Source organism: Mercenaria mercenaria, chromosome 1 (assembly GCF_021730395.1).
Source record: "Mercenaria mercenaria strain notata chromosome 1, MADL_Memer_1, whole genome shotgun sequence".
In the NCBI taxonomy this organism is placed as follows: Eukaryota; Metazoa; Mollusca; class Bivalvia; order Venerida; family Veneridae; genus Mercenaria; species Mercenaria mercenaria.
Window position 1 is genome coordinate 66283089 of NC_069361.1, and position 144179 is coordinate 66427267.

General features: G+C 35.2%; 5 protein-coding genes and 1 long non-coding RNA gene across 9 annotated transcripts; 1 reads left to right on the forward strand and 5 right to left on the reverse strand.

The window, feature by feature from the left end:
• Positions 1-14319: 14319 nt before the first annotated feature.
• LOC123535407 (protein phosphatase 1 regulatory subunit 27-like) lies at positions 14320-18450 on the forward strand. The gene is made up of 3 exons (XM_045318063.2): positions 14320-15216; positions 16077-16227; positions 16825-18450. The coding sequence occupies exons 1-3, from the start codon at positions 15036-15038 to the stop codon at positions 17012-17014; spliced, it is 522 nt and encodes a 173-aa protein (XP_045173998.2). The 5' UTR covers positions 14320-15035; the 3' UTR covers positions 17015-18450.
• Positions 18451-28387: 9937 nt separating this feature from the next.
• Positions 28388-34428, reverse strand: LOC123545522 (uncharacterized). 3 transcript variants are annotated; one of them, XR_008372039.1, is made up of 4 exons: positions 34345-34428; positions 31584-33594; positions 30638-30793; positions 28388-28519 (listed from the first exon to the last, which is right to left on the reverse strand). It is a non-coding gene; the product is annotated as an uncharacterized LOC123545522 (long non-coding RNA). The 3 variants fall into 3 exon arrangements; XR_008372038.1 differs by having other exon boundaries at positions 31584-33616; XR_008372037.1 differs by having other exon boundaries at positions 31584-33766.
• Positions 34429-45901: 11473 nt separating this feature from the next.
• LOC123535389 (uncharacterized) lies at positions 45902-57504 on the reverse strand. Of its 2 annotated transcripts, XM_053549810.1 has the most exons (4): positions 55359-57504; positions 51884-52015; positions 46962-47097; positions 45902-46105 (listed from the first exon to the last, which is right to left on the reverse strand). In XM_053549810.1, the coding sequence occupies exons 1-4, from the start codon at positions 57454-57456 to the stop codon at positions 45922-45924; spliced, it is 2550 nt and encodes an 849-aa protein (XP_053405785.1). In that variant the 5' UTR covers positions 57457-57504; the 3' UTR covers positions 45902-45921. The 2 variants fall into 2 exon arrangements, 1 of the variants encoding a protein (XP_053405785.1); XR_008372040.1 differs by lacking the exons at positions 45902-46105; positions 46962-47097 and adding an exon at positions 52956-53078 and having other exon boundaries at positions 51893-52015.
• Positions 57505-57661: 157 nt separating this feature from the next.
• LOC128545931 (uncharacterized) lies at positions 57662-62343 on the reverse strand. The gene is made up of 5 exons (XM_053551180.1): positions 61471-62343; positions 60657-60805; positions 60240-60381; positions 57948-58045; positions 57662-57760 (listed from the first exon to the last, which is right to left on the reverse strand). The coding sequence occupies exons 1-5, from the start codon at positions 61529-61531 to the stop codon at positions 57662-57664; spliced, it is 549 nt and encodes a 182-aa protein (XP_053407155.1). The 5' UTR covers positions 61532-62343.
• A 4354-nt stretch (positions 62344-66697) lies between these two features.
• LOC123535379 (protein phosphatase 1 regulatory subunit 27-like) lies at positions 66698-71180 on the reverse strand. The gene is made up of 3 exons (XM_045318037.2): positions 70357-71180; positions 69223-69373; positions 66698-68119 (listed from the first exon to the last, which is right to left on the reverse strand). Exons 1-3 carry the CDS (start codon positions 70535-70537, stop codon positions 67930-67932), a joined length of 522 nt encoding a protein of 173 aa, XP_045173972.1. The 5' UTR covers positions 70538-71180; the 3' UTR covers positions 66698-67929.
• Positions 71181-80401: 9221 nt separating this feature from the next.
• Positions 80402-104474, reverse strand: LOC123535373 (uncharacterized). The gene is made up of 3 exons (XM_045318016.2): positions 104054-104474; positions 85517-85711; positions 80402-83034 (listed from the first exon to the last, which is right to left on the reverse strand). Exons 1-3 carry the CDS (start codon positions 104454-104456, stop codon positions 82439-82441), a joined length of 1194 nt encoding a protein of 397 aa, XP_045173951.2. The 5' UTR covers positions 104457-104474; the 3' UTR covers positions 80402-82438.
• Positions 104475-144179: the final 39705 nt, after the last annotated feature.

The following is a 144179-nucleotide window of genomic DNA, read 5'->3' on the forward strand; positions in this document are numbered from 1 at the left end:
TTATTCTATAGTTTGTTTTCTAGAAAATGACAACATTGTTATTTACAGAGTGAGCTTTCGTAGTCTATATGTTTGACTACCATCTTATAATTTCGTCTGTTGAGATGGTGTCATCTAAATTACATGCATCAATTCATATATATTTATGTTGGTAATATCTGACAGGCAAACATTCAGGACAACCGATTCTAGAAGCCGCACAATTCGCAGCTAAACCATTTTAATCTGATTAATGTTAATACTCAATATCAACACTGCATGCGCTTGTCAATGGCAGAAATTTAATTAATGAAATTAAAGATAGTTTATAATCAAAAATGCCAAAAATGTCATGAAATGCACAGAAGCGATGCAAAAAAATGAGTAGTTCATCAGATACAGCATTGTGCGGGTCTATATGTAAATAATCCAGTAAAATACTCAGTACTTTGATACGGTTTTTTAGCGAACGAGTAATGGTTTCTTATGTATCTTTCAGAAGATGTCTAGTGTAATATTGACGCAAAAGCTCTTAGTGTTTCCAGCGTCAAAACCGCTCTCTGTATATTTGGGATGCAATTTACCTTCAAACTTTCATCTTCTTTTTCAATAATAGAGATTTATTTTACACAGACCGATGGCAAAAAAGCTCTTACGAAATCCATTAACTAGCTGTACGAACCATGATTTGGTAAACAATAGCGAGTTGTATTGAGAATTTAGCAAAAAAGTCTTGGGTTTCTATCTAGGATAAATCTTCGAACGTGCTTGTAATTTTCCCCAAATTATTTACAAAAGCTGTTTAAATCTTTAATGAATACCGGATGTATTTCCTAACATAATTATGGAAATGTTTATAGTTGAAATAACGATATTGTGAATTCCAAATTGACCAGAGTACTGTAAAATATCAAACGAGAAATGGTGAAATGTTTGGTTCTTTAACAATATTTACACTATTCCATTTTAAAAGAAAGAAATATCATGCAAGAAGAGCTACAGACACATACATTCATAATATTCAATAATTCTAGAAATATGTCATACATGATAGTACAATAGAAATGCTATACACATATTTCTGGGCAAAATCACTATATCATCCGAAAAAATGTCATTTATATAAATAAACAACATTCCGGAGTAGAGTAGCGGAAATTCCCTAGCAGATGTTAGACATGCATCTGCAGTTTTTAATGATATATGGTAATACAAACAACATCTGTTTAATTGTAAGTGCATTCGTTTAGCTCGTTGTAGCAGCAGTTGATTATGATCTTTATCATAAAGTTATAATGTAAAAATGCACTAGTATTAGTAGATCTACATAGTGCCGTTATATCATGCAATCAAACCTGAGCTTACGGTCACATGTAAACAGAGTTAACCTGGTTATAACGACCACCAGTGAACAGATACAACCTTGCTATAACGACATACATGTGAACATAGACCACATGGCTATAACGAACACCTTTGAACAGAGACAACCTGGCAACAACGACCACCAGTGAACAGACACAACCTGGCTATAATGACCACATGTGAGCATAGACCACATGGCTATAACGAACGCCTTTGAACAGAGATAACCTGGCTACAAGACCACCTGTGAACAAGGACCACATGGCTCTAACGACCACCTTAAACAGAGACAACCTGGCTCTAATGACAACCTGTGAACAGGGACAACCTGACTCTAATGACCAAGTGTGAACAGAGACACTTGACTATAACGGCAACCTGTGAACAGAGACTACAAGGTTATAACAACCACCAGTGAACAGGGACCACATGGCTCTAATGACCACCTGTCAACATAAACCACCTAACTCTAACGATCACCTGTGAACAGGGATCATACGGCTCAAACGACCCCCTGTGAAGAGAACCCTCCTGGTTCAAAGGACAACTGAGGACACTTGGTTCTAATGGCCTCCTATGAACCGAGACAACCTGACTATAACAACCATCTGTCAACAGAGACCGCATAACTCTAACGACCTACTGTGAACAAAGGCCACATGATTTCTTAAAATCATTATATCTATTTTTAACTTAAACATTTTAGTTCATTTTAAGCTGTAAAGAAAGAATTGATGTACATAAAGACTTGTACCGTTCTTGTCACAACCATGGTCTTTACATACAGGTTCCATTGTACATGGAGCAGTACCAGCATAATTTTATAGAATATCCTTAAATAATAAAAATTGCAATACATGTTTTTTTTTTATCTTTTTATTGTGTAAAACACATATGTTCTTCTTTATTTTTCGACTCGCCATTTGTAATACAAGACGTGTGAATTGTAATATGTTCTTAAAGGAGCAACATTACAACACAGTTCTCAAGCCTTGCAATATCGATGAAGAATAATCAAGCGTTTGGAAAATCCGTACAAATGGAGTGTCGCTTTATAACAAAAAGTAAACTGGATGAATTCTTAGCATAGAAAGGTCCCATGTGTTCATATATTATAAAAATAAATGATTGAAAATCGCTTTCTTATGTTTTCATCCTTCAGTCACCATTTTTTCTTCATAGTATTTAAAACATGTTGCGAAGAAGTAGAAGTTTTTCAACAAGGGCCATTATATTTCGAAACTTACGATATGCAAGACAAACATTGGTGCTGAACCATTCTACAGACTTGAAATAGCACTACGAAGGACTTATTGATGTGGATATTTAGGCAATTCAATACGATAGTACGTCACCGTAGTAACATTTTATAATGTTGATATTGACAATAAGTGAACGGAAGAATTGGAATGAATGTCCCTTGACACGCTTCCTTATCTGAAATGTTTTTTGGATCAATTTTGTTTTGTCCTGTAATATTACTCTAAGAGCCACTCGGAAAGTACACCATGAGGCGGTAATTGAATAAGATAAATAACTTTATGTCAAGATTAAAGCATATGCCAATATTTCTCCGTTGCTTTTAATGACGATGTGATTTTATTGGCAATGGTTTAGGTCATTTTGAAATTAATAATCCAAAAATATATTTAGAAAGAAAACATACTTTCTGGAATAAATTAATCTAACATCGTTCATGTAGGCATTTTTTACTATAAAGTTTAGCTTTTAAAGGAAAGATGTCAACTTAAAACAAGTTTACGCAATGATTTTGTGAAATGAAACTGTTGTATTGATAAGGAATGGCAAATAATTTCTAACTTGAAATATCGTCAAACAAAGAAAGCCGGTGCTGCCTAGTAGGGAGATATTAACAGAACCATTCTATAAAGACGACAGGTTATACATCCACGGCGGATTTTATTTTCTAGCTCGTCCGAATCTACTGATCTATGCTGAAATTTATTTATCAAAGAAGTTTTGAATCAAATGTTATGCGACTATTTGACGTCATAATGCTTTCTCAACGATCCACGCGTTGACCGTTGTTTATCTAGATAAACGTCACACGTAACTCTGGTAGACTCAAAATGCTATACGCGTACATCTCTGTGTAAAACATTGTATCGTAACGAAAATACACTCTATATAAATATACGACATTCCAGATAAAAGTAGGCGAAAATCCCTAGCAGATTTTAGACATGTCACTGCAGTTTTTAATGATATATGATAATATAACTAGCATCTGTTTAGTTGCAACTGCGTTCTATTATGATCATTATCATGATAGTTATAATGTAAAACATACACTTGCATAATCAGTAGATTTACGTATGACCATTATATCATACAATCAAGCCGGCTGTGCTTAAGACCACCTGTGAACGGAGTTCCGCTGACTGTAACGGCAACATGCGAACAGAGATCACATGGTTCTGTCGACCACTTGTAAACAGAGATCACATTGTTCTAACGTCTGCCTGAGATCAGAGACCACCCGACTCTAACGGCTACCTTTGAACAGAGACCATCTGTGAACAGGGACCGCCTGTGAACAGAGACCACCTGGGTCTAGAGACCACTATATTTATTTTTTACTGAATCATTTTTGTTTATCCTAAGCTGTGAGAAAAGAATATAAGTACATAAAAATCTGTGTAGCTTTAACGAACATGATGTTTATATAGAGGTTTTACTGTACATGTAGTAGCTCCGGTTGAACAAATGCGCGTAATTTGATAGAATATCATTAAGTTATAATAAATGCTTAGAGCGAACAATCAAAAAGTGCGTTATGTAATAGAATTTGTTCAATCTGTATGGATCAACATTAAGTGCGATATTTAATAGAATATCATTAAAAGGGGAGTACTACTCGTATATTAAAAACGTGAGGCGAAAAAGAAATTTTACATAAAGGAACGGTAAAACAAACTTCTGATAATAATCTTGAAAGTCACACGCTTCCTCCTGCAATCAGGAAAAACTGCACTTGCATGGATTGCATTTTTGACGAAATATATCTTTTTTCTTTCTTTTTCGGCGACGCCGTCTAAATTCGTTTTCGTTACCTATGCCACGTGACTTCAGTTTGCAAACCAAACTAATTGATAACGCATTATAGATAATTTATCAAAATGGAAGATTTATGCAACACGCTGCCTGATTGGACGAGAGTGTCAATTTCTTTCACTCTGTTGATTGTGCTACGCTGAGTGAAATGTAGACAAAGCGTTTATCCTAAACGACGCTGTTCACAGTTATAAAGCTAACTTTGGCTCAGTATATTTAGCAAGAAATTGATATAATTATCTCAAAATGATAAGTAAGTTTAATAAATATGATAAAAACCTGTTCAAATACCAACATATATCAAATTAAAGAAAGAGCTGAATACGGTCTGCGTATCACATGAATAAGGGTGTGATAAGAGTCTTTTATGTAGAGAAGTGTTTTTAAAAGATTTTCCTTGTTACAATTGTCGTCTGTATATGAAAATGTTTTTTGCTTTTGTGACTTATTCAGATTGCATATTAAAATGAGTACTTGTTTGCTTTGATATACTTGTTATAAATTATTTAACTGATTTATTATATATGAATATTTTCTTTAGTATTGTATGCAAATATTGAACTCAGTTGAAATCTGCTTTATTATATATATATATATGCTATATAATGACTGAATCTCATTACACTGAAATGAAGGTACGCTGCATACAGTTTATCTATGTGATATGACTACGGGCAAACTTTGCTTATGAAACAGAAATATTGAAATAATTACAATTGTATGTTTTGCTTGACCTTCACTTTTTTATAGGTGTGACGTCATTGTCCAAAGATTCATGAATAGCGAACATGCATTTGTTAAAGCGGGATCAGTTGGCCTATTTTAGAAATAAATAAAAGTAATAAATAAAAAAATCCTTAAATTGATTTTTTCTCATGTATTCTAATCAAACTTGATTTGTAGCATCTTTATTAGGCCCGCAGCCAGCTTTGTTCAGCTGGGACATTTAACCCCTTTTAGGGGCTGCTAGAGCTAAAACTAGAAATGCCTTTATACAGCGTCTCATGAACAGCTTGGTGGATCTTTGTCATACTTGGTGTGGAGCATCATTATAAGGTCCTCTTCCAAATTTATTTATATAGGAACTTAGGCCCTATTAGGGACCACTATAGCTAAAAGTAGATATGCCTTTCTTCGCATTAACCACTTAAATGTAATGGATTTTTATCAAACTCGATGTGTAACAATATCGTAAGGTCTCCTGCTATTTTGTTACAAATGGGGATAGGGACCAATTTAGCTAAAAATATAAACACGTTTAATGATCTCTTCTCATGAACCGCTTCATGAATCTTCATCAAACTACTGCTGTAATTATTCGTCTAATGATAAACGAAACAAAATTGCAACCCTACGAAACCTTTGCGAAAAATTAAAAGAGAACCATTTAAATTGTTAAAGTGCGGTGTTTAGTTTTGCAATTTGAAAAATGATAGATGAAAGATGAATGTTAGATGAAAAATTCATAAACTTCTTTCCTTATTTCAATTCGCCGACCATCATTTTTAAAGATATTTCTTGTTTGACTTAACTTTTGTAATATAAAAAATAGTATGGTTTTAAAAGCAGACGTTTGTACTTATAACAACAGTCTCAAGCCATGTGAAGCGTTTGGAAAATCCGTATAAATGGAGTGTCATTTTATCACAAAAAGAAAAATGGATGAATTCTAAGAAAGGTCTCTGGTGTTCATATAATTTAATTATAAGTGAGTTGAAATTGCTATCAGTGTCTTATGTTTCAATCATGACGTTTCGTTTTGCAAATGTGATTATTCACAGAATCATGTTTTTCTCTCACGACAAGCATAGCAAAACGATATAGGGATTAATGTAGAGGAAGCTCGCATCGTATGGTAAATTTCCCTGTTCACTAATGCGTATTATACAAAATTACAAAAGTGTCTCATGGTAACTTATGAAATATTGATATGCTTATGTTAATATTTTTCCAAATGTTTTTATAAACAGATTTTCTGTAAAATTGTTCCAAATGACGACGCGACAAATATCCGCTGGGACTCGTATACATTAACACTCTCCATGAGCAGTGTGTTATTGTAGGTGCATTGCTTTGATTTGCATTTGCGATTTTACTGACTAATGTGTGTACTATTGCTTATATGGACTGAAAATTCACCTCATGTAACGCGTGAAATACTTTTGGCGGGGACTCCTTCCATATTTAAGATAAAAGAAGTTAAAGTTTTTTCTTTCGTAAAACGATGAAAGTCGCCTTCTTAACGCAGACAATAGCACTTTATTTTAAAATGTCGCTCAGTATTTGATCAGTCTGTGAAGGAGACAAGCAATCACTTTTTAATCTAATACGAACATTGTCTAGAAAGGAACATGGCATACTTCCATACATATCAATGATCCATTGTGAAATGGGCTGCATAAATCATTCTTAAAGGAACTTGAAAAAGTTAAAACAGTCTAAGTTTCGTGTCTTATATTATAGGTGGCTTCCGTGACCGAACGGTTAAGATGGCGTTTAAGGAACCATAACTCCACTAACATGCATTCTACAGGAATATACCTATCAAGTGCTAAATAAACATTGGTGATGAACCGTTCTAAAACTTTAGTTAAAATCGCACCATAAAGGACTAATCGATGTCGTTATTAGGGCAATTCAATATAAAAGTACGTCACCGTGGTAGCTTTTTATACTGTTCGCATATTGACAATAAGCGGAAGAAAGAAATTGAAACGAATATCCCTTACTTCCTTGTATGAAATATGTTTTGTCCCTGAATATTAAATGCAAAAGCCGATTTCTCTAATACATAAGATCACTTCTGCTTTATTCCTATTTCAGAGAAATAATGGATGGACACTGACATGACATTAAGGTGTTATAAGGTGCTTTGTCTAGCGATATTACTCTAAAAGCCACTCGAAATGTACGAAATGAGGCGGAAATTGAATAAGACAAGCAAATGTATGTCATGATTAAAGTGTATGCTAACATTTCTTCGTCGCTTTTAATGCAGAAGTGCGTAGGAGAAAAAGTTAGACATTATTCGAGTAAGGATGTTAAGCACGAAGCAGAAAATAATTAAGCAAATGCAGGCGCTACACTTTCATACATATCTTTAAGGAACCGAGAACAGGTAGTCCGCCTAAGTAATAGCAAAATAATGTTCCAAGAATCTTCGGTCTTTTTTACATTGGCTACTATATGCTATTACAAACGTTTTGGTCATTTAATTTATATTGGACCACGGTCATATTGCTTGTAGTATTTTTGATTATGTTAATAAAATAAACCAGTCAACAACACTAATTACTGTGTTTGTAAATGACCCTCCATGCAAATATGTTGGGTCAGTATGAAGGGGTATGGAGGAGGGGGCAATGATAACTAACAAACAAATTACTGATTTGCTTTATCGACCATTTATTTCAGCCAAACAAAACATCTACAAATCTATCAACCCTCAACAGAAATAAAAGGCGTCACCATGTGACCACCTTTCAGGCAATGGAAATGTTAGAATTCTATGGGAGGTTAACGTGTAGTGTAGGTACAGGCGACATTCACTTGTATCCTATCTGCATAACGAAATAAATCAACTAGCACTTTGATCAATATAATTTAGTTACATATTCAAGCTTGCAACGCCCTGAGATTTCACCTTTTATGAAATGAAATTGAACATAAACAAATAATATACAGCTATTCTCTCAAACCGAATTACACGAATTAGATTAAAAGTTAAAATGTCTTACCTGCAACTGAGCATTAACATGCCCATGTAAGTGTTGTTTTTTTTTAATGGGATAAAACCCTCATGCAGTGTTTTCAAACAGGTCAAAGTCCTATTCGCTGTGACATTTATCAAGAATTTATGAAATTAAACAGATTGAATAAGAGCATGAAGCCTTACCAGAATGATATTAGGTGTCTTCTTCTCTTTGACATAGATATGAAAATTTGAACTGCTTCTGTATTTGGTAAGAAAGCAATTATTTCTACCAAGCCGACATTATAAGTGTGGCACTGAAGGCAAAATATAATAACAACCAGTTCTCTCAGGAACAAATGTAATTTCAAAGAACAGTGACAGAAAGTCTTTGAGTATGTCTCTCTGTGGCATGTGTTTGTGTGATTTTAAGGACAAAATTGGAAAATTATGGAAATATCGTAAGTTTGTAACAAATGAGTAGACAGGTTTTGCAATAATCTTTACGATATAAAACAAAGATGCCAATTTAAAAAGCAATGCTTTTGTTTTATGAGTCTATTTTTCTGTTGATAAGGGAATGCTTGGAACATTGTTAAATAAATAAAGTCGGCGCTGCCCAGTAGGAAGACATTTTCATTTGGCAGGGTATTCACCTACAACCAGTCACGTGTAACGGCTCAGACATTTTCCTTCACAGCAAAGACGTATTACAAGAAAGCGGCAAGTTTCAGGCAAATTGCAGAGCATTATTTGGAATTATATCATTTAACAACATTTTTATCATGTTTATGTTATAAAAACGTAATGTAGCCGTTTTTATAAACATATTTAGGAGGAGGTATTTTTTCATTTCCGTTTTCCTGGTCCGGGTTTTATTCTGCGTTATCCGGATAAACGACTGAACGCCATGACTCACGGTTTGATAAACGTGCAGAATAACATTAAAGAAAAATTCATAGAATTCCATCACCTCATTAAATTTTGAATTAATGTATATAGTATTTTCATTAAATTCAATGATATATTTCATGTTTATTTATATTTCTGTTTGAAATCAAAGCAACACGTTTCTTAAGGTAACGGTATTTCAAACTTAAATCTGGAAAACGACTTAATGTAAATAAAGTCGGCAATTTTCGTGCATTTTCGTATTCTCGTCAGTTATTTCGACATTCTTCTGTCGTACTTACTGCAAACTGCATTTCGTTTTCATTTGTGAATTATATCCATTTAAAACGCACATGCACGAGACATACAATGCATACTGTAAAATCATTTTATTTCGTGGGCATAAAATTTCGTGGTTTTTGGTCAAAACAGAAATTTCGCGGAGATATGAATTCGTGGATTTCAACTTTTTTACATAAAATGAATGGGAATTTTACTTGTTCGTTGGGATTAAATTTCGTGGATGACTCAACCACGAAATCCACGAAAATTAGTCCCCCACGAATATTGATAGTTTCACAGTATATGTTGCAAGTGTATCAGTCAGTTAATATGTATACTTGTGGTATATCAAAACTCTAATATTAATGAGTGTTATATACTATATAGTTAAAAGTAAGTTCGAAAAATATTTTAAATTTTATAATTCATGAACAAAAAAAAAAATTAAGCGTCGCTGTTTAAAGCTGAATTTAGTTGAAGACAATAAAACAATCCAACTATTTCCTTAAGATCTGCAAATGGTTTCCAATGGCTCCTCATGCTGTTATTATGCTTTTTTTTTCTTGTCATTATTCGTAAAATCATCGATATTGGAAACAAAATCATCCTGTTTCTTTCTTTTTAATGTTTTGCTTATTTTGTGTTTTCTACAGGCAAACTGATTCAATAAACAATGTTGTTTTACAAGGAAAGTCAGAATCATAATGAAGGATTGGGGATATCCGTATCTCCCCACAAAATTACATTTCATATAGATCACCGTGAAGTCATTATCAAACTTGGCGGTTGTTCCTGGTCAATAACACTGTGCCCTGTATGATCACAGAACATTAATTTGGAGAGGAGAGAAACCTGTGTTAAGCTAATTGCCTATGTGCAAATTTTGTGAATAAAATGGCATCAATGAATTAAGCAAGACGTATTTCGTTGAACGTTGCTTACTACATTTGCTATTATTGGTAGACACCGCCGACAAGAGATCTGCTTTCTGTAAACCTTTTATGAGTTTGTCAGTAATTAACAATGTCTGAGAGTTATAAAGAAAAGAAATAATTGACTGATTAATTTTATAGCTGACCGACCGCTGTCTGACATATCGCAGTCTGTTGATGCTTAATCTATTACAGACTATTTAAAATTGCAGAATATTACCATAGAATGCTAATTATCAGTGATTATTCCGGGGTATCTACAAACCACATCTGCGTTACATCATTTGTCTTATCTACGAATATGCAAATATTACTGCAGAGCTTCTTCATACATTGACCTTATTGTTTCTTTTCACAAATCACTCAGATATTGCAGCACTTGTGTTTATAGTTTCCCTTGAAATTACCCCTTCGCTCACAAACGTTTAGCATAATGAAATGTCTTAAATATTATTCTTATGACGTAGTAGTCATCGATTAAATAAGTAATTTTGTTAGTTTCATGCTAATATTTGAACACAATCGGTTGTTCTTAATTTGATTTTGATATGTAATTGTTTTACATGTGTGTTGTTTTTTGATTTCATAAAATTATGGCGAATAATGTACATAAACAAGAATGTAACTGGAAATAACATTTAGGGAAACTCAAATATATTGATTTAAAGATTTATCATGATAGTTTATCATGATGTCTGCAACAAATTCAATTAAAAGTGCAAATCTTGTAAAAATCCATAGCCACAGTAACAGTTGTATAGAGAACTATAATGTTATTCAAACAAACTGAATAGTCATTTCTAAGATTATGAGTTATAGTTATTTCAGATTACAAAATCTTTGATAAAATGTGTAGTAGAACAAGTTATCAAATCACCATTTCATACTAAAGAGAAAATGTACCAACCTATAAATATATAAGCTATAAATATAGTTACTTTTGTTATTTGGAGGTATGATTACTTTCGCATTGTAAGGAATGGCTTACAAAAAATGGATAAGAAAAAAAAAGCGACATTAGCATAAATCCTCTGATTATCAATGCATATTGTGAGATAGCTCCAAGCAGCTATTTCTTCCCTGTAGAATTTGTGATTGTGCAACCAAGACATGCTTCCATTGCAAGTGCATTTTAAAGCGAAATACCATTGATAGCTCAGAAAAATAAGACTGTCGTATGTATCGTACCCTGCAGTGATATCACGCTTCATGAATTAGTTTCTTTATAAGCCGGTTTTTTGGGGCATGGGTGTGTTGCGCTTTTTATTGTCTTAACATATTCAATAAAACCGAATTTGCTATTTTGCGTTTGACCGGTTTTCATGTTTCCAAATTATCTTTTGATAAATTTATCATTGTTTTATAGTAGTAAATTCGTGACGTAGGTTCGTAATAATTTTCCTTTCTTGTGTTATTTAGAGAGAAGGTCAATCACGAGAAAACATTGCGTTTATGGGAGCTAATTAGCTACGTTTATGGCGAACGTGTAAATGACATCATAATCTGCAGTTTGCGTGAATGGGTATTGCGAATTATAGGTGTGCCATTATTACTGTTTGGTTAGTTCTGACTCATACTACCCTCTGTCTTGCTGAATACAATGGCATATTCTAAAAAAATTCTGATTGTAGGAATTTGAGGAAACTAAGCTGAATTTACACAAAACCCTTACAGCATTGTATGGGTGTTTGTTGTTGTTGTTTCTTTATTTGGAGTGTTATTGCAAATACTTTTCACATAATGTGTTCGTTAGATAAAGTCCGGCGTGCTTTGGGATTTTTAAGGTGTGGAGGCCTGACTTCGTTCATCTTGTTCAAATATTCGCGGCGTTGTACATATTTCTTTACAGTATTGACATTTTGTTCGAAGACTCTTTTGATTTTTTGCTGTATAATTTCTGCAACCTGAAGTATCAGTCCCGTTTACAGCTTTCTGGTCGTATCAAACATGAAACTGTAAAACGACATATAAGTAAGACCATCGGAAATTAAAGACTTTTACATGTTCACAATAGAAATCATACAAATTTAGTAATGTCTTGGAAGATGAATGCTTTTAAGGGGAATGGTTTTGTGTCTGTATGACAAGTGTGACTATAGTATGATGATTTCCATCAAATGGGTCCTTAAAAAATTAACGTTTCTATTAAAAGAGCTGAAATTGGTGTGGAAAAGTATGACGCCTTGTGTCCAAGAATAGATTTTCAAAACTGTCCAATATATCTATAAAATACACACAAGATCGAACATTAATCTGCTTTTCACATCATATCTATCACACATTATCAATTTAAACTTGTCAGCTTTGAATTATTTTGCAATGCGTCATATTAAGATGTGCTTAGTTTAGAGAATGTATTACCTAAACAAGGCATGTAATTGCCCTTCTTCCTATCTGAACTAAAAACATTTATTTTATTCAACGGCAAACAACTATTTGGGATATATCATTCTTAAATCACAGTTGTGTGTTACATTTTCCATATATTTTTCTTCTTATGGAGTTCTTGAACAATAAAACATAATCGGCGTAAATCTTTTGATGTTTCTTTTTTTTTGCGCCACTCAACAACACAAAACAAGGTTACACATATTCTTAGAATAAAACATACTCTTTAATTTCATCATACTAGGTGTATGATGCCATTAGCTCCTTGTTTTGCAATTCCTGCAGGTTATATAATCTATTCACAACCACATATCGTTTATCGCGCAATTTCGCGTGAATGGAGTAACCTGTATCATCAAGATTTAATTTAGACGCTATTGTGCATAAGGTCTGCATTTGTCTGTATCAACAAATCATGTCTCAGTATTACATTTTCTTATGATAATTCTTAAAAACAAAGAGACGTGACATGTCAAGACGTTACTGTTTAGTTCTCTAGTTGAGACTTTTTTCATTTGCATTAGAGTATGTGTGCACGTCTATTCAGTGTCTCGCCAAAATAAGCGCGTTTGACTTGATTTCATATCCATTAAAATCTCCGACAATGATTGTGTTGGGCTTTTCCTTTTTCAAAAACTATACACGACGGAGCAAAATTAATTAAACTGAATCTAGGGTTTTCAAGTCTTAAGTCTTCTTGACATTTATTGTGTCTGGTGTATCCTAGAATTATGTTCGAACAATACTCGGTCAATTAAAATAGTTAATGAAGTCAGGTCGTTGTAAGAAAATTATTTCACCTATTCGCAAAGTTTTTCTTGAACAAAAAGGCATCATAGACACTAGCAGGACAGAGTGTCTAAAATCATTGAAGCTGTAAAATATATTAGGACGCCAGAATTGACTTTTTTAGCGCTGATCAGCTGCATTTTTTAAGTTGAAAGAGACAAGCAGTATAATAGACGAAATGTTGCTTCATTATTTCTTCAACCACTAATAAAGCATGCATCTTGTGGCTGCTTAGTTGATGCCAATTAAGTAATTATCCGTAAATTAAGTCTTAATATCATGTTAGTGCACGGTACAGAATTATTTTATGCATTAACTGCCTGTACATGTTAATTCTGAAATGTTTATGTGTGTATAGCAGCGGAATGGCAGACGCTTGAATAATCATCAAAATCGAATTACTGAAAATTAATGCATTTGTTTTGCAGAGTTATAAACGATTACATATATGAGCAAGGATCAATGGATTTTGCAGTCAAGAACTATATTAAAATTTGATTCGATTTTAAAGTTGCGACACGCCATATATTTCATTGCTTCTGAAGATTGCGAGTGTTCAAAATCATAAATTCAGTTGAATAAGTCTAAGTCTGAATGGCCTGAACACTTAATTACAAGAGTAAGGGGGCTAGAAACCAGGAGAGCTATGCAGTCACGAGAAATTATCGTGTTTAATATTTTCAACTTAGAGATTATATTTGTCATGCGTACAAAACAGTTTTTATTGGACATTTTTATATTTCCATCAGAATTATTTATGATCACTAGTCTGCTATTTTAGAGGAATTTACAGAGAGCGTGAACAATCTCTGTTATATATGTATATATCATATGTTCCATGGCATGTTCTCATAAATTTCTTTGCGCAAACATACACAATATCATTACAGAGTTTTAATCACCAGTATATAGATGAAAGGTCCCAGAGTTCAATAGCGCTTTGATTTAACCCTCCAGAAAATCATTAACGGTATTAACGCACACTGCGAGAGGAGAGCCATCACGAGCGAATTATTTTGTGGGAAATTCGGATAGTTACTGGAGCTTTACTCCCTGTAGATGTAAAAAGATGGAATACGGCTGGCTTCGAATGTATGAGCTATCTTCAATAAGTATTTCTGTGAATGTAATTGTGAGGGAGTAATAGGAAATACATTTGGAATATTAAACTTGTGAAGGGTTACAATACAGTCAAAACACTACCGGCATAGATAGCTAATTGATTTGCCACGTGAAAATGGTGCTTAGATAGAACACCATTTTAGACTCTGGACACTTGCACATAAAAATACCTAGCAATTTTTGTCAACATATATTAAGATAGTTATGAATAAATTGTGTTTAACAGATGTATACGCAAAGGTGCAATGCGAAGAACAATAAGGAACCGAAATATCAGTACAAATAATTAATCATTTATCTGTAAATGACAGGTATACCTATCGAATTCAATTCATAAATTGATGATGAATTCTATAAACCGCTAGCATAGTTTAATTGTTTCTTAAATATTCGTATAACGCGTTTGGTATTAAAAACTGATAAAATGTGATAATAAACGAATAATTATTTAGTTTGCTTTATAAATAAATATATTGTAACAAATTTCAATCCTTAGAATTATCTTATCATTGCAACGAATCATGAGCAGGAGAGCAAGTTTATTCGCTAAACAGAATCCGGAAGTAAAAAAGCAGAAGGGTGTACGGTTTCCAGATGAGTTGGTGTTTTTGGACAATATAAAGGAAAACGATATACATGCACTAGATCACATGTTGAGAAGAGCCAGTTTACAAGTAGACATTAGTGGGATTAATGATGCTGGTAAGTAATTGGAAGGTCAGGGCTAATCCAACTTAATGACATTCAGTCTGCATAGAAGTATTAAATACTTTCCAAAAAAAGAGAATTGTTTACGAAGGAAAACTCGTCCATGCGTAATGAAATGAAATTTGACATAACTTCAGAATACATCGAACCGTGTTGTTTCAGTCATCAAGAAAGGGTTCTCTTAAATTCATGCTTTACTTATTCAATTATCAACATGTATTAACGGAATAATTCTTTTAATCAGGTATAGTGCATTTGACCGGGAATGCCAACGTAGAAATAAATTCAAATTTATTTTGATTTTAGTGTTTAATTTTGAAACTTCTTTACATGTACATATTTTCAATCTTGCTTTAGAATAATAAGTTGACATTATGTTGATGCAAATAATCACACCAAATTTAATCCTACATATCTGTATGATACCTGTTCAAAGCATTAATGGGCTACCTGTGTTAGCAAATACTGGGAGATAATTAATTCATAGTTCAGTAGTCTGTAGCTTTGTAAACATTTTGTCTTGTATCTTGTTGAACAAATTATCAAATAAGAAACAATTTTACCCAAATTATAGCTTTTGACTTTGATCACTGTCTTATGAAATAAGCAAAATGGTAAAAATATGTTAATAATGAAAATATAAACTATATGGTTGAAAACTCGAATATTAATGATGTAACAGGTGTAACTAGCCACAGATGTATGCACAGGCATTCAGGAGCTTCAGGGGTATGCTTCCTAAAATGTATTGAAGAACAGAATCATAATATAGTTATTATCTTTGTGATAATTATTTGCTTCCCCGCACTGGTCTTTATAAGTAGCTACGCTACTTCCATTATTCTATTTTTTAGGTTTAACGCCTTTACATCAAGCGGTACTAGATGGCAATGACAGTGCTGTAAGACTTCTAGTTGCACATGGTGCAGATATCAACAAACAAGACGACGATTCTTGGACGCCACTTCATGCCGCTTGTGCGGAGGGGTATGCGGATATTGTTGCGTAAGTTTGTATTTTATTAACCTTATTGTTGCTTAAGTGTGTCTTCGGGTTTAACGTATTTTCCAACAATTTTTCAGTCATATAAACGACGGTGTCTACTTGTTGAAGAGAGCACAATGACAAACTTTATATTGCTGCCTCAATGGAATATCACGCCGTAGACTCGTGGCATGATACCCCACCGAGTCACATTATACTGATACCGGGCTGACCAGTCCTAGCACTATCCTTTTAATGCTGAGCGCCAAACGAGGAAACTACTATTACCAATTTTTTCTTTGGTATCACGCGGCCAGGGATCGAACCCATGACCTCCCGCACTCGAAGCGGACGCTCTACCACTAGGCTACCGAGGCTGTCTTGTTGCGTAAGTGACTCCGCAATATATTCCTTTCAGACACAGAATATACCACTTATTGACTTTAAAGCAAGCTGCATGAATTGCCACCTGTTTGGGGAATTTGCTATTTTTGCTCCGTATATGATCATTTATTTCGTTTAACCTTTTTCTAAATAATGGTTTGTTAAACGACATACAATTATTTCTATTGTGATGATATTTTAGACACTACAATAATAATATCATATTCTTTCTAGGTTTCTCTTAGAAAAAGGTGCAGATAAGACAATATTGACGGAAGAAGGTGAAAGACCACTTGATCTCGTAGAACCGTCTGATCTAGAGACCATCCGGGTAATGCTGGGAAATGTTCAGCCGTGTGATAATGACCAATCAGATGACGACACGCTAGAACAAGATGGTGTTACTACTTCCGTTTCCGGATGACCTAGTTTCAGGCTTCCGTCTTTAACCAAATATCTTTTTTTAATATTTTGGTTATTGTGGTAAGATTAATGCCAAAAGCAATGTGAAATGGATAACCTTCACAAAGTGACATTACATCTACAGTGCCATTATATTTGAAGACTTACACATACGAAAAGTAATAGTACCTTGTCTTACATTCTGCATTGTGTCATCTGCATTTATTATATACGGATATATTGTTTTACACAAATTTTCCAAATATTGCTTGATTTGTGCATAGAAACATTTTGATATTCTACAAAGCACCAGTTGAATTAGTGCACATTTCGCTTTTATACGAGAAAGGCGATTGGGCTGAACCTATACACATAACAATGGCAGTTGTGTACAACATGAATATAAAATGAACTTTCTACACGTGAACGTTTGATTATTCGACCTTTGCAAGTGTGTATTTACGCATTTAACCATTTTAACCTAGAAAACATATGTAATCACACTTGGAATTCAATACGAGATAATGAGAATAACATTCTACTGTCTATAGATATCGATGTTATGGTAGGTGTGAGGTTTACCGTCCTTCCACCCGAGCCTTATATCATTGATATCAAAAAACTGTTATGTACTTGTTGAGACTATAGAATATGTTTAGGATAAAGTCACACGACACTGAAACTGGACTCTTTAATAAAATTGAATTTCGGATGGAACTGATGTAAAAACTAGTTCGTCAGTATGAACGTGCACAATTTTGTTATCAGGTCATTGATGTGAAAAACAAATTATCAGGCAAGTGTTATCAGGCCGTTTTCATAGTACTGTACTGTAGTTGCATGATAAATTGCAGATACAAGAATCCCCCAAGCCGTTAAACAATTTGTGCGCACTTTAAATCAGAATCATTTTAACTGCAAAAACAGAAGGAAAAGACTTCAAATTTGGAATAACAAGAACCGCCGTCGTTAATGCTATTGATTGTTTTACCAGTTTAATGTCGTTTCTTCCTTAATTCACTAATTGTGATGTCGCACTGGATTTTGTTATGGTAGCTGGCACCCTAGCAGCCTGGTAGAATACGAGGTTGTAATCGACAGGTTTTACCATTACGCTCCATGTCAATCAATTTGACAGAAGAAAATTTATGAGGAGTAAATCCTACTCGATCCACTTCTTATTTATGTGAGAAAGCTGCTGTTATTGTGGAAATACTGACGCGGTGTTTGGACATGAATTGTGAATTTCACAAGAAAATATAATAATGACAGCTCTGTATTTCTAATGTTTAATTACGTTAATCAAGACTAGAAAAGAACTGTCGTGAAAAATGAACTATTTGCAATATTTCAATGTCCATATGTTATGTTTAAGTTCTCAGAGAAACCCAAAATACAAAGGAACACCGATATTTTATATATTTCTAAAGAAATAAGAAATAAAAAAATGGCAACTTTTTGTAAATTGTTCATGTATTTCCATGTTAATGAACATCTCCTCGCTATACAGCTTTGTAAAGCTATAGCGTGTGCTGTACCATTAAAATGGTAATGCTTCGTCAATATGCGAATAGCTTCCAAGTGAGACACGTAATTGTTTATTGACGATGATGTTGTGTTAAAAATGAGAACATTTAAGACAATAAATATTGCCGAAAGGGTGTATACATCAAAGAGGTAATAAACAGCATTGTAACCACAAATGCTACATTAGATGGAAGTCTCATAATACAACCAAAGAACATTGAATTTGCAAGTGACAATTTGGGAAATCGATTATTGCGACTTTATAGGAATAATTACATGCTTGTAGATATACAGATGATATAAAGCAGGTGTTTGTTATAATACAATCTGTAAAAAGATTCTTGGGAAGCATAGAAGTTGCTGGAAACATTGATAATTATTAATTATATCTCGGCAAGTTCAAAAGTCACAATATGAAGTATACAGAACTATAAAGATTGCGTTATTTCAGTCAAAGGTTGGTCAACAATAAAACTAATCAGCTGATTATATTTATGTGGCTAACAAAGAATGCCGAAAACGCCGGATACCATCAAGCAGAATTCCCGTCTGATGTATCTAAAGGGGCAAACTTGATGTAAAATAAAGCGTATACAAATGTATATCAATAATTTTAGCAGCTGTAGCAATCTTTTTGATCTTTGCTTTTTGAAGATATAGCAAAAGGTCCCAATACCTATTTTTATTTGGCGACGTGTCAGATTCAATTTTAGTAGATAGTCTTCAAAGTCTAGTAATGTTCTTTTTTTTTCAAAATCGGACTCTCCATCAATGTTGGATACGTCTATTTACGGACGTAAAACAGATACTTCTTCAGTATTGTAATCGTACCCTCCCGAGTGTTGATACAATAATTATTCATTTCGAAATTCGGGACAATTTAGCCGTGGATATTAAATTCGAACCTACATTTAAAGTTTTAGATTTATGTGGAATCAGAAATTGTATTTGTTTTGAGCATTCTTAGAAAACGTGTAGATTCTATTACTATTTGTTCAACGCGAAAGACAGAACGTTATTCACCAACTTGGTGAAATTCAACCACAACACTGAGCTGTTCTCATATATTTGCTGATGCAGCTTTTCTCAGAAGAAGTTGATGCGCGAAATAAAATAGATTAATATTCCCTCCTTCATGTCTATGACAGAAAGGCATTTAAAACCGCTGGTTCGTTTTATTTAAATTAATTCTCAATGAGGACCAATATCAAATGTGATTTGGTGGGAAAATATTTGTTTTATAACTAAAGGTGGACTGCAAGTTATGAACAAGTATGGAAAATCTGATAGATAAAACATAAAAAGGTATCCATTACATATTTGTCTCAGATTTAAAGCAATCAGACTTTCATACAGCGTAAGTTTATCTGTGACAATTACCGAAATTGACTCCATTACAAATGCTAGATTGTTCATCGATACCGTCTCTTACCACATAGGTTAATCAGTACTTTTTGTAATTTCTATCAACAATACTTATAGCATCTTTCGATTCTAAACTTAACATTTTAAATAACGGAGCCGTTGGAAACGTTTAACTGATATCAGACAGCTCAATAAATGAAACAGATTTTGTGCAATATAATATACTGATGCATACTATGGGATCTTACATCTTTATTAATGGCATTATGTAATTTTGCAGCTTTGCCTGTCTTCGACTGCATTGTTCGATCATATTTCCAGGATGGACCAGACATAATAAATGCCAATCAAACTTAAGTAATGAAAAATGCTGCATTCGATATGGCGGGCAAATATCGACGAGAGCTGTACACATATGAAATGTCTTTATATAAATCATGTAAGAATTCAGTTCTACCTTTAAATGTATTCAAATCATATAAAAGAAAAAAATTAGGCCTTAGCATTTGATGTGCTAAAAGTACAGCATGAAGTCGACTTAATTCGTAAACAGTCATTATCCAAGGAATAAAGTCACATCACCTCTTTCCGATTAAAGATTTGTGCTTGTTTGTGTTGGGTTTAGAGTTTCACCGACACAAGAAAGGGCACACAGAGACTGACTTTTTCGACTTTTTTTCTGGTGGAGGAACTTGTGGTATTGTTTTATGCATCTGAAAGCACCTGGGTAGTAACCGACCTTTGATACGCTAGTTGGATGACTTCCTTCTATTAAAAATTATACACAAGGGAGGTTTTTGAACCCACGATGGTGACGGGGAAATAAGATCGAGGTCTGCGACCATAACCGCTCGTTCACGGAGACCCCTGTTTCTTTTAGAATAGATGTATTTGATCTCGAAGGTCAGCCAAACATTTCCTGAATGATACAGGTAACAGTATCTGGTAACCAGCTTTTGATAATGTTTTAATGAAGAATGTAACTGGTTTCGTTCAGATATAACATTGGTGAATGCATTCGATTAAAGGCATTACCTTGCACATTGTTGCATGGAGTAAATGAAATAACCTGTAGAAATTGTACAGATGACATCAAACTCTGCGCACATGACAATGACAATGATAATGACACATTTTATTTGCTCTAAGGCCACCGGCCCATGCAAAATATACACAACATATATTTTCCAATTGCATAGCATGTGCATAGTAACATAAGTTTTAATCTTTCGTGATTTTATATTAATATTATTAAAAAATTCAAGAACATGTGCTTCCTTGTTAAACTATATAACAGAACCCGCTTGACAGTACTAAGCTAGTTATTCAAGAAAGGAATGTCATTTTTGTCCGCAAAATTAAGATATTCACTTATCCAAACCTAAATCTTACAAACAAAAGTAAGTTGGAATTTCCGCGGCAAATGCTGTTAATGCTGTTAAGGTTGGGATTGGCAATGAGGGGTGTTTCATATTTATTTCTTCTCGTGAATAGACTAAATCAAACCGAGTATGCCATAATTTTGCTTTGTTGCGTTCTGTTTCCAAAACTTCCTCTTAGATTTCATTATAGAAATAAAAATGCTATGATGCCGATAAATATGCCGGAGTAATCAATAATTATCTTGAAGGGATATTAGCTCAAACATTAAAAGTCACACCATGAGTCACGAAAAAATAGGAAAAAAAATTGGCAAATTGCGATATGTCAGAGCTATGAAATTAATCAGCTTACTGCAAATATGAAACTGTCATACATAGCACAATCAAATGCTGATAGTTAGCAGAATTTTAATTGGAGATAGTAATATCAACATCAATTTGACTTCCACTGGTTTCCGTTTTTTAAATTCTTGCTGTTCATATGTGTATTATGTTTGCGGTTCTGTCATTCCACATGTTCCTCTGATATATCATTATAGAAATGAAAGTGCTATGATACTGATAGATATTCCGGAGTAATCAATAATTATCTTGAAAGATTAATAGCTCGCACATTAATAATCACAGCATGAATCCCACAGAAATAGAAAAAAATGCAAACTGCGAAATGTCAAAGCGATGAAATTAATTAGCTTATTGCATGTATAAAAATGTCGTACATAACACCATCAAATGTTGATAATTACCAGAATTCTAATCGGAGATAGTAATATCAACATCAATCTGACATCCACAGGTTTCTGATTTTGATACTCTGGCTGTTCTTTTTCGGCGACGCCGTCTAAATTCGTTTTCGTTACCTATGCCACGTGACTTCAGTTTGCAAATCAAACTACTTGATAACGCATTATAGATAATTTATCAAAATGGAAGATTTATGCAACACTCTGCCTGATTGGACGAGAGTGTCAATTTCTTTCACTCTGTTGATTGTGCTACGCTGAGTGAAATGTAGACAAAGCGTTTATCCTAAACGACGCTGTTCACAGTTTTAAAGCTAACTTTGGCTCAGTATATTTAGCAAGAATATTGATATATCTCAAAATGATAAGTAAGTTTAATAAATATGATAAAAACCTGCTCAAATACCAACATATATCAAATTAAAGAAAGAGCTGAATACGGTCTGCGTATCACATGAATAAGGGTGTGATAAGAGTCTTTTATGTAGAGAAGTGCTTTTTAAAAGATTTTCCTTGTTACAATTGTCGTCTGTATATGAAAATGTTTCTTGCTTTTGTGACTTATTCAGATTGCATATTAAAATGAGTACGTGTTTGCTTTGATATATTTGTTATAAATTATTTAACTGATTTATTATATATGAATATTTTTCTTTAGTATGGTATGCAAATATTGAACTCAGTTGAAATCTGTTTTATTATATATATGCTATATAATGACTGAATCTCATTACACTGAAATGAAGGTGCATCTATGTGATATGACTACGGTCAAACTTTGCTTATGAAACAGAAATATTGAAATAGTTACAATTATATGTTTTGCTTGACCTTCACTTTTTTTTGTAGGTGTGACGTCATTGTCCAAAGATTCATGAATAGCGAATATGCATTTGTTAAAGCGGGATCAGTTGGCCTATTTTAGAAATAAATAAAAATAATAAATAAAAAATCATTTAATTGATTTTTTCTCATGTATTCTAATCAAACTTGATTTGTAGCATCTTTATTAGGCCCGCAGCCAACTTTGTTCAGCTGGGACATTTGACCCCTTTTAGGGGCTGCTAGAGCTAAAACTAGAAATGCCTTTATACAGCGTCTCATGAACAGCTTGGTGGATCTTTGTCACACTTGGTCTGGAGCATCATTATAAGGTCCTCTTCCAAATTTATTTATATAGGAACTTGGGCCCTATTAGGGACCACTATAGCTAAAAGTAGATATGCCTTTCTTCGCATTAACCACTAAAATGTAATGGATTTTTATCAAACTCGATAACAATATCGTAAGGTCTCCTGCTATTTTGTTACAAATGGGGATAGGGACCAATTTAGCTAAAAATATAAACACGTTTAATGACCTCTTCTCATGAACCGCTTCATGAATCTTCATCCAACTACTGCTGTAATTATTCGTCTAAGGATAAACGAAACAAAATTGCAACCCTACGAAACCTTTGCGAAAAATTAAAAGAGAACCATTTAAATTGTTAAAGTGCGGTGTTTAGTTTTGCAAAATGTTAGATGAAAGATGAATGTTAGATGAAAAATTCATAAACTTCTTTCCTTATTACAATTCGCCGACTATCATTTTTAAAGATATTTCTTGTTAGTATTATGTTTCAAAAAATCTACTTACATAGTACTACAACAGTAGTCTTTGTGTGGCGTATGGTGTCTGTTTAAGCTCTTCCCTACTTTGTCTGTTATATTTCCCAGTATGATTTATGAAGTCATGTTTTGAATAATGAAGCGGCAGTACCGATATTCGTTTGATTGTTCAATCAAATTGACAGAAGCGTTGATTTGGGCAAACCGATACATTCAAAATAGAAATGTATAAAGGAGGAAAAATAAATAAAGTGAATTATTTACGGCACTCACACACATTGAAGATAACTATTTAATACTGAGCCAGTCATTTTACAGACAAATTGCAGCTGTCACCTAATGCACCATACAGGTTGTAGCAGATCGGACCAGAACAAACATCCTGGATCACACAGGTAAGAAAGTAAGGCGCCGATTTTAAATGAATGATACTGTTCTAATTATGGTCTAATCAAGGGAATAACTTTTTTTTCAGAATCGTGGAGTATATATTCAGCCAAGCATGAGTATTGCGAATAGATGGTAATAACCTGTGTAATTTGCAAAAAAAAGATCATATGACGTCAAACAGCAAATAACACACAGCAGGCAAGAAATAAATGAAACATTGCAAGATATATGGAGACAAAAAAGCAGATGTTGTCTGTACACCTATGTTGCAAATACTGACAATTGCAAGTACGCAATGAGCTAATACTTATGAAGTGGTAAGTTGATAATACGAAGGCATGTCTATGACATTTTAACACGAACCCATTCCTTCTAAAACAACTAGTTTCCAGGATCTTGTTTTTACTAGACTAAGTGACATTTTAAAGCCTTCATTTCTATGCAGCTAACGGACATGTTTCTCTGTTTTTTTTTGTTTTTTTTTTGTTATAAACTTTATGTCGCATGAAAATTGTTGTAATGAATTCCAACAAAAACTTGCCACAGGTATCTTGAAACTATACAAAAATGCCCTAATATCGTCCATTAAAATAACAATCGGAGTTATTTTGAAAAACAAAACTAGACTGACCTTCATTATTTTGCCTATACAAAATATGCCCCTTTCTGTAGACCGCAACACACATTTCTTTGAACCATAAAGAAAACGTGAAAAGGTGGCACTCTTTAAAAAAGACCAATTAAATCCTTAATTCAATTTGATAAATTGCGAGTACAGTCATTTTCCTTTTTAAAAAGGCATTTTAAGAATGCTGTTAAAAGCTTTTGAAAAGTGCAATGTTCAATTTAGTTTTTAAGACAATATTTGTGTGTATATCATATGTAGATATTTAATTGATAAATAGTTAAAGTTGATTGTATTGTTTCATCCTCTATAAATCGATCATCTGTCAATCGACTTTTCCTCTTCTGCTATTTCTGTTTAATTCCAAACGGCAGTTTCGCTAGGAGAAATCACTTTTATGCTATCTTCCAAAACAATCATTATACCATGACGCACAAATATTTACCTGTAACAATTGTTATGAACTAAGAATACATGTGTGTGATTATGTTATGCAGGTCTAACATTGCAAAACTATAAAGTTTCTTATCTGCTGACATTATACGTATAACAACGCATTTACAACGGAAACAGATGTCTGTTGCCATGTTATATAGTATCAAAAATTGTACAGGTATGACATGACTTCTTGCTATCTTCTAATAACAGGCATATTTGTACTAATTTCCATTTCAGTTCTATCTCCTGTCAAGTCTGACAACGTAAAATGATTGTAATTCCAAATTATCAAAAATAAATTCAAATTGCATCTAGATTATTGCTGTAACCTCTACCGCACAGATGCGAGTATCCTCCCTTCTCACGCGCAGGATGTTGATTCGAATCCTAACAGAACATAATATATTAAAAACAGGGCCATTTTCGTTTTAAATTGATAAAATTATTGTATGGAATTCAAATGTACTCGTTATATCACGAGAGGGCAGTCCAATCTAAATGACAAAGAAATGCGTTGGTATATTAAAACTGTTACGCTGCATTCAAATTAAAATTGGTTGCACCATTGGAGAGATCGCGTAAAAACTTTAAAGTTGCCATAGCTTTTTCATATGGTTAGCCGGCTAATTTAGTTCAAGTGAGTCAGTAATTTGCCAGTACAATTTATTTCATCTATATTCGGACACATTAAGAAAATGTATATGTGCGTGTTTTGATAGCCGTAATGGTATACGATAAACTTCTGAAACTGTTTTCACTGATTCAAATTTCTTTAAAATATGTAGCCCATTTCCGCACCACACATGATGGGACTAAAGCAAAAGACATTGTCTTTCTAATGATACCACGAAGATGAGCACATAAATTAGCTACATACGACCACAGCCTGAAAATCAGTGTACTCGCGAAACGAAAGCACTTACACCCCTGCCTTTTGTGGCCAATGATCAGAAAAAAAAATTCTGGTAGTTTTTGTTACATATGAAAATCTCCAAATTCAGATATAGGTAATACATATAGACTTGTCGTCATGGATGTCTTTTTTCTCTGTACCAAATCTGACAAAGGAAAATGTTTCTTTCAACAATATATGAAGTTGTAACGCTGTTGTATATTTCACTGTTCAAAATCAACCTTACATTTGATATAGTCAGAGTAGGCCCTATATTGTATTTATGGGTAATCATTCTGCTCAAATAACACAATATTTCAGCATCACACAAACTGTTTTTACGAATGGGTATGCATCGAATCCACAGTATAATCAGAAGAAAAAAGAAAAGTCTTGCAAAATGTGTGAACCTTTGAATGGATCAAATAAAACGTCAAAAGGTGTTTCAACTCTTTTTTTTCATATGTTAAGCCGGCTATCTTATTCAAGTGAGTCAGTAATTGGCCAGTAGCATTTTCAATTCATATTCGGACATGGATCATTGTATGTATTTTAAGAGTCGTAATGGTATTAGATTGTTTCGTTGTTGTCTGGTTATCTTACAAATAATGCTTGCTCATATTTATGGTTACTTTTACTTGTTTAGAACAGTAAATTTTCGAGGGCTTAGAGCGAAACTAGTCTAAGTGCATGTAGAAACAGTAGCAGATAGACTAGTTTCGCTCTGAGCCCTGGAACTCTACTTCATAGATTAATCAAATGCGAAATATGACTTTCCGAATGTGTGTATGATTACTATTGTTTGAGTATAGAAGCACAGTTTCGTAAATATTGCTACGCCCTTCCCCAAAAATGTGGACAGAGACCAGAGCCAATATCAAACCATGCTTTCAACATACAACACACTCCATTTTTTGTGCATAGAAAGCGCAGTCCGACCGTTCGCAGTGAATATGAATTTAGTAGTGATAATAGTATATGTAAAGTAGCTACCCTCTGACATTCCACAAAAAAAAGCTTCAAAAACCAACAACAGTACAGATTTTCTGTCGTGCTTACGTAGAACATACTATGAACTGACTTTAATCCACTTTAATCATAGCAACAACTAAATACGTTGTAAAAAGTTTGGATCAAGCTACATTTGTAGGGAGAGTGGCATAATAACAGTAACTTAAGCATCATGGCCCATCGTGAGTGCGGAAATTCCGCTTTCAGCTTTTTTCTTCGTTCTAACTAAATACATTCTCCATTTTAAAACCAGTTCAAAGTACTTACAATGACAGTAAAGGTTTTCTGTCGTGCTTGCATAGAACATACTATTAACTGACCTTAAATTTGTCATTCGTAGCACATTTTATACTAAATAATTACAATCCTGCTGATGCGTATAAACAGTACTTTACATACCTGCTCGAGGTCATAGTCAGAATATTAATTTTAAAATGGCCACGTGCCTTAGAATTCCTTTCCCGGTGGACCTACGGTTGTTTATCAACGGTCGTGGGTGCACAGCGCAGCGTATACCAAATAATAATGTATAAACAGAACGCAAGCAATCTTTTATGCATGAGTAAACAAACCATATAGTTCTTTTTTGCTATTATTGCAAATAGTTAATAATGTGCCTGTTTAATCTATTTAATCTACATTTGTAGAGAAATGAAATTAAATTCATACCTCGGCCTAGGTTATCCCCGTTCCGCCCTTGGAAAAAAAGCGTAAAATGCTTATGGTGCATTTGGACAAAAGTGCAAACTATATCGACGTCAAGAGTTGAACATTGGCTTGTCAATGACAGCCTGGTCACGGAGACAGTTGCAGTATGTGAGTTACACTGAAACAAGTTCACATAGCCTTTCAAGACCACGCACTAGAAAAATGTTCTATGAAAGCTAACTGGATTATCTTCCGAACATAAATCCGACTAAGCTTGACCTAAATACTACTGTAAAAGTAACAAATTCAAGTGATGTGTAGCGTTTGTCCGCTTATATTGACAGCAAGCCATTAGCGAATATGCTGTTTTTGTGGCTGAGTGTTGCAGATTAGATAAACAATTTCGATATAGTTTGCAAATACTTGCAAAAACAGCAGAAACAAAGAGGCCTATAGTAATTCGTTTTCTATTTTAACGTTTTGTTCAGTGTTACCTTTTGTCATGAACATTTCTGAAAATGGGCACATTTGACTGGCAGACCATTAGCAAGATAAAACTTTTACTATTTTATTTCTTATCAGATATAATCATTAACTTTTATATATCATTAAGACGTAGTATCATTGACTTAGAATTTAAACTATACTGTTTCTTATATAACTTTTACTCTGCCATCTAAAATGCTTCACTCGGTTATCGGTTTGATGCACCAACAACCCCCTACCCCCCCCCCCCCCCCCCCCCCCCCCACCCCAAGTTCCTGGAAAACTCTCGTTGTTTCCTTGCGTGAAGATGAATCCCATGTCATCCTCTCATAGTGCCTTCTCATCATCTGGTGTGCGGTCTGGGCCCATAATCTGTAGGTCCTCGGCTGTCCAGTTATAACATTCAAATGCTGTAAGGTAAGAAATCAGGTATCAATAAGCTGCTAATCTATTTATTTAAGAACGGCTTAGGTAGTTGACTTTGATATACGGTATTTTCATCCACAATAAATGTCTTTAATTTATATCAAAATGAACAGAGAACATCAACTTAGGGCTTAGCCTAAGGTTTATATCACTCTTTCTACGTCGATAAGTCATCATGATTTATCATGAACCGACCTAAAAAGTAACAACTGTTTTATTCATAAAACCAACAAGTGGCAGGTTAAAGATGATTTTTAGTGTGTAGGGGAGTAGGAGGAGTGGGCAATGCAATTTGACCATAGTCATATTTTTCAGTAAGTTTGCTAAAAACTAGAGAATACATGTTAGCAAAGCAAACTGTAATTATATTACTTTGATACATCATCTCGTGTTACACGAATGTGCATAGATCTAATACAAAACATTCTTTTCAAGTTCCCACCATTGCCATTGCCAAAAATATTCGGGTACTATTGAAGGTAACTTTGCTGCAATGTTTTATGGGTTTCATGCTAAAGCATGTTCGTTGTTCTTAATTTGTTTGGAAATTCCTTGACATATAGTCAAATCCCAGTATATTCTACAAAAATCATATTACGCGAAGAACTCTTGTTCGATTTCTAGAACAAAATTTGTATCACTTTCAACCGAGCTGACTGACCAGTCAAATGAACGAAATCTGATATTGGCCAAGGAAATCTTGTATTATTCGGGAAGAAGCAAAATTTATCTGCTTTATCATTAGTGCAGTATTATGGAAAAAATTATAAAAAAATGATTAGTAATAGATTGAAACAATTACCAAAATTGCTTGAAATTCAGTAATTTTTCAAATTTGTATGGACACACACGCCTAATTTTAGAAATGTTATTGTAAAGGTCAGTTTAGTTTATACATATTTTATTGCATATACTACATGTAATCATATAATTACAGTACAGATAGACATTAACATTCAATGAAATAATAGCAATAGGGTCAGGCCACAAGTTTTGGCAACATTATAGTAAACGGCACTTCCCTTGAACGCTAACTATTATTTAAAATTAATTACTTTTACGAAATAAACAAATATATATTAATTTTTAAAATGTATTACACACAAGATTGAAGAAAAGCCCAAAGCGCGACCGAAACTTGAGAAAAAAGAATGACAAATACAGCTAGTTTAATGTTGGATATGATGTTAATATTGCTGTTGTTTCCTAATGGATCCTTTTCCCCAGGGGCTAGGCAAGGGCAGGAGTAACAGAGTAACTATATTCGTTTTAGATAAATTGAGGTTTTAATGATAATTAAAATCAAATTTTAGGTACTGTTAAAAATAACAAGTTGTTGCTACTCTAACTCACTGAAAACGATTAGAATTCATATTAAATTTATGTACCGCTAAAGTGATTAGTGAATTGCTTTCGTCCGAGTATATGTCAGATCCGAATAAGAGTAGCGTGTCATTTAAAGGTTGAAAAGTTCTGGTATCATGGAATAGTTCGATTCTTTGTGCTGTAAATTTAATACACAACCACAACTGGGATTATCTCTTAAACGGCTTCTGTATAAATCGTTATCTGTTTCGTAACCTTGCGAGTATAACATTGAGGGCAGTCTTTCACCTATCATAAACACAGGTGGCAGTAACGTACCTAGGATACAGTATGGGTCCATGAGCTATATGCACTTAAATTTACTACAATTATAATGTTTTCTTAGGGAAAAAATGACAAAAAGCCGTTTTGAAAAAAAATGCACCTGTGACAATGAGCCATGGTAAAGGTGATCAAGAACAGTTTGACATGTGCATTGCTTCCAGGTCCGTATATTTTTTTCAAAACAATATTTCCTTATCAATGTTTGGCCGTCTTTTGGGCAAACGAATAATCTTTCAGAAAAACCTTACTTCAAAGCCCAGCTCCAAACCGTTTACACATCACGAGCTAGCAACGGCGTACGAAACAAAAATACAAAAACACGTAACGTAAGTCAAGGGAAACTTTCTACAGCCGCCGCACGGCACTTAAAAACTGTTTTGATATTTAAAATGGTTTTAGTCAATAGAAAATGTCCTTTTCCAGACTAATACTGTATATCATTTAAACAGTACCTGGTTGGCAGCACCAGCAACCTCCACAGTTCTGATATATGGTATTATTTCCTTGGAACACGAAATTCTCGTGGCTCTCACATTGTGATTTTTCATCCTGAACAGTTGAACTCAAAACTTCTAGATCATCTGTTTGCCATTCGTAGCATGTATACACTATTAGATATTAAAAATATATAGCAAATGATTTTGAATAAACAAAACAACATAATATCAAATTACAACGTCTTGAAGATGTTACCTCAAAAGATGATAAATAGTTGATACTCGCTGTATATATCGTAGCATTTAGGTTATTCTGAAACTTAATAAACCTTCATTGACAAGGTAATATCTGGTATTTTCTTTTAAGGTTGAATATTCATGGAAACAACTGAGTTACAATATTGCAGACGAAAGAACTTTCTTCCGTAGAGCTAAAATAAGAGAAAGAAAAGGCAGCTTTCTTCAAGGTATATTACACACAAACCTATATTTAAGAACATGACCAGTTACGTCATAATAGTGTATATAAACATAAAATTTACAAGTCTATGTGACTGTATCTATGCATTAGAATTAAAATAGAGCATGCTGTGTACATGTATAGATAAACACGGTACAAATATGTACTACCGCTTAAAAAACTGGCTGTTTTGTTGCTGCATGACATTCTGTTATGAATATACGTTCTATATGAAACTTAATTTATATATTTAGAAAAGTTAAAGTTCTTTAATGAGGATTTTATACATCTGAAATAAATACCAAATCCAAGATCAAATATTTTAGTGGAAGATGGCCATTGGAAATCTTAAATATTGTACCGTGCAAGCTATCGGTGCAACAGTATCCTAATTATACAATTCAATTAACTTTGTATCATAATATATCTTATATCCGAAATGATTTGTCTGCAAACATGTTTCCTGTATATTTATAAAAATGTTCGTCTAAAGCAAAGTACCTGCTCGTTTACAACATCATTAACCCACACAATTGGGATATTCCGCGTTGTTTCCGTGTGTAAAAATGTTGCCTGGGTAACTCTCACACTGTTGTGTTTCTGCCTCCACTGAAGGAAAAGGTCCCATAGCAGCATGATCTGCTTCTGTCCAACTGTAGCTGTAATAGTTGTAATCTGAAATATAGGACAAGTCGAAAGATTTCCTGCGACAAGAAGTTATACAGACCAGAAATTGTTATGGATGTAAAAAAAGGGTAAAGGTCTTGTTTATTATATATAGTGTTCCATTATTGAAAGGGTCAGCCAATTTGGCTTAGGAGACACCTTTATTGTGCGTACCAATTACCTCTTAACTCCTACCACAATGTCAGGCGCCAGGCGGATAGAAGTCAGTAACCATTCATTTAACTAGCTCGCGGCTCACGAACTGGCCTTTTTGGAAGGAGTCTCATGACAAACATCCCCCTGACGAACGCTCCCCATGGGGCTCGAACCTTCAACCTCCCGATCCCGAGGCGAACGCCTTAACCACTGGGCCACGGTGACCGGTATGAGTGACCTATCACCCTAAAAAATAAATAGCTTATGGGCGAATGACGTGCTTGCTTTATTATACCATTACGTTTTTATTATAGGAAATATTACACCACTCTACATGATTTACAAGTAGATCTATAAAATATGTATAATTTATTTTCTAAATTCTGAAAGTTTTTATTTTTAGCAAAAATAACTATATTTCCATTTCATGTATAACATAACTTTTAGCTCATCTGGTCACATACCTTGACTATTGAAATAATTTACTAGAGCTATCACAAATGTGATGCATGCCTTCACCTGGACTTCGTTGACATACAGAGCAAGACAACACAGGACGATAATCCAGGAAATTAAACAGCAATTTAAAAAATCCCTTAAGCACAATTAGGTATCAATATTGATCACTGCTGAAAGTTTGAATGAATTATATGAAATAATGAATGAGGAATTCAGGTCACAAACATTTCTTTATATATCATATAGAATGCCAGCTATATTGCCAAAGTGCAATCACACTATTTATTGTTTTCCAATTTACATGCGGCCTCCATGCCGCAGTTAATAACACCACTGTCTGTTATGTCATTGTGACAGGGTTACATCAGGGAACGTGTTACATTTTCAAGGATGGTGGACTTGTTAGCCAGACGGGAAGAAGCATTTTTTGTTACCTCTACCGTTACCCCTTTGAATAGTGTATGAGTACACTTGTTTGTAAGAAACTGTTTGTATGTCCCACGTGCATGAGCTTATTCCCGTTCGGCTTAGAATGAAAATTTTTTAGTCCAGATCGGAATATAAATCTTCCGCTTTCGCAACCGATGAATGTTCCGTGTGAAGAAAATGATATCACATTAATTGGCCATGCGTATGTCCTTCAGAGCATTTGAAAACATAAACAGTGCTAAATTAGAGACACCGAATATAGTAGCATAGTCGCTACCGCGTTTTCCTCAATTAAGGGTCTATTTTCCTTCAGATGATGTGTCAAATCTTTGAGGAGTTTTCGTGATATTTCTTTTTGATATTGATATGTAAACTTACTGAATGAAACAAATGAGTAAAATTATTGCAGACCAAATACCTTTCTGTCGAGCTTAAATAAAACAGAGAGAGAAAAAAGCGTTATTAATTATATGTTTTCTTTTCAAACTTGGTATTGCAATATGCCACCTATCGGTACAGGCAAGTTCCAATTATACGATGTTTTAAAGGTATATCTCCTACATGTATTACGCTATACAAATCTTCTATATGTAAAGGAATTTGTCTGCAAAACGTGTTTAGTATCAAGAACCCTCACAATTGGGATATTCCTGCTCGTTTACAACATCATTAACCCTCACAATTGGGATATTCCGCGTTGTTTCCAAGTGTAAAAATGTTGCCTGGGTAACTCTCAAACTGTTGTGTTTCTGCCTCCACTGAAGGAAAAGGTCCCATAGCAGCATGATCTGCTTCTGTCCAGCTGTAGTAGTAATAGTTTTTATCTTGAAATATAGGATAACAGCACTGTCCGTTCATATGTCATTGTGATATAGGATTACATCAGGGAACGCATCATATGATCTTGTTCTCCGGACATTCTGATTTTCATAGATTTGTCAGACACAGCGGGAGGCGCTTTTTTTAGGTTACTCCTACAATATCATCTCACCTTAGTTTATAATATGCAACCGCTACATTTATTAGGAAATGCCCTATGTTCCGTTGTCTAGGAATACATTCCGTCAGCTCCAAATAATGGGTTTTAGCTCAGATCGGATTATAAATATTTCGGTTTCAGTCGAAAAAAATTATGTTAGGAAAAGAAGGCACATGAAATGGCCATACATATGATAGTATTGCTCGTGATGTGTACTGTAAGCATTATCAAAGTTAAATTAGAAAAAAAATCTTAGATTTTAACGTAGGCGATAGCGGGGTGCCATCAATTATGTGACAATTTAAAAAAATAGAAAGCACTTACCTTGCTTGTCGGTAGTGTCAATCGTCTTGAAAAATCTAATAGTGTCCGAAGACGTAAATATGCCACAAATACCTTACGATGATATTCTCAAACGAATTCATTTTAACTAAGTCTACATAATGTGTCGTAAAATACATGCATGGGATTGGTTAACACGAAGGATCGATTCGTTTCGGTGGCAGATAGAATTTTGTGTCCACTCATTAAAACAAATTTCAATTTTCTATTGAAACGTATTTTATAACTTACCAACAGCATAGGCTCCACTTCCCTGATTCATAAAGACTGCGACAGCGAACAAAATAAGGATGACTCCCGTTTTCCGTTTGTGCGTATAGAACAACGAAGTCCGCTGGATGTAAGTATTACATTGTATATATACCTTTCCCAGTACAGGTTTTCGTGTTTAAACATGTTAAAAGAACGTACTATTGAAACAGCTGTACATTTCAATAAAGCAGATAAAATGAGTTATTTATGTCAAGTTACAACTGTCTAGATTCGTGTCAACATGACCCTTGTGAGCAGTCCCATATATTATCAATGGTGTAGGGGTAATACTCTTGACTGTCAATCCAGAGATCAGATTCGTGGTTCGAATCCCAATCCAGGCACTGGAAATTTCTGCCCACCTAACTAAGAGGCCAGTACTTGTTCTTCCCAGCTTCGCGTATATCTGTACTATATATTTCGGGTACGTTAAAGAACCAGACTCTATGCGAAAAGAGGTAGGCTAAGTTAGCCGGACAGTCTGTCTCTCTCTGTCTCTCTCTCTCCCCCTCCCCCTCTCTCTCTCTCTCTCCCCACACACACTTTTCGTTCGTTTTGCCCTCCTTATTTGGTTGTTTTGCTTTGTTTATGCATTTGTTATTGCGTGCGTCCGTGGGTGCGTCCGTTGCATGGGTATGTGTGTGTTTATAATTATGTTTATGTGTGAGAGTTTGTTAGTCTTTTACGTGTCCATACTCGCACCAATGTGGTTTGAGTTTTTGGAGCGTGGCTTTCCCTTTCAGGTAGTTATCCTTTGAATTTCCCATCCCCGACAATACCACCCCTTTCAACCCATCCCGTTTTTTGTATTTTCCATACAACTGAAATGTTCTTGTTGGATGTTTAGAAGCAACCCGTCTGCTATATTTTCCACTACAGATTTTATTGGTGGCAGACCTATTCTGCATACCACAACCAATATAAATGTTATGCTTCTCCTATCTGTTGTTTTGTAAAAACAATTCTGTTTCAATGTCGGTTTGCCTCGACATTGCTGGAAGAAGTTGTTTACAAACAATCCTAATGATACTAACCGATTATTTTCTATACAACTCCTATTTAATTTTCATTTTATTGACGGTGTGTCGACATGAAAGTAATCACTTTATCTGCTATCCAGACGGATCCAGTTTTAATAAACATTCATTGTGAATATATATCGATATGATGATCCCCGTAAACAGTTTGAATAGGTTAAATATGTAGACCAGTCTGTTATACAGTCACTACATTGATAAAATCTTTGCTCGAAATAGACCAGCGAGTATGGAAACTGATCTCCAAACTCTACTGAAAATATATATCTTATACTGAAATATTTAAACTACTGTAATTTAAATATATACAGAAAATAGTGTACATAGATGTACACTTTTTATTTTGGTTTATGAAAATCTTCAAAGCAAAAACTCGAACAACACATGAAGAACGTTTTTGCCCCCCTTTTTTTTAGTTTTGACAACTTCGTGCACTCTCAATTATCTGTTTAGAATATTTTGTTTAGAAATCTTATCTTGTTTCTTTTATCTGTTCAAGAGAAATACAAAAAAGTAAAATTAACAAAAGTTCTACAGAAAGAAAAATTATTTCATGTCAAAAGTAATAGATCAGATATGAACAACAGACAGTGCTGTGCTCTGAAAATAATTTTTTGTCTTGAAACAAATAATAAAGTGTGTAAGATAGCATTTAAATGATCTCATCTGTTTATATTTCGAAAAATCTATAGCACTGGCAATTGGGTGTTTTCCCAGGAATGATCACTCTAACACTATTTTAACTATAACTTAAATGTTAGGTGAAGAAGCATTTATTTCAGACTTTTAGACCATCGTTGTAGGAAAAATGTATGTTTTAATAGCCATTAAAGCATCAGATCGGCTACTGGGATTGTTTCAGTTAACGCCAATCTTTCTTCAAATGTAGTAGCTCATTTTCGGAATCATAGCGATCATGTTCGGGGAAAATTTACATGTTTGAGACTTATCCTTGTAAATATTTGATATTTTATGTTGTTCAGAATTGATCAAATACAATTTTTCTAAGAATAAAGTTTATGTTTCGTTTGACGAAGGAAATACTACAATATCCTTCCTGTTAGGTATGGAGGGGGATTATCGTCACAATAATTAATCACAAGTGATCTCCCTGCCTACTGTAAAACAAATTTTCCGAAGGGTCAGGTCTCCGAACCACACTTGGAATAACGCCCGGACCAAAGTCCTAGATAAAGGAAGAGTAGTAGACAGTAATGACTATCGTAACTTTCCGTTGGTTTCCGTTTTCACCGCGTGTGTTTTGGGCATTTCCGTGTTGTCATCGATTACATATACGTTTAAGAATGCCAACATATCAGTCGAGTATGAATTATACTCTGATGAAGTCCAATGGACGAAACATATTAGTTTTGAAGTAAAAAGTATATTTCTGGAGTTAGTTCTTCGCTTTATCTATTTCTAACATATCAGTCGAGAATACGAAATCGCATTGTAATTCCAGAATGCCATTACGGGTACTTAAACCAGTATAACCTCTGCGTGAGAAAATGTCCGGCTGCACTTATATATTTTGAATATTGTACCAAGTTCCATTTATATCAATAATCTGTTACCTAGAGAACTATCAACAACGGACTGATATGTTTGACAATTCACCTATATTACTTTCCGTGACTGTCAAAGAAAATGCAAACAAAATAGAATTGAAATTTTAAGAGCCAGATATAATTTGATTCTTATACCATATAAGGATCTGAAGCAGCGGTATGTAATAATTCAGTATTTCATGCTAGCTGTACACGACATAAAATTTCATTATTAAAACTTCCGAATGGTTTAAATATGAATTTTACGTATATCGATCATATTTATTTTAGGACATCCTTTGGAACGAATTGTTGTCTCATGCGCTCACATACGCGTCATAAAATCCCAATCTCCCTGGTATGTATTATTCACTAGCTTGTATCTGTTAAGCCGAGAGTAAAGTGTGCATTCATTGAGATACCTTTAAATCAAATGGATTGATTTAGTTTTTGTCTTAACAAATTAATATTCCATTATCAAACAAGCTCGATATCAATAAAGTATTGCCGAAAACGACCACTATGCTTAGAGAGCGAATTTATTCAAGTTATTCTCCGTGGCGACCAGTATGAAACGTGATCTTGTAGGGAGATAATTATGGATTTCATCAATGCTTCTTGTGGACTGTTAATAAAGATCTAGTATGGAATACATTATATAGCATATAGCCACTTATTGCAAAATAGACACATTTCTCTCAGACATGAAAAAAAATATAAATTTCTTATGATATAAATGCATATGTTTTATGGAATGTAGTGATCGGTGAAAACCTTATCAGCAGATTCAATACTGTCCCGGTTTTTGTTTGTTTGTTTTTTGTTTTTTTTTTAACTTTAATAAAGCGTAATATCGACATATTTTAAGCAGAACCGCTGATCATTAACATAGATGTCTGAACTCTCAATGAATAATGCAGTTTTTGCATAATGTATATTAATATATATCACAGGGCTTAACATGTCTGTCTTTGACTGTATTGCTTATAACATAACTCAAAGATGCGCCAGCTTGAAATGCTTGAATCCATGTATAGCATAGTGATTTTAATTTGAGAACAGTTAAATTAGTTGGTACTCGTAACGAACTAATAAACTAGCAATTACTATGGAATCATGAAAGAAACGTTAAATTATCTTGAAGTACATTTTAGTGCTGAACACGTAACGCTAGAGTGAGATAAGTAAAAGTACTTAACGATAATATTAAAGCGTCTCAGATACATATATTATACTTGACTAGTAAAGCGGATTATTTTGTTGTTTTGTTGAGTTCAGTGATATTTTTTCTGGTCCTTTAGGATCATGGAGTCCGTTCAATATCTATGTAATTAAATTCCGCTTAAGTCGGTGCTAAGGGGCGTGAGATATGTTGCACATTCCATTCCCGCTCATGAATAGACTCAATCAAACGGAGTCAGTTATTATTTTGTCTTGCTTACCTACTATGCTTCCAAAGGATTTTAACGAGTTTATCAACTATCATAACAGCAATCTTTAACTGCCGTGTGGTGGCCGTAAAATGTCTCCCCGTACTTCGATTCAGTGTTGTTATTTTTTCTGGTCCACTAAGATCATGGAGTTCCTTCAATATTAGATATGGCCGAAAAGAAATACAAGCCTAAAACAGGCAACAGATTTTAACAGGCAACCCAGTATCATTATCTGAGATGATATTCATTAAGATCTATCAACATCTTAATCAATGCTAACACTTTTATTCGAAAAGCGTACCCGTGCTAAAATACGCAAAGTGCAATTTAATGTAAAAGGTCTCATTGGAAAGGGCAAAAGTACGGGAGTTTCATGAGTATAACTCTTTTATAATCATGGCCGTAAATTGAAAACTTTAATCTTGTTGTAAATGATGGAACACAGTAACGTACCCGTTAAATACGATGAGAAAGGGTGGCAGTAAAGAGGATAGAAGCTGGTCCTCGGTGATAGATTTAAAAAAGTGCCAAACATTTCAAAATATCATCACTTCCGTTTCACATCAAGCGAACCCGGTGTAGTGTACATGAAGGTAGATGCAGACGACACCGAGGAGAAAATCCGATTTGTCGTTTGCAAGACGAACTATCTACGAAAGGACACCTATGATCATCCGTCAGTTATTAGGCCAGCAGGACTCGGCAGAGAACGGCAGACGTACCTATACCGCTACGTCACGCCGCTAGTGAGACGTCCGTTTCAGGACGTTCTTTGTTCGCCCCCTGCGTCCGGCGATAGACAATCACATGTGTAGTTTAACGTGTAGACACTACAGATTAATCCTGAAATGCCACTTCAAGAAAACAGGCAATATATTATTACTTATTGATTCACATGAATTTAAGTGACTAATCAATGAAATAATTTCGTTACATAATATTTAGTTTACTTCTGCGCAAGCCCAACATTGAATTTACTAGTAGAGTATATTCCATATCAGGTAAAGTGCACACTGCAGTATGCGTAACTAATATTATCATACATGTGTACATCGATGCTGCTAAGATTAGTAAATTGAAGCGTCTTTAGCGTCATCTTTGTTTTTGTACGTTGACGTTATTAACGCCGACGTTTTTAACGTTACTCCACGTTTCTATAGTTGAGTGGGTTACGATTTCTATTTTTACTATCATCCTTCCATAAGCCAGCCAAATGGCTTCTCCACATGAAAATGCTACACTCCTACCTTTCCAATGCAAAGTTTTGAACCCTCATTGGTGGACGCCTCTTTACTCCCTTAGTAGAAAACTAGAAAAACGTGAGGTAAATGTAAGTACTTAAGGCTAGTAGTAAAGCAGATTTCTTTGGGGACAATTCTTCATTTCTCTATACATGTTCCAATTTTATGTTCACTATCCTAACTTAGAAAGTACGCTTTCCATATATCATACCGTGTCAATAATATGTCAAAGTAGCTTGTCTTTCTTTGGACACTTTTACATAAAAGAACTGCGACGGTCAATAAAACCTTTTCTTTTATAGAACCCAATTTCTTTTAGTGACGAATATAGCCAGTTTCCTTCTAGAAATGGACATTAGGTTTACAAATGTTGTTAATGGCTTTGGAAGTAAGCCAAGTTCCATTTATTTTTGTTAAGACGGTATTCAAGTGTACCATTATGATCAACAGTTTTTTATGAACGTTCCGCTATAGACCCATTAACGTTTAATTCAATAGACTTCTAAAAATGCTTTTATTCTAAATACGAATTCAGGAAGTGACCTTTCTCTCAGTAACTCTACTCCAGTTGTTGTTGTTGTTGTTACTGCCGTTGATTCTGAAGGAATCGGTTTTAGAATACTGTTATTGAAAACATCGTTCAAACACCGGAGGTCTTTATTCTTTTAACAAAAACAGTTCTTGGAAATGTAATACAAGTCATATATTGCTTCCTTTAGTGTCAAATGTCAAGTTTTAGTTAAAACTATAAAACTGATGTTTCCTTATTATTTTATAAAACAGTGTGAAACATAAGTTACTATTTAGCTGCTTTCAAACTGGCAAGAACTATCTATTTGCTTGGAAATGCAATACAAGTCTACTCTGGCTTTCTTTAAAGCCTAATGTCAGGATTACTTAAAACTACAGTACTGATGTTAGCTTAAAGTTTTATAAAACAGTGCGTAAAACTAACATAATTTACTAATTAACTGCTTTTATACTGGCAAAATCTACCTTGTTGGCCTATTCAAAATCGCATAACTTATAACTATTTTACTACTTAATGTTAATCATGCTTATATATACTGTTCAATATAACAGAAAGGCATCACTTTGCTTTATAAACGTCGTCTTTATGGCTCTGTGGCTGTGTTTGTGGTGCTCTGTGCTTCCGAGAAATCTACCCTTACCTTTTATCTTTAGGTTTGGTTTACAGTCAGGATTCAAAGAAAACCTTAGATGTACCTACTTACTGTTTAAATTATGTAAAATAGTGTTGCCAGCCGGTTAATTCATGTACATTATTTTTCAAGGGTCTGATACATGTAAGCGATCAAAGGTAAAGGAAATGATGAATTACAAAAAACAATTACATCTTACACCCTGCATCATGCTGGTACCTATATGCAACTGGGTCGACTGAGGCAATCGTGATTAAAGCCTTACCCAAGGGCACACCGAAATGGGAATGGACAGGATCGGTACCCAGGGCATTCAGATTCATAGGAAAGCGTCTTAGCCCTCTAGAAAGTGAAAGTATATTGTGTTATGATACCAAAACTTATATAGATGACAAAATGAGAAATACGTTTTATAATAAAAAACATATAAATTAGATGTGTGCGTTTCTCATAGTTACCTGTACACAAGAATTCTGCTAACCACGAGCATTTGATGATCTTCTGAATAATCTGCAATATAAGACAGTCTAATGGAAGTGATTAGCTGGATTGTTTATTTTATGACAGACCGATCGCTGTCTGATATGTCACTATCTTTTAATAGTTAATCTTGCATTTCGCCGAAAATCATAATGTGAATTTTATATTTGCAAGATATAATCCTTGCAAGGTAATTACCGATTATTCTTGCAATTTTATTAGCAATTTCTGCGTATTATGTGTTACATGTCAATAAACCAATCGAACGTAACGTCGGATTCCATTGCAAATTCACATAAATTAATGGAAAAATACACGTTTTAGCTATTTATGACTATCCCTTATACATATAGTATAGAGAATAGTATAGAGAATATACCAGACTCATTACGGCAAATCGCCTAATAGTTCACATGAACATGCACATGCACAGCAAGTCCACCAACCCAATAGGATTAGCTTCGAAGCTGTTTTATATACGAGCCCGAATTGTACTACACATTCGTACTGGTTCAACATTTGCATATATTTACTCAAATCTCTGTTTTCATGTCTAACAAATCAGTAGTGATATTTCAGTCTTTTTAATTGGTACCAGAGAAGCTATATGTTCTCTCTCTGAAAACGAACACGCACAGGCCACAGCAAGTCCGCTAACCCATGTTCGATGTTGCTTTATATACGAGCCCGAAGTGAATTTTCACTGAACTGGTTTAAATGATATTTCTACAGCTGTGTTAATTTTTCACAATCCGCAAAATTGTTTATACGTCTGGCCGTAGCTGTCTTATCAGGACCACGAGCCAGAACATCTGTTTGTAGAAGGATTTAAATTCACATAAAATGTTATGTAATATTTAATAGAATTCAGACTTGTCGTGATGTTTATATAAAGGCAGTAGACAGTAATGACTATCGGTACTTTTCTTTCGTTTCCGTTTTACCGCGTGTAGTTTCGGCATTTTCCGGTTGTCTAAGAAAGCCGAAATATTAGACGAGAATACGAAATGACATATGTCCACTACCTAAAACCAGTCTCACCTCTGCGTATCAAATTCGACCATAAAAATGTTCTGTTGCACTTATATTTGGAATGCTATATCAAGTTTCATTTATATCATAGGGAACCATCAACAACGGACTGATTAGTTTGACAATCACCTATATTACTTTCCGTGACTTGTGATGAAAATGCAAACAAAATAGAATTGAAATTTTAATCGCCAGATATAATTTGACTCTTGTACCATATACGGATCTGAAAAACCGGCATGTACTAACTCTATTTCATGCTAGCAGTATACGGCACAAAATTTCATTATTACAACAGTAAACCTTCCGAACAATTTATTATATATTTTACGTATATCGAACATCATGATTTTATGACATGTTTTGAAACGCATTGATATCTTTATGTGATTGTGTTTCAATAATAATGCGCACACGTGCGCGTCATAAAATCCCAATCTGCCTGGTGAGTACTTATCCACCAGCCCGTATGTGTTTAGCTGCGATTAAAGTAAGTATTAAATGAGATACCATCCTGATAAATTGAATGATGACAGTAGATTTTATATTATTCTCTGAGCACAAGTTTTTGCCTCTCAATATTAATATTCCTTCATCATACATGCACCATATCAACGACCGAAAACGATAACTATGCTTAGAGAGCGAATCTTATTCACGGCGACCAATATGAAAGGGAGATTGCATCAATGCTTCTTATAGACTGTAAATAAAGAACTAGTATGGAATATATTATACAAGATAATGCTACTTATTGTAAAATGGACACATGTCTCAGACATGAAGAAATCATACGATTTCATACAATATAAATGCTTATGTATGTTCCATGCATCAATAATGCAAAAATGAAGTCATCGGTGAAAACCTTATCAGCAGATTTAATACTGTCTCGGAATTTAAGTTCAACCACTTCTTTTTATAATGCGTAACATTGACATGTTTAAACCGAACGGCTGATCACTAGCAGAGATGTTTCAACACTCCGTGATTAATGCAGAATTTGCATAATGTATATTAATGTATATTATTGGATCTAACATGACTGTCTTTAGAAAACACCAGACATGATAAATGCCAGAAGGAAGACTTGCAAATGCTAAAGGTACATTTTTAATGTAGCATAGCGATTCGAAGTCAGCGGCCACGGACGCCTCCTCCCTCACCTAGACGAAAACTACACGTACATTTTATGGAGGCAATTACTCATTTCTCTATTTATTCTTCTAATTACTTACTACTAAATAATTTTGCAGCTTCAAGTTTATCTGTTGCTATATAATATAAATCATAGAAGACCATTAGAGTCGAGTCGTCCATTAACGAGTTAACTGTAACTAAAATAAAGTACGCTTCCCCTATATCATACCATATCAATATCATATCAAAGTGTCTTGTCTTTATTTGGACACTGTTACACAAACGAACTGTGACGGTCAATAAAACGGTTTCTTTTATAGGACCCATTTTCTTATAGTGACGAATATAGCCAGTTTACGTATGCTGTTAATGCCAAGTTCTATTTACTTTTGTTAGGATGGCATTTTTAGTGGACCAGTATGATAAACGGTTTGTGTTTTTATTAAAGTTCCTTTATAGATCGATTAACCTTTCCTTTGATTTCTATTTTTAGTGCTTAGTTCTAAATAAAAATTCAGGAAATGACCTATTCACCGATTAATTCTACTGCTGCTGTTGTCGTTGTTGCTGTATTATTAAGGAAACGGTTTTATTCTATTGCTTTTGAAAATAAAATCATTAAAACACCGGATTTCTTTATATAGAAAAAAAGGTTCTGGAAATGTAATACAAGTCTAGTCTGTCTTGCTTCCTTTTTGACCAGACATCAAGTTTTACATAAAACTACAGTACAGATGTCAGCTTAAATTTTCCAAACATAACACAAGTTAATAATAAGCTGCTTTCAATGTGACTTAGTTATTAGCCAATGTCTATCTTGCAGGCCAATATCAAATCGCATAACACTGATGACTATTTCATAAACTGACTAAAGGAAAATAAAACTAAGATTTATCTTACTGCTTCTGAATTATGTACATGTAACATAATTATTACTGCCAGCTGGTTAGTGTATTTACAAATCAAGCATATGCAGGCAAAGACGAAAAAACATCATTCGACTAAAAGGCACACCCTTCTACTTTTTATACTTCATTTCCACTAGTGCAAAGTTAATTCAGCAACTATGACTCCCATAACAGTACAATTCGTTTGAAAAATATATGCTTGTGTTTTTAACTGAACTGTATTATACAAATAAAAGAAGCATTTGTGTCTACTAGAAGTTTAACATTAATTTTCAAGGGATGCACATTTAATGCATGTAAACGGTTAAAGGTAAAGGTAAAATATTATTTACTGTCGCCTTAAATTTTGAGTGAGCCTACATAAAAAACTGTTAAAACCCATTATACCTTTCACACAGTAATACTCTGGTACCCATTACCAATGGATCAACTGAAGCAGTCGTGATTAAATGTAAAGGACATAATATCACAATCTGAATCATCAGGATTCTTACACAGGGACATCTTTGCTTTCCACTATGTGATATTGTGTTATAATAACGAAATTTATGATGATGACAAAATGGAAAACGTGTTTGATAATCTAAATATTTTAAGCATATTAATCACATATGTGCGTTGCTAATTGGATAACAGTGCATTTGTAGTTACCTGTAAACAAATATTTTCTTAGCGGCCACAAGCATTTGCTGATCTTCTATATAATCTTCCATATCAGACAGTCTAATGGAAGTTATTAGCTGGATTGTTTATTTTATGACAGACCGATCACTGTCTGATATGTCGTTATCTTTTAATTGTTTATCTGGCAATTCTCCGGAAATCATAATGTGAATTTATATTTGCATCATATCATCATAGAAAGCTAATTACCAATTATTCTTACAATTTTATAACCAACATCTGCATATCATGTGTATATATATCAATAAACCAATCAACGGCTCGTTGGATTATATACATAGAAAACTCTCTTATATATTATACATTAGTAATTGCGAAGAAACTCAATCTCTCTTTATATAAATCTCACTTGATAAAGCACACTAGATTAAAAGCAAAGCGAGTGCACATACACATAACTTGATTAAACGGGATCCGAGACTTAACTCTAAAGTTATATATTATTACATATTTTCAAATCCCTTGGCTTAAAAATGCATGGGCTTTTTATAAAATGAAATAAAGCAATGCCTCAATCGGGAATCGTTACAGTCCATCAGCTTGCCTTTGTATCAATTTAAAGGTAGATTTTGGAATAAAAAACAATACTGCATGCATATATTTGTACTGACGTGCAAGACGTTGCGGTTCGGACTAGTTATGTGGACGTTTATTACGCACAAGGAAAAAGCGGATTCTTCCAAAAAATACGAAGTCCGACGTTCTGTGCACGTGCCGAAAGACCACATTTTTTAATTTGATAAATTATATTATTCTGTATATTTCGCATGTTACCGTAGAGGGATCGATCCCGATTTTCGCGACAAAAAATGGTAGGATCGATTCCATATTAACATTGTAACCAAATCAGTATTTAACTTACTCCGGACAATACTGTTTAATACACTTTTATTATAAATCTTTATACAAAGACGCATCTGACGGCCTGATTGGAACACTGCAGTTATCATGGATACAACAATAAGTACATTGATATTCTAAAGTAACGATGTTGTTCTGCTCGAAATTTCTACATTTGTCATTGTCAGAGCTCCCTAAAAACCAGTCCCGGTAACATGTTTGGAAATCAGCACATCTGAAAATAGAAATAGCAAAGCTGAAAATAAAACTGCACGAGGATTTACTATTTTGTATCAAAGAGATGTACTCTTCACCATTAGGGCCCTTTAATTCGCACGGGTGTGTGTGGTGATGGGGGGAGGGGGGGGGGGGCGGGGAAGGAGAGGGTCACTAATGTCTGTTTTTCTGGGTAAACAGTAGAATTTTTTTGTACATAATCTGCTTCCAAATAATAAGTCTGTTAGATGCGCAGACTGTCTACCATACCTTCTAATTAAGTGAAATGTCCCGTCTGTATCACAATTATTAATACGAAAGGAGTTCAAACAATATCCGAAAATATGCTCATACATCTTTGTTCTGGTCCTATTTTGATAAAATCTGGAAAGTACGCTAAATAAAACCATATTGAACGTGTATGATATTAAAGAACAAATTTAAGGACATGAACACTGTACCTTAATCGGTCTAACGATATAATGGCGCTGTCATATGGAATGAAATTATTCAGTACAACTGGTGTTTACAACTGGTTTAATATTTATTGCCATTAAATACATTTTTGAAAATTCCTACGAAAAAATATAAACTGATCATATAATGTACATCTTGTAGTGATGAAACAGGACACAAAAAGTGGCTGAAAGTTATTACACTGACGTTGGAATGACAATGTCATAATGTTGTTTCATTCAGGGTATTGTCCCTTAAACAAAATGTTATCGCATATCTCTGTTCGCACTTTTTTCAGGCGATGAACTCAATACACCTGCCAAACATTTCAATGGCATCAACAATCATTATAAATGAAACGAAAAGTGATTATAAGGATCATGCTTCTGAACAATGTAGTCAGAAACACAAATACGTACCCCCTGGTAACCTTTCTAGTTCCATCTTTATGATTTTCAAGTTTGTTTACACAGTAATTATTCGGAGGAAGGCATTGCTTGATCTCGTACAGTTTTTCACAGAGGAAGTCCGGTCCCGAGCACACTGCGCACATAACTGTTAGCGGAATAAATAATATAGTTTAAAAATACATAACTGATATAAAAGCTTCATATTTCATGTTAAGCATCTTGGCACCCTCTCTCACGTGAAATGTCTTTTTTTCTTGCATACCATACGGGGATGCAGATGATAAAACAAAACAGGAAATCTTACGTTGTTTTCGTCTCTGTAACGTCATGACCTACTTTCTGTTTACGGACGTAAAGTTCCCGCGCTTTGTTAATACGCAACTATAACAAAAGGTGCTATAAGAAAAAAAAATTGAATTGATTTTTACTCTTCTTTGTTGAAAATTGTATGCAAGAAAAAGATTCTATCACTGACCGTAGGTGCAGATGGGAATATCCGGCTCTCGGGTAACTGTTTACGCGGTCACTCGGCTGGAGCCTCGTAACCGCCAAAACAGTTACCCTCGAGACCGGAAATTCCCATCTGCACCTACAACCAGTGAAAGAATCTTATAATAGAGCATTTCAAATACACATACAAAAGTCGTTTTTCTTGAAAGATGCCGTTCAATACATTCCACAGCTGAGTAAACTTATTTTTCAAATATATTTTCATGGACAGTTATAATTGTGCCTTAAACATTCTTATCTGGGCAGAGCCGGTAAAAAGAAGAGGAATTATATCTACCTTGAAATAACAGTCATTTTGTCAGTTTCTCATTCAGTTTGGAAATCTTACTGTTAATGGTATGGTAAAAAAATAATATCACCACATTTCACCACTGTGACAACCAGGAGACACTGGCACCAGAACAGAAAGAAATTTCAACAGTACATGTTATACTCTATCTCTTAGTATTCTGTAAGAACCATGGTCATGAACGGGAAAGTGCACTAACCCGTTTCAATCGTACATTTCTCACCTAAAACGCGCAGTTCGGTGAATGGGTACCAATCATATTGAACAAGCGGTAATTTATCTTCCATCATGCACCAATCAAATTATCTCAAAGATTGATATTGCAGAGATACTCCACATATTTTATGCTTTCGTCAACATTACAGAAAATAACTTGCATGAACTTCCCTAATAAACATCCGGTCTAGAAGTCACACTTGTTAAGCGATATGTAAATAAACAAAACCAGAATGCAAAATATATACAGTTTTACAATAAAATTCGAATTGATGAATGAAATTCATTTTAAAAATGATTTTGAATTTGAAGTCATGCATAAGTATACATTTGTTCTGTTTATTTATTTCATATTGCACATAAATGCTGAATATACACATCTTAGCATACACGTGTAGTTTTGAAAATTCCACATATCTGAGCTGATACCAGTGCGAAAAAATCATTAAAAAATCCAATTTTGATAGATTCAAGTGTTGAGCGGATGTATGGCATATACTTAGCACTTCATTATGTGACATTTTCAGCCAGCCGATTCTGTTGCTTCTGTAATAAGAATGAGTAAAACGCCGGTTTCAGGACACTTAATTTTGAGGCAGAAATGGCCCTTAATGCACACCTTGCGCGACCTTATTATCCGCAAATGACTGACCTAAAACACATGTATATTTATAGCATTTGCCCATACGACAATAATGGTGGGAAGAAAAGTGTCTCTTAACGTTTACTTTTCCGCAAATCTGAGCTGAATCTGGATGAATGGATGGATGGATGGATAACCGTTTCCATTTCGTCTGACTTCCGTTACCTCAGGTAAGATTTTAGATCCGGTCGTCTACACGGAGCTAGGAAAATCGATTCAAGAAATATTTATTTAAATCAATAATTACTCGTACGCGGGAATCCTTAGTTCTATAAACATCATAAATAACCAGTTGAATATATATGTCTGTAAAGTACATCTAATTATTTTATTTAAAAAACGTACCCGGGCCAAATGCGTAACTGGCCCCTGCCACTTAAACGACGACTGACATACGTTTTCACATCAACCAATCAAAATAGTTTTGTAATCTAGACTTGAACTTCACCAGGGAAGTTCAACCAAGTTTTTGTTCTGCAACGTTGAAAAATCTATAAACTATGCGTTGTTTCTCAAAGAAACATTGAAGAAACGTGACCGGTACACAACAGAAGATAAGTTAGGCCACACCAAATTGATTACCTGTTCGTCGGATTTCCCGCACCAATTTGACGGGAAATGAAAAAAAAAATTTGATTTTTTTTTGACCGCCGGCACCTGGCGTATTTTTTGCACTGGGTCGAAATCAGTAGGAACGAAAAAAAGGTGGAAATTCTGAAGTTTAAAAGCACCTAGCTTGTAATTTAGGCCAGCATTTTTTAATTTTCTAGTTTATGGGAGCACAGACCCTATTTTTTGACAAAAGTCATTTTCAGTACTTTTATTTTCGTTTTACCCGCCGACCGTCCATATCTACTACTGTCAATACAAGTTTAACTGTATGGTAGTGGTTTTGTTTCATCAAAGTGAGCAGACGCATGAAAATGGCAGCCTGCAAGAATGAAATTGTGTAAAATTGAATTAGAAAAAAAATATACAAGTTAACAGACAATAATCTTTGGAATAAGTTGGTAGTGATAACAAGTATTGTAAACGGATTGGAGCTGAGTAGAAATTACAGCAGCTAAAGCTGAACATTGGGAATAATCACGTAAAACTACGTTCACTAACAACGCTGCACAGATGTTGAAAAATCTGGCGTATCACATGTACGAGATTTGTTGTCTGTATATCATAATTGGACAACGATCAAATTCATGTGGGACTGCCAGAAAAATACTACAATTAATAAAAGGAAAGACACCAAAGAAATGGCGAAATGGAAAACCAAAAGTGAGTATCGGCTTGTAAAAACATTTTTTTCTTTGAAGTATTGAGTGTCTTTTCCTTTGAAGTATCAGAGAAGAAAAAAATAAGTAATATCACAATTGTTAGTAACTATGTTTAAAACAAACTGCATTTTCAATGTAAAATGATTGATGTCCCCTGCAAATGCAAACACGTGATAAAAAATTCAAACTATTCCAAATAATTTGACGGTCACATCAATGATTGTTTTATATTTCTGTCGGGCAACCTAACCGAGTGGAGATGTTCCGCATATGAAAAGCTAATCTCAATATTCCGAGGATCAAGTGAAATTAGTTTGAATAAAGTTCTAACCAGGTACCCTAACTCAAAAGATAATTTTCAAACATGAAACTCCTGGCAATATTCTCATGTCCACTTAAGTATACTAATAAAGAAGACCCATTGAAAGTATGTATAGGACAAAGATTCAGCCACTAATTGCCACATGTGCCTTTTACACAGAGGAACACAATAAAATATCCAGTAATAAATGTATTTTCGGACTCCTAACTTACTACGTCCAAGTCCCATTTCAGTGAAGAGTCTTTTCTCCGAAACTGTTGTTAGAACATCAGCCAATAAGGTCATTTTGTACACATTTTTGCTGTTTTACAGAACCAATAATAAGATTGTTTCGGCTTGTCATACAATATAGATGGAAATGTACTTTATCTGGTGTTAAACATGACACGAGCGATAATTACTTTTTTTTTATTTCATCGCTCTTCGCTCGCACCAATAAATGATGATTTGAAAAAAAAAAAAATAATAATAATTTTTTTTTTCGCTTGCTCGCCCCAAATATTTTTGAAAAAAATCCGAAGAACAAGACATCAATTTGGTGTGACCTTACCACTTGTTCAATGTTAACCGAACTGGCTTTAGGCTGAAATGGGTTCGTATATTTTCCCGTCCATGACCATGGTTCTTATAGTATACCTACGGGAAGGGTATAACATATAAAGTTACGTTTTCTTTCTTTTCTGGTACCAGTGCCGGGAGACATCTATAAGACAGGCATAGAGTACTGACACTATGTAATTCGTTACAAAGAAGACTGATGTTTGTTTATACGAAACTTCTGTGGAAAGAGAATAAATTTTACAGTGTAATATGTATACATGTATGACAGCAGGGTACACTTCGAATTTTGGTCCCCGTCAATATTTGTAATAACTAGAACTTCGTGATTTTGGATGTCTGTAACTTAAGGTGAGAGATAATGATTGTTAATTCCTAATAAAAAATTTAAACAGTCGATACATGTAAAATTCTGATGTCAGTTGTAAAACAAACTGCTACTAGCTTTTTATGAATCGATGAGCCACCTTGGCGCGGGAAATTCAAATCACGGAATGGTTCCGTGCATGTCGATCGATACTCAGGAATATTTTTGCTGTTTTGTAGAAAAAAAAAAACGAGATGGACGTGCCCCCATTCCGTTTATATCCTGTAGTTCAGTAGAGACTATTAAATTGAGAAATGCAATAAAATTGGACATTGTTCCTGCAGCGGGATCATTGCTGAGGCTGTTCAAAAAGTGCAAAATTGATGATTTTGGCATGCTATTTTTAATGGATGGTGTAATGTTTTCGTTTTGATAGCTCTGTATTCTTGTATGAGAGTCATGATCTTGCCATTAATTAAAAGCATTAAACATGTACGCAATTTATAAAATGGCCACCCTGATTGTGACTCGCTACATGTTAGCCTGACCATGCCCAAAATTTTCGAATGTAAGTTTACCCTGCTACCTTATACACCTGAAAACAGTTATCTCTGAAGCGATTCCCTCTAAGTTAGGAAATACATTTTATCCGTTACGAAAGGCATTCGTGAAATATATATTTTGAAAACTCACATGAAAACAATGGGAGATAACAATAGTTGGTGGTTTAATAACAAATGCAAAGTAACCACCAGCTTCGCTGTTTACATACCAGATCATAACTGAACAAATTGTATGATTCGCTATCAACTTACCTGCTTTCGGTGGAATTGTATATGGAGGTTTTGCAGTAGTAGTTATTATAGATACTTGCGTTGTTTGCACCGAGTGTTGTGTCACAGGGGGTGGTCTGTACGTTAAAACTGTATTATATGCTGTACCATTTTCTGTAGTATATAATAATTTGTTGTACAGAGTGGTAACGGCGGTGTCAACTTTGTAAATGCAGGTGAAATACGTGTTTGATTCTTACAAGGAGGCTGTTATAAAAGGACTGGTTTGTCCTGTCAAACCAATAAAATAATGTATGAAGTTAAGACAAAGTAGGACGAAAGTATCTTGACAAAAGCTAGATATAAAAGTAACATGTCCAACTACTTAAATGCAGAATATGTGTCGACATGGGGTTTTGAAGAAAATCTATGAGAATAATGAACTTTACTTTAGTGTCAAAATATTTTTCACTTCGTTGAGAACGGATTATCGTTTTGGATATATATTTTCTCAAGTTCTTACAATAAAAGCAATAAATATATTACCAATAACGTACAACTCGTTCGGAAGGGCTACCTCTATCATAAATTGTATATACATTATACTTATTCTTAATTCAACAGTTAATCAGAACTTGATTTATGTTGGCATACGATTCTGGATCTTGTTAACTTTTAATCTTAATTCTATCTTAAAATTTCAGTTTCGGACGAGTGTTGTAACAAGTGTTAAACAAGAGATTTTTGGCACTTATGCGCTGTTAACACGCCTTTTCTTACGTGGCAAAGCGTTTTTAACGTAATACAGCCCCAAAACGGACAGTTGAAATGGAAATGACGATATAAATATAATAGAACCGCTAAAGCACTTGCAGTTTATTTAAAAAACAACCATGAAATTACGAGCGGTATGATATTTAATTATGAGATAGCTCTACATACATAACTTAATTGCATGTTTAATAAAGTAAAATGCATTTGATGATGATACTCTATATTGAAATAAGCATCTAAAAATTGATTAGTTTGGTGACGGACATTGCACAAAATATGACACGTAAGCTGTATCTAAAGACAAAAGCAAGATACGATATAAAGCATATAAAGCACTTACCATACACAGAACCATAAAACCGACCAACGTTTACTCAAGCAGCGGTAGCAAAGCATCTTTAGAAAATAAGTGTGCTCCTCTATGTTCTATAATTCTATAATGATCAATCTTTGAAAAGATCCCCTGGAAGCAAAGCAACAACAATAGTAGACTTGATTTGACTGAGTCTGTTCAAGACAGGTAATGAAAGGTAAACACTTTTCATGTCCGTTGGCAACGGCTTTAAAATAAGCGGAGCTGTTGTTTAAAAACATCGAATGTCATCCATTAACATTGACTGGACTCAATGATCTCAGTGGACCAGAAAATATAACTCGGGTCCAAGGCCGCTTCACGGTACTTAGACTGCTGTTGATACAGTTGATAAAATCTGCGAGAAGCATGGAACCCAACCAAAGAACAAAAATAGCAAATTCGATTTGATTTTGTTTGAGCATAGGCGGCAAAAACAAAAGCTTTTTCTGCGACAAAGCGTACATATCAGACAAACTGCTTTACTATCTAATTAATCGCCGGCACAATTGTATCAGCTTCATACATGCTATATTTGACATTTTGAATTTTGTTTAAGGACACAATAAAACATCAGTTAAAAGCAAGGAAATGTACACGGAAGCAGGGGCTCAAGAAGCTGAAGTATAAACCATGTTCACTTCTAAATATTTAGAAGACCATATATCGAAACTTGGCATACAATTGGCAGAACATGAAAATAAACCATTACAAATAAAATCGATTCCATTTATATAACTTTCTCTTATATATTATATCGTAAAAATTAAATAAACATAAAGTTTGTATTCAGCATCTATTAAACGCTATTTTGTTCCTCTTGGGCAGGGGTCTCTGAAATTGCAAATTATTTACTTTGTGATAAAAGTGATACTTCTTCATTAATCAAAAAGGTCATGATGGCTCTATATCGCTCTCCAGTGTTTAGTTGCTTGCCTGAACAAATTGTTTTGCCAAAGCTTCAAAAACAGAACTCCAGGTGAGTAGGTAATGGTAAAGATTATTCAAGGTAACTACTGAAATATGTTACAAAAAAGATACAGGTGGTCCTAATCTCTTTGCTGTTGCTTCAAAACGAAGAAACTAGGTCAGTAGGTCAAGATAAAGAATAAACAAGATGAGTATTGAAATCTGTATCAAAAGTTTCAAAAACGGAAAAGTAATTCAGTAGGTCATGATTAAGATTATTCAATATGAGAATCGAAAACTGTACCACACGTTACTCTTTTTGTCCACCTGTTTTTGCCATTGCTTCAAAAAAAAATCTAAGTAAAACAATGGTCAACCCGGACTGGGCCAATACTGACCCCCAGGGTTACGATTTCAACAATCTTGGCAGAGAATTACTAGAGTATGCCACATACCTAAGCTCTGAGTCTCATGGTCTTTTTTTCCCTAAAAAAAACTGTAAAAACTGTCTATTTGATCCCAGAGTCATTATTTGAACAAACTTGATTATTGACCACTAGGCAATATTAAATACCAAATATCTCCGGCCTTGACCTTTTTGTTCTGGACAAGAAAACTCTTAAATAGTTTTACTATATCAGTCAATGTTAAACAAGGGACCCACCGGACGGACAGACTGACGGACGGGCGCATGTCGGTAAGCGAACACAATAGCTCACCCCGAGCACTTTGCATGTCTGCATTTTATCGGTAATACCCCATCTTTAAAGTGTATATTAAATGAGCAGTGATCAATGTAAAGCTTAAGGGTATTACATATTGACATATAGGTATTATAATAAATATCTATTTCTTATCATAAATTTGTACATGCAACTTTTCAAACGAACTATGATTTTTAATTTAATTTTTTTGACTTAATTTATTTTGAAGTGTTGTAATGACTAATGAGGAAATAGTATTTGTATGTTCGGAAATACTCGGATGATTAATTCTCTTTTCGAATTTTCCAATTTACGGTCACATTACTTTTGCAAATTTTTATCTAAATAGATAGTCAATAGAACTCGTATATTAAGCTGTGAATCAGATGGAGAGAAAATCATATTGTATCCGTCCATCTATATGCTTTTAGACAGAAATCAGAAAGAACATGAGTGGGTGAGTTGGGTTTAAGGGCAAATCGAAACAAAATGGTCATATATCGCACGGTAGAAATGAAAATGTTGCTAGCTTGGTTTGATTGAATGTTAGCGGAAACGCATGCTACCGTCAACGACCTCTAGCACCGGGATGAGTAGAACTTAAACTTGGCATGGTAAAATTGCTTTGCAACAATTACAATTCAGTCAACTGTTACATCAAATGATAGCGCGAACAAAGATTTGGGGTAGAAACATACGAGAGGTACTGATGAAACCTTATAAAAGATTTGAGAAGACCACTCTTCCAGATTTATGACTGCAGTGAAAAGAACTGTACCTTTTGGTAACGTCACTGGCTTCAGTGTGCTGGCTGACGTATTTTGTACTGGTGTTGAACTATTAGTTAATGACGTTTGAGATGATGATGGGACGTTTTTTGTTAAAGTGACTGACGTTTGCACAGACACGGTTGATGTTACAGGTGATGTAGTGATTTCTGTTGCATCTGTCATTCCTTGTCTTGTTTCAAAAGATGATGTCATTGTTCTTAGGCTAGAAGTTTGTCGGGTCGACTGGTCATACAAATGCAAGGTTGTGCTTGCATTGTTAAATGTTATGGACGTAAGCGACTCTGTTGAGGTACCCGTGGCGTGAGATGAAGAAATATTAGACTTTGCTGTTGATATTTTCGAAATTTTCGTACTGTCAGTAGGGTGTGGATAAGACATTGTGATATTCGACTTATGTGTCGAAGTCATCGGTATAGTTGTGTCCACTCTGGAAGTTGATGACGCTTTTGTCGTTTTGTCTGGAACGCTAGATGAAGTTGTTACGATGGACGACGGTACTGATTTTGTTATGTACGTAAGCGATTCGGTTGGGGCACTCATAGCGTGAGATGAAGAAATATTAGGATTTGCTGTTGATGTTTTCGAAATGTTCGTACTGTCAGTAGAGTGTGGATAAAACGTTGTAATATTTGACTTATATGTCGAAGTCATTGGTTTGGTTGTGTCTACTCCGGAAGTTGATGACACTTCTGTCGTTTTATCTGGAACGCTTACTGAAGTTGTTACGATGGACGACGGTCCTGATTTTGAAATAATTGTAGATTTTGGAGTTCCTGTTGTATTTGTATTCAAAGTACTGGATGTCAAAACGGTACTTAGAGTACTTATTGCGTTGTCTGTCGAATGCTCCGTTGGAGTCACCATAGTTACAATAGAATTGTATGTAGAAGTTAACTGAGATGAAGAAATATTAGACTTTGCTGTTGATGTTTTCGAAATGTTCGTACTGTCAGTAGAGTGTGGATAAGACGTTGTGATATTCGACTTATGTGTCGAAGTCATTGGTTTAGTTGTGTCCACTCTGGAAGTTGATGACACTTTTGTCGTTTTATCTGGAACGCTTACTGAAGTTGTTACGATGGACGACGGTACTGATTTTGTTATGGATGTAAGCGAATTTGTTGTGGTATCCATAGCGTGAGATAAAGAAATATTAGACTTTGCTGTTGATGTTTTCGAAATGTTCGTACTGTCAGTAGAGTGTGGATAAGACGTTGCAATATTTGACATATGTGTCGAAGTCATTGGTTTGGTTGTGTCTACCCCGGAAATTGATGACACTTTTGTCGTTTTATCTGGAACGCTTACTGAAGTTGTTACGATGGACGATGGTACTGATTTTGTTATGGACGTAGGCGAATCTGTTGAGGTACCCACAGCATGAGATGAAGAAATATCAGACTTTGCTGTTGATGTTTTCGAAATGTTCGCACTGTCAGTAGGGTGTGGATAAGACGTTGTGATATTCGACATATGTGTCGAAGTCATCGGTATAATTGTGTCCATTCTGGAAGTTGATGACGACACTTTTGTCGTTTTATCTGGAACGCTTACTGAAGTTGTTACGATAGACGATGGTACTGATTTTGTTATGGACGTAGGCGAATCTGTTGAGGTACCCACAGCGTGAGATGAAGAAATATCAGACTTTGCTGTTGATGTTTTCGAAATGTTCGCACTGTCAGTAGAATGTGGATAAAACGTTGTAATATTCGACTTATGTGTCGAAGTCATTGGTTTGGTTGTGTCTACTCCGGAAGTTGATGACACTTTTGTCGTTTTATCTGGAACGCTTACTGAAGTCGTTACGATGGATGACGGTCCTGATTTTGAAATAGTTGTAGATTTTGGAGTTCCTGTTGTATTTGTATTCGAAGTACTGGATATCAACACAGTACTTAGAGTACTTATTGCGTTGTCTGTCGAACGTTTCGTTGGAGTCACCATAGTTACAATAGACTTCTCTGTAGAAGTTAACACAGGCCTTAATATGTGTGTCGTGGCTGAGGCTGTTGCAAGTGATGTAGTAGTGGTACTTGCGTGCTGGTTGCAGATATTGTTACAGAAGTCTTCTTGGCAACACATACAGCAAGGTCCATCGCTATTAGCTAAACTTAGTTGCGCAAGCGTTTGACATTGCTGAAACAATAACAGTATATTTTTAGAGCCATTCAAGGTTATATACATTGATAGATAATCAATCTAAATATGTTTATCAATTCAATAGAGTTTCACTGGCTTTTCGTACTCGATGGACAGACTTCAACGCAGTTAGTGATAAATATAAAGTTTAAGATGATATAAAATCAAGAGTTGTATTTACACGTCTTGGCACACATTCACTTTTCCATTCGCCATTATATGGTATTTTTTGTTGTAATGCACACATCTGAAAATACATAAAAGATGATATAGAACTGATTAAAACAGAAACAAAATGCTAGTATAACCATTAATATACGTTAAGTTGAATAATTATCTAACATACTGTACTTCGTACCAACGAAAAGAGTATATACTTGTACATTAATAGAGGTCAGAAGAAAAAGCTTATTGTAAACAGGTATAAATGTTACGTGTTCCTGATCACACAGTGTAACATCTCGGCAACTACTGGGGTCGAGCTGGTTGGAGCAGGTAAAACACAAGGGTTGTCGTTGTGGCTTTTTTGTAGCTGAAGTCAAAACAGAGATAAAAACGTGCGAGGGTTAAAATAGTTAAGTGATATGACTAGCTGTATCTCTAATGGGGCTATATTCGACACTATTTTGACATGCAGCCGTAACTGTACGTATGTTGTTTATTATTATGTTAAACTTATAGTGGTAAAATGTGCTATATCGCTTATACAACAGTCTTTTCCATCTATTCGCGAATAATTTGATATGATGAGCATCATTTCCCTGACCTTTTTACTTTGCATCTTTAAAGACATTGTGATAAAGCCGCGACAGTGTGTCGCGCTAAAATCGGATACTAAACGATCGTTGATGCCAAAGCCAAAGAGTCAAATGTGAATGAAATTAAGCAGGCATTTTCCATGAAAGTATGGACAATTGGTATGAATAGGGTAGTAATAAGGGCGTTTTTTTGCTTTCTGTCAAGAAAGGCACTCACAAATAGATGTTCAAATAGACAAATACTCTGTGGGTGCAAAAATTACAAAAGGCAATCCAAAAGTATTACAATAATAATATTACAAATACGTCTAAATAGGGGCTTCCATGGCTGAGTGGTTAAGGTTGTCGATTTCGATTCATTTTCCGCTCACAGATGTGGGTTTGAGCCTTAATCGGGACGTTGAATTCATCAAGGACAGGCACCTTGGTAGAACCATCGATCTTTCGTAAGCCAGCTAAATGGCTTCCTCACCTTCAGCGGAAGGCGAGAGTGACAAATTGAAAATGCCATAAAGAGTTGCGATCTCAACACATTGCAGAATCTAATCAAACTCTTACATGTATGAAAACATCCATAAATCTACTGCAGCTATTCGTGGTCATAGCTAATAGCATTTATAAGTTCCTGTATATTACATATAACTAATATATAGAATTATAGGATTTCTTACACGGGTTATATAATTATGTAGACTACTTTTAAATTAGCACATCAGAATCAAATGAGCCGTGCCATGGGAAAACCAACATAGTGGCTTTGCGACCAGCATGGATCCAGACCAGCCTGCGCATCCGCGCAGTCAGTCTGGTCAGGATCCATGCTGTTCGCTAACAGTTTCTCCAATTCCAATAGGTTTTAAAAGCGAACAGCATGTTGTTTGCCAGCCCTTAATCATTGATAACATTATCTAGAACTTTCAAGAGATAACTCGGAATGCCAGACAATTGCAAAAGCGTGAAACACCACATCATAAAATGTTTCCTTCTAGCAAATTACTTGCAAATGGTCGACATATTCTAAACTGACGGTAACAATGGAAATGATCGGCTCAGGAAATATTTTTATTTAAAAGCATAAAGTTTTGAGATCCTATGGAATTTAACTTTTAAAAGGTTTCTATCAAAATATAACATACTTACCTAGAAAGAAATGTAAGTAGAAAGATAATGGCTGATTTGCACAAATACTAATCATTTCATTTAAATAAGCGCGACATGAATGCTGGGCCAACACGTTGGTACAAACTAATTAAGAAAATAATCTGTTTGAAACAAAGTGGATGGGGTAAGATATTTTTAAATAATTTCACATCGTTTTATTTTTGTATGCTAGTTTTATATACTTCAATTTTGTTATCACATTGACAACAAATATTCCAAAATGGAAAGATAATATGAAATTATGCTGTATAACTAAAGTAAATTTTAAGATACGTATATTTATATTTTCAAACACTGCCGCCGTTTCGGTTACGCCTTAATTATGATATAAGCTTATGTCAATCCAGCCGCGTAACTAGTCCTGGCAACAAGAGTTTTTATGACCTTCAAACATTATTTAACAGTTTGCTTTATGTCACCATTTATCCTTTTCCAAATGCACGGGATTTAGTACGGTCTCTACACGATGGCGAAGTGTGAAATTACGAATATTTCGAGATTTCGCAATTAGCCGTCATGTTCAGGCGATACCTGAAGCGCTTTATCACAATACTACGAAGCTTTCACGACTTTGCGCCACATATTCGTAGTCTGAAACTTTACTAAAACAAGTAATTAACGAGTCAATACATCACAATGGTGAAGTTCAAGATCACGATTACGAAACAGTAAAATAATCAATTAACAATGAAGTAGCGAATGCCGTAATAGAACATAGTAAAATACCAACGGACTTATATAGCACCCAAATACACTCTTAATATCAAGAAACATTTGCCAGCAGTTATCTCCTGAATAGCAACAAACCTTTCTGACCACAACCTTCTATATTGCAAAATTCGCCGTCACAACAGTCTCTGCACATCACTATGTCTGTGCTTGATATTGTGTCTTGACGTTTGCTTATTCTTTTCTGACCAAAAGAACGTTTGTTCGTGCAACGACTTTCCTTTAATAAAATATAAACAAAACACGTAATTCCCTTGAAGAGTATGTGTTTATCAATTAGAAATGGAATTTCATTTTGTATAATATAGTATTACTTAAAAGAACAATTACAAACTCATGTCAGTGGGGAAACACTTAACAGAGTGTTTCTAGAATTATTAGTCTTTGATAAGACGCTCAATGGCTTTTGATTAAAGCTAAATAGCGTGTTGGGCAAACGGTAGGTAGGTCAGATTACTTATGACAATAGCAGTATCAAACAATCCCTGTACTTACAGATGTACAACCCATGCTGTAGAGCACCAAGCCTCCACTAGACACGACCTGCTCAACGTAACACTTACTGCTGTCCGAACATGTTGTTTTGACACGACAGTCATCGGGATGTGGTATGTCCTGGCACTCGAGACATTGTAAACTATTTGCTGCAATTATTAAATGTTCTAATACGAATATAACTATTTATTAATGACTTAATATTTTTCATTATTTCTATTTTTAATATATTTTATAATACCTTCTTGTCATCTTTCTTTTAGTGTTTTTACTATTTAACATATAACGGATATGTGTTTGTTTCAAAGTAAGATTGAAATAATTTCTATGTATTAACTCCAGATGCAATACTTTCACAAGTGACACAGTCACGAAGGAAAGTGGCACAGCCTAGAGCGAAAGTGGCACAGTCACGAGCGAAAGTGGCACAGCCACGAGCGAAAGTGGCACAGACACGAGTAAGAATGTAAGATAGTGTGTATATATTTTGATCTTACTAGTAAAACAAACAAACTTTCTTTTTATTTCATATTTTGACAACATTTACCCATTTTATAGTGTCTAAACTGTTCCAGTGTAAAGTTACCAGATATATCTCTCTAATATTCCGATAATCACTGAAAACATGAAATAAAATAGTATTAAATGAATTACAATTGTTACGATTAACAAGAATACTTGATATTTGAAAGAAAAAAGAAACTTCAAGAACATAGTACATGTATTACGTCAAATAGAACCTTTATCTATTCATTACATAACTGGCTGAAGTTGTTGGTTATTATTGTTGTTGTTTGTTTGAAAAATGCCTTACCTGTTGAAGTAAGATAAACCGTTACTAAGGTGTATCCCAGAAACACCAATAATAAATTCATCACTGCAACATATGCTTTGTTACCAGGTGAAACTACTCTGAAATATTACTGTCTTTAGTCACTTATTTACAAGGAAGTCTCTTTAAAATATCTTCAATAAAATGGAACAGAAAATGTCAGTACATCTGGACTGCAAACATCTGTTGAAATCGTCTCTGCATTTAGATACGAATCTTATCAGTGACACACTTACGTTGGTCCACATACTACATTTCAGTGTTTCATGCTTGTGCTTTCTGATTTGTTCCACCGTTCCCTAATATAATGTCATGAATGACAGATAGCCTTATCGAATAAACTCTCTGCATTCCCTTAACGCCATTTAAACAAGAGCTATTACAGACAGTAACCCCCAATTATTCAAAAACCATATCATACAAAGTTTGAACGAAAGATCATGTGAAATATGTGAAAATGGAGACAAAAATTCATATTAACTTACAATTGTTCTATGGATGAAATAGTATAACTGTTAAACAAGAGGGCCATAATGGCCCTATATTGCTCACCTGAGTTTAATTGCTAACTTGAACAAATTTCTTTGCTAAAGCTTCAAAAACAACAAAAAAACGAAGTGAGAAGGTCATGGTAAAGATTCTTCAAGATAGGTACTGAAATCTGTTAAAAGAACAAACATACAAATTCCTTTGCTCTAGCTTAAAAAACAAGAATGTAGGTCAGTAGGTCAGGGCTAAGAACATTAAAGATGAGTATTGACATCTTCATCGAAAGTTACTGACGTGGTCCAAATTTCTGTGCTGTTATGATCGGTGTGCTAAACTGTACATGCCATCCAAATTGTAACGCTGTATCTTAAAAAAAAAATATGTCAGTAGGTCAAGGTCACAGACATGTGACCCCTAATTACTTGGGGTCATCAGGTAATTATAATTAAACAATCTAGGAAATATAATCAGATGAATTTTTAAGTATTTTTTTCCTATATAACTAATATAAAAGTGACCCTCGTGGCGGAGCCTCTTTTCACCCCAGGGGCATAATCTGAACAATCTTGTTAGAGAACCACTAGGCAATGCTACTTACCAAATATCAAAGACTTAAGCCTTGAACTTTTAGACAAGGAGGTTTTAATTTTTATCCTATTTAAGTCTATGTTGAACTTGGGGCCCCGGGGCAGGGCCTCTTTTCACCACAGGGGCATCATTTGAACAATTAAGGTAGATCGAGGACCATTAGGCAATGCAACATACCAAATATCAAAAGGATAGACCTTGCAGTTTCAGGCAAGAAGATTTTTTAATTCTTTTCCTATATAAGTCTATGTAAAACTTGAGACCCCCTAGGTGGGGCCTCTTTTCACCCCGGGGGCATAATTTGGCTAATCATGGTAAAGGACCACTAGGCAATGCAATATATCAAAATCCTAGGCCTTGGAGTTTCACAACTTGAGACCCCCGAGGCGGAGTCTCTTTTCACCAAAGAGGCATAATTTGAACAATCTTGGTAGAAGACCACTAGATGATGTCACATACCTAATATCAAAGCCCTATGCCCTGTGGTTTTTGACACGAACATTTACAAAGTTGTTTTCCTATATATGTCAATATAAACCATGTGACCCCCGGGGCTGGGCCATATTAGACCCTAGGGGGATAATTTGAACAATCGTGTCGAGGACCACTAGATAATGTTGCATACCAAATATCAAAGCCCTAGGCCAAGTGGATTTGGACAAGATTTTCGAAGTTTTTCCCTATATAAATCTTTGTAAACCATGTGATGTGCCCCCCCCCCCCCCCCCCAACAGGGTGGGGCCATATTTGACCTTAGGGGGCTAATTTGAACAAACATGGTAGAAGACCATTCGATGATGCCACATACCAAATATCAAAGCCCTAGCTACTGTGGTTTTGGACAAAAAGATTTTTAAAGTTTTTCCTTTCGGTTGCCATGGCAGCCAGAGTTCCATATGGAATTCATTTCTTTGACTAATGTTCAGTGACGATCATGCAAGGAACATTCTTTGAAGTTTCATCAAAATTAGACTGGTGGTTTATGCTGGGAGGTGTTGACGGAAGACGGACGGCAGTCAATCACTGACCACAAAAGCTCAGTGAGCTAACAACTAAATAAACTATAGTAAATATTTATAATAATCAGTAAAATGTTTTAAATGATAAGCTGGAAATATTTACACTTCTTAACGTTTAAAATTTCCATCTGTTACACAATCCGTTCAGGCTATCACGTCTTACTACTGGACGCCAAACGAAGAAGTTACTAGAACCATTTTTCTTAAGCATGACACAGCCAAGAAGCGTACCCACGACCTCTCGCACCCGAAGCGAATGCTCCACTACAAGTCTAGGTAGTTTTGACGTTCATCAGACTATCTTCGTCATAGTTTGGACTTTCGTCATCTAGCTTCGTACCAGAATCTCTCTTGATTGGCGCTTAGCATTTAAAAAAGTGAAACTGCCTTCCCTTCTCTCATATCCTCATGGCGATGGATTCTATCAGTAATGAGGTGTCGAAAGTTACTTAAATAATTTTGAAAGTTAAATTATTTAACTGGGAACCATACGCCGCGTTTCAAGGAAATACACGCCAGTGTATCGTTGAAGGTTCCGTGTGTACCGCCGTATGAACACAAATGCGGATGTCTCTATTTTTTTTTTCTTTTTTTGGACTTGTAAGCATGTGTAAGTAATTGGTAAGCCTATCCAGACAGTGCTGTGGTCACTGAAATATGCTGGTGAGAGGTACACCATGGGTTTGGTTTTCCGGTTGGTATATACCTGACCAAGGATTGAACCCGTTTTGCAGGTTGACATGTCTACCAGGGAGCAGAAGCACCTGAAACACTGAGTGGATCTTAAGTTGACATTGTAGAAGTACCAAGAATCAGAATGTTTTCATTTGATAGAATCTGTGATACAAGTTCAGTCAGTGTGCGAACTACTTCAGTTGTAGTGGCATCAGATGCACAATTAAAAGTATGAGTGTCAGCGAATATGCTTCTATCTGGAGTAAGATCATGTCAGCATATTTTGTCGTTATTTTCTTCAAGTAGGAATTATGAAAGGTAGGAGTGACATATGCAAGAACTCCTGCAGCTATTTGATCTATCCTGCCGAAATGTCAACTTGCTATATATTGCAGGTGTTTTGTGCTTCTTGAGCCATGTCTCGGTTAAACATAGTATATCAGCAAGCCGCCTGAAGTCCTTACAATTGACAATGACCAGTTCATGTCGAGTGAGCGTGTGTTGAGCAGAGCAATAAAAATAAAATGTGTTGGTTTTGCGATCACTGGATTTTGAAGAATGGTAAACGTTCTAATATTCATGCTTTGAAGTGCTTGAGCTCTGATTTTGTCTTTGTTGACCTTAGTTATGTAAAGACCACTCAAAGATGTGACTCTACTGAGTGCTAAATAGCACTGTCCAGCACCAAATTTACCTGAAATGCTGACAACAGCTCGAGGCAATGGCATACCCTGTGTTTTGTGTATAGCACATGCCAAAGAGAGACGGTGTTGGAATTATTGTCTGACAACTCCAGTTGTGTTTACTTGAAGAAGAATTTCATCTCTGAAGATGGGTGTTCCTCCTCGACATTTTATTGAATTACGAAGATATTTTAAACGCAGTTTTTGGTCACATATCTGTTGGTCACATTTAATGATGATAGCCTTAACTTCACCCGAGTCAGATGACCAGAATTTTAATACGACACCTTGTGTGCTATTTACTAGTTCATCAGAATCATCAATGTTTTTGGTGATCATAATTATTGCGCCTGTACAAAGAGTCAATTTCTTGTAGAATCCACCTGTAAGAGTGTTTGGTAGTGGACTATTGTCTGTGTATGTTGAAGAAAAGCAAGGAAGAATATCCAACAGGGAAAGCCACGTTCTAAAAGCGCAGCCTTCCCGAACGCGCACACGATCAACACACACACACACATACACACACCTCACACAAAGCAAACACATAAGGACAAAACAAACAAAAAAGGAACACAATGGGGCACCGGTACCTCCTTGTAACGGTCTGAAAGTTCAAGGCCTAGACCTTTTATATAATTGGTATGTAGCATTGCCTAGTGAATCTCTAACAAATTTATTTAAATTATGTCCATGGGGTAAAAAGCCCTGGGGGTCACTTGTTATATGAGTTATATATATAGGAAATAATACTTCAAAAAATATCAGATCATATTTCCAATGTTTTATCATAATTACCTGATGACCCCAAGTAATTAGGGGTCACCTGACTGCGACCTTGACCTACTGACCTACTTTCTTGATTTTTAAGATAAAGCCTTGGAAATTGGAGGACATGTACAGTTTTGCGCACCGATCTTAAAACTGACTTTCAGTGACCATGAATGTGACCAATTGACCTACTTTCTTAATATTTTAGCATCAGTTTGATATTTGAAACATATAGCTCATATTACTCAGGTGAGCGATCCAGGGTCATCATGACCCTTTTGTTTTACTTTATCTATAATTACATAATACTGACAAACATCTTGAAACAATAACCCTATCTAACAGAAAAAAAGATTTCTTTAGTTTACCATTGGCAAATATCTAATTTCATGAGATTTTAGCATTTTCGTTTCTCAAAGCTGTATTGAAAGTCATAAATGTTTATGATAATAAATGTTAGCGATTTACAGAAGGAAATTTGAGTCCCAAACAGGCATTGTGTCACTTACATTGGTTGCCGATGAATGCAAGAATTGAGTTCAAGATACTTTCTTTCATGTATAGCTGTCACACTGGCAGAGCACTTCTGTATTTAACAGAATTGGTTACAGAGTATATTCCTAGTAAATAAGGTTTGAGATCGTCTGAAAATTCTAAATGTTGTTATGTTGTTCCATACAACAAGTGCAAAACATTCAATGATAGAAGTTTCTGTACTATTGGTCCAAAACTTTGGAATGAACTGCCGTTAGAACTACGCAAAAGTAAATCACTTGACACATTCAAAAAACAAATAATATTAAGACTCTGTATTTCAGAGTTTTCAATTTATTTGATAACTGTTTATTATGAGAAAACTTCACCTTTTCAAAACACCATTGCACCATTCTTACAGCAGGCTCTTAAATGATTCAAATCGCTTGCAATGTCTGACAATCTGTTTCTGATCATTACACACGCGGTTTACCATGGCTATTAAAAGTAAAGAACATTTATTTTATCTTTATTAACAAGATGAAGGTTTACAAGGGAGAATATATAATGAAAACTTGACAGATTTGGAAATTTTGCAAGATTAATTTTGCTTTCCTTTAAGAATTTGAAACGTTATGTGCATGACTTATCACATACTTAACGTTATACAAATTTCTTCATGTAACTCCAATAAATGGAATAAGAATTTATCTCACTGAGCTTATCAGAAAGAGTTTTTTGTCCAATTAATACAGCACTCGTTATTTTCATGTTGAAGCAACGCGTTCTCTTTCTAATGTCTAGCTTGATTCACGTATTGCTTCGAAAGACTGCATGCTGTAGCATGACATAGTGCCACTTTAAAACCAATGTCATAGAAATAACAAGGTTGTCCTAAAAACAACATTAGCTTGTTATTTCCTTCGAAGTGTATAACATGTTCTTGCACTGTTACAACAAATAAATAAAGGAAGAAATGACATTAACCTTATAAAATAATCAATGGCAAAAATCACACAGAATCTCATTCTTTCCAATTGTTTTCTGATTAAATTTCTGTAAAAGCTATAGTTAAAAGTAATGCGCACAAATTATCTTTATACCTTTATTATGAATTCTTGCACCATTTTATTGTATGACTGCATATGTAGTTCAGCTTGTACGGCTTTGATTCATTGTGTAAATTCACACAACCACAGCCGAAGAAGTGTAATATTACGTGTGGAAAATCCTTTGTTGTACCTACAAGCCCACTGCAACTACAAACGAAAGCCTTCCTTTGCCCAGTTTTAACGAAATGATGGATTAATAATTGTAACACATCCTTCGTTTGGTCTAATTTCATCCGTTGTAACATTTGCTGAAGGATGTCTACAGTTTCTCTGATGTTTTTTTTTATTTCAACAGTTTAGACTGCGCAGAGTAAATTGCATTTACAATACGACAATTACACTAACATTTTGAAGATATGTTTATCTGTTTTAAGATCCGTGAACAGTAGAGAAAAAAAACTTCAGAGTTCTGTCTAAAAAATAGTGTTGTTTGTATCAATTTTCCGTATATAAAATAACAAATGTAAATGGCACAACGCAAAAATAGGACAAGGTACATGTATACTTTATGTCATTATGTGGCACTGTGTATAAAATCTAACTTTGTGGGGCTGAGCAATTCCGCAGTAGACTTTCCACTGAACTGATTATGAAAATAACATCTTTGGCAAAAGTTAGGAAGTTAAAACTGGGTCAGCCGTTAACGGAAGTAGTAACGCCGTCTTGTTCTAACGTGTCATCATCTGATTGGTCATTATCACATGGCTGGATGTTTCCTAGCATTACCCGGATGGTTTCGAGATCAGACGGTTCTACGAGATCGAGCGGTCTTTCGCCTTCATCCGTTAAAATTGTCTTATCTGCCCCTTTCTCCAAAAGAAACCTGGAAAGAAAAAGATAGAACTACTATAAAGTATTGCAAGCTTTAATTCAAATCGGAATAGGAAGTATATACTGCTCGTCTTCTTTTGCTAGGACATTATCTGAGCCGCGCCATGAGAAAAAAACATAGTGGCTTTGCGACCAGCATGGATCCAGACCAGCCTGCGCATCCGCGCAGTCTGGTCAGGATCCATGCTGTTCGCTAACGGTTTCTCTACTTGCAATAGGCTTTTAAAGCGAACAGCATGGATCCTGACCAGACTGCGCGGATGCGCAGGCTGGTCTGGATCCAAGCTGGTCGCAAACGCACTATGTTGGTTTTCATATGACGCGGCTCATTTGTTAATTAAGGTAGTAAACTCTCCTAACGCGATTTCGGTATTCTCCGGTTTTTACAGGAAGTTGTAAGTTCAGCTACAACTACGTATTATTGCGCAACGACAGTACGTAATTATACGGAAATCGTGGATTGTCATTATGAACCCACAACCTGAATTCGTACAGTATACAGCGCCTATATTATACCGCTGTAACTTAGCAGCTGCAAATTATCCACTTATATTTACAACCACGCAATGGTACAGATTCATTTGTTTTTGTGCATATACCTGTTTATTGTTACTGTTATTTGCTTCAAAGAAGTATCTGCTTTTTTATTGTTAATATTAGTGATTCAAGAAATATCAAAGCAATAATGAATATGTAATAAAATAAAGTTATATGAGCTGTTTCTACTGACGTAGCTGGTTTGTCCTATTTGATGATCTTCTTTCTTCAATGTACAGACTTGATCAATTCTAAATGTCGTAATACTCGCATAAATGTCGCATGAATTAATATTTGAACCTATGCAACAATCCATATAAAATATAAATCCAACATCTATTATTTCTAGCAAATTGATTGCTTTAGCATATTGATTAACCTCTTGTTTATCATTTTTGTAGTCGTACTGCATCAATGCCAAATCAGGTAGCAGTAATATTCGAAAGACGGCGATAAATTTCATATTTTCTGAACGAAACAACAGAACAAAAAAAAAACAACTTTAATCCTAATCGTGTATCCTTATCATGATAATTATGGTCTCTTCAGAGTACTTACGCAACAATATCCGCATATCCCTCCGCACAAGCAGCATGAAGTGGCGTCCAAGAATCATCGTCTTGTTTGTTGATATCTGCACCATGTGCAACTAGAAGTCTTACAGCACTGTCATTGCCATCTAGTACCGCTTGATGTAAAGGCGTTAAACCTACAAAAAGCAATCAGATTTCATGAAAAATTGACATGTCATTTTTTCTCACCAAGTCAGACTTAACAATGGTCGTTTCGATTACATTTGTATACGCAAATTTGCTTGTTTACCAATTATGTTGAACATTTTATCAGTATATGTGTACCATATTCAGTTAGAACGTAATATGTAACGAACGTTTCCATTGGAGTATTTAAATACAGCGATAAAAGCCGAATTATACCCAATGTAACTTAAGTGTCAACAAAACAGTTTAAATAAAATTACAGATCGAAGTGATCAAGTAGGAATGAAAGTTGTTTTGGTCTTACTAGTTTGCATTTAGCCTGTTCTGACTGAATTAAATATCAGATTTAAACACGGCGTGGATGGGGTGCGTGTGCGGGAAGAGAATTTCGCTTCAAAAATTGTGTTGTTGTTTTTCGGCTGGAGAGAAAACTTACGTTTTGTGTACGAGATTAATACCTCACTGTACGTAAACAGTACTGCGATTTGAAGTAAAATAATTCAAAAAGAGTGAGCATTTTCTTAAAGAATGGTCAAGCAATGGTAGGGATAAAAATTTATTTAACCTGTTTTGCGGACCAGTAAGCAACGTGCATGTCAAAATTATTTTGCTGGCTTTGTCTATTGCTCATTGTCTGAAAAAGTTTTTTTGTATTTTCTATGTTTTTTTAATCGCACGTTTTTCTGAGAAAATAATTATTTTAATATTTTTAATATTTAAAGTATACATAGCTCATCGGCCTGTCATATATTCTAGTTACGACTCACTCCCACCTGTGATGCAGGTCGGTGTAAACTCGACCAGCACAGAGAACCTTCAGAAAGTGTTTGATAGTCATGTGAAAACACGGGGTGAGGTTTTTCGTATTGATGGACAGAAAATAAATCCTTATTTTAAAACAAATTATTATAACTGGCTTTACGCAAATCGAATTCATTAAATTTGATCAGCCATCGATCTTCTAATTACTTACCAACGTCATTAATTCCACTAATGTCTACCTGTAAACTGGCTCTTCTCAACATGTGACCTAGTGCATTTATATCATTCTCCTTTATATTGTCCAAAAACACTAACTCATCCGGAAACCGTACACCCTTTGGTTTTTCTACTTCCGGATTCTGTTTAGCGAATAAACTTGCCCTTCTGCTCATGATTCGCTGTTTAAATTAATTTTCTTGTATCTACAAGGCAAATTTCTATTATATTTTCGTGTAAATAGTACATATCCATTCACTGTCACATATTTTTCAATTTCTGAACTCCAAAATGTTACACGGTTATCAACGCAACTGTTAAACTAGGCTAGCTTTTTTTACACATTAATTCATTATCTTATAATGATTTGACTTTATAATTAACAGTTAATTCATCCATGTTTTGTGATGGTATTTAGATTCTTTGCAGTTATATATGCTGCTCTTTTGCGTACCGTTGTCCGTTAACCGTTCATTGCATTTTTGTTCATAAACTATATCTTAGAAATACGTAATGTATTCAAGAACAAGTGCACAAATTCACTCTTTTTCAAAGTTCACAAAATGCATTTATTAGCTATCCATCCCCGTTTGATTTTTTAAACACTCGATTTTTTGATATTCCAACCAATGCTGTATTTCATAACTCTCATAGAAATCGTTATTCAAAATTGTGCATGGAATGTTCCATAAATTACATACCAACCGTATTCCATCGTTTCACATCTGCATAGAGTATAACTCCAGTAACTATCAGAGTTTCCAACAAAATAACTCGCAGGTACTTCTCTCGCAGTGTGCGTTATAATTCCGTTAATGATGTTGTCCGGAGGGTTAAATCATTTGAAGCGCTCTTGAACTTTGGTGCCTTATATCTGTATATCGGTCATTAAAACAAAATAATGCTCTTGTTTATATGTGAGCAAAGAAAACGTAAAAGAATATTCTATGAAACACATGTTGAATATAATAAAACATTATTTCGTCTGTTTTCTGCTTTGTTCTATTGAAAATACAGCCTGTTAAGACTTTTAACAGTAACTTAACATATATAATCTTTTCTTGTTTATAGTCTCATAAAAATTGTAAAAAACAGATATTTTTAATGTAACTTTAAATGTCACGTGCATAATTACACTGATTTCATTCTACCACTGTATGAGTAGAAAGTGTATGAAGTATGGATATGTGTTCAAGATACCACGTTCATGTCCAAGTTTTTGCAGTAAAATTATTGTTTCCTCTCCCTTGAACATCAGTACTTCTTTAATCAGTAGGGTAAGTTCCCCAAGTGTATGAAAAGGGGCTGTAGAAGGTCATCTAGCTGGTGAACGTTTTTGTACATTAAAGCCTTAAGGGACTAACTAACACATTTTACGTGAAAATAATTTCTCTTAAAATCTATAAAAAGTGAGTACTCTAAAAGTTATTTTTGGTACAAACTTATTGACAAGAGGTTGCAAAATATTCTTAAAAATAACCTAAAATATTCTTCTTGCATTTTTACCAATATCTAACTTTCATTTTTCACCCACTTAATTATTTTTACGGTGCAAACTTGATGGTTTGAAATTGTTGAAAAAGTTCACCAAAATCGTGGCCGAGTAGCTTACATGCTGGGTCACAGAGAGACTGTATTCAGTCTCTATGTTTTGTTCACAGGAGATGGCTCATGGTGCTATTCAATTTTATATGATTATTGTCCTTTTCTTCTCAAACCATAGGAGGGAATTGCTGAAATAGCAAAACTTTAGTTTTTTTTAATAAAAAAGCCGATTATCTACATAATCTAGTAGGTAGTCAAACCAGGTTACAGGCAACATTCAGTACAGAATCGGTTATGATCTCAAGAGGGGAAATTTCTATCAGTTAAGATTTGTGTTAATGTTTGTATTATATGTTTCAAGAACAACTCGAGTTAATCTGCTGCATGTAGCGCACATTAACATGTCAGAATTCTCAGAAAAACTTAACATCTAGTCCCGATACAGGCAGTAAATGAGAAATAATTTTATATGATAATATCACCAGAAGGTTTGTCAGATAATTTGTTACTGGGCATCTGCCAACAGACCCACGCCGACAGAAATACTAAGTGCCTAATATAAAACCTTACATTTTCCACAAAACATTGTGTGTCCGATCTGCGTTCAAGTGATTAATTCGTGAAACTCATGTTAAAATTCCGGTTAAATTACGGTGACAAACAACACAGTAACAGTGCATGCCAGATAAGAAATAAAATGGAGGTTGTACGAACCATTGGGCAGCGTTTGACAGCAATTTTAAAAAAGAATTTGACTAAACCGTATCTTATTGGATGTATGCAGAACGTCTTAAATACTTTAACATCATATATATTTATGATTATTCATATTTTAAAAAATACTAGAATACATGTAGAATATTGACCTCATGGTATGCATGGGTGCAGTATTTCTTTTCATCTCGCCTTCGTTAACTCTTATTTTATCACTTGGGAAATGGCTACAGGACAAAACCAATGCACGGTGCATGAGGGTAAAAGATACAAGAAAATAAAAGGTGTTTTATTTGTTTACTTGGTATATTCAACAAACAGATATTTCTCAGTGTGTAAATTCTTCTACAATTTAAATTATCTAGAACGGATGATCGATATCATTGTCACGTGATTACGCTAATTAAACCGGAAATGATTGAGAAGGTGATAGTTTGATAGACATTTTAGACATTTATCATGTTAGTTTGAATGATTCTACCTACAAATGCCCTGTAAATTAATGAGGCCAGACTATCGGAAACTGCTTTTTCTGGAAACGATTGCTCAAAAGTTGACGTTGATCGCTTCTGATATCTAACAATTGGTAATTATCATGACAGTACCCTGATTTATATTTTTATATATCCATTTAAAGAATTACTGTTCTTGGCGGCAATTTTCTATATATATATATATATATATTTATCATGCGCTTGACACTCGAAAACTTTATCTGGGAAAATATTCAAAATAGAGGTAAACCAGTGCGACGCTCAAATTTCACAACCGCTGAAATCTTATTACACTATCACAAAAAAAAATTGTGGCGCTTCAAACAATTTACTTTATTATTTTTTTTCTGCTATTTTTTTTACCTTCGACAAATAATCCTGACAGAAATAGTGATTGCTCAGATAAATTTCATCACTAAATATTCTTGCCGCATTGACAGAACGTAATGAATATTTTTTTTTCAAATGCTATGGTGACAGTGAAATCTATGTTTCAAATGCTCCAATTCTGTCAAAAATCTTAATTAGATAAGCCCCCGTCTTAGGTAAAAAAAAAATCTTGTAAGATTTAACAGAAATGAAACATTCCAACGAAAGAAATATTTTACTTTTTGTTCCGATCTATATAATGATTCGATAACATATATATATATCTAATTGACATTTTTCTGCTAGAACTGCTCCATTATATTGCAATTTTCTTTGACCTTTACTTACAAAAACTCCGTGATTATCTAACATATAGAAGAATTTGTCAAGTAGAATGTATAGAGTTGCTTCGGAAGTTAACACTTTGTGAATAATCTACATGGCACCCACAACATAATAAAAAAAGTTTTTTGACATTTAAATTGAGTGCCAGGTTAGTTGTGCCTTTAACATTTTGTTTAGTAGAGAACCGATTTCGTACAAAATGATTTCTTCCTGCATTAAAAAAAAAACATTACAGAAGTTGTGTAGTTTCAGCAGAACTGTAAAAGTTATCCGACAATCTGTTTTGAGCAACTGAGTGCGTGCGTATACTGGTAGAGAATCTATCTAAGTTTTTTTTTAGGGCGAGAGGGGCAGTTTTGCCAAGGAGACACGTACGTATCAGCTTTACAAGAGCAATAGACAGTGTAATGGTTTATACGCTGTGACGTTAATGTTAGTTAGTTTCTGACTGTGCACAACACACTGGCGGATCTAACTCGATCTCGTCCTCTATAAGGCCTAAAAATAAGTGTTTGTTTCCGGTAACATGCTCAAAAAAATTAGGGAAGGTAGTTCGGTAATTTTATTTTTTTTTGGAATTTTTTTTTTAGTTAGTGGGACTTTTCAGAAATTGCTTTTGTGTCATAACATGAATACAAATAGGTGGCGTGTGCCTTTAGAGCATCAGTAAGTTGATTTTTAACATCACTGACCATGTTTAAAGCATAGAAAAGTGCAGTCATGCAAACACAAAGTTGAAAAAAATCTCATAAGGCCATAAAAAACATTTAGGGTCGGGCCAAAAATTTAGGGTAGGTCGGTATACCGGAAACAAACATTTTTTAGGCCTAGAATAATTATATAGCTAGCAGCCAGAACCGTTTTTTCAAAAATGGTTTAGATCTTCATGTTTCTTTATGTCCATGCTTTTATTTAAATACAGATGCTAGATGGGCAGGTATTGTGTAATATTATTTTGAAGATATTTTCAAGTAACTGTACACTAGATTTATAGTTGTCATATGCTGCAACAAAATATTACTTCCACATGTCTTGTTTTAACATCTGAAACAATTGGCTTCATAGTCCCTTGGTAAATCATTGAATAATTCATCCTTTATGCTATAGCGCTTCAAACTGCGTTTATATAACTATCTGTACTAAACCCGACTGCTGCTAAGCCTTATCAATAATCTTGCAGTTTTGATCATTATCTTTCGTAAATTTACGTACATCTCTTTTCAATAAAATCGGTTCACAGTACAAAAGGGAAAATACAATGCTTTATCGTACATTCATAAAATTATATGGAAAAATACAAGTCTATCTAAACAAGAGCTCGTAGAACACGAAATACCCCCTTGATGCATTCAGTAACTGCACAAGGAACAGAAATTAATTGGTCACTGTGCACTGGACATTTTGATGAACTGACCTCAAATCAATAAGTATGTGTCATTTACCAGTCATAAGTGACCTCCATATCAAATGTGATCTTAAACCAAAACATTCTCTATTTATTGGCAAAAAGTTCTACTGTTCTGGACCAGTGTAACCTTGACCTACTGACCTCAAAATCTATAGGGGTTATCTGTTGGTCCTGACCAACCTCCCTGTCAACTTTAGACTTACAAAGTCTGTTGAGATCAAATAGTCTGTAATAATATTAATTTCTTCACACTGACACTAAATTATTTTCTCAGAAAAACATTTTCTCTCTAGGCTCATCTCAACAGACAGAGGCAAGAGATATTGTAATTTTTTTCAGAAAGTGGTATCAGAGAGGATTGTGGCCAGGTGCTTTACATTCAATGACTCTAACGACTGATGCCAGTCTATATCAACTTTCATGATCATAGACCCAAGCGTTCTTGAGTTATCATCCGGAAACCGTTTAACTGTTCCGGGTCACTGTGACCTTAACCTTTGACGTACTGACCTCAAAATCAATAGGGGCCATCTGCTGGTCATGACCAACCTCCCTATCAACTTTCAAGATCCTAGGCCAAAGCGTTCTTGAGTTATCATCCGGAAACTAATTGGTCTACATACCGACCGACCGAGAGTCAGACCGACCGATATCTGCAAAACAATATACCCCTCCTTCTTCGAGTGGGTGGGTGGGGGGCATATTAACATAATAAAATGTTAACAGTTTGCTCTCTTGTTATTGTTTCGCAAATCCTATTCCTATGATGTTATATACGTGGTTGATGTTGAGGTATGATTCCCACTTAGCTTTTTTGCAGCATATTGTGAATCAAGTGTTCGGCAAGTACTTACTTATTAAACTACTGTTACTTGTGTAGATATCCTTTTTTTTCTTCTTTCTACAAAAAAGATACACAGGTAAATCCGGCGAAGTTTTATTGTCAGCAAAGCATTTATTGCGTTTTTTGAAAAAAAAAGCATTTTACAGGTAAAATCGAAACACGTATGTGTCATGTTTGGGTCATGAATTCAATCGCCAGATTTTACAAATATTGTCTATAACTAACGATTCTATGGACGAGACATCGGTTTGTGGTCATATCAGTAAAGAAGATACCCACCCGCTACATACAGATAAAAGAATTTAAACATGATTTTTGTCCGATAGGTTTGGCGCCAATTTCAATTGCATGTTTATGACAAGCTCAGTGGCTACGAGTATTTCTGCTAATTGCAAAAAGTAAAAAGTAAGGAGGGTAGGGTTATGGTTTTTGCATGCGACACATCGTCTTGTCATGCTGATCATTTGTGCCATTTATTTTTCAGAAATACATCCATGCATGACAAATATACAGACCGAACACGAAACCCGGATGAGCATTCGACAAAGAGAGAAAAATTAAAAAGTAAGAGCGGTAGATCGCGACACATCGTCATGTCATGCTAATCATTTGTGCGAAGTTATTTTCAATGTTTCAGAATCCTTCTATGAATGACAAATTTACAGACCAAACTCAAAATCCGGACGGACGCTGCAATTACTATATGCCTTCCCTTTTGGGAATGGAGTTTGAAGGCATATGCCTAAACGGGTTTTAGCAAAAGATGAGACTGAAACTGGGAATCCGGAAACGGAAGTGGTGACGCCATCTTGTCGATCCTAACGTATTTTCATCCGACTGGGCATTATCACTAGGTTAGGCATTTCCCAGTGTCACTCCGCGTCATCGTTCCGAAATCAGACGGTTCAACGAGATCTAGTGGTCTTTCATTCTATCCGTCAAGATTTTTCTTACAAAAAAGCATTCAGTGAAATACTTCCATGGCAAATCAAGTTGGCTGGTTTTTGAAAGCACTGCACTTAATCAAATTGATATTCTCACCTAACGCGAGCTTTTGCCTCCCCGAATTAATATCCCTTTATCATGCAGAGCAAGATGCTAATGACCAAATACGATCTCTTATGTTTACAGGGCCCGTATGATTAATTTCTCCACAGTGTGACCAATGTGAAAAATGATCTTGTGTTGAGATGTGGATTTCACCATGCAATTCATTTTGGACTGCAAGTTTATGATTATGGAAAATAGTACAAAGCATAAAAGCTATCAATTACAAAATGTGCATAATTTCTATATTATTTGTTTCAAATATAAAGCCATCTAACTTTCAGATATCGTAAATTCATAAGCCACAGCGATCCAATTTTCTCCACAATTGGCGAATGCAATGATCAGTGAAAATTTATGGCCACTGTCGCCTCTGTTTAGCGTAAAACAACCTGTTCCAGACAGAATATCTTTCTATCAAGACATAACTAACGTACCTATCGGAAAGGTGCAATGATGTAATGAACACAATAAATAAAACAGCTTTTGCACAATTATATAAGCCTTATTGTATATTGTAAGGTAAAATACACGTATGAAGCTTTGCCCGTCTTTGACGTTTTTATTAGAACACGATTCTAGAATGTAGCTGCCATGATAAATGTAAACATTGGACAGGCCTGGGATTATGGGATAGCCTGAAAATCTACATTCTAAAGCCGTTCTTCTGCACCTTTTTAAAGACATATTCCTATAGAACGTTGAAAGAAGAAAACTTTATTTTGAAACAGTCACGACAAGCTCATATGTCTGTATAGAAGAGAACAAACGTCATCTTACACATCATATCATCTCGAATATATTTCCTTGGTGATACATTAAGTGCTGAAAATGTTCTAATTTGAAAAGACACTTCATTATATATGCATAACTGTTTATTCCCTTTCCTTCTTCCAGTACTGTACAAAATCGTATCATACAAATTTAAAGCGTTTTGTCAATGTTGCGGCATACAAGTGTGCAGATTAAAAACGATACAAATCGGATGTTTTACGTAATACAAATCGGATGTTTTACGTAAAACAAAAAATAAAGTATAAATGACGTCGGCGGGTTTTACATCAATCTTGTAAGAAACTACCAACACAAAATCAAGGATAAACGTTTCGTTTCCAAAATGAAATGAGCCGTGCCATGAGAAAACCAACATAGCGGCTTTGCGACCAGCATGGATCCAGACCAGCCTGCGCATCCGCGCAGTCTGGTCAGGATCCATGCTGTTCGCTAACAGTTTCTCTAATTGCAATAGGCTTTGACAGCGAACAGCATGGATCCTGACCAGACTGCGCGGATGCGCAGGCTGGTCTGGATCCATGCTGGTCGCAAACCCACTATGTTTGTTTTCCTATGGCACGGCTCAAATGAGAAAACTTGCTTAACAGTATTCAGGCATTTATTACACACTAATGCCATTACTGTCAAAATTATCCTTACAAATTCAAATTCTGAGTTTGTTTGGTAGTTTTTTGCTTTCAAGTTAAGTTATTGGGGTATTTATTTTTTCACTCTCACATGTACACTTCACTTTTTAAGCAAATCCGAGCACAAAAATACCACACATGCCAATTTGATGGTAAACTGTCTTCTGTCATTTCTTTTCTCCAAGATTCATTACCTATGTATGGTGATAACAGTAAAGAGACAGTGACAGAATACCCGATAAATACATTACGTAGCCTACATAAGCCCATTTTACCCAAGCAATGTCATGTGAAACCCACAGCGTCACGCACGTCATGACGTCATAGTGTTGTATTGGAGATTTTAAAATTTCTTCTGCATTTTTACAAGATGGGTGTATATTTTATTGAGGGTACTCCTTAATTCTAATGAAGTAGATTTAAAGTGAAACCATGTTCAATCTTCGCTAAAAAAAATAATCATTAGATACTAACTTTAAATGTAGAAAATTCTCATCAGATGTTTTAACTTGGCTAGATATATAAACTTACTGTGAATGTGGTAAAAAAAAAACTGGCAGCTTTTAATGGCATGTACTTTTTCATACTGTGCTCAGTTTTACAGTAAAAAGGTGCTCTATTTTAACCTACGACATGAAACAGACATGTTCATTCCATGTTTACACAAATACTGTGTTGTAACCACGTTTTATTTTTAAATATAGAATTGAGAATAGTATAACTTTAAGAAATGTTTAGATCATCTATAATTATTACAACCAAGCAGACTGAAACATCCTTTCGAAAGATAGAGGGAGTTACCTGCTAAATGAATGCAATTTTGAAAAACAGACCAAAGATTACAGTTATCTGCATAATACAATTTGACAACTTCGTGCAATATCAATTTTGCTATTTGGTAGGAAAAATTTCTAGAAATCGTATGTTGTTTCTTATCTTTTTAAAAATATAGAAAAAAATAACGTGAACATCAGTTCTAACAGTAATAAACATTATTTCATGTTAAAAACAAGAGCTCCACCCTTTGGCACACTACGCCCCTTTGCAAGCAGACTGATTGGGAATTACAGGGGTGTAGAAGGGTGAAGGAAGTGGGTATGAGTTGAGTGCAGGGTGTGGATACAAATATATAACATCAATCAAACAAGAGGAACATGATGGTCCTAGACTGCTCGCCAGAGTCCAGAGCTTTATACAGGATAGCGAGTGTGTGACATAATATGCTCCAGGTGTAGAAAGTTCAAGAGACAATAAAAGTGCACTACATTAAATTATTGTGACAGATGACAAACACTATATGCTTCTTCGATCTTTAAAATTGTGTGGAAAACATACACAGACAATTGGAGCAGGCAGAGGGTGTTTTGCAAGTTTCTTTATAGTGATTATCTGCATCTAGCAGTTCATGAGAATAAGTTGTTAAAGTTCTAGTGAGCCCTAAAAAGGCGTAGGGTGCCTCAAATTCAAGAAAGTTTGAAGATGACCATACAATGATGCTAGATACCAAGTTTGGTGATGATTCATAAAGCCTTTCATGAGAAGTAGTTTAAACGTATTTCTATTCATAGCTCTGGTGGTCCCTAAAATTGGCCAAGCACCCCAATTTGAACAAAATTCGAAGAGGACCTTATCATGATGCTGGAACCATTCCAAGTCTCAAGGTCACTGTGACTCTGTCTTTTGACCTACTGACCACAGCTAATCATCATAGTGTGGCAATTGTATGCCGAAGTGTTCATTAGTTATCCAGTGGAAACAGCTTTCTGCCTCAGTATCATTGTGACCTTGGCCTTTGACCTACTGACCCCCGAAACTATAAGTCTGATGATTGTAGGCCAAAGCATTCTTTACTAACTGAGCAAAAAACGTTTTCAGTTTTGAGATCATTGTGACATTGATCTTTACTCTGCTGACCCCATAGACAAAAGCCTAGAGACCACAGACAATCATCCTATGAAGTCTGAGACCAATGCACCACTCAATGCCGTGCAATTGTCCTGAAGCATCTATTTAGGCTGTTCCATGACAAAACCTGTATTAATGACAACAAGGCAGTCTGAAAGACAGCTAAATCCCCTGCCACTGTTATGGAAAGTGAAAGGGTAAACCTTCGACTATGAGCCGTGACCTTAACCTTGAACTGACATGACTGACCCATGAATTCTGCACAGCATCTTGATGAGGTGATCATTTGGCCCAAGTTTCATGAAAAACCTGTAAGGGGTTTAGGAGATACAGAGCTCAAACTTTTGACCTTGAGTTGTGACCTTGACCTTGAGTTGACATGGCTGAGTCATGAGTTCTTGATGATGTGATCATTTGACCTAAGTTTGATGAAAATCCTCCAAGTGGTTTAGGAGATACAGGGTGGAAATAAAATGGAAGGCTCAAACCTTTGACCCAAAGTTGTGACCTTAACCTTTAGCCAGCATGGCTGAGTCATGAGTTCTGCACATCGTCTTGGACAGGTGATCATTTAACCCAGGTTTCATATGAATCCTTCAAGGGGATTAGGAGATATAGAGCGAACACAAAATGGAAGCCTCAAATCTTTGACCCAGAGTTGTGACCTTGACCTTGAGCTGACATGGCTGACTCATGAGTTCTGAACATCATCTTGATGAGGAGAACATTTGATCCAAGTTTCATGGTTATCCTTGAAACCTTTGACCTTGAGTTGTGACCTTGACCTTGAACTGACATGGCTGACTCATGGGTTCTGCACATCATCTTGATGAGGTTATCATTTGACCCAAGTTTCATGAAAATCCTTCAAGGGGTTTAGAAGATACAGAGCAGACACGAAATGTTACGGAAGGACGGAAGATGGAAGGACAGACGGAGACCATTCCTATAACCCCCCACCACTCGTGGCGGGGGATTAAAAACATAAAAATTAAGATAACGAAATATTCATGAAGAACACATTTTTACCTTCCAAATCCAAAATTTTTTAAAAACTATCTTCACTTTTGAAAGACCTACAACTTCTGGATTTTAAGTAAGTAACCGAAGGCATTTAGAGAGGAGATGTTAAGAATGTCATGAAAGCAGTATAACACAGGCCTTTTATCTATATACCGCTATACTTTCATGGTGCATATGTATTTTGGAATGTTGCCATGACAAAACAAATAACATTATTTGTAAAATATGGTAGAATTTAATATGTCTTAGATATACTTGTTCCTATTTTCTGCTTGAACATAACAAAAACAATGATTTTCCAGTATTTTAAACTTTTTTTTACACAATAATCATATCATGTCACTAACACAGGTTTACTCATGGAACATCCCATATATATATATATCTGTACATCTATTACAACATAGAGAAAGTATTTTTCCGATTCGCTAGTGGTTTATATTTGCTACAAGATTTACATAAATGACTTTCTCTATTAATATTTTACCATGTGATTTGTTATCCGTGTTTCACTCATGGATAATTTAGATCTTTGTAATTAGTCATATAGCTATTATAATATTTATTTATGTTAAATATGATTGAATTATATCAAAAACACTTCAAAAATACCTTTTAATTAAAAAATACAGGTGTATTCCGGTTATGCAAAGTGTATTCTGGTTTTTAGGTGGATTCCGGTTTAATGTGTGACCGCTATTATAATAACATGATCATAAGATAACTGGGGAAAATTTATAAAAGAAACAACGCCAAATCCATTTTCATCTGTAATGAATCAAAATAAAAGAAATTAATTCCATTTGTTTCAGTAAGGTCTCCTTTTTTAACTTTCCAATGAATCCAATGATTCATGTTATTTCTCTGTCCAAGCTCTGAAAGCCAGTTCATAAAGCAGAGCAGGGTTATTCTGAGAAAAGCTGCAGTTTAATGCTCAGATGCTACAAATAAAGATCTTTATTTTATCTATCATCTTGTTGTTGAAATAGGTCAACAAATTCTACAGTTGGTTTGTTACTTTTCAAAGGTACTGTTTTTTCAGACCACGGAAACATACTGTCTGCTTTTGTATCACATACATGCATCGGTCTAGCCACCTCACCATTATACATTTGACGTAAAACAGGATTGTCTAAGAATCCAGCTTTATACCTCTTTAGAGCACCAGGTATGCCAGAACAAAACTGTCTGTAGTTGAGAGTAAGCCATAGAAATACAAGAGTGGAAGAAGCAATTTCGTCATCACGAAAAAGTTGAAGTGGCTTTGTTGAAAGAAGTATGTCATTCTCTGAATCATAAAAATAAACTATTATTTTCTTCTGAGAGATTCCTACTCCTGGAATTAAACAATTTTTCAACTTGTTTCCATGCATTTTTTTCTGCAAGAATGAAAACACGATTGTCTGTGCAATAACCCGCTTATAGTCCTTGCTGTTCAAATCTGATACAGAAGAAACTGTGACATCTTCCTCTTCTTCTTTTTGTCTTACGTAAGCTACTTGGACATCAGATCCTTCAAGAATTATGTCAGCATTTCCATGCCATCCATTCTCACAGCCTGAAGATAACAAACGAAAGACATAATGTGGAATTATTTTAACATTCGTAATTCTGCTTATCTCATTGGTCAATAAATATTTTTATGGTCTTGAAGAACTTTTTTTTCAGCTTTTTAACAGAAAGTTGCAAAACTGCATTTTTTATGGTCAGCAATGTTAGAAATCAACTTACTTATGCTCCAAAGGCATAACCCCCTTAATTGTACTCATTTTTTGACACAAAAATAATTTTCAAAAAGTCCCACTTAATAAAAACAAGAGGGCAATGAAACCCTGTAACGCTCACCTGACCTATTGACCTAAAGATTGATCAACAAGATTAACATTCTGACCAAGTTTCATTAAGATATGGTCATAAATGTGGCCTCTAAAGTGTTAACTACACTTCCTTTGATCTGACCCCGTGACCTAGTTTTTGACCCCACATGACCCAGATTCGATCTTGACCTAAAGATCATCAAGATTAACATTCTAAGTTTCATGAAGATACAGTCATAAATGTGGCCTCTAGAGAGTTAACAAGCTTTTCCTTCAAATTGACCTAGTGACCTAGTTTTTGACCCCACCGGACCCAAGTTTGAACTAGACCTATAGATCATCAAGACTAACATTCTGACTAAGTTTCATTAAGATATGGTCATAAATGTGGCCTCTAGACTGTTAAATAGCTTTTCCTTTGATTTGACCTGGTGACCTAGTTTTTGACCACACATGACCCGGATTCGAACTTGACCTAAAGATCATAAAGATTTACATTCTGACCAAGTTTCATGAAGACATAGTCATAAATGTAGCCTCTACAGTGTTAACAAGCTTTTCCTTTGATTTGACCTGGTGACCTAGTTTTTGACCCCAGATGACCCAATATCAAACTTGTCCAAGATTTTATTGAGGGTAACATTCTGACCAAGTTTCATTAAGATTGGGCCTCTAGAGTGTTAACAGTCAAATTGTTGCTACGATGACGACGACGGACGATGGACACAAGGCGATCACAAAAGCTCACCTTTGAGCACTTTGTGCTCAGGTGAACTAAAAACTTTAACCATTTAGTGGGGATGCGGAAAGACGGCGACACCGGGTCGAGCAGGATGGCTCTCCTTATACTTCGTATAGTCAAGCTAAAACGGGGCATAATTTTGTATAAATGCAAAACAGGGTTATCAAACCTGAACAGTGCTGATCAGCTCGTAACAGTGGACGAGTGTGTGAAGTTTTAATCCACTCCCATTAGTGGATACTGAGTACCAGCTTGCACAATAAAACTTAAACCAAAAACTGCTAAGTCAAAAGAGGGGCATAATTTTTTTAAAAATGCAAAAAAGTAGGTTTATGGGACCTGCACAGTGCATGTCAGATTATGACAGTGAACAAGTGTGTGAAGTTTCAATCCATTCCCATTAGTGGTTACTGAGATACTAGCTTACATACAAAACCTTTTTAATAACCAAAAATTTCTACGTTGAAAATGGGACATAATTTTGTAACAAGAGCTGTCAGTTGACAGTGTCTCAGTGCTTGATAGGATAATATAAGCTATGAGTAAAACTTTAACATTAAAGTATATGCTAAGTCAAAAAGGGGCTATAATTCAGTCAAAATGCTTGATAGAGTTGCCTTCTCCTTTTTACAGACTGGGGTCATGATGGTTAACAATAATGCAAAATATGAAAGCAATATCTCAATGGCTTTTGAAAATATTTGGGGTGGAACGCAAACTTTAACATTACAATAAGCATATTCTAAGTCGAAAAGGGGCCATAATTCAGTAAAAATGCTTGAAAATATTTGGGGTGGTACGCAAACTTTAACATTACAATAAGCATATTCTAAATCAGTCAAAATGCTTGATAGAGTTGCCTCCTCCTTTTTACAGACTGGGGTCATGATGGTAAACAAGTATGCAAAATATGAAAGCAATATCTCAAAAGACTTTGAAAATATTTGGGGTGGTACGCAAACTTTAACATTACAATAAGCATATTGTAAGTCGAAAAGGGGCCATAATTCAGTCAAAATGCTTGATAGAGTTGCCTCCTCCTTTTTATGCAAAATATCAAAGCAATATCTCAATGGACTTTGAAAATATTTGGGGTGGTACGCAAACTTTACAAGTCCTACAAGCTGCCAACTGAAACCTTGTTTTACATGTCACTGGATAGTCAATCGACCCAAAACTCTTGGATCCTGTGGCCTCCGCAACAATGTTAGTATCAAATACTGTTAAGATATTTTACCCCAGATGATACGATATCAAGCTTGTCAAAGAACCTTCTAACCAAACTTGATTAAGAGTGGGCAAAAATTCAAAAATTGTGCCTAATAATGTGATTGCAGTAAAATTTTGGATGACGGATGCTGAAAACTGGACAATCTACCTATACCTTACATAATTATACCACATCCTGAACAATTTAAGTTACAGTGAGCTTAAAATAAATTACATTTTCAAATATTTGGGAAGACATAATTATTACATACCATAGCTTGTATCTCCTATTGTCCCAATTAAATCATCATTTTGTTTGCATAGGCATTTCGTTCCTCCAGTCGTAAATCCAGGGTATGATGTTACAGTGTAGTTTCTGTCAACTGTCAGCCTTGACAGAAGATGCTGGGCAAGTATAACACACTGATCTGCCTCAGATGTCATTTCATCCAACAAAATTTCATGATCTATAAAATACAAGAAACAACAGATGAACTAATAGAAGTTTGTATAATGTATGATTATGTTCTTTTTCTTAACATTTCTAAGTAATATGTTGTTTTGGTACAAGGACCTTTGGTGAAATTGGGATTTTTCAGCCGAAAATTCTCAAAACTTGGGAAACAAGAGCTGTCACTAATGGTGACAAATGCCCCCGCAGCACCTTGACCTTTGACCTGGTGACCCCAAAGTCAGTAGGGGTGGTGTAATCAATAAGTACTATCAGCAAGTGAAGTTTGAAGGTCCTGGGTGCAGTGGTTCGCATGTAAAGTGCCTTCATGCAAAAAGTTAACATTGGCCCCTGTGACCTTGACCTTTGACCTGGTGACCCCAAAGTCAGTAGGGTTGGTGTACTCACAAAATACTATCAGCATGTGAAGTTTGAAGGTCCTGGGTGAAGTGGTTCGCGAGTAAAGTGCCTTCATTCAAAAAGTTAACGTTGGCCCCTGTGACCTTGACCTTTGACCTGGTGACCCCAAAGTCAGTAGGGGTGGTGTACTCAATAAGTACTATCAGCCTGTGAAGTTTGATGGTCCTGGGTGCAGTGGTTCGCGAGTAAAGTGCCTTCATGCAAAAAGTTAACGTTGACCCCTGTGACCTTGACCTTTGACCTGGTGACCCCAAAGTCAGTAGGGGTGGTGTTCTCAATAAGTACTAAGTTTGAAGGTCCTGGGTGAAGTGGTTCGCGAGTAAAGTGCCTTCATGCAAAAAGTTAACGTTGGCCCCTGTGACCTTGACCTTTGACCTGGTGACCCCAAAGTCATTAGGGGTGGTGTACTCAATAAGTACTATCAGCATGTGAAGTTTGAAGGTCCTGGGTGCAGTGGTTCGCGAGTAAAGTGCCTTCATGCAAAAAGTTAACGTTGTGACGAACTAACTAACTAACTAACTAACGAACGGACGGACAGTTGAAAACTAACTAATATGCCTCCCTTCCTTCGGGGGCATAAAAAAGCATCAACAAGTCAGGTTAACTGGAAACTGTTATCATTTAAAGGTCAAGGAATGCCTGACAGTTGAATTTTGTATGAAAGTCATGCTCAAGCCTTTGAAAATGCTGAAAGAATTTTCAAAAAATAGACCACTATTAGAAATGATTTAACAATTTGAAATTTAAGAAAATGGTAATTCCATGGAAATTTGTGGATTCTTTAGTGACAAAAGATAAGCAAAGAAATTCAAAAAGGTGAAACTATCCATCAATTCATGGTGGGTAGTCAACACGGATTTTATATGTCCAGCTTCAGAGTACCTCAGACTGTGATAAAATCGTGGCAAAATGGGACTTACGTCCTTTGTCTTGTTGATTTTTCATACAGGGAAGCACATGAACAAAATATGCTGAAGAAAAATGTTAAAATTTTCTGGCTTTACTTTCCACTATTAAAATTAGTTTACCTTGATTCCATGTGTCGCAGGGTCAGATTACCCACTTCATTTTTGTATATGAATGTCTGTCCATTGTATAATTTATTAGTGCCTTTTGCATATCTTTACATGCAATTGCTCATAAATTTTCATTCATTGTATTATTCATTTGTCGTTCATTTCATGTCACATAATTATGCGATTGCTTTCACTTGAAAATATGGAACTGAACACTCGGGTCGACAGTAAATAAAATATTGTGGTTCATGCCATTTTCTTATTCTTGGGGCAATCTATTACTGCCTTTTTATGTGATAGGTGTTTCAACAACAACACGTATTATCATCATTATGTATAGTTTTTTTTATCTCATCAACATTTCAGCTAACGCCTTCATCAGGATAATTCACATACAAATATAAACAACGGACGTGACGTCAAACTGATAACGTAACGTCAAATGGCGGGAAAACGTTAATCAAAATATCAAAATGCAAATACATAAAATTATATCTACAAGGTACTATCCCGGATATGAAAATACCAAACATTTCCTATAGTAAGATTATATATTATATTTTGCCTTTTTATGTGATATTTGCGTGGGTGTATGTCAGAGTATAGCCTTATTCATTTCGCTTATCAGGATGACTTATTTTATGATTTGATATTTTAAGCTGTTATCCCTTTGGATGTGACGGGACAGCGATAGTCAAAAGTTATCATGCTGTCCCGAAAAATCCTACTATTTGGAATAATCACAGTACAGACTTGGTCATGTTAGGGGAGAAAATGTGACAAGCAGCCAGTTAGCTCAGTCAGTAGAGCACTTGCACTGAAAACAAGGGTTTCCTGGTTCGAGCCCGGAACTGACTGCACATTTTTCTCACCATGACATTTGGTGCCCAATGTCGGGCCTTGGCATGCACACTTGGTCAGTCTTAAAATGCTTGCAACATTATGTACCTCCTGAAATCAAGGATGAAGGGTGTATATTACTGTGCCAACTTGGTCACATTAGGACAGAAAATGTGCCAGGCACCCGGTTAGCTGTCAGTGGAGTACACGTCCTGTAAGCAATGGATCCCAGGTTCAAGTCCCGGACTGACTGCACATTTTTTCTCACCCTGTGACATATGGATATGGTTCAAATCAATATGTAGTAGGCAGTGGCTAGGTTGCTGGTTCTGGCTCCCTAGACAAATTAGTCTAGGTATCCGGCTCTCCTGATTACAGTCTATATATCATATACATATCATAAGTCAAGGTAGCCAGCTTTAATAAATTGTATTATAAAGGATAATTATGTTTGTTAAATAAATTGATAAATTTATTTCTTTTGATTTATTATTTACTAATACTACTTGAATGTGATTTACCTGTTTATTTTGCCGTATTTACGCACTTATACAATATCAACCAACATTTTTATATGTTATCAACCAATGATCAGATTGGTGTTATCGGAACAAACAGACATAACATTGTATCTTTAAACAAGAGCTGTCTCCATAGGATGACATATGCCCCCGATGGCACTTTGAATGAGTAGTTATGGCCAATGTTAGAGTTTAGGACCTTTGACCTACGGAGCTGGGTCTTGCGCGCGACACGTCGTCTTACTGTGTCACACATTCATGCGTAGTTATTTTAAAATCCATGCATGAATGACAAAGATATGGACCGGACACGCCCATCAATGCACTATCATGAAAAATGACCTTTAACGTCAAAGTGTGACCTTGACCTTTGAGCTACGGACCTGGGTCTTGCGCGCGACACGTCGTCTTACTGTGGTACACATTCATGCCAAGTTATTTGAAAATCCATCCATGGTTAACAAAGATATGGACCGGACATGCCCATCAATGCACTATCCTTTAAAGTCTAAGTGTGACTTTGACCTTTGTGCTACGGACCTGGGTCTTGCGTGCGACACGTCGTCTTACTGTGGTACACAATCATGCCAAGTTATTTGAAAATCCATCCATGGTTGACAAAGATATGGACCGGACACGCCCATCAATGCACTATCCTTTAAAGTCTAAGTGTGACCTTGACCTTTGAGCTACGGACCTGTGTCTTGCGCGCGACACGTCGTCTTACTGTGGTACACATTCATGCCAAGTTATTTGAAAATCTATCCATCGATGACAAAGATATGGACCGGACACGCCCATCAATGCACTATCCTTTAATGTCTAAGTGTGACTTTGACCTTTGAGCTACGGACCTGGGTCTTGCGCGCGACATGTCGTCTTACTGTGGTACATATTCATGCCAAGTTATTTGAAAATCCATCCATCGATGACAAAGACCGGACACGAAAATTGCGAACAGACTGACAGACCGACAGACTGACAGACGGACAGACTGACAGACGGTTCAAAAACTATATGCCTCCCTTTGGGGGCATAAAAAGGGGCCTAAACGTCTGTATTCTCTCGAGTGTGATCAATGCAGACACGTGAGACGTGATTTATTAAAGGTTTCTTGTTTTGTGTTGACACTCGCATGGGCGGACGGACGAAAAGACAGAAGGAAAAAGACATTACAAATTTACAATGCATACAATATTTATCAAAAGTTTCCCGTTTTGTGTTGATACTCAAACGAATGGATAAACAGACAGAAAGAAACATTACATTGTATCTTACCCTAAATATATCCAGATCTATACTTTTTTGCTTGTGAGCGTGACCATTGCAGATGTTAAAGTTTGGCTGTTAAAGTTTTCTTGCTTTATTTTATTTGACACAAATGACACATGTGAACTGCTAACATCAGTTTTTATTCTTCTGGTTGGATTTAACGTCGCACCAACACATGATAGGTCATATGGCGACTTTCCAGCTTTAATGGTGCTGCTTGAAAGACCCCGGGTGCCCCTCCGTGCATTATTTCATCACGAGCAGGCACCTGGGTAGAACCACCATCCTTCTGTAAGCCAACTGGATGGCTTCCTCACATGCAGAATTCAACGCCACAAGTGAGGCTCGAGCCCACATCGATGAGTCAGCGACTGTAACCATTCGGCCACGGAGGCCCCAACATGAGTTTTATACCTTCTAAAAAGAACTGGATTCATACTTGAAATACCATGATTCATGATTAAAATAAAAGAAAGGAAGTCTAGAATCTGATTCTAGAAGTACGGATCCGTACCTCTAGAAAAGCCTGTTAGGGGTTTTCTAGGAGTACTGACCTCCTTTTTTCTAGAGATATAGGATTATTCGCATCTTAAATTTTGTTGAAAATTTAATGAATTATATATGAAATTCAGCTGAAAAAATTGGCATAATAATATGCATCTATTTATTTTGTATTTAAACAAGATTATAATGATAATGGGCACAGAACTGATTGTTTAATAATCAATACTGGTCTGTGGGCCAGTGCCAGAAAAAATGGAAGTCGTAACCCAAAAATTAGGCAAAGATTGGGTGATATCATGACGTTGTACCATCCTTTAGGAAACTTTTAAAGGTGGATGTCGCCCTGAGCATGATGTCAATAGAATTTAATGACGCTTTTAAAAGGATGTGTTTCAAAGATATTAAACTCAGCCTAATATCTGTATGACCTTGTTTTTTCTTCTTAAAATGAGACTTTTATATCAAAAACATTATTTTTATTTGCATTTATTAATTGATAAATAAATTTAGTTGTTACAGCATGCTACATATTGCGTAAAAACTAAATTAAATGAAAATCGATGGGGTCGACTTACCCCACCCACTACATATATGTTGGTGACTGTCAATAATTTCAAATTACCAATTCAGTCAATAAAACAGTCAAAATGAAATGTCAGTTTGCTTTCACTTTTAATTTCCATAACCATTTTAGTTTACGGAATACCAGTTAAATCTATGTTAACAAGTTTTAACTCCCCTGTAGACACACTGGCCATAGCTTTATCAGATCAAGTGGTTCCAACGTTGTTTGAGCGGTGAATTTTACGCCGATCAGATAGAGAAATATGGCCGATACTACAAATTTCCGGAATTGTAAGTACGAGTTAAAGGAATTTCTACCCGTTAGATAACGAATCAAATGAAAACGATGGGTGCACCTGGAGCGCAAATGTGTCTATATTTTAGCACATGTGTCTATTTAGCTGACATTTGTGCCGTTTATTCAAACACTTCTGTACAGTCCGGCGGGGGAAGGAGATTTTTGACAGTTTTTTGACAATATCGCCTCAAATTTAGTGTTTTTCGGGAGCAAGTAACTGTTAAAACACTTTTTATGTAAAAGGGCTACCTCTTAAAACAAAGCGTGTGTATTTTCATAGAATTATTCAGGGTTGTTTCTGAACAATCGGCCCGAAAACCTAATACAACGCCGTTTCGAGTGGGTCGCTATGCAACGCAATCAAGTGGATACCGTTCTGTGTCTTACTTGCGAAGTCTTATTCGTCTTAAAAACAGTCATTATTTTCAAAGTCTAACAATGAATAAATTAATTTGGAGAGTTTTATATCATCATAATGATCCCGCCATTTCTAATATATTGTACTTTTACATTTTTATGCTCACTTAACATTTCACATATTTTTGCGGACATTGTCAAAAAAACATCAACACATTTATAAACATAAAGCAAGGATGAACATCGAACAATATCATTAAGTAAATAATAGTATTAGTTCGTTAAAACAAGAACCAGTTCACGGATATTTTTCTCCTCCACGAATGGAACTGAACAGCATGCCGAAATCGGGTTGACTCTTTAAATCATATAGTTACAGTGGTCACTTTTAATCCCTTAAAACCAATACATTGTGATTTCATTACTGATTTGTTGTGCATTTAAGCTGTTCATATAAAATAAATAAAGTTTGGTCCATGATAAAAGTATTGATCAGTTGTTTATATATATTTTCATTCATATTCCTGGTGAAACGTTCATTTATTTTCAGAGAGATAAATCACAGAGACCGTTAAAATTGGCCAGGGAAAGGCAAGATTTTATTTGTCCTCCAGAAAACAGAAACGATGTAATAAAAACTCTATGACCGCCCTTTAAAAATGAAAATACAAATGAAATACAGACACCAATGAAAAAAAAAGTTTTGTTGGAGACAATTAAATAGTACAACTGTAACACGTCTCTCTTAGTATTGCTAGTCCGTTTATTTTCTTTCATTGGTGTCTGTATTTCATTTGTACATTTATACATTGATACCACACCCATTAAAATCCGTTCACTTTAGCTTGTCTATCCCTCGCTACTCGTGTATACTAATACAAAAATGGTTGGAAGAAGGTCAGCGTACGCCGTTGAAGTACGGTCCTATATTAAGAATCGTTGTACTCTTGGCATAGGGTGTAAAGACATTTTTGATGATATATGTTCTGTTTATTGGCATAATGAAATATCTTTTTCGACTGTTATACGTTGGTTTAAGAAATTCAAATGTGGGTTAGTTTCAACAGAAGATGAACCACATGGCCGTCGGCCGAAAACAGCAACGTTTGCCAAGATGGTTGCTGGAGTGAAAGAAATAGTTGCTACTGATGCAAGATACTCCGCTAGGCAAATAGCTAGTATGATTGGCATCTCATAACAGCAGCTCATACAATTCTGAAACGTAATTTGAAAATGAGGAAGATTCCCCATCTGTTGACAGATGAGCAGAAAAAGGCACGCGTGCAATGCGCAAACTTGTTGCTTAAATAGTTTCCAAATTACAATGCACGATCTTTCGCAAATGTCGTCACTGTGACGAGACATGAGTTCACTTTTTCGAGCCCAAACGAAAGATTCAGAACAAAAAATATGGGCAACAAAGTCTGGCAAAAGACCATGCATTGCAAAGCGGACCATGATGTCAAGAAGGTAATGTATGCCATATTCTTCACAACACTGGGTCCTGCCATTCAGGTTGCTGTTCCTAAAGGCAATCCGTAAATTCGAAGTTTAACAAGACTAAAGTTTTTCGAAAACTGAAGAAATATTTCAAAACTCGAAGACCCGCAACTGGTTGGCCAATGTCAGATTGCTACATGAAAATGCGTCATCACACAAGGCGTCTATTGTACAAGACTTTCTGAAGCAGGTAAAGGTTGTTGTGCTCCCTTCATCACCCTCCTTATTCGCCTGACCTTGCCCCCTCGTGGCTTCTTTTTGTTCCTTAGGCTCAAAATACCTTTCTGGTCGAAACTTTGTGCAGCGCAAATACCTCGGTTCTGCAATATTCCAGTGTCTTCATAGTATACCTAGAAAATTACTACGAGAAAGGCTTCAAGGATTGGATTAGAAGACTGAAATTTTGCAAATCTGTTGGAGGTGAATACTTCGAGAGGACCAAATAAAATTTTCATTGAAATCTATCAAGGATACATTTTTATGTGCTCAGATGCATTCATATTCGAACAATCCTCATAAAGAGTCAACCCGCTTTTGGCATGCTGTTCAGTATACCATTCGTGGAGGAGATAAATGTCCTTGAACTGGTTCTTGTTTTTACAAACTATTACTATCATTTACTTAATGATATTGTTCGATGTTCATCCTTGCTTTATGTTTTGTGTTGATGTTTTTGACAATGCAAAAATAGTTAAATGTTAAGCGAGCATAAAAATGTATTATATATATTTAGTACAAGATATTAGAAATGGCGGGATCATTATAATGATATAAAACTCACTAATTTATTCATTGTTAGGCTTTAATGACTGTTTTTTAAGACGGATAAGACTTCGCAAGTAAGACACAGAACGGTATCCACTTGACTGCGTTGCATAGCGACCCACTCGAAACGGCGTTGCATTAGGTTTTCGGCCAATTGTTCAGAAACAACCCTGAATAATTCTATGAAAATGCACACGCTTTGTTTTAAGAGGTAGCCCTTTACATAAAAAGTGTTTTAACAGTTACTTGCTCCCGATAAACACTATATTTGAGGCGATATTGTCAAAAACTGTCAAAAATCTCCTTCCCCCGCCGGACTGTACAGAAGTGTTTGAATAAACGGCACAAATCTCAGCTAAATAGACACATGTGCTAAAATATAGACACATTTGCGCTCCAGGTGCACCCATCGGTTTCATTTGACTCGTTATTTAACGGGTAGAAATTCCTTTAAATCATACTTACAATTCCGGATATTTGTAGTATCGGCCATATTTCTCCATCTGATCGGCGTAAAATTCACCGCTCAAACAACGTTGGAACCACTTGATCTGATAAAGCTATGGCCAGTGTGGTAGAGTGTCTATGCGAATGACAATATGTGAACTTACATATATATATTCAATAACTTTTTATACTATTTGCTACCATAATAAATTGAAGTAGCTGTTAAGTAATTCACTCATCTTCGTCCAAGTCAATCTCGCTGTGACATGTATCTGGTCCACATCCACAAGATGGAACACATCGTAACTGATTTCTTTGGCAACTACAATTCCTAGAGAATTTCGTTTTACATCTACACGTGTGGAACTGCAGCAATTGCTTTGGAGCAGGCTGTCCATCTGTTAATATCGGTAACATGTCGTCATCCCAATCATGTGATTTTGGTGTTTTCATAGGCGGATTGGCAAGAAGACAATGTTTCCAGATATAAGCCTGGTAATTTGCCCGTTTCAAATGCAATGTTAAAGTATTTTTACAAAGTGGTAGTGCGATGTTCCGTTTTTGCGATTTCAAGAAAAGCATATATCGACACTTGTTGATATCTGTACATTCACTGTTTTTCATGTAGCAGTTTACTACTGTTCGGCTTTTTTTAGTGTGTTGTCAGAGATATTTATTGTATCCCCGAAGTTGTCAAGCAGTGCAGTATTATTTTTGTAGACACCTAATACTTTGGTTTTCCGATTCCATAGAAAGACGAAACACTATCACAACCAGTAACTGCATGCATCGACAATAAATTCTTGGCCAAACTGTCGCCTATTGACTGTTGTATTATATGCCTTTCCAGACATTACCGCAGGTATTGATCCCTCTGCTATACAGCCACTTTCAACCAATATGTCCTCAAAACCAGGGCATTCTTGTCGTTTACCTAGTACTGCTAGGAATGCCAGAATTGTGTGAAATCCACGTATTATTAAATTCTTAAATTCTTCAACACGATGACGTGATATTGCAATCGCTTTACAGTATATTGCCTGGTCAAATACTAAAATTGTGTGCGTTTGTCCAACCGATTTTGTTATTTTACATGCTACATTCATCACTGTATACACAATGGCCGAATCGGAAGGAGCAGCATCGATAACGGGGCAATATCCTATGATTGATTTACATGGAACACGCACAGTTGACAATTCATTAAATGCTGTCCAACCAGGAACAGCCTGTTGCTGTTCATCTGAATCAGTTTCTAATGTAGCAAGTTTAATGGGTATTAACCGTGTTTGTATCCAGCAGCTTTCCATAAGGGATGCGCTCTCTGGAATCAGTTGTATACTGGATATGTATTCGGTATCTATCTTACAACTGTCTCCAACCTGTGCTAGTTTTGATGGCTTAATGTAAGATTTAATATTACATTTTCTTACATCCTTCAGGGTTTTATCTCGTTTAGAGACGATGTCAGTTTTCTCACTATTGAAATCACCACCTGAGATCATGTCACTTGCAACGTTTGCATTTGGATGCTGTAAAACAATCATGTTTGTATAATGAGTAGTACTCTTGCCATCTATTGTCTCTTCTAACAAATCGTTGTTATCAGCAGCTATCTGCGTGAATAAACCTTGTTTAATACAGCTTGGAATAATAACGTCATCCTCATTACTGTATTGTTGTTCCTGTTTATTAGCCACAGCTGTAAGTATTCGTGAAACCTGGTGACGTGAAATACTGTGACCAAACCGATTCAATTAACATTGGTAGGTTTTTTGAGTCTCTTTCCACATGATGAATAGCAATAGCAATACCCACATGTTTAGAAGTTAACTTTACACCATTGGACGATACAAACAGAATATCCTGACAAATGGATAAAACTCGCTTGTCATTTGTACTTGTCGTGTTGAGATTATCAAATTCACGCTGTGATATTGTAAGCCACGTAATAAATCGTTTGAGATTTTCACCTATCGTTTTTTCAACAACTTCTCTTGTTATATCTTGTTCATCAGGAGGCCAGTTTTCAACACCTGTCGTTTTCTGTAACTCCTTTCTTAAGATCAATGCAGCTTTGTATAACACAGAAAACTCATCTTGCGTTTCTGACATATCATGATTGATGAATTCTTCTTCAGACTCTAAAGATATCTTCTTAACCAAGTTCTCTAGCAACAGTCCCGAACAATCTGTTAAATAAACCAGTAGACTCTCGGAGCGGTTAGCTGGTCTATAGAAAGAAATTCTGTCTCCAAATGCATTGATTAGCTTTTCTTTAAGTCTGTCTAGTTTAGATGTCTGGTCTATGCCATTCTGCACAAGAAGTTTACTATACCTTTCATTTATTGAGGAATGTCTTAATATTTCATGCTGTTGAAGTCTCTGTTCTAATTCTGAACTTACAGAATGCTTCCCTTTGAGTTTCGTTTTCATTAGCTGAAGAACATTCTGCTTTATCAACATACGTGTACTTTTTCCAACATATTCTATGGTATTTGCATTCTTTTGCAATTAAATCTACCCCAGATATTTTTGATAACATTTTCTCGTCAGCTTTTAATAAAGCAGCATTCTTAAGAGTCTCACATCCTTCAAATGTCAAGACCTGCGCTAAGATACCCTTCTTTCCACTCTGCTGCATGATTCCCTGTATTGCAAATAATGCATTTCTACCAGTTTTCTTCAACATCAAATGAAAGGCGTGTTCAGATTTTATTTACTTCACAACAGCGGGTGTTAAGTGCTGTGTGGCGGCCGTAAAAAGTCGCCCCGACTTCATCTCAGTGTTGTTATATTTTCTGGTCCTTCGGGAGCATTGATTTCAACTTATTTAGATTTGAAGATTGAATACTGCTTAAGCCGGTGCTAGGGGGCGTGGGCAGTGTTTCATTTTCCATTACTGCTCATGAACAGACTCAATCAAACCGACTCTGCAATTTTCACTGTTTGCCTTGTTCTCGGTGCTTCCGAGGGATCTACTTTTCAGATTTTATTCTCTTAACATTACTGCTTGTTGGGGTGTCATATTTGTTTGAATATTCGCGACTTTCTTGTATATTCTTACCAGATATTCTTTTTCTATTAATATGATCAATATTGTGTTGACTTGTAAAAGAGGAGTAACATGATTTATGCCAGACAACCTCTTTATTCATAAGTTCCGGTCTAGTCTTCAGTAATTGTTCAGAGATGAGACATTTTCTGGTACCAGCACTCTGAAGAACACGCTCTATGCCTGAATCAGAAGCCTTCCTTCAGTGCCCTTTTTCTGACAGAGCAAGCATAGCGACCAAATAATTGGGTCTTTTATAGGGGATTCAGGGCAGTCGATTGCCATAATTTGATTTTGATTACCACCACAATGCAAATGCAACTAAAATGCAAACAATATATTTCACAATCTGTAACTCAATAAAATAAAGACGTCTGCCTTCTATGAATGACAGAAAGTGAACGAATTACGTTATCTGCCTTTAATTTATCAACTAAATTCTACAAAGTCTGCTTTACTGTTGTAAAGATAATCACGTCTGCACTCTACGAATGACAGTTAGTGAATGAAGGAGTTATGTTATTTGCCTAATCAACTGAATTAGGCTACGTCACGATTGAAGTTAAGTTGTACGCCGTTTGAACAGGCGGTGTACGCAAGGTGTATGTAGCTTTAATCAATCTTCAAATTTGTTATCCATCTTAAAAGATATAAAATTATGATTCTTTACACGTTATCTTAACTATATTTTATCAATAGTCTGATTATATCAAGTTTTATTAGTAATTCAATCTTTCTAAATTTACACTTGAGTGGGTGGGGTATTTCAACCCCAAATTTAGGTTAAAAATATTAAGAAATATAGGACATATTGTCCCAGCAGGTTCACTTTGATTTAAAACAAACACTTTGATGCTATTTAAGTATATAAAGGTCAATAGTAGTCCGATCTTTTAAGATTTCCTCCGAACAATTGTTTCTTCAAAGATAGAGAAATCTGCAATTTTTCAGAGACTAGGTGTTTTAAAATGTATATAATTTCTGTTTGACATACAGTAGAAAGCGACATCCGGCCTTAAAATGTTCCAAAATAAACGTACTAACTGGTAGAAATGATGAACCTTTGCCTTATTTCTGGGTTACGAAATCGAAAAACTTCCTAAAGTTACAGTTGAGTGGGTGGGGTATTTCAACCCCAAATTTAGGTGAAAAATAATCAGAAATAAAAGACTAATTGTTCCAGCGAGCTCAATTTATTTTAAAACAAATACTTTGATGCTATGTAAGTATATAAAGGTCAATAATAGACCAGTCTTTTAAGATTTCCTCAGAAATAATGGTTGCTTCAAAGATCGAGAAATGTGCAATTTTTCAGAGACTAGGCGTTTTAAAATGTGTATAATTTCTGTTTGACATACAGTAGAAAGCGACATCCGGCCTTAAAATGTTCCGAAATAAACGTACTAACTGGTGGAAATGATGAACCTTTGCCTAATGTCTGGGTTACGAAATCGAAAAACTAGAGGACTTACAGAAACTGGCCCACAGACCATACCTGATATCAACTTCTTTGCCGACATTAAGTAAAAGAAACTGTGAAAACGTTCTTTGTATCTCGTAATGGTTACCAAATGTGTGGAAAACATTAATACCCTAAGGGTTAATTATCATTAAAAATGGTGTTTTTTTCACAACATATTTAACATTACTTTTTTTTTAAATCTTTATAACTTTTTCTTCCGGCACAACAAAACTAAATTTTTCACTTCTTTTCAGGGCCCAAATCACTCTCTCTCCTTGGTAAACAGGTAAAACAGTGCCCAATTAATCGCAAAATATAACATACCTACTAATTTACATCGTTCTGTTAGTCTTAGGAATTCTGTGGAATTTTAGGTAGTACTTCCGGTTGTAACATTTTTTTTCAGTCACTTCCGGTTTATCCGAGTAATACTCAATTCGGGTAAACAATTAGTTTTGAGGACTTTCCAGGGTATAACATCGGGTTGTCTTTAATTATAGACACCGTGTCTGCTTTTATACAGTTCCTGCCAGTACTGTTTACCCACTGACTGATCTAGGTAACTTCCACTGAACCAAACATGAGACTTTTCATAACCCTCATGTTCTTATTCATAATCATTCTTGGTTTTAGGTTAACAGCACAGTACCAGATCCCAGACTTGGTCAGCACCAGCAATATTACAGGTTTGTCAGTGAGAGTCCAAACCAAGAATGCCATTGTCAACCACACCATTAGATCTGTTAAGGGCAGGAGTAGGCCTGTCCCAGGTAAAACGACCCTGGTATTTTTACACTGCTTGTTGGTCTGTCAATGCCCAGATATTGAACTAAATCCTGGACCCAGTACTTCCAAATCGCAATACTTATGTGGTCACTGTGAAGAGGAAGTCACTTGGACCCAGAAGGGCATTCTGTGCGACACCTGTGAACAATGGTACCACACAGACTGTCAAGGTATCGGAGACAGCACGTATGATCGTCTTTCTGACTCAAGGTTTGCCTGGCACTGTCAATACTGTGGACAGGCGAACTATATTCCTACTCCCTAATTGAATCCCTTGACTCCCTTAATGATAGTAACAAATACTCCCAATTAGATTATAGTTCTACCATTTTAGATGCGAGTCACCGACCAGATCGGTCAGTTAGGTCACTCTCAGATACCCCAAATTTCAAACCCTCCCCAAAAGATACTTCTACTCCCAAAACAAAGGTCAAAAAACCCTCCAAAGTCAAACATGACAAAAGCGAGAGGATAACCATTCTTAATATTAACTGTAGGTCCATAAAAAATAAAATCCCAGATCTCCATCAATTAATACAACAGGTCAAACCAGATATCATCTCTTGTACGGAAACCTGGTTGAAACCAGATATCCAAACCTCTGAAATCTTCCCCAAGGACCTAAACTTCCAGGTTTTCAGGGATGATAGAACCTCAGGCCAGGGAGGAGGTGTCCTTACTGCAATCTCCAAACACCTCATTTCTCAAGAACAACCTGAACTGAAAACCAACTGCAACCTGTCCTGGGCGAAAATTACTATCAAAGGGGCCAAGGATATATACATTGGCACATACTATAAGCCCCACGAAAATGATGAGGACTCCCTCACAGAGTTATGGTCATCCCTTTCTAAAGTACCCCAAGACAGTACAATTTGGTTACTCGGTGACTTCAATCTACCTGATATAGATTGGTCATCTGAGGCCCCAAGTCCAAATGCAGATTCAAGGAAATGTATGAGGACTTCATTGATAGGATAAATTCCTTTAATCTACAGCAAATGGTCAAGATCCCAACCAGAAATGAGAATATTCTGGACCTGTTCCTCACTAACTTCCCTTCCCTAGTTCAATGTACTAAAACAATCCCTTGTCTAGGTAAATCTGACCACGACATTGTTTTCCATGAAATCAACATAAAGATAGGCCGTCCCCTCCAACCCAAAAGGTCAATAAAATGCTTTAACAAAGCAAATTGGGATGATTTCAAAAGGGACCTATCAGAGTTTGGAAAGAAATTCGCTGATTCTGACCACTCTGACCCCGCCTCAGATTGGAATCTGTTCAAAGATGAACTCAATCGACTTAGTTCTCTACACATTCCAACTAAAACTACTAAGACACGCTGCGAACTCCCATGGTTAACTCCCAAGATCCTTAGGCAAATCCGCAAGCGTGATAAAATGTACACTAAATTGAGGAAATCCAACCAATCCCCATGTAAAAGTAACACCTTCAAAGCCCTTAAATATAGCATCCAAAAACAGCTAAGGAACTCATACTGGTCTTACCTAGAATCAGTCATATTCATGGACGATTCACAACCAGGTAAAAATAAGAAATTCTATTCCTTCATAAAACATAAGGAAACAGAAAATTGTGGTGTAGCACCTCTTAAGCATGAGGGTCTAACATATACTGACCCTGCCACCAAGGCCAATATACTAAATAGGCAATTTGAGTCGGTCTTCTCAAAACCACAACCACTCAGTTTGAAGCAACTCTGCAAAAAGTTACTACAAACACTTCAGCACCCAACATGCCCATGATCTCTGTTACAGAAGAGGGTGTTGATAAACTCCTGCAGGGGCTCTCTCCAAACAAAGCCTCTGGCCCAGATGAACTCTCACCAAGAGTTCTAAAAGAGCTACACCACGAGATAGCGCCCATCCTTACAATTATATTTAGGTCATCCCTGGAAACTGGCTGTGTCCCGCCAGATTGGAGAAGTGCAGTTGTCGCCCCTGTTTATAAGAAAGGCCCGAAATCCAAGGCCAGTAACTACAGGCCAATATCTCTCACCTGCATAGCTTCCAAATTATTGGAACACATTCTAGTCTCCAACATCATGACACATTTTGACAATAATGACCTCTTAAGCCAGTACCAGCATGGCTTCAGATCTAAGCATAGCTGTGAATCACAACTGATCAGCTTTACACAAGAAGTTTACGACAACCTTGAGCAAGGTCAACAAAACAGATGTAATAGTAATGGATTTTAGTAAAGCATTCGACAAGGTTGATCACAATAAATTGATATTTAAACTTAATGAGCTGGGTGTCCACCCTCTGGTATCACAGTGGATAAAGTCATTTCTGAAGGGTCGAACCCAAAGAGTAGTTGTAGACGGCTGCACTTCTGACACCCTGCCTGTCCTGTCCGGTGTCCCTCAGGGATCCGTCCTAGGGCCCTGTCTCTTTCTGGCTTACATTAATGACCTACCAGATTCTATTAGAAGTAAGGCAAGACTGTTTGCAGATGATACCATAGTATACCTTACAGTCAAGTCCTCATCTGATGCCCAAACACTACAAAAAGATTTGTACGCCCTTGAAAAGTGGGAACAGGACTGGTCAATGGAATTCAATCCAGACAAGTGTGAGGTGCTGAGAATTACTCGCAAACGAAACCCTGTCATGTTTCCTTACACCCTGCATGACAAGGAACTGAAATCTACCGATACCGCTAAATACTTAGGTGTTACACTAACTAAAGACTTAAACTGGTCTGAACATATTAATACTATTTCCTCTAAAGCAAACAACTCTCTTAAATTCATCAAAAGAAATGTTCAGACAACAAACAAAAAGGTCAAAGAGAAAGCCTATAACACCTATGTCCGTCCACAACTTGAGTATTGCTCATCCATCTGGCACCCCTGGCAAAAGTCCCTCTCATACAAAGTCGAAAAAGTGCAAAGATCAGCTGCACGGTTTATCTTTAACGACTATAACTATACAAGCAGTGTAACCCAGATGATTAACACCCTAAACTGGCAAACTTTAGAACAACGGCGCATACAATCTTCTCTCATCTATTTTTACAAAATCCGAACAAATCATGTATGCGTCGACCATAACCATCTAACTCCGACCAGAAACCTGAACTACCTAATTCCACAGTCCCGTACTCAATACCACATGAATTCCTTCTTCCCCCGTACAATCAGACTATGGAATGGCCTTCCCCAATATGTACAGTCCAGCCCCAGCCTCAACATATTTGCTGAGCGGCTGGTCACTGTACATCTGCAGTAACTTCCTTCACTATGTTTTTTAACTTAGCACCTGTAGTAATTTTTATTCTTTGCACCTAATGAGTTTTCTCATTTTTAACACTGCCCAGACAAGCGCCTTCCAGTCATAATCGTTAATGATTGTTGGAAGTATCATGTAGATGTAGATGTTTTTTCTTCCAGTTCGAATCCTCGTGATTTATTTGGTGTTCCTTGGTTATTTACGTTTCGAAGGAAAATGTAACAAATCTGATGATCGTTGTTATTTGTAAACCATTTAGATCCAAGTTTAAGGTGAATACTGATGAAGTCTTATTAAAATGTTATTTCATTTTCAATAAAATTTGGAATGTAGCCTCCATGTACCATCTCTCGACCCAGTTTTGCACTATTTTGTGGTAATTATATAGGTTAAAAAATAATCAAATATAAGATATTGACATTGATTGGTAGACTGACCATTTTCAAAGCTGTGTATTCTATTTTGGGATGTTCACTTCTACTACATGATGTAATACAGGTATGTACATGTAGGTAAGTTTGATCGATAATCACATTCTACAAAGAACCAATTCTCGACCTTTCACCAGTACTGCCTTTACGGTGTCATGACCCAAATCAGACAAATATTTCAGCAATAAAATTTAATGCATTTATTTAAAACTATTAGTCCGTAAGTTTATATATAGTCTCATCAAAATGAGAAAATTTGTACACATGTATGTGTTAGATCTGACAGACGGGAAACATATCAAAACATAAATAATTAGATTTTCTTGTAAATTTTATGAGGTCAGTGTACTTTGTCAGTTAGAAAAGGATATGAATAAAATATTCTATAAAACACTTACCAATACTTTGCTCAAAACTGGCAAAATACAATGAAAATGCCAATAGTTTAGTAAAGTACTTTTGCGAAGAGCGGTAATTCGATGATATATTGAAATCAATCGAGAGATGGTAGCATTCGATTATTGGTACAAGGTGGCTAAATGAATCTTAATCTCAGCTAGAAAAAACGGATGTCCGTACCCCTTGAAAACCCCTAATAGTCTTGTCTAGAGGTACGGATCCATACCTCTAGAATCAGATTCTAGAGGTACGGATCCATACCCCTTGACACTTCCTAAAGGAAAACAACCGGTACCGTAAGACTGTAATCAGAGCCACTGACTACACTTTATTAGAGCTGGCTACCTTGACTTACATGTTTATATACAATATGTATATGCAGAGACGGCAACGCAGACCTTTAGTCTAGGTAGCTGGAACCTAATACTTACCTAACCACTGCCTATGAATTATGCATATACCTTTTTCATCTGACAGAAAACCAAGCAGATTTTGCAATGCCCTTCTCTCAAAGATATTTGATGGAATTTTTGGTTTCTCTGTGTCAGTATACTGCTTGAGAATATCCAAACCGTCTGCAAAGAGTACTCCCGCATCAAAGCCATAAGCTTTATCATCAGCGTACAAATACAAATTCAAAGGGCTGTATTCGATAAAAGCGTCCGCAAAAGAACGCTTTTTATGCGCATTTAAAACGTCCAAATGTAAAACGCCGAATGACAAGTCGTCCGATCCATTTTCCAAAGCAGAAATTGCCCTTTCAATTTGTTTTCTTTTCACTCCGTCTCTCCAGAAAGACTGGAAAATTGGATCAATGTCAGTTTTTAATCTTTTTGCACTGGTAGCATCCGAAATTTCCGCCATTTTGCAACCGGAAGTGACGGCGTAACCTGATTTATCCGGAAAACTAGAATAATATCTGGAAGCCGTCGACAGGTAGCATTATATCTGTAAGTTGCTACTTTTTTCTATATATTTTTGACAATGTATAGGTTTTGATGTAAAGTGATTCAAAACAAGAGCATGACAATCTAAGAACTTTATCAATGGCTCAAATCTGGAACTATGTCAGGCAGCTACTGGTTTTACCGTTTCTACAAGTAAATCACATCAAGCCAGTATTCGACCAGCTAGCAGCCAGGGCTAACACCGACCCTCTTCGTCAACTTGTAGACTACATCAGAATTACATGGATTGAGCCAACAGTCTTCACTGTGGAGAACTGGAGTAACTTCATGCGCAGGTTCAGAACTAACAATGATGTTGACGGTAAGCCATGATGATGTGGTCAACGGCCTTATCATTCTATAAACTGGTACCAGCCCTAAGAAAACAGACGAAGAACGCAGAAATAGATATTCAGGAGTTGGTTGACAACGGAGTGGGACGACAGCAACGGCCCGAAACAAGAAGATCTGATGCAAAGATGTTTGAGTACTGGTATGGGAGGATTACTCAGTAAAGAAGATATCCGCTACCTCCTTGCAGAGATGAATACTATCTTCTGTAGACGTCAATTAAAACCCTTGCGAATTAGCAGAGTGTATGGTCAGGTGCGGAGTATGTAGTGTGAACATTTAAAAGAACTATATGTCAGTGGTGATTAAATTAGGACTGGATTCACAGTGATTATGTGTATAGATGAAAGTGTTCATATTTGTTTAAATATGTGATATTAAATATAAAAAGTAGTTTTTCAAGTGTGCTTATTTATGTGTCAGTGATGATTACATTAGGACTTTTTAAACTTCACTACGATAATATGTGTATAAATGAAAGTGTTGATGCTTGTTGAAATCTGTATGTGCTATTAAATATAAAGTTTTTTTTTCAAATGTGCTTATTTTTGATAGAAAAGATTTTAATAATGTGTAATATAATAAAATATATGAAAAATACTAGTGTTTTCTTATTAATTCAATAATGAATTAAGAATGACTCTGTCTGTCTTTAGTTAAACTTTGTCTGGAGTGTAGAATGTATATCAAGTGTCAGTTGTCAATCAGTAAACGTTACACATTAATTTCACAGAAATTTAAAAAATGGAATTGACACAGAATTTCACAGGAATTTCATAGGAATTCCCACCTCCCTGAGTAGCCACTCCCCAACCCAATTAGCAAAACCTTGCCATTTTATCTTTAACATCCATAAAAATACGGTATTTTTGACTTTTTCTTTAAAATTCTTTATTCAGAAATAAATCCGCAGTTTTACATTCACTGAAATAAATCGTGACTTGTAATGTGCTTTTTTTAGAAATTATAGTATATGTAGTCATTTGTATTGATCTAAATAATTAATTTTTCACCGACATTATTTCTTTCAATTTGACTCACTTAAGTAAACATTCAAGCAAATAATTTCATTGAGTAATGTACAAATTTAACTATAATCTGCAACAACTTTTTTTTAACTTAATCAACATTTATATCCAAATAATAATCAAAGGTGCTGAATATGCTGATTAAGTATGTGCTTAAGTTCTTCTGTTATGCTTCTTTGATCTGAGACTGTTCAACACCTACCATTAATCAGCGATCAATCAACAGATCATTTAACACCTACTTAATCAATATAAATAATCAGGATGTGAAACAACTAGGGGTGAAACAACCAGAATGTGATAAGTATAGGGAGAGAAACGTCTAGGAGGTGAAACATCTTGATACCTTTCTACCAAATCCTTCCTGTCAAACCGTTCCCAGAAAGTTGCTAGCTGTTAATAGTCACTTTTCCAGTGAATTTCCTGTACTGTCTGGTCTGAAGTTCCCCAGGGATCTGTCCTTGGACCCTGTCTATTTTTGGCATGTATCAATGACTTACCAGACTCAGTCAAATGTAATGAAAGAATGTTTGTAGACAATACCATTATATACCTTACCACCAATTTCATTTCAGATAGTGTCTCTCTCCAACAAGATCTCTCTAGCTTAGAAACTTGGGAGAATACATTGTCCACGGAGTTCATTCCTGACAAATGTGAAATCCTTAGAATCTTTAGAAAAAAAAGCCCCTAAAACCTTCATAACATAGAGCTAAAATCATGTGAGGCAGCTAAATACTTCGGTATAAACCTACCCAGACATTTAAATTGGCCTTGACACATTGACAATTTTACTTCCAAAGCAACTTCCACCCTTCGCTTCATAAAATAAAATGTCAAAACTGACAATAAAAAGGTCAAAATTGCTGTCTACAACACCTATGTTTGCACGCAACTGGACGGTTTGTTTTATTAAGAGTAGCAATTTTTCTCAAACTATTTCAAGGGAAGGAGCTCCCTTAAAGACATAGATTCACTACTATATAAGTGTCCGCCCCCACCCCCTTATCTGCTGCTTATCAGCTATTATGTAACAGTAACTGATTAGAGGGCATTTAGCACAGCAGGGACCCCGACTAGACCATGAAGATGTGTGCAGTGGAGTTGAAAGAAATTAATTTTTCTTCAGTGAATGTGGAATGATAATAATAATAATTATTATTTTGATATTATATAGATGATAATAACTATTACTTTAATGTTATGATGGTAATAATAATAATAATAATAATAAAAATAATCATAATTATCATTATTATTATTATATTACATATAGGATGATAAAAGATACAGTAATAATATTGAAAATAATAATGATAATAAAACACAAGTATAGTGAAAACTTCATTAGTTCTTTGTGCTGACAAACAAAGCTCATTTTCAGTATGTTGCCAAAAGTGACTTTGCTTTGTAACTTTGAAATGCACATTCCGTTTTCAATTTTAGACATATGTTATTTACAGTATCCTGCAAGCTTTAGATGAGTCAAAGTCACATTTTTCTGAAATATCACAATTCTCCAGACAGAATTTGAAACAATAAAAACTTGCATATTTCTTTAAGTAAGTTTCTCATTATTTCATTATTGTGAAAATAAGTTTCTGATTATTCTATTATTGTGTTTAATCAACAAATATTTTTCTTTACATAGAAATGCCAAAAAAAAAAAAAAAACTAGCATAACTTTAAAAATTCAATTATTCATTAATTTAAAATAAATTACGTTGTTCCCCTTCACACTAATTGATACATTTTTAAGGTAGACTGACTCTCCAATAAACAATGAACGTTGTTTATTGGAACCATACTGTGATGGTCATTAGCCACCAACTGTGCTAGAAGACAGAAATCCCTTGGCCCACTGCCAAAATCTAGGCCTTTAAGTGCAGACATCCGAGCAGATTGCAGATTGCAGTCTGCAATTTTTTCCCTAAACTGCAGACTTTTTCTGCAGTCTGCAGATAAGGAACTCATTACTTCTCCACATAGTGCCATCCCCCATACGGTTATGCTAAAGTGTAATTACACTCGGGGCGTTGAATTCTTCATGTGAGGAAGCCATCCAGCTGGCTTACGGAAAGTCGGTGGTTCTACCCAGGTGCCCGCTCGTGATGAAATAATGCACGAAGGGGCACCTGGGGACTTTCTCCACCGTTAAAAGCTGGAAAGTCGCCATATGACCCATCATGTGTCGGTGCGACGTTAACGTCAACAAAAATAAAGAGTAATTATAAAGGTTAATCAGCCATTTAAAGCAAAGATGTTTCAAACACAACTTTAAAGTAGACTTACAGTTAAATGTCCCAGAAAGTATTAATCATTTCAGGTTGAGTCATTTTCCTTTCGTAAAAATGTACCCGGATTCTTCATATCCTTCCTGCATATTTTCAGCATCATCTGTTTTACATTGTGAAATGTTACAAACCAATTTCCATGTGTGATTAGAATAAAATAAAACAAAGCATATTTTTGTAAAATCACATTTTCCCTTTTTTTCCCCAATAAATTATTATTATTATACCAGATTTGTTGAGCGCCATTTTCATATGAAATATACATTCAAGTGAGTGAGTGAGATTGGTTTTACGGCGAATCGAGGGCGCTTTACAATTAAACATGTGACATATCGCAGATATGTAGGAAAATCACAAAACATGACATATGCAATCATAAAACTGAAACTGAATAATTTGACTAAACGCCTATTTTTATCAAATTTAATGATATATTCAATGGCGTTGAACATAATAATAATAATAATAGTTATTATAACAATATTAATACTGACAATGATAATAATTACAGCCTTATTTACAATTTACAATTTTAACATGTTTGAATTCATCCATGAGATGATTCCTTTTAGGCATTATTCAACTCGCGTGCTTGTGGCTGCCTTTGATGTTTGGTCAACTGGTTTTAACGATAGATAGAGTTTGGAGTCATCTGCATAAAAATGGTGATTTAGACCGTGGTTTCTACAGATGGACCCGACTGGCTTTTTGTACATCGTGTAGAATTTTGGGCCTACAACAGATCTTTTAGGAACACTGAATTTCATAAGGACTGGTTCAGAGATCGATGCATACTGTTTGGTAGCGGTCTGTTAGATATGATGCTACCCATTGAAGAGGTTAATCGGCGAATCCAAAGTTAAATTTGAGTCTATGAAGAAGGGTGTTATGGTCAATGGTGTCGAATGCAGCCGACATGTAGATCCAACATCATAAGTACTGTGTCGTCACCTTTGTCTAGGGATTCGAGAATTTATTTCATGTAATTGATTGTTTGTTAAATGTTCCTCAATTCTTCTGTTTACCACTTTTTCGACGATTTTTGAGAGGTATGGCAGATTGGAAACAGGTCTGTATTTCTTGAGTGTGTTTTGGTCAAGACTTGGCTTTTTTAACAATGGTCTTATTCGTGATGTTTTAAATGATTTTGGCACGATTGCACTTTGTAGAGAGATCTTAACAATTTTCGACAATATTGGGAAAAGTTCGTTTACACAAGATATCAAGATCAATGTATGAAGTTTATTTATTTATTTATTTGGGTTTTACGGCGCACCAACATAGTATAGGTTATACCCGTCCATATAAAATTACACTGACATCTGTTTTAAAAATCATCAAATCAATGGATCTTGATAAAATGACCCAATCAGCTTCACAGCCAAAATATAAAGAAGGAATTACTTATCCTAGAAACACAAAACAAGAAGAAAACATTAAAACTAAACTGAAAAAGGAAAGCTCTCACATGATTCATTTTATTCCCTGCATTTACTTGTAGACCAGTTACTGTAAGTAAACGGATATATTTTAGAAATTAAAACTACACCTGATCTTCAAGTTATATTAGAATTATCAGACAATTTTAAGGAATTAAATAAGCTACTACTGCTTAAAGATGAAATGATAGAAGTTTACTATGACACTGCCTTTTGTTTTGGATGACTTCTATGTGTCTACTATGACATTTCAACACATTACGTTTACAGAGAAACCATGCATTTCTGCAAGATTTGTTGTTCATGAGGAAACTACAAAACTGTAATGAAGATTTCCTAAATGTCATCTTGAAAATAAAATGTTCCAAACCTTGACTAAAAATGTGTTACCATAACAGATCGTGAAATCGGCATTGTTAATTCATTTGAAAAAAATATTTCCATCAGCAACAATATTTTCGTGTTGGAACCACATAGATCTACTACGTGACCTCAAATACTGGTTAAAACAGTCATGGTGGACTTAGTGCTTATAGGCAATACAAGTTTCTAATGGGCATTTGAACTTTATTACATTGTGAAACTGAAGAACTGTTCAAAGAAAAGTATGCATAATTTATACCTATATGGAGTGAAGCTATGATAAATTATTTTGAAAAGAATATTCAACACACAATAACAAAATAGGCAGGTTGTTGGCTTCTAGAAAAAAATATGATAAATATAATCAATATTCAGGTGTAACAAATAACTGTGCTGAAAGTATAAATGCAAAAATAAAACGCCTATTGGACTATAAAGAAAAAGAAATTGACAGTATAGTTTTATATCTATATTATTTACAAAATAACGAATTTTGTGGTGAGCGTGAATTGACACTTCTAAAGAAGTTTAGATATGCTTACCAAGACCCTGAATATGTCGCAATACCAAAACGTGATTACAAGCCAGAAGATATTATTGTAACGGTTAAGGGGAAGCTTACAGCAAATAATCCTACCGATGCCGATTCATAAAAAGGAAGATAATGATTCATTAAAGGAAGACAGTATACCCATAAATAACAAAAATATTACTCAAAGTAAAAAACACAGAGAGCATTAATTAGCTGTACAGACATATCATGAAAGTTAAATTTCTCTTGTCCTTGAAATGGGGGCATTCATGTCAAAGGGAAAGTCTGGAGAAAAAAGGTCGGTGACTGAAATATGTAATTACCCAGCAATCATTGATGCTGGCAATAGGCTTAACAATTCTTGAAGAGAATAAAATAATGAATCGTACTCAGTTACGGAAAAACTGCAGACCATAGAACAACAAAAAGTGTGGAACAAAGAAAGGGCGACATGAAGACAGAGAGGACATTATAAATGCTGCACCAGATTCAGAAATCAAAATGAAAGCAGAAAAAAGTCCTCCATTATTTAACAGGGTGGAGGAGGTGGGGATAACTCCAGTGCCAAGTAATAATAATACACCAATTTCCAAAATTTCATTTGTGAAACACTCCAATAAATCAGCCAGAAAGGACCTATGTTTTGAAGAGAATTGTGACAGAGATGATCATTATGAAAAGAATACTCTAGGTACACCTGAATCCATACTGAAAAATCCAAAAAAAAAAAAAAAAAGAGTAAGCATAGAAAGTATAGACAAAGAGGTTCAATCTGAAATAAGCACAAATGATTTCAGTGAACTTTATGATTTCCCATCTCAAAGATTTGAGCCTCACTATTGACGATAGAAGTAATATTCAAAATCAAAACAAATTAACTTCAAATCATATGGAGGCTGTGAATATTTTATGTAGAAAACAATTTAAAGGAAAAGTAGTGGGGTTTCAGTTGACTGAAAAAGTGCCAGTTTACCTAGAAGATGAAAATCGCTGGAATATTGGGTCTGTTATGACATCCTCAGCATCACCACATGAAATTATATGTATTATCACATGTACTAGTATCAATGAATTTTATCGGCATACAATATCAACATCTGAAATGATATGTGAACAGCCAATTCACACTTCAACAATCTAAATATCATTTATGCAATCATATGTTACATAAAGATAATTATAAAAGTTAAAATTTATAATAATATAATCAAAGAAACGGCTATTTTACATATTTCGGTGTGACATGGCATTTTCAATTCACATTTCTACAAAATATTTTCAGTCAAACACACAGACTGCAAAATCAGCTAAAATTGAGACCCCAATATGAAATGCTGGTGTATGACCCAAGTGTCTATGACAAATTCTGGCATGTTATTATTTCATTAGGAAAATACAACCTAAATGTCAAGCATAGATCCGTCATGTGATGTCAGCAAAAAATTGCAAAGAACATAAGGGAAATAGGTCTACAGAACAAAAAAAATCCTACCAAATTCTGAAATGACGCCGATATTTCAAGGGTATTTCATTTTTAAAACATTCTTTTAAATTTATTTTTAATGCTTTTGTTATAGAAAGTTTAAAAAGATAAAGAATGATTTTTGCCAAAACGTAAATTAAATATAACTGTTATCTGCGCAGGATGCCTGTCCTGGGCTTATAGTAAATCTGGAAATCACTCCAATATTTTAAATACCTTTCATAAACATGTTGACTTTAACTTTATTATACCATTATATATAAACTAAAATAGTAGCTTTTGTAAAGAGTACTAAAGACGTATATAAGATTACATCTGTAACCTGTGCTAGCTGGATGTTTGTCCAGCGCTAATAGCAAATCCTGAAGTGATTTGGATCCACTAGCCCTCTTCCATAAACTTGTATCGGTAACATTTGTTTTTAATTTGTCGGTAAACAATAGGCAACAATGTCTGACCTCTGAATATATGACGATTGCCTGAATGCCGTTGTATATGTACATGTATTTGTTTCCGTTGTCGATAAAGGTCGACTGTAACTTAAGAGTACTATTGTCATCTTGCAAACGTTACACCTCAAACCTCGTAAAAAATTATGTATTTTATCAATCTTTTAAATGGATTCTGAAAGATTTAGTCTTAATTATAGTATAAGCACATAACATTTTCTTATTGATACAAAGTGTAACCTTCCCCAGAATGCAAGGTGTGGTTAATATATCATGTATATACAATTTTCTGTTGTTTGCTGTTCGTTAAACATGCATTGGACGGTTGTCGTCATGGGCTTATCAGCCTAATAGATTTATTTATTTATTTATTTGGATTTGACGGCGCACCAATACAGTATAGGTTATATGGCGCCAAACTGGACTACAAATTTTGGTTTCACATCTCATTTGCATCGAAGTAAAAACTTGAGGTATTGAAAGATTTAATTAATAAACTAGAAACATAAATACTAGTACACTACGTTTGTTTGCATTTAAGTTTATTTATACTTCATTCAGGTGGAGTCAGAAGAGAAATATATAATTTTAGGAAAACAAGTAACAGATAATCATGGAAGTCTGAATGAAAGTGAAAGTGACATTCTTAATCAAACTACAAATAATGAATCTGAATTTACCAGGGCCATTAGGTAATAAATTCATGGAAATTGAAGAAACAATCAACATTTTCGAAAAGGATGGATATTATTTCGTTGTAAACAATGTCGGAAATGTGGAAAGACGTAATGCTGGCAAGCGGATCATAGTGCGGGATGTTTGTGGTGCAAAGAAACAAGCTGCATCGTCGGTGTCTCTGTATATGGCGGTAAACAATGAACTTGTATCAGTTGTAAAACGTAATGAAGAGCATTATACAGACAGACTAATAAATAAGAACGAAAATTCATTTCTGTGCAACCTCAGCCGCTCGAAAATGAAATAGTTAAAGCACACACGGTTTATCAATCACTTACGGCCTCGTTTAAACAAAGTTTTACCTAACTCTAGGCAAAGCATGACAAAGTTTGTTTAGTTAAATACATTGGAACAGAGGTTATCATGGTCGCGTAGTTAAACATGAGAATAATGTTAAATACATCAGGACAAAACCATCAGTATGCAATACTTTGTTAAATCAGCTGAAACAAGAGCCAGTGGAACTGTAGAGCAAAAAAAAAAAAAAAAAAAAAAAATCAATCAATACAAAGCGCAATTCACGGAAGCCCAAGGGCCAATTCATTATTGTAATTCTCACGCTCCGTCACTTACATGCTGCCGTTACAAAAAGTTGCACATGAATGCAAATGTAAATATAAATTATACACATCTGTAAGTATCCGTCCATATGTGAAAGGTCATGTGATTTGAACTTGCACTTATGCTGTAGTGCAATTTTTCTCTTTTTGCTACATTTTAGGGCTACATAATGGTGATACGGTGACTCACAGTATCAATATCAAACAATGAAAGAGCCTCAACTGACCTGAAACGCATACCAGCCGTAATAACATCAACTACAGGAGATATAGTCCCAATGTATCAACTTGAGACCGAATATGGAGTTATTGAAAACAAATTCCGTGCATGTGACCTCGAATTATTCAGTGATTGCTGTCACAACTAAGTTATGCTTACGATATACTGTTTGTTCAATTAAAACTGTGCCACTTGACTCCGGTAGATCTTTTCTCATAATAAAAGATGGTAAGCTTCCAATGTACCAGACGTGCATAATCTTTCTTCGAAATCAGAGCCAGGTGTTCAAATCATGCATTGTACAAGTAGTAGAGCAGCCTTCGCTTCCGTAATGTATCATGCCTACTAGTTGACTTACTAAATTCTAAATTCCGGTATGTTTTGTTCTGCCCATTGTTTTCTCATTTAGGGCAAACCCATTATTTTAACTGTGGACCATACGCCACTTTTCATGGGATTACACGCTAGTTCCATGTGCATCGCCGTATGAATCCGTCTTTCAATGTCTCTAAAATATTTTTCTTTGTACTTGAAGCATGTGTAAATGTTGAATTCTGCTCAACCCGGAGCTAGAGGGCGTGGACGGTAGCATGCATTTCCACTTCCGTCCACGAACAGGCTCAATCAAACCGAGCCTGCAACATTTTCATTTTTGTCGTGTTGAGCGACCTGTGCAGTTTCCAGTTTTTCTATTTTATTATCACAGCAGCGTTGTTTGTGCCGTGTGGCGGCCGTAAAAAGTCTCCCCGTACATTCAGTCAGAGCTGTTATATTTCGATCTTCTCAGACCGTTCAGCACAATTTTTATGTCGTGTTATTTGTACTGTTTAGTTTCTCAGCTCGTACCTTTCGGCCTTGGTGGTTCCAATACTCCAGCTTTCATAGCTTTGGGTATTGTATAATCACGCCTTGGATATGGTGTCTGTTTTTTAATTTTGTCTTTTGGCAATTTCTGTGATAAGCAGGCTCAATAACCTCATATTCCCTTTCTAATTTCCAGTATGTTTAGTTCTGCCCATTGTTTTCTCGTTTAGGGCAAACTCATTATTTTAACTATGAAACATACGCCGCTTTTCATGGAATTACACGCTTCATTGAAGGTTCCATGTACACCGCCGTATGAACACGTCTGCGGATGTCCAAATTGTTTTGTGTACTTGTAGCATGTGTAAATGTTGAGTTCTGCTCAATTACGCGCTAGAGAGCGTGAGAGGTAGCATGCATTTCCACTACCGTCCATGAACAGGCTCAATCAAACCAAGCCTGCAACATTTTCATTTTGTCGTGTTGAGCCACCTGTGGAGTTTCGAATGTTTCTATATTTCTATGTTGCTATTTCCTGTTTAAATGTCATAACACTTTCCTTTATTTTTAGATTCAACACATTACGCAAGGCACCGAAACAATTTATTTATTTTTGTTGGTTTAACGCCGTTTTCCAACAGTATTTCAGTCATGTAACGGCGGGCAGTTAATTTCACCAGTGTTCCTGGACTCTGTAACAGTACAAACTTGTTCTCCGCAAGTAATTTCCCCGCATGAATCAGAGGTGGAGGACTAATGATTTCAGACACAGTGTCGTTTATCAGATAGTCACCATGGCGGGAGAACATACGCACAGCCCGAGGATCGAACTCACGACCCCGCGATCCGTAGACCGACGCTCTACCTACTGAGCTAAGCGGGCGGGTCCGGAACAATTTAATCACGTCATTAACTATACAAGAGATGAAACTGCAGCGGAACCTGTACTACGAAGGAATGTGTCTGCGTCCAGAATAAAACAGATTGTTCCCCAAATACCACTGTTTCAGAACAAACACCAACATAAACATAGCCCAACAATCGTGCACATACAGTATTGAGGCAGACAGACAATACATATCAGACCCTAACCTTAACTAACTCGCACAGAAACACAATCCAAAGCTTAACAATACCATATCAATGCCGCTCAACGACTAATACGTTGTGATTACCTGTGGATCGGGGGCCCGAAGGACACTGTTTTGCAACAGGACCATTCGTATAACATAGTGTTTGACAGCGAGTATGTACCGATCTTTCACGCTAATGGAAATGATTGGATAACAGCCTCATCCACCTGGTGTCAAGAGATTGAAATAAATGTATTTGACTAAGCGTCTGACAAACTCAGCAGAGTACAATGCCACCTCTGGCCTTGTACCACCGTTGTGTAAATAGCAACAGCATTGATTTCAATACAATGGACAAGACACGACAACCGAATGGATACGATTGTGGTATTCAATCGCATTTGGCCTCCCTAATCCAGGGACAGGACCCAACCAGTCTTACGTATATAAATCCGCAGAATCACTTAAGTCAACTGCTTGACAGTTGGCAATATGATACCATGAGCAAGTGTATATCGCCACCGACAGACGGGAACAAAAAGGCAGTTTAACGTGGAAATCCACTGCATGTGTAAAGGAACAGACGACGGGTAGCATATGATCTGATGCGACTCGTGCGACGAACGCTATCATGTGAAGAGTGTTCGTAATCAGCGGAAAATTCCTTCAGGTTTTATATATGCTGGGCTTGTAAGTGACATATTAAAAAGCTATGTACAGGTCTTTTGGCGCACATAGAGCCTGTAAATAGATATATCGAAAGGCGGATTCTATAAATTTACCTACCACGTACTGGTCTTGGGCATTGAGTTGGTCGACCTACACATGGTCAAACACTTAATAACATGGAAAGAGAACATATAACATTTTTGTGGGCAGTTCCTTTATTAGAAATGATTAATCGTGAACATGGCATTCAGTAAGTGTTATATAACATTACAGCAGAAATTAATTTTCACTGTTCTAATTTTAAATAGCCCATTATACATGATTTTGTTGAATATAGATTGGTCTTATAGCACAAACTATTGACCGACGATTTATACAAGGCTTAAATAATACTGCCAATTGTTTTACTTCACAACGCAATACAATTGACACTTGTCAAATATAACATACCCTATAATTAGAGTAAAGTTTACAAAAGATCACATTTACTTTTTTCTTCTTAGAGAACAGTATTCAAAAGACAAGACATGTGGGTTGATCGAACAAAGAATTATTTCAGTTTTGTTGTGTTCAATTTATTTAATGCCTGTCCGAGGGCATCATAACTGGCATGACCTCGAACAAGTTACCCATTACGTTCACAAACAAGGTTTGAAGAATGAAAGTTGCCTCTACACGCAATTTCCATCCATCTACCAGGAGAATAAGCCTGTTTGTTTTGTTTTGGGTTTAACGCCGTTTTGCAACAGTATTTCAGTTATTTAACGGCGGGAAACCCATATATCATTTTCAGCTATAAAAGGGGAGTATAGTTTTGGCCCAATTCGGTCAATATTTTGCAACAATTTCAGAACCTGTTCAGAAGATATCAACGGGATATTGAATAATTCACCGGGTTGCACTTAAGAATTTACATAATCAGCGATATACACTGACGAGAAAAAGAAACGCCCCATTCAAACTGATTGTACAATATTTTGTTAACCGTGATTCAGAACACTTCCAGTCGCAAATCCGATTATGTAAAAGAATTCATGAATAATAATACAGCTTTATATGGTCGCATTATGCTTCAAATCTGAATTTCAATAGACTGGTCAGAGGAATTTCACTGACAAAATCAGTTGCGCGTCTGGCCACCGCTACTGGCAACCACAGCAGCAAGACGTCGCCCCATGGACCCGCACAAGTTACGTAGCAGATATCATGAGGTTCTGGTACACTCCTAATGGAGCGCTGCTACCAGTTCTTGGACATTGGCAGGCTGCGGTTGACGTTGACGTTACCGCCGTCCAAGGTAATCACAGGCGTGTTCAAAATAACTCTGCCCCCACCGTAATGATTGTGCTGCAGAACGCAATTGTTGGCGTAGCATTCATGACGTCGTCCGTAGACCGGATACGTCCGTCGGCGTTCCACAAGTTGAAACCTGACTCATACTAAACACTAGTTTTTTTGTTTTGTTTTGTGTTTAACGCCGTTTTGCAACAGTATTTCAATCATGTAACGGCGGGCAGTTAACCTAACCAGTGTTCCTGGATTCTGTACCAGTACAAACCTGTTCTCTGCAATTAAATGCCAACTTCCCCGCATGAATTATCAGAGGTGGAGGACGAATGATTTCAGACACATTGTCTTTTATCAAATCGTCGCGGAGAACATTCTAGTACGCCCCGCCCGGGGATCGAACTCACGACTCCGCGATCCGTAGACCAACGCTCTCCCTACTGAGCTAAGCGGGCGGGCATAAACACTAGTTCTGCCAACGCGATGGTTGCGGGTCCAAATCAGACGTTGGTGACGGTGACGGCGGTAGGGCCTGCGGCAGATAATTTCCCGCTCGTTCTCTAAGCCGATCGACTTATAGTCTGTCCACGGTTACCTGTCACTAAAAGATGACGTTGATTCAGCCGTCACAAATCTGTCATGCAAATGGCGTTGACGTATGTAATTGGGCTGTGACTAAATACAGAGTTGGTGCACCTGTGATATATTACAGACTCCGGTATATACCGGATTAGCTAAATTTGAAAGAAAACATCTTAAATGTATCTATTTTGTAACCATGGTGATACTAACCCTAACCTCTAGTCAGTATATTATGCATTTGATACACTAAATGCGTGCGGACATGCAAAAAAATGAGTAATTTTGCCGTGCGCTCCAATGGATAATAATTCCGCGCCTGCGCAGAACGGCTGCACCAACTCTGCAATGATTAACATTCATGTAATTGTCCTACCGTACTGACGTTACACGCGGTGTACCTGAACGAGGCCTATCAACCACTGGCACCAGATCAGAAAGAAAATGCCTCCGTACGTGTTATACCCTACCCCTAGGTATTCTATAAGAACCATGGTCGTGAACGGGAAATTATACTAACCCGTTTCAATCGCGCATTTCATACCTAAAACACGCAGTGCGGTAAATGTGTACTATGGATATCAAACAAGTCGTAATTTATCTTCCATTGAGTACCGGTCACATTTCTTTAATACATCTTATCTTAGAAAACAACGCGTAGTTTATAGTAATTTCAACGTAACACAAAAAACTTGCTTGAACTTCCCTGGTGAAGTTCCGTTCTAGATTAAAAAAACCATTCTGATTGGCTGTTGTGAAAATGTATGTCAATCGTCACTTTACTACACGTGTTCGCTAAAATGTGAAAATGCAGCATTAATGTGCAAAATGAATAAAATAAACAGAACAGATGCAGACCAATGTACGATTTCAAATTAAATATCGTATACAAGATGAATTTCATTCATTATTTCGAGTTTTAGTGTAAAATTGTGATTTTTTTTAAATTCTGTTTTTGTTTGTTTACGTTTCGCCAAACATGTGCACACTGTCGTGACCTCTAGACCGGATGTTCATTAGGGAAGGTCAAGCAAGTTTTTTCTGTAACGTTGACGAAAGCATAAAATATGTTGATAATCTCAGCAATATGGAATATTGAGACAATGTGTCTGGTGCACGATGGAAGATAAATTATCGCTTGTTCAATATGCTACATACCCATTCACCGAACTGCGCGTTTAAGTTGAGAAATGTACGATTGAAACGGGTTAGTATAATTTCCCGTTCACGACCATGGTTCTTATAGAATACCTAGGGGTAGGGTATAACACGTACGGAGGCATTTTCTTTCTGATCTGGTGCCAGTGAACGAGGCGCAGTATTGTTAACCGAGAGACGTTAAAAGGTCTAGCGACTTGTTATTGCATTCGCCCAAATTCAGCATGGCCAAAACTTGGGCCCTCTCTTCGAAACTCAGCATCGACATTAACAAAAACTGATTAATTATCGGAAAATTTCTGAGGATATGGTCGTATGTCGACTAACACATGTACCTGTGTAAATTCGCTCAATAAAACATATAGTTGACACACAGTGGCTGCACGAAGAAATCATGAACAGTTACAAGTATTTAACAATGGGCTGAATAAAATCGCACGAGTTTCGTATGGCTATAGTACATGTACATTTCTGACATTGCCCAGAAAAATTAAACTATGTAACGAAAATAAGGCCACCTTTCGATGGGGGTGTTTCTTTATCTCGTCGGTGTACTTAAAGTCGGATTAAGGAATTAGGATCTTTTGTTTTTTCTGCAGTTGTCGCAAAAATCATTGCAAGCATCTGGCTCTTCATCATCGTTTGTAAATAATACACCATTTATATTAAACCTTTTGATAGTTACACTCTTTTTTAGATTTTGATTTGTGCCAAGATCCTAGAATTTTTTAGATAGTTTTATGATCATTTTTCCTTCTGTATTTGTTTTCATAGAAGTGTTTTCTTTGTTGTCTAATCAACGTCAGAACTGAATTTCGTTTATCTTTGTGCAATTGATGCAATTTATTATAAAAAAGATCATGTTCTTTTAATGTTTGGTATATATCTGAAGTGAACCAGTCTGCTTTATGGTTATGCCTTACACGTTTTATTTCTTGGTGCATATTTGTCTACAATTTTCAAAACTGCTGACCCGCCGTTATATGACTGACATACTGTTGAAAAAACGGCGTTAAACCCAAAACAAAACAAACCTGCTGAGTTCCATAGCTCTAACGCATTACTTAATTCATTCTAAGAATATGCTGGACCTTGTATAATGGAAAGAAAAATAAAACTGTTTCTAACGCTATAAAAAGCACATAGCCATGATCATGATTCCAAAAGGTCGGGATGAGTCACAGGATCATGTGCAACACTATTTTACATCGAATAAGTCAACTACATAAGACAAAAAAGAAAATTATATGGACAAAACGCCTGTAATGTCTGTACAAGTATTCTACTAATATTTGTGATTGTTAGTAGTGCAAACATTTAAAAAAAATATGGGGGAAAATGAGAGAATAGGTGGTGATGAGGACAATTATCACCACGCCGGATGGTTTTTCATTGCTCATATACAATGTCGGATTATGAGATCTATAAAGATACTTTTTACTTCGCAGTAATGTTGTGTCTTTATCAACACATAATGCAAAAACAATCGTATATGGGGATGTCTATTTTTACTCTCTTTTCATTCCCTTTATCTGGAATACATCTGCATGTAATACATTAATGTCAGAAATGTAGAATGGATGGCTCTCTTGTATAATCTGTAACAATTAAACTACTCTAACATTTGACGGAGGCTGGTAAGAACTTTGGTTTGGACTGTATTTTGTCCTTGTTCTCAAAACCTGGAAAAAATCATATGACAACCTGTTAATAAAACAGCAATTTCAAACTCTAAACGTATACTGCAGTCATGGCAAGACCTTTCTATATTTTCTCATTATAATATATCTAACTCAGTTTAACATAAAAGCGTTTCTTTTGAAGTTATCAAGTTCTAAGAAAGTAAAAATGTACAACGTTGTCTATTTGGGACATTTGAAAAATCATTTCTCTAGGTATACATATCCATAGTTTCATATTCCAAGAAATCTGCTGCTTTGAGTTGAAATGAAATGCCTAAATCATCTCTCAATAACGTGCCTATGAAAATATGCCAGACAAAGTATTTTGTTTTTATTTGGACCCTTACAGAGAAACAAACTGCGCTATACAAATTTCTACGGTCAATAAAGCGCTTTCTTGCGTAGAATCCAATTTCTTTTAGTTAGGAGTATTAGAAATGGACATCAGGTTTATGACGTATATGGCTTTGAAATAATGCCAAGTTCCATTTATTTTTTGCTAAGACAATATTTGTGTAAACCAGCAGTATAATATAAATGGTTGATTTAGTATTTTGTGAATCATTGTTTTATTAATTGATGACCTTTTTTGTCACTTTTTCTAATTTTTTTTAAAGGCACTGACCTCCAGATTTTTGATAAAAATGATCTTTCTTTCAAATTGAAGTTTGATCATATTATAAATATTAGAATATGAGTTTTTGTTTCTAAACTAATTTATAGATGCCAAATCAAGAAAAAAAGATGCCGAGTCGGGAATCGAACCCGGACCGCCGCAACAATAAAGAAGTTTTCCGCTGTCGTTACCAATACCACTATGGAGGATTTAGTGCTCAATGCGAGTGCCTTTCGATTTTCATCGTTAAAAGTAGTAAACAACTAATTTTCATGTGTTTCCATAACATTTAGTCTGTTAGTAATTAAATTTCAAAGCATTCTTAAAAAATACATAGCATTAAGTTTTAGATATCTAAAAAATACTTTTGTTGTCGAACGATCTGGAGTCCAGTGCCTTTAATAAAATTCCGAAGTCCTAGATATGAAATGGAAAATTAACATTTTCTCTCTGGACCTTTGGTTGCTGTTGTTGATTTTATATTGGTTTAGCTCGGACTGTCTTATTAAATCACTTAATGAATACTTTATCAATTAACTATCTACCATTTGTTACTTCAATTTTGGTAACGAAAGGGAATGACGTCGTTTCAGTCTTGTTAATAAATTGATGTCCTCTTGGTTTAATTTACAATCACGACTACTTACAACGACGACATTAACGTATTCTTAGAAAAACTAACACCAGCCTTATTATATTATATGACTTTCGCCTTATTAAAACATTGTTGCAAACCGTACTAACCGGATCCTTCATGTACAAATCAATCAGAGGCAGGGACTATCAAAATCAAATTGATTTAATAAAGAAATACATGTCTCTACTTTCCACCAGGGCAATTTGTACTCCATGACAACCTTTCCTAACGAAAAGACTCAGATCAACAATAATATCATTCCAATTAGATAAATAAATGCTCGTCTTTGAAAACTTCCTTTTTGATAAAAAATACAAACTCACAAGCAAGATTTTTTTTCTCTTGACAAAGATTAGAATATTGTAATTTCGCCAGCCTCAAATAGTATCAAGGAGTTGATTTAGTACTGGAAAATGAAATTTATTAAAATAACTTTTAAAGATGGTGCACGTTGTCGTGTTGTTTTTTTTTCCAGACACTAATGGATGGGTTCTATCATAAGGCTGAGTGTTGGCTGAACCAGTCAGAAAGGTGCCTCGCTTTCGTTTAAATTGATTAGCAATCAAATTAAAGAGATCTGACATCGGCCGAGTTATGCAAACAGAATTCATTTCATTTCATACACCTCAAATTTAACGCATTAAATACTTAGTCCCTATCAATCAAATGAAGGAGAATTTGTTTTTTCTAAATATAGAACACAAAAGAAGTAAAATAATAGCATCCCGGGCTAGCACCGGCTTGTGGAACAATCTTATACAGTATAACTGAAAAGGTTCCATCAGAATATTATACAAGTGGTTCGAAAATGCGAAGTAACTGTAAAGGTTCTCAAGTTGATATAACATTTCATGATAACTAAACATATGCGTTGATAGTTTCTGTACATTTTGTAGATATCTCTACAAAGAATTTTGCCAACCACACGTTCTTGGTGAGCTTCTGCGTAATTGACAATATCAAGTAATCATCTGGCTTATTTATTTTATAGCAGACCGACCGCTGTCTGAATTATCGCTATCTTTAAATTGTTAATCTATCATTTATCCAGAATTCATTTTTGCAAGACATATTCTTTAGCTTGATAATAGCCATCCAGCTGGCTTACGGAAGGTCGGTGGTTCTACCCAGGTGCCCGCTCGTGATGAAATAGTGCACGGAGGGGCACCTGGGGTCTTCCTCCACCATTAAAGCTGGAAAGTCGCCATATGACCTAAAATTGTGTCGGTGCGACGTTAAACCCAACAAAATAAATAAATAAATTAGCTTGATAATGCTTAATTATTCTTGCATTTATAGTAAAAGCGTCTGCTGCACCATCATTTATCCGCCTGTTAAGGAAATGGAAGAAATATTGCTGTAGAGTTAATGAATACCGCTGACATATTTCCCTCATATTTATGTAACTTTTCTTTCAAATTTGATGTTCTGATGCTCTAAAGTATACTCTTTCTTCCCCCATCAGCTGATGTAGCACTTGTAACTCTACTGTGTAAAACTATTTCCCCACTGAAATTGTGCATAAACCCCATTTGTACAAGATTTTGCTTACTTTTCAACAAACGGAGGTTCAGACGAAGTTTTACTGCCAATAAATCTTCCGGTGTCTTGTGGAAAATGCACTTGATACTAGAAGTTTAAATTGCAAGCAAAATGCAAAAAACAAAATGGCAAAATCCACGTCCTAGCTGTTTCTTAATAGTCCTGTTTACTTACAGTCAAACCTGTGTTAAAGACCACCTCTGAACAGAGACCACCTAGCTCTAAAGACCACATGTTTTGTTTCCCATTTTAATATTAACAGTGTATTTTAACTTGTGAATAAAGACCACCTCCCAATAAAAACCACATTTTGTCTCTCCCAAGGGTAGTCTTTGTAGACAGGTTTGACTGTATATATTGTTTTAACGAAAATACAAATTGTTATAAGACGTTGGGCACTCCTTTCTCTTTTTACACTTAACTAGTAGGAGCAATTTTATCCAGATAAAACAGACATACACAACGAAAAGAGAAGTTGTTTTATCCAACGTGACAATTTCATTTAATTTTAGAATTTTATTTTCTGCAAGTTGTCCTTGGCGGTATTAAAGCACCTCTAAAATGATTCGCATACACTGTCGAATACATAAACAGACATACATGTACCCATAGATAACGGTAGAAAACATGTTTCATTTGATTAATATGGTTACTTTATGAATTTTGGAGTGTTCTACTAAGGACAATACGTAGATTGTCACCCATGTGAAGACCTTGTACTGCCCCGACACCCTAGCCTAGCGGATAAATCATGCATCGTTTCAACTGTAAAGATCGAATCTAATCAATTCAAGAAAATGCCCTTTCATCATTTTGAGTAGATGCATGTTTTTTGTCAGTCATTCTTCAGCGGCATGCCATTATACAGTATTATAAAATCACTTGATGTGTCTCTGCATGTTTCCTCAGCTAGGGTTGTTGACACAGTGCATAAATTCGCATGAATGAATATATTGCATAATATTGTTCTTATTTTCCATTAGCCCAAAGTGCCTTTCCCCAAAATAGCTTGAAACATTGCATGTACCGCTGAGTTTAGCTCTGACAATCCGCGAAATTATTTATTATCATCCAGATCATTCGTTTCAAAAGCTGTCGTATTAATCTTACAAGGATTGTTCGGAAAGTTCATTGTACGCCACGAATTTCGAGAGACGCATAAGCTCTTTTCAGGGCCTTATATTTCTGAAATCTGGAATATACTGTATGTTTCTCTCAACCGGTCCACTTCCAATCGAGACACTATTCTACGCGTCGGCTTTGTTATATCATTGACATCATGAACAATGGCGTTTGGCGGGGCGAAATTCGACGGGGCGACGTTTGGCAGAGCGAAATTAGGCGGAGCGACATTCGGCGGGGCAACGTTTGTCGGGGCGCCATAAAGACGTTCGGCTGGGCGACGTTCGGCGGGTTGACATTTGGCGTGGAAAGAAATAACGATTTGGCACAAATTAGCCACCATACGAGTTTAATATTCTAATTTTACGTTTCATTAAACTCTCACAACAATAACACTTTGACTTGACACGTGAACACGTTGGCTGTGCACAGAATATTTGATGAATATCAAGCCAGTCGTATTCGATCTTTTCACATCAAAAGATTGGTAAAGCTCTTGTTACTGTCCATATTTCTCAGCAAATAGTACGTTTCTTCTGTTTGAAAAAACAACAACAAAAAATACAGTAGAACTGTGCAATAAAATGATCAATGCAAGCTGTGAAAACTTAAAGCGTTGAAAATAAGACGCACTATTTGCTCACGGCTAAATTAAAGCACTATATAATATATACTTCTGTTTGTTCTTGCAACGGATGTAGTTGCACCAGCCATTAAAGGTAAAGTCAATGCTGTTCTTATGTTAATTCCATCTGCAAGGAATTTGTAAATCATTTAAGAAGTGAAATAATTTTCAAAATCGGCTTAAAATTGAGAAAGTTTTGAGCATTTGAATATTTGATAAAAATTGCGGCCATTTTGTTTCCATGGCAACACAAACAAAATGGCGGATTTATTAAATTTCTAGATACCTACTTGAACTGTATTAGTTTATTTCTGTAAATTGAAAACTCTACTTTTTCCAGCTATACTGTAATGAAAGAAATTACCACGTTTTACATCTTGTACTCAAGGAAAATATGAAATCAATCTATTTAAAAGGTTATTTACTAAATAAAGAATTCAGTAGTGTGTAAATGACGCCATAAACACATTAAATTAGCTGCCTACATGTTCAGCCATTTTCTTAAATTTGAAACTACCATTTTAGTAGTCCGATAAACATTTTTTCAGCGTTATGAAATGCTTGATGGTGGCTTTCACCTAAAATTAACTTACTGTCAGACATTCCTTGCCCTTTAAGTAGAATTATTATTTTTCGTTTGTTTGACTCGACTGTCTGCAGACTTTAACTATGCTAATATCAAAAAATATGGAACTGCTTTAAATGCCAATCTCTTCATTAATATTCATTAATTTATTCCGATATGTAGAGCATAATATACAAGCAATATGATTATTACATAGATAATAAGACACAAAAATGTGTAGAAGAAATGTACATAGGAAATATTTATGAATTATGTGTATAAATAAATCAACAATCATAACTACCAATATATTACAAAAATAACTAGATACAACACAATTAAAGAAGTAATATATAATCATTGTAATAAATATTTAGGTATTATGTATTTACTTGAGTCGACAGACTGGAAACTGCCTTGGTAAATAAAGCAACCTACGGAATCCTGTTCGTGCCACTTAAATCCAGTAGACATAGTTGCGAGAATTAGTAAAACCTCGCATTGTCGCCCGGTGTAGGGGATAATTTCTTATTACACCACCGTGGTATTGATAAATAGTACCCAGGAAGAATTACATCGATCAAATTGTCCGGAAATTTAATCCCAAGCGACAGTGCGACAATGCGACAATGCGAGGTTTTACTAATTCTCGCAACTATGTCTATTGGATTTCAATTTCACGACGCGAGAATTAAGAAAGACATGCAACAATTAAGACGATAATTATCACCCTCTTAACCTCGCGAGGATTGTTAAATCTCGCATGTATATATGTTTTCGGACAAGGCGACAACGCGATAATTATCGCGTTGTCGCGTGTTGGCGAGGCGACAATTTAAGTGGCACGAACAGGATTCCGTAGCAACCTGCAGAATATCTTAGTAATATTGACTTTATGAGGAACTCATTTGTGCACAACCCTGTAATATTCTGTCGATATTTCAGCAATTTTAACATGAAATCTGAAGAACGTTTTATTATAATTTACGGAAACTTCGTTGAAAATTCTGTATACAAGTCTCACACTGGATACATTATATTGCTGTAACATTGTTTTGAACATTTGAAATATTCACCATCTTAAAGTAACGACAAGACTTTTTTCTAAAATAATTTTCAAAAATTCCATAAAGCCCGCCCGCTTAGCTCAGTAGGGAGATCGTTGCTCTACAGATCGCGGGGTCGCGAGTTTGATCCCCGGGCGGGGCGTATATTTTCCGTGACGATTTGATAAAAGACACTGTGTCTGAAATCATTCGTCCTCCACCTCTGATAATTCATGTGGGGAAGTTGGCAGTTACTTGCGGAGAACAGGTTAGTACTGGTACAGAATCCAGGAACACTGGTTAGGTTAACTGCCCGCCGTTACATGACTGAAATACTTTTGAAAAACGGCGTTAAACCCAAAACAAACAAACAAACAAAAATTCCATAAGGCAAACCAGTAGTCCTCTATTACATGTATATGTAATACTTAACATTAAGAGATGTTTGTAATTTCTCTTTACAGTTTATGTTAAGAGCATTTGAATATTTGTGTTAAAGCTCTGACAATAAGTATGTCTGTCATCATGAATTGATGTCCATCTGTATAATGGGAACAACCCGTCAGTCTGAAATATGTAATCAACTGATTAATTTTATAGCTGACCGACCGATGTCTGACATCTCGCAATCCGTCAATATATCTCTGGAGTTAATTACAAATGTATGTGATTTGATTTTGGCAGGATAATTTTCTGCCAAGATAATCATCAATAATAATTACAAATTTATAAATTCTGTAGTTTATTAGTATATTCACAAATATGAAAATACTCCTGTATCATACCTATAACTATTTTTACATCAAACATACTTTTTGCAAATGCGATGCTCTACTGTTGTTTATGTTTGTGTATTCTTCCCACTCAGCTGCTGTAGAATTTATTACTCTAAGTGGTTACAAATATTATCGTATTGAACTAGTCGTTCCTGTGCCTTTTTAGCAAGATACAATAAATAAAATATTTTTTCTCACAGGCTTTGAATCTGACGCTGTCATTTGTCAATAAATCATTTCCAGTATCTTTGAAAATGATATAGAAAACTAGCAAAACTAGCATAAATTTTGTAAGGAGTTAAAGAAAAAAAGGCACAACTGTAAACTGCACGTGCTTGTTTATTGTCAATTCTGTAAACGTAGTTGCAGTTTTTCGTTGATCGGCAGTTACATCTTCTTCCTTCTCTCACATAGGACACTTAGTACAAAGAACCTCGCTTAAATAACGCTCTATATATAGTCTGTAAAGGATGCATCGCCCGGTAAGAAATAATTTCCATCTGATTTTATGCAATGATATGTTCTAGTTAAGAAAATGCAAGGGTTAATTCTTACTAATAAATGATGAAATCAAACTTGCATACCCTAGAACTCTGATAACTCATTTTATTGTCCCGCTTAATGTAAGATGTAGACATATTAGAAAATAATAAGCAGTATATGGCTAGCATGGCTCGCTTGTTTAATAAGAGTACTTTCTGGTATTGTAAAATCACTTGACGGTTTTGTTGTTCATACAGTGGAGATTTTCGCACGGGTAATTACATTACATTTCAATGACCATAAGTTTCATTAGCTCGAAGTGAATTATTGAGAAGATTCTCTCACATTGTTTCTATTCCTTAACCAGTCATATCATAAATACGGTTAATTGTTCTGTCCAAAACTTCTCGTATTATATAAATGATTGAATATGCATTTCTGGCCAAAAACGGTCAAACATACGACATGTTTTGACTCATACCATACCGCATTCCGTCTGAAGTTATTTTTAGTACAAGTTTATAGTAATATTTTATATCTGTGAGTGCATTTTTATTAACAGTAGCCTTTTACTTAAATAGTCGCACTGCATTGAAAATCATATAAATCGTATTATCCAGATTTATATGACACAGTTTTAAATTGTTGTTTTTTTTACATTAACAGTGGACTCACATAGATAATCATTTTATGAGCAATGTCTGTAAATTCTAGGTTTTTTTGTATATGCTATATAATGGTTTGTATGTACATTAAGACATAAAGATAGTCTCTTGTAATTCTTTCGAAGAATAGCCATTATAAACAATTAGTGTATTGCATAATCTTATGCGGATGAGATTTAAATATTTCAACTATAAATAAAAAGAAATACGACAGGGATGCTCTAATATTAATTGGTTTACTGTAGCCGATAAACTGGGTTGTCATGGTTGTCAAATATTAAGTTTAAAGTTATCTTGAAAGCTATTTATACCATGGTTAATTTTGCATACAAAGTAAATACTAATAGATGGCTCAAAAAAGTCTACTTAAAGGTACAAAATAAATAAATACCCGAAAATGAATGAGGAAATTGTTTTGCCATTCAAACATTTGCAAACGACTAGCGTATATATCCACCATTTGAGTATTCACTGAGGTTCTTTACAACCTGCTCGTCACTAGCCCTTTCTTACGGTAGTTCTGCACGTTTGATTAGCCGGAAGTGACAGCATAACGTCAATTATCCGGGGAACCTAGAATAATATGTTGCTGGAATTCTACTATATCCTGGCCACATACAGTAGTAAGAGCTAAATGGGGTGTGTGTTCGAGTTTAACGTCTTTTTGCAACAATCTTTCAGTCATATAAACGACGGTGTCTACTTGTAGCAGTGAGCGTAATGCCCAACTTTATAGTGCTGCCTCACTGGAATATCATGCCGTAGACATCTGATCAACTGTAGCATTTTCTGGGCCATAGTCGCGTATTTATCCTTAGGATGGCGTTGCATCGTTTTAGGGCCTGTGCTATGATTTGAATTTTTTTCAAAGCAGCAAGGTTCAATTTTCGTGTCAAACTAATTAAGATAAAATATTGTGTCAATGTAACTGTCCAGACAGCATGTGCAAGAAAGTGATATGTTAAAGATATTTCTATAATGTTTGTTAAGATGCTTTAAGTTTTGACTTCTGTAATTTATTAAATACAGTAATGTGTTTTTCTTTCGCTTGGCCGCCAAGGCAATCATAATTTTCACAACGCGTACGTTATCGTACTGTTTGATAAAGAACATATGAACACAAATTCCAGTCGTAGAACAAATAATAAACCTAATTACAAACAAAGTGTTTACGTGTTTGGTAAGCAGATGCATCTTTAAAAAAATAAATGAACAAATTTTCAGTAACAGCTCTAAACAACGTTAATTATTCCAGGCACAAAAACATGCTGGAATGCTAATTTAATGAAAACAACTTAGTATGTAGAAATGAGAAAACTGTTTTTCTATCATGCGCTAACATCAACTCTAGTTTTGTCTAAGCGCTCATTAGCTTATTATCTTTGTTGATAATTTGTCAATGGACATCTGCCAAACGACTGGCACCGCTTCAATATTTGAACGCTTGATAAAACGGAACATTTCGGCCATTGCGTAGTCAGTGCACAGAAATTAAATATTCACAAGTTATTCTTTCAAATTCTTTCATAGTAATGAAAAGTAATTATGAAAAAAAAAAGAATATTTGAAGAAAATAAGCATTTAACATGTTTAAAGTCTAAATAATAAAGTGAAATTTTTACTGTCCAAACTATAGCATTAGAAGCAACGGCATTTATAATAATCTTAGATCCGCCAGCTGAGGGCAAATTCTGTAACCTTCGTGAAACATAAAAAGCAGTTTTAATTATGACTTGAAGTGGTACCAGATTTCGTTTTAACTATGGTAATATATAGTACAAATATTTTTTATTAAAAAAAAAAGATATTAAAATGTAATTTCGTACAATTATGCCTGTGTGCCTAATCAGATCGGAAATGATTGAGAAGATGATGTTTGACAGGCCTCGAACAACGCCCTATTACTGAAATAGACGAGTTGCCATATGTTAAATTATCGGAAACTGTTTATCAGTAATGCGATTGCTCGGAAACCGCCATTGACGCTTTTTATATATTTGCAAAAGGTCATAGAATACTGATCTGTTTTATTTTGCATATCGTTCTAATTGAAGAGGTAATGACTAAAGTTATAGCATTTTATAATAACAGTTAGCTTACAACTTAGTATGGATCTTATTAGAGTTGTGTACGGTGCCCCTAAAGTGACATGTTACGCACTTTTTTTCCACTTAGGTAATGTGAGACTTTTTTTATTTCGTTTAAACGAAATCATTTCGTTTTAACGAAATAACTATTTCGTTTAAACGAAATAACTATTTCGTTTAAACGAAATCATTTCGTTTAAACGAATTAGTTATTTCGTTTAAACGAAATAAAAAAAAGTTTCACATTACCTAAGTGGAAAAAAAGTGCGTAACATGTCACTTTACGGGCACCGTAGCATTCTTATTACAAATAGGATTATTTCTTGGAGTACAATGATTATCATGAGCAGATTTCTTTTGTCTGTGAAAGTGCAATAATACGGTGCCCCTAAAGTGACATGTTACGCACTTTTTTTCCACTTAGGTAATGTGAGACTTTTTTATTTCGTTTAAACGAAATCATTTCGTTTTAACGAAATAACTATTTCGTTTAAGTGCGTAACATGTCACTTTAGGGGCACCGTAGAATGCAAAAATCTGTTGCTGATATTTTTATGCCAATATGCAATAAAATGCAAAACGTTATTGACTGCTTGGCGGTTGAAATAGCCTTTGTAATAACAGGAGCGAAATTGAAAACTGAGAAAATGAGTAATAAAACTTAGACCTCGGTTCACATAATTCTATCAGAAAGTTTGATCGGACAAGTTTGTTTAATGTCAAACTTTGACATGTTTTCTCGTAAAAACTGTCATAAATGAAGGTTAGAATAAAATCCCTTTATAACGATTGGTTTGAAATTGTTCAACTGCAGACGAACATAATAAAGCCAAAAGAACGTTTTATGAATTAACTGCAAATCAGAGTATTCATTTTTTTCTGCTAGAATTTTGTCATTAGATGCCAATCAACTTTGTCTTTTACACACAAGAAGAAAAACAGTTATGCTTATATACTGTATACAGACCAGGAAGATTTCGTCGTGTGGTTTGAAAAGTGAACTGTCCTGTTTTTTTTTTCCGACACTCATTGGATTTGGGATTTATTGCTTATGATGTCCACCAACTCTGTCTTTTACTTACAAAAAGGAAAATGGTTATGCTTATATACTGTATACAGACCAAAAAGTTATTGTCTTGTTGACTGAAGTGTGAACTTAAAAATTAATGATCAACGCGAATAATCTGATACCAAAAACGTCACGATTTATCTTCACATTCCAATATATGCCACTTCAATTGCTTTCCTACTGCAAAACTGCTTGGTTTAAAACTTTATCCGCTTGTGAAGCTAACTTATTAATAAAACACTGTTTAAATGGTACAAAATATATTTTATTGTTTTATTAGTGTATTTGATCTCTGTAATAGTGAACATTACCCGTTTGACATTCTTTTTCCAGTGGAGAAAGTGTTTGAGGAACTCCATCCAGGTATATTTGGTGGAAAATATTCGCCTTACATTGGTGGCTTCAGGATTTTAAAATTGAGGTGAGATCGTGAAGTAATGATATTAGTTAAGGGTATATCAATCTGGGCCAATTTTAAATAACCCTCTTTGAAGCTTAAAAAGCCGCACTTGCATATATATGCTCAGGATATGAAGTATTCAGATATGTCAATAATCGAGTTATGCACTGGTTACCAATAATAGATACTCATTGATTATCTAATAATTAGAACAATATAGAATATATAACACACATAATCAGCAAAAATAAATTTCCATTTGTAACTTTAAATACACAGCTCTAAGTATCGTCATTTTATTATTCAAGACTGTCCTGTTTTTTTCCGACACTATATTTAGTGTACTATTGATTATAACTAGAAATGTCCGTTTTAGGCGCAATGTTTAGTGTAATACTGCTCACCCGTCCAATGTCACATTTCAAACGGCCAAGTGTTGTTGGCAAGTGAATGTGCCAAGCTATACTATGATACTTTTCACTTGTATTTCTACCAATCAAACGGCCCAAGAACACCGCGTGCAGAATTATACAAGCATGGATGAAATTTATCCGAAGAGAATTGACAACTGAAAGAAGCAGAGCCCTGGGTGGGGCTTAATACTGTTAAATCGTAAAGTAAGTATGTGCTTGATTATCTGGGAAGTATTAGTGTTGTTTGGAAGCAAAATTTCCGGGTCCAAAATTTTGATCGAATACCGTTACTTTCTAAGTAAGTATTAAACATTTACAAATACTGGTTTTTGGCACTATATTTAGTACATTGCTGCTCATCCGTTCAATGTCACAGTTCAAAGGGCTTAGTACCATTTGATAGAAGAATGTGGCTAGAAATATACAAGCACGAATGAAATTTAACCGAAGATAAATGACAACTGGAAAAAGGAGAGTCCTGCGTATGGCTTAATACTATTATATCGTAACGTAAGTAAATACTTGGTTATCTGAGACCACCCTAGTGTTGTTTGAAAGCAAAATTTCCAGATCCAGACTTTTGGTCGAATACTGCTACTTTCTAAGTAAATAGTATACAATTCCAAATGTCCGTTTTGGCACTGAATTTGGTATATTGCTGCTCACCCGTTCAATCTCACATTTCAAAAGGCTTAGCGCCATTGGAGGGTGTATGCTCTTATACGACACTTTTCACCAATATGCTTAATCTTTGTACACAACGCAAATTACACTAACAAGAACACTGCCAACCGTTGCATTTTAGTCACGTTCTAGTTTGTTAGTATGGTATATGTAATTAGATGATTATTTTTTAGGTGACTGACCTCTATCTCGCATATTGCTTTCCATTAATGTGTCTCCGAAGTTCATTTTCTGATTAGATTCTTGCAACATAATTCATAAGGCCTAGATTCACTACTATATAAGTGTTCCTCGCCCCCACCCCTCCCCCCTCAAATCCAATATACAACTCCCATCTTATCTGCTGCTTATCAGCGATTATGTAACAGTAACTGATTAGAGGGCAATTAGCACAGCAGGGATCCAAGCTAGACCATGAAGATGTGTGCAGTGGAGTTGAAAGAAATTAATTTTTCTTCAATGAATGTGGAATGATAATAATAATAATTATTTTTTTTTATATTATATAGATGATAATAACTATTACTTTAATTTTATAATAATAATAATAATAATAATAATAATTATTATTATTATTATTATTATTATTATTATTATTATCATCATAAAATTATTATGTTCCATCTATACTCAATTTTCATTTTCAGTCTGTTGCCAAAAGTGACTTTTTCATGCTTTGCTTTGTAACTTTGAAATGCACATACTGTTTTTTAATTTGAGACAAATGTTATCTACAGTTTCCTACCAGCTTTAGATGAGTGAAAGTCACATTTTTCTGAAATATCACAATTATCCGGACAGAATTTGAAAAAAATAAAGACTTGCATATTTCTTTAAGAAAGTTTCTGATTATTTTATTATAGTGAAAATAAGTTTCTGATTATTTTATTATTGTATTTGATCAACAATATTTTTCTTTACATAGAAATGCCAAAAAACCTAGTGTAACTTTAAATGTTATTAATTATTCATGAATTTAAAATAAATTACATTGTTTCCCCTTCTCACTAATTGATACACTTGAAAGGTAGACTGACTCTCCAATAAACAATGACCCTTGTTTTTTGGAACCATACTGTGATGGTTATTAGCCCCCAACGGTGCTGGTGAAGAGAGAAATCCCTTGGCCCACTAGGCCTTTAATTAGTTTTACTTTTTTTATGAGTGGCATCACTACGAGTACTGTATGCAAACTACGAATATCGTACGCCAACTACAAAACCAAACAATTTATGAAGACTTTAAATCGTTTTTCTCGTAAATTCGATGATCTTTCGTTGTACAATGTATCTTATATTTCACCCTATTGTACCTATATAAATTATTGTATCTCTTCTGATTCTAGTGAGATATAAAGTTTACCAATATTCAATATAATTATATATTTTCAAGATTCTTTGTTGTAGTACGAACAGAAGTCTAATTAACACGGTTACATTCCGGGTCGTATTTGAAATGAAGGTATCCATAAAGCATTCAGGCAAATTGCACGTCATATTAGTCTTCTCTGAATATTTCAGTTATTTATTCATGTTTTCGTTTCAGAAAACGAAATATGTTAGAAAAGTTGTTAAGGCAGTTCAATTACTGTGGACTGCCCTGTATTTTGACCATATCCGTCACCTATCGTAAAGTTATTCTGGTAAGGCTAAATGATAGATATTTGAATCAATAGAATACCAAATGTCTAAACAACCTTGACTTGACATTTGAGAATTTTCAAACGGCTAATTGCAATTTGACTCTTAAGTACCGGACATTTCAATTTGCTAATTGCAGTAACGTTGACTTGACAGTTGACTATCGGACAACTGCAGCTTGTTAGTTCCAGTTACGTTCACTTGAAACTAATAAGGCTCAGTGAGTGTACAATATATAAACCGTCCGATATTGCTGTCAGTCATTTTATTAAGTTGGTAATTTGACATTTGTTGAAAGGTTCTTGATGAAATAGCTACCATGTAAGTCATCCAGCACCGTCCTATTAAAATTGAGAAAAAATGCTTAGGTGGCAGACTGATAAATCGAGAGAAGTATAATATCCCGTTGCAGGATTGTTATTTAACAAACAGAAGGAATGTATCCTGGAATATGTTTCCATAAGTTGACTCTAGTGCAGTTGTCGGAAAAACCCCAAAATTCACGAAGCCCAGCGGAATTTGACATAAAAAAATGGCTGCGGTAATTGTTAAAAAGGTTGTCAATGTCTTCAAGATCATAGATTACACTTAACATGTATATTTATGAACAGAATAATGTAATTGACCGACGCATAGTTATATGTAATGTCACGGTCTGAATAGTAGAATCCAAAACAATTTCACTCTGTGGACAGGCCTTATTTATTAAATCTGATGTTCCGCCAGATTCTTTATCATCATTGAAGCTACATAGACTGTTGAAGAAAAGACATTTCCATTGTATACAGAATAATTTTCACATATCAATTAAAATATTAGGATGGAAACCTGTGGCCCTCAGTTCAAAATATATATAATACTTTGCTTTGAGATACTGACATTTCTCAATCAAATACATACAAAACACTTCGCGATGAGTCACAATTAAATGTATATATAATTCGAAACATCAAGAGCTGTTGAATATTTATGTAGAAGCTCTGACAATAAATTTGCCAGCCATCACGAATTGATAACTGTCTGTTTAATTGGAAAAGCCTGTCAGTCTCGAATATTAATGAGATGATTAATATTTCTAACCGACCGATGTCTGGCATCTCACAATCTATAAAATGTTATTCGGCAAAACATCTCTCGAGTTCGATTACCAACAGTTTTCTGAGCCCATGGTAGAACCTGCATGGAGGACCAATATTTTCGAATTGGCTTATCAAAAAATGAAGTGCATGATATTGTCTATTTTACTGGCTGACTTTCTGTCGGATACGAGGCTTTGGACCAATATTTGCTTTGAACGTACAGAACTTGATTATACCTTTACAACAATATGGAATGATTAAACGTATCAATATCACACAAACACGATGTTATAAAGTGAAGAAAGTAATTAAATTGGTTATAGCTTTTTTTTAAATCCTTGATCTATTTAAGGTAGCAGTTGATAGTTACCTTTACTTAAAATCAATTTAAATCCAATGAATGAAGACACTGGGTTATTTTGATATTCAATGCAAACTATGTTCAGCAAATTATATTCTTGACATTTTCAAAACTGCTAACAATTTACTGAATTAGCGATTAATTGACAAATGTGAATACAAACTCTACGTGCAACTGTCAAAACAACGTATGTCTCATTCAACAAACATTACTGAAAACAGTGCTCGGTTGACATGTCTCTTAGTTATGTTGTACAGATGGGCTGGAAGGTTGTGTGCAAGGCATTTGGCATTGATTTATTCTTGCATTTCACCTATTTTTGTGACTCGGCAAAAAGTGATCATAACCGGTTCGCTAAAAGCCAAATAACCTGCCATAACAGATTGTAAGGTCACAGACAGTTTTGGCAGGAGCTAGATGAGATACGCGTAGCAACGTCGAAGTTCAGTGACCCAGACGCTATGTGCATTTTCCTATTGGAATTTCAAATAAGTGTTGTTTAATCATGTAGGCCATTGAGTTTGGTTCATTTTTCCAATCAACTATCGCGTTTTCTAATTAACCATAGCATTTCCTAGGCTATAATCAGGTAAGAACTTTTAAGATGCATAGTGTTAATGTTTGTGCTATAATTATTAAACAGTGACTATTAGAATGTCCAACCTTTTGGACTGAATCTTGTTTTCTCTCCCCTGAGCACCAGTAATTGTCCTATCAGCGTGATTAACCCCTCCCTGTGCAAAAAGTGAAGTGTTAAAGATTGCAATGTTCCTTTAGTTTTTTTATCTCTATAGTTTATTATGTACTGAAATGTGTTTTTGTTCTTCCGTTTGATCGCTGAGGCTGCCATAAAGTTCATAAAGTCTACGTTATTATAACATATGTACACAAATTCCAGTCGTAGAACAAATAATAGGTCTAAATGCAAACAAGGTGTATATTTATTTGGTAGACAAATGCATTTCTTTAAAAATGAATATATTTTCAATAACAGCTCTCAACAGCGTAAATGAGTCCAGGCACATAAACTTGCCGGAATCCGGAATCCTAATTTATTGAAAACAACTTAGTATGTGAAATTTTTTCCATCATGCACTAACATTTGAACACAAATAAGTATTTTATAAAGTCGTGGCACTGAAATTTTACTGTCCAAATTAAAGCATTAGAAGCAACTTCATTTGTCTCGATGAATCTTATGAAACGTTAAAGATCCGTCAGGGCAAAATCTGTAACATTGGTGAAACATAAAAGAACAAAAGCAGTTTTAATTATGACTTGGTGTGGTACCAGATTTTGTTTTAATTGTGGTTATATATAGTACTAATAATTTTCATAAAAAAATAGATATGAAAATGTAATTTCGTACAATTATGTCTGTGTGCCTAATCAAATCGGAAATGATTGAGAAGATGATGTTTGATAGCCGTTATAGACATTTATCACGTTGGAGCCTTGAACAACGCCCTATTAATGAAATAGACGAGTTACCATATGTCAAACTATCGGAAACTGCCTATCAGTAAGTAAAGCGATTGCTCAGAAACTGCCATTGACGCTTTTTATATATATTTGCAAAAGGTCATAGAATACTGATCTGTTTTGCATGTCGCTCTAATTGAAGAGGTAATGGCTAACGGTATAGCATTTTATAATAACAGTAAGCTTAATATTTTGTATGGACCTTATTAGAGTTGTGTTGAACTAGGGTGAATCTTTCTTTAACATGTCAAGCTGTGTAAAATAGTAAAAACGATTACATGCCAGATACTACAACTCATAGTTTTTCTTAACAATGTTACAAAAAGGTTATTGCACTTTCAAAGAAAACAATCTGCTTATGATAATCATTTTACTCCAAGAAATAACCGTGTTAGTAATAAAATGCAAAAAATATGTTCCTGATATTTTTACTCTTATAAGCACTAAAGTGCAGAAACGTTACTGACTGCTTGAAAATTGAAGTAGAGCGTAACTGAAAAAAAAACCAAAAAACATCTGATCATCATGTTTCCTAATTATATCAGACATTTTGATAGGGCAAGTTTGTTTTATGTCAAATTGTGTCATGTTTTTGTGTGAAAATTGACATAAATGAAATACTCAGATTGAAGGTTGGAATAAAATCCTTTTTATAACGACTGGTTGCACCAGGTATCATACTGTACAATGGCAGGCCAGATGGAACGTTTAATGAATTAATTGCAAGTCAGAGTATTCATTTGTTTCTGCAAGAATTTTGTCATTAGATGCCAGTCAACTTTGTCATTTACTTACAAAAAGGAAAACGGATATGCTTATATACTGTATACAGACCAGGGAGATTTTGTCGTGCGGTTTGAAAAGTGGATTCAGACTTTATTGCTGAAAACGGTCATCAATTCTCTGTTTTACTTACAAAAGGTTAATGGTTATGCTTATAATTATAATGTATACAGTCCAAAAAGTTGTTGTCGTGTGGTTTGAAGGGTGGACTTAGAAATCAATGATCAATGCGAATAATTTACAACCGAAAACTTATGAATTATCTTGACATTCAAATAAAGCCACATTAATTGCTTTCCTACCCGCTTAGCAAACTTTTCAATAAAGCACGGTTTAAATGGTGCAAAATATATTGTATGTTTTCATAAGTATTTGAGTGTATTTGTGAACATAACCTGTTTTAAAGCTACTTTCCATTCATCTATATTTTCTTTATGGTTTCAGACTATGCAAATATCATTTTTTTTTATTTAAATTCCATTTCGCTTATTTTCCTGGGAGTACCGAAACCTATTTTTAGAACGTGAAATTGAAAGTAATAGCTGTCGCTTTTATTTTTAGATTTGGATTTTTCAGACTGTTCCATTTATTAAATCGTGCACTTACTAGTGTTGTTTGAATGCAATATTTCCGGGTCCAGACTTTTGGTCGAATACCGCTACTTCCTAAGTAAATAGTATACAATTCCAAATGTCTGTTATTAGCGCTATATTTAGTGTATTACTACTCACCCGTATAATGTCACATTACAAAAGGCTAAGCGCCATTGGAGTGTGTATGCTCCAAACTATAATATTATACTTTTCACCAATATACTGAATCTTTGTACGCATCGCAAATTACACTAACAAGAACACTGCCAGCCACTGCAGCTTGTTAGTTCCAATTAAGTTAACTTGACACTAATAAGGCTCAGTGAGTGCACAATATATCAATATATTGCTGTCAGTCATTTTATTAAGTTGGTAATTTGACATTTGTTGAAAGGTTCTTGGTGAAATAGCTACCATGTAAGGCATCCAGCACCATCCTGATATAATCTAGAAAAACAATACTTACGTGGCATATTGATGAATCGAGAGAAGAATAATATCTTGTTGCAGGATTGTTATTTAACAAACAGGAGGAATGTCTCTTGGAATATGTTTCCATAAGTTGACTCTAGTGCTGTTGTCGGAACAACCCCAAAATTCACGATACCCAACGGAATTTGACATGAAAAAAAATGGCTGCGGTAATGGTTAAAAAGTTTGTCAATGTCTTCAAGATCATAGATTACATTTATAACATGTATATTTATGAACAGAATAATGTAGCTGACCGATGCATAGTAATATGTAATACCACGGACTGAATAGTAGAATCCAAAACAAGTTCCCTCTGTGGGCAGGCCTGAATATCCACCAGATTCTTTATTCTTATTAAGGTTTAGGAGTATATGATCATCAACACACAGAAATGTTTGATAAACGAAAAACATCTTTACCAATATTTTACCTGACCATTACATGTTCTGCCGTACTGTCCCGTACTGAAGCATACTTAAAATATTCTGATAAAGTTGCCCCCTTTGAAAATGAATGCCATTTGTAAAGAAATAAAATTAAACAATTGCTGAAAACTGCGTTCCACCTAGTTATGTGAAATTTCAACACTGGTACATTATTGCAAATGCGTCAAAACGAACATATGTAGTAGGTCTTTGAAAATGGTGAGTTTTTTTAAAAACGTTTAACTGTCCGGAAGTGTGGCCCCTTTATGTACTCCTTTTCCGGAATTCAATGTTTATATTAGTATACTGACACTTGTTTCGTAGAGTATTACACATGTTTTATATGCTGTTCAATTTTCATGTTAAACAACTCCTTCTTTATATGATTTGGTGTTGTTTGCTTTTTTCCCCTCAAAACGTAAGGCTAATATTAAGCGTTAACGAAGAAAAGACCTTTTCATAGAATACAGAATAATTTTTAAAGATCAATTGAAACATTAGGACGGAAACCTGTAGCTCTCAGTTCAATATGATAATAGTTTGCATTGAGATACTGATATTTCTCAATGAAATACATACATAACACTTCATGATGAGTCACAATTAAATGTATATGTAATACGAAACATCAAGAGCTGTTGAATATTTATGTACAGAAGCTCTGACAATAAGTTTAATTGGAAAAGCCTGTCAGTCTCAAATATTAATCAGATTATTAATTTTGCCTACCGATGTCTGGCATCTCGCAATCTATAAATTGATATTCGTCAAAACATCTCTAGAGTTTGATTACCAAAATGTTCGATTTTCTCACTGTTCTAAACCCACTGTTGAAACTGCATGGAGGTCCAATATTTTCGAATTGGCTGAACAAAAAATCAAGCGCATGACCTTGTCTATTTTACTGGCTGAATTTCATTCGGATACAAGGCTTTGGAACAATATTTGTTTCGAACGTACAGAACTTGATTCTGCCTTTACAATAACATTAAATGATTTAACGAATCTATATCACACAAACACAATGTTTTAAAGTGAAGAAATTCATCAAACTGGTTATGGCTATTTTTTTTTAAAAAATACCTTGATTTATTTAAGGTAGCACTTGGTAGTTACCTTTACTTAAAATCATTTTAAATCCAATGGACGAAGACACTGTATTTTGGTGTTCTTTTAATATTCAATGCAGACTATGTTTAGCAAATTATATTCCTGACATTTTCAAAACTGCTAACAATGAACTGAATTAGCGACTTGTAGACAAATGTGAATTGAAGCTCCACGTGCAAATGTCAAAACAACGTATGTCTCATTCTACAAATATTACTGAAAACAGCAATAGGTTGAGATGTCATTTAGTTATGGTGTACAGATAGACTGGAAACTTGTGTGCAAGGCATGTGGCATTGATCTATTCTGGCACTTCACCTATTTTTGTAACTAGGCAAAAAGTGATCATAACCGGTTCGCTAAATAACCTTCGACTCCTTCTATGACACAAATTGTAAGGTCACAGACAGTTTTGGCAGGAGCTAAATGAGATACGCGTAGCGACGTCGAAGTTCAGTGACCCAGACGCTATGTGCATTTACCTATTGGAACTTCAAATAAGTGTTGTTTAATCATGCAAGAACTTTTAAGATGCATAGTTTTAATGTTTGTGCTATAATTTTTAAATTGTGGTTGAAGTGATTTTTTTTTCAGACTATGTGCATGTCCAACTTTTTTGGATTGAATCTTGTTTTCTCTCCCCTGAGCACCAGTAATGATTAACCCCTCCCTGTGCAAGAAAGTGAAGTATTAAAGACTGTTATATTCCTCTAAATTTTGATCTCTGTAGTTTATTACGTTTGTTCTTCCGTTTGTTCGCCGAGGCTGCCATAAAGTTCATAAAGTCTACGTTATCATTACATATGTACACAAATTCCAGCCGTAGAATAATTGAATTCATTTTCAATAACAGCTCTAAACAGCGTTAATAATTCCAGGCACATAAACAATGCCGGAATGCTAATTTAATGAAAACAACGTAGCAAGCAGTAATGAGAAGACTTTTTTTTATCTCATGCACTAGCATCAACTCAAGATTTGTTCAAACGCTCAAATGCTTATTATCTATGTTAATGATTTGTTAATGGAAGGCAGGCACCGCTTCATCATTTAAACGATTTGAAAAACAATAAAGCATGGAAATTTTTATTGTATAAACTATAGCATTAGAAGCAACGACATATTTGCTCGATAAATCGCATGAAACCACAGTCATGGCAAAAACTGTAACCTTCATGAAACATAAATACAGAAGCATCTTTAATTATGACTCGATGTTGTACCGGATTTCGTTTTAATTGTTGTAATGTATTATATATTTAACCGATCACTCTGCGAACGGGTGTAGCAGGAAATTTACCAAAAAAGTAGAATCGAACGAATAGTTACACACAATTATGAAAAGATGTTTCTTGTAAATTTGTATTATGTACATTCAGAATTGGAATAATTTTCATAAAAAAAGATATGAAAATGTAATTTTGTACAATTATGTCTGTGTGCCTAATCTAACCGGAAAATGATCGAGAAAATGATTTTGATAGACGTTTTTGACATCACGTTAATCCTACAACAACTCCCTATTACCGTGTAAATTAAATAGATGGGTTACCATATGACAAACTATCGGATACTGCTGAGTAAAGATGAAATTCCTCGCTTTTGATATAATTTTTTTCGGAATATTCAGTCTGATCTTTTTTATTTTATAAATCGATCTGAAATATCTTTACTACATGAAGAGGCAATGTTTCTAAAGGTAAAAACATCCAATAGTAACATTTACTTTGCAATTATCTAAGGAATTTATTTTGAAATGTATTGGCCTAGGGTGTAACGTTTTTAAAAATACGTCAAGCTGTGTTGAATAGTAAAAAGATCACATGCCAGAAATTAGTACTAAGTCAGTTGGAAACTTTTCTCACTGTGTTTTAAAAAGTTATGGCAATTTCAAAGAAAAAAAATCTGCTCATAATATTCATTCTAACTCATAAAATTATTCCTGTAGGTTTTAAAATGCAAAAATCTGTTTATGATACTTTATTTGCTCCAGTAAATAATCCTGTAAGCAATAAAATGCAATAAGGTTATTGACTGCTTGGAAATTAAAGTACCCTTTGTAATGTAACAGCGTAGTGGGAAAATATCTGAACAAAAAAAGATTGATAAAATTGAAACCTTCGTTCCTAATTCAGTCAGAAATTTGGATCGCACAAATTTTTTTTATGTCAAATTGTGACATGGTTTCTTGTACGAATTGACATAAATGAAACACTGATGGAAGGTTAGAACATAATCTTTTTAGAACGAAAGG

What these genes read in the sequence shown, in the direction of transcription:
- LOC123535407 (XM_045318063.2), top strand. Translation starts at nt 15,036, where the DNA reads ATGAGCAGGAGAGCAAGTTTATTCGCTAAACAGAATCCGGAAGTAAAA. An exon ending in TAGTGGGATTAATGATGCTG is followed by an intron (nt 15,217 to 16,076) that starts GTAAGTAATTGG and finishes TCTATTTTTTAG; the next exon opens with GTTTAACGCCTTTACATCAA. An exon ending in GGGTATGCGGATATTGTTGC is followed by an intron (nt 16,228 to 16,824) that starts GTAAGTTTGTAT and finishes TATTCTTTCTAG; the next exon opens with GTTTCTCTTAGAAAAAGGTG.
- LOC123535389 (XM_053549810.1), bottom strand. Translation starts at nt 57,456, where the DNA reads ATGTGTTGCCAAGAAGACTTCTGTAACAATATCTGCAACCAGCACGCA. An exon ending in GCCAGTGACGTTACCAAAAG is followed by an intron (nt 52,016 to 55,358) that starts GTACAGTTCTTT and finishes TATATACTACAG; the next exon opens with AAAATGGTACAGCATATAAT. An exon ending in TACAATTCCACCGAAAGCAG is followed by an intron (nt 47,098 to 51,883) that starts GTAAGTTGATAG and finishes TTCCGCTAACAG; the next exon opens with TTATGTGCGCAGTGTGCTCG.
- LOC128545931 (XM_053551180.1), bottom strand. Translation starts at nt 61,531, where the DNA reads ATGAATTTATTATTGGTGTTTCTGGGATACACCTTAGTAACGGTTTAT. An exon ending in GGTTTATCTTACTTCAACAG is followed by an intron (nt 60,806 to 61,470) that starts GTAAGGCATTTT and finishes TAATAATTGCAG; the next exon opens with CAAATAGTTTACAATGTCTC. An exon ending in AGAAGGTTGTGGTCAGAAAG is followed by an intron (nt 58,046 to 60,239) that starts GTTTGTTGCTAT and finishes TTTTGACTTCAG; the next exon opens with CTACAAAAAAGCCACAACGA.
- LOC123535379 (XM_045318037.2), bottom strand. Translation starts at nt 70,537, where the DNA reads ATGAGCAGAAGGGCAAGTTTATTCGCTAAACAGAATCCGGAAGTAGAA. An exon ending in TAGTGGAATTAATGACGTTG is followed by an intron (nt 69,374 to 70,356) that starts GTAAGTAATTAG and finishes TGCTTTTTGTAG; the next exon opens with GTTTAACGCCTTTACATCAA. An exon ending in GGATATGCGGATATTGTTGC is followed by an intron (nt 68,120 to 69,222) that starts GTAAGTACTCTG and finishes TTTTCTTTCCAG; the next exon opens with GTTTCTTTTGGAGAAAGGGG.
- LOC123535373 (XM_045318016.2), bottom strand. Translation starts at nt 104,456, where the DNA reads ATGGCGGAAATTTCGGATGCTACCAGTGCAAAAAGATTAAAAACTGAC. An exon ending in TTTTCTGTCAGATGAAAAAG is followed by an intron (nt 85,712 to 104,053) that starts GTATATGCATAA and finishes TGTATTTTATAG; the next exon opens with ATCATGAAATTTTGTTGGAT. An exon ending in AATAGGAGATACAAGCTATG is followed by an intron (nt 83,035 to 85,516) that starts GTATGTAATAAT and finishes TGTTATCTTCAG; the next exon opens with GCTGTGAGAATGGATGGCAT.